General features: G+C 37.1%; 2 protein-coding genes and 1 pseudogene across 5 annotated transcripts; all 3 read right to left on the minus strand.

Moving 5' to 3' along the window:
* Positions 1 to 246: 246 nt before the first annotated feature.
* LOC110312180 (vomeronasal type-1 receptor 2-like) lies at positions 247 to 7806 on the minus strand. 3 transcript variants are annotated; one of them, XM_085832993.1, is made up of 2 exons: positions 7734 to 7806; positions 247 to 3325 (listed from the first exon to the last, which is right to left on the minus strand). In XM_085832993.1, the coding sequence occupies exon 2, from the start codon at positions 3011 to 3013 to the stop codon at positions 2117 to 2119; it is 897 nt and encodes a 298-aa protein (XP_085689119.1). In that variant the 5' UTR covers positions 3014 to 3325; positions 7734 to 7806; the 3' UTR covers positions 247 to 2116. The 3 variants fall into 3 exon arrangements, with proteins under 3 accessions (XP_085689119.1, XP_085689120.1, XP_085689121.1); XM_085832994.1 differs by lacking the exon at positions 7734 to 7806 and adding an exon at positions 7529 to 7726; XM_085832995.1 differs by lacking the exon at positions 7734 to 7806 and adding an exon at positions 5108 to 5240.
* A 34032-nt stretch (positions 7807 to 41838) lies between these two features.
* Positions 41839 to 44432, minus strand: LOC110283938 (ubiquitin-associated domain-containing protein 1 pseudogene; annotated as a pseudogene).
* A 2137-nt stretch (positions 44433 to 46569) lies between these two features.
* On the minus strand, positions 46570 to 84333 carry LOC110283711 (vomeronasal type-2 receptor 116-like). Of its 2 annotated transcripts, none has more exons than XM_085832793.1 (6): positions 83985 to 84333; positions 67917 to 68211; positions 66792 to 67583; positions 65901 to 66116; positions 63437 to 63560; positions 46570 to 49425 (listed from the first exon to the last, which is right to left on the minus strand). In XM_085832793.1, the coding sequence occupies exons 1-6, from the start codon at positions 84203 to 84205 to the stop codon at positions 48497 to 48499; spliced, it is 2577 nt and encodes an 858-aa protein (XP_085688919.1). In that variant the 5' UTR covers positions 84206 to 84333; the 3' UTR covers positions 46570 to 48496. The 2 variants fall into 2 exon arrangements, with proteins under 2 accessions (XP_085688919.1, XP_085688920.1); XM_085832794.1 differs by lacking the exon at positions 83985 to 84333 and adding an exon at positions 80883 to 81012.
* Positions 84334 to 138866: the final 54533 nt, after the last annotated feature.

A 138866-nucleotide genomic window follows, 5' to 3' on the forward strand; every position in this document is an offset into this window, starting at 1 on the left:
TTCCTGCCTCTGCCTCCCAAGTGCTGGCACTAAAAGCCTGACTTGACCATTCTTAACTAATGGTCTGACCTTGTATACCATCTGTATTGTCCTCTTCCTTTATTCTCTGAGACCATATGACCTCTAACAGCTTCCCGTACTACTCTAAACCTCTAACCACAGGACACTGATCAGTGTTGAGCTTTATAGATCTTTTAAATAAAAATATTTACACAGAACAAGTTCTAACAAAAACAAAGAATATGAGATTTGTTGTTTTCACTGCTTACATTACTCATACAAGAAAATTATGAGAATATGGATTTGGAGTGATATAGATTATTGATAGTATTTTGTGCTAGCTACAGCACTGATTTTCAGCAGATTGCAAATGGTTGCCTTTCATTACTTCTCAGGGCAGAAAAGTTAGCTTGTGATGAAAAGAAGGTAAAAATGTAGCATCTCTGGTGGATCAGCAACAGGATATCATTGTTCTTTAGACAGATCTTAATTCTAGGTCTAATGTAAGTCAGAATACAGTGTGGAGATGATATCATATCATAAGAAATGTTGCCTGAGATCTGATGCCAGTGTCTATCTCCTGAAGAATGACAAAATCTGGACATAAGTTACAGTTACATAACTTCTAATTTTTGAGTAATTATGTTTCTATAGTATCAGCAGATCTTCATCGTAATTTACTACCTGCATAACTTACAAATTGTCTCATAGTTATTTATGACTGCATGGCCATAAACATAGCATATTCAGTATTTTCTGTATACCCACAGAATCACTCATTCACTATATTCATAGTTGAAATGGATGGGAATGGTGTATTGAATTCCTCTTCACTGTCAAATGTGAAAAAAAATTATTTTGCTTTGTTACCACCTTGATTTCTCTTTCTGTATCTAATTTGTCATTACATCAATATTATTATTTATATAAAATATTTTCTATATATAAAACGCATAGCTCTGAAAATTTTTAACACATGAATATTTTTCTTTTGAAATACAAACTGTACATTTATCCTAGGCTTTGTATAATGTTATGCCAATAACCAAGTCATTTAACTTGTCAGTATCCCAATTCTCTGTTGATTTAACCATTGCATTGTGATATACATTAACTATATCTCTGTCAGGAAGACAACCTATCCTAAAGACATCTATGGAGTGAGCCATAAAAAGTATTAAATTCTGCCTGATAGTTAGCTAGAGAGTCACTTACTGGTATTTTTTTTTCAAATAACAGGTGTAATAATTATCAATGCCAATAAATTTTGAGATACTTCTATAAATCATCAACATATCATACATTGACTATAAGCCTAAAATATACAAGAGAAATATTGGAAAATACAATGCAGTAAAATTCCAGCAAAGCAGACACTCTGATTATGATTATTTAATTAGGAACTACTAGCAATCATGGTAGTTGGTACATACAAATGAGATTATCATTTACTTGAGTCTTAAAAATTAATAAATAAAAGAAGCAAACATGAACATATTACCAACATTAATATTACCACAGACTTAGATAAAAATATTAGCATTAGTTTTGAACTGCATAATTTTTTTCCACTTTAAGAAATTAACATTGATCTAGTCATAACATAGTTGGTTTGTACATAGCATAAGACAACAGTAAGTAAAATTGTGTAATCATCATAAACATATATAACATATTGATTTTAAAAAGTTATATCATAACAACATGATATTTTTTTCACAATTGTGCTTCCTTATGGAAAGGTTCTCCAGTGATGATATAATTTGTTCACTCAGTCTCTAGAAACTGAGAGTAAATATTGCAGCCCAACATATTTGATCTTCCTCAAACAGTATTACTTAGGATTGCTAAAATAGAGTACTATTTTCACAATGGAATAATAGCACAATAGAATAAGCTGTTTGATTCTAACCTGCTATACTACTACATGTATTAGTTTTAACAGATTAAAATCCAAACACTGAGTACAGTTTTCCTTAGAAAGACAAGTGGCTAGGCATTAGTTTTATGTTGATATTTTGTATGAGAAGATGAACTAAAAGTTTACATGGTGTGGGAAAGAAATTATACACTCAATATGCATGAGATAACATTATGGGATTTGTTGATTTCTAACTCAGAGAAAGTTTAATCTTGGCCTAGTCGAGTTATGATTCATCATAAAAGGTCCCAGTGTAGGAAAACACATTGAAATGATTGCCGTGATATTCACCAGCCACCAACCAGGATTATATACAAGAGCAATGCAACCTTGTAAGATGGAAGAGAGGGCATAAAATCCTATAAAGGTGAACACCAGGGCCAGTATCCTGTGGATAGCTCTGGACTCAGGAGATGTTCTGGAGCTAATGTTGATGCTGTGGATATGTTGAACGCTTTGCCTGTGCATATAGAGAATAACAACCATGGAGCTGCTGGACCAGATGATAAGGAAAGAAAACAAAATTTCAGGAAGAACAATAAATGCAGTATATAATGAGCTTATAAAATCATCATGAACTACAATGGAGCAGTATTTCAAATGATTTTTATGTGTAAAGTTCACTCTGTTCTCTTTGTTATACATATAAACAGGAAAAATCAGATTTAATGCCATGTAGAGAATCCAGCAAAGAGAAGTGAAGAGACCAATATGATTTGGGGATTTGAGTTTAAGACTCATCGAAAAAGAGGTCCTAGGACTGATGGTGATGGCCTGGAAGACACTCAAAAAGCAGGTGGTACTAATGGACATGTTTCTGCCCAGTCTTTGAATATACAAAAGGAATTTGCAGCCAAAGTCATTGATAAATTCTTTTAGCCCAAAATTTTCCATTGTATGGAGCAGTCCTTTAGAAAGAAGGATCAAAAAGTTGGCTGTGAATAGGTGTGTAAGAATCAAATTTGTGGTCTTTATTTTATGTTTACTATAGTAATTGAATAGGTAGCTGGTAAGAAGAGAGAAATTTCCCAGAATTCCAACTGTACTCTGAAATAAGAACACTGTGCCTATTATCAAATCCTTGAGGTCCATTCTGTCATTTAGCAATTTGTCCTTAAACTGTTGCAAAATAACTTCCTTGGGTTATTGACTTGAACTCTTGGAGACCTGGTTGTTGATGTGAAAAAAATTGCCTGGGCTCTAGATTGCAATGTTCTAGTAGTTAACCTAAACGAGAGTTCTGACTCAGAAAATCATTTTGTCAGAAATATTTGACAAAAATATTTTGTCAGTAACATTGCTGAAATCTTCCAATCTATATATTTATGAAATGTACTTCCAGACCTTTGCATAGAAATATCAATACTAAGAGTAAGTCTAAGTACATGTTAGAGAATCAATGACCTGTGAATAAAAACATAAAGGATACTCATTGCTAAATTCACAAATGAACTTCCAGTTACAACTTATATTGAAAATAAAGTGATGTTAATTACCCTCTTATGGAAAAAAGAAAAAAAAGAAAAAAGAAAAAAGAGAAATCTACACATTTCTCATCTGAAATTTAAACAAAATAAAAAAAAAAACTTTTCTCCAAAATAATGCATGTATTTCTTTGTTCTCACCGAATGCACCATCTATTATATAGTAAAAGCAACTAACCACAATGGTTGAGTGACACAATAGAAAACATTTAAAGATCTAAGTCTCATAATAATTTATATAATACACATAGATATGGGCACTCTTGCTTTTTCACACAGATACAGAACTCATAAGCAGAGAGCTCTTACTAAATAACAAAATTAAAAAATATGAATAATTTCCACCACAGTCAGGAAGAAAGTGAGAATATTAAGTAAAAAATAAACTGAATGTGCAATATTCTTATGAGATCCAATGTCTGATGTTGTTGAGCAGTAAAGGATACCTAATGATAAATCCATAATAAACAACACATATTTATGTGACTGGGAATACCTTTAACCCCAAATATAGGCAGAGAAGACAACTAACACTAGTCAACCTGACCAAAGCAAGTAATTAGGTAAAAGAATCTTTTTAAATTCATGAACATGGGTTACATCCACCTAAAATGGATTCAAGAATTCCACCTTAGACATGAAAAGGACATGGTTATCATTTTGTGTAACAGACTTTACAGGACCATTTGTAGTTGAAATTATAGGTTGGGTGTAGCTCACTTCTTAACAAATAGTGATTTAATCATACACAGAAATGGCATTATTTTTTCTTAACTAATTAATATGACATTTTAGACAAAGATAAAGACAGGCTGGTTTATCATTCTATCTACTTATGCTTATGTTCTATGATACCTTGCCCTATTTCTGTTATGTTTGTTTCTATGGGATCCTGATTTGGGGACATGGTTGTTTGGACCTTACAAGATTTACACTCCCCATACAGGGCAACAATTGGAAATGGAACAGCATGTCTGATTATTTATCATCCCTTACGACTTCTTTCAGAGTTCTTTATTCTAACCTGCGTTGGTACTCAGGGAACTCCTTGGTGAAACTGGGGTTGAAAAAATCTAAGCATCACTTGTCAGGCTTTCAATACCTAGTGTTGGGATACCCTGCTATAATATTAAGGTCAATGTCTGCCATGGCAAAATTAGTTCCATGAGTTTGGTACAGAGTAGAAGACTCACTTTCTATCAGGATTTCCTACACTCTACCTTACCTGAGAATCCACAACTACATCATTCTACCTAACAAATGCCAAATAATCCTTGGCAAAATTCCAGGACCAACTTATTTGTGAGACTGTCCTGGCTAATGAGGTATCACAGAACTTCAAACTTTAGCCAATGAAAATTCAACCTAAGAGGAACCTCTTTTCAGTTTCTTAGGTTTATTATAGTTCATTTCAGTCCTAATAAAATCTGTGTGCAAGCTGTTTTGTTGAATGCTGTATGAAATAGCTGCTTTACTGTCATCTAAAATAACTGTAACAAGAAGGAATAAAGAGGGGCTGAGGGTGGGGAGAAAGGAGATGAGGAAGCTCATCTAGGTTATACATTACTGGGTTAAGGGTCTTCTTATCATGACATGATAAAATTTTCCTCTAGTAAACCAAGCCTAAACCACCACAAAGACCCCTCAGTGCAAAACTGCTGCAGAAGCAAAATCTTTACTCATTAGCAAAATTTAGACTTACAATTTCCCAAGTCAGTAGGTCTGTTGATGAGAGCAAGAGCAGAAGAAGTGTTGATGTTGGGCAGTTATGAGATGCCCACAACAGCTCTGAAGCTTGGTCTACCCCAGACCAGTTTACACCTCCTGCTAATTCCCCTGTTGCTGCCCCAACCCCAGATCATGCCATCCAAACAAGATTTTTTTTGTCAGTGCCCACCAGGCTTACTTAGGTTTTGTCTGTAATCTGTGACACTGTCAGCCAGTTGCTTTCTGAAATGCCACCCTGTTTTTGAAAAACAAAACAAAACAGAAACAGAAACAAAATAAACAAAAAAACCTAATAAAATAGCTGTAACAATAAAGAGCTTTAGAACTGAGATACAACTGAGTCTTACAACCCCCCACATTTTCTGTCTTTGTCTTTTTCTCTGGGTCTCTGTCTTTGTCTGTCTCTGTCTGTCTGTCTGTCTCTCTCTCTTTCTCTCTCTTTCTGCATTAATTGCCTGATCCTACCTTTTGTGCTTCAGATTCTTGACACACCAAAGGATGAAATGGACAAAACAACTAGGTTCTGTTCCATTCTTCCCTGTTTGGTACGCAACAGAACCTAGACACAAGGGGAAAAGCAAAGAAATATATGGAATCACACAAACAATCCAAGAAACACTCAGGACCTCAGGACCTTGAGTAATACTTTGGTCGAAGTCATTGGATAGGCCCACGCAATGCTCAAAGCCCATAAAGCAAATCAGAGAGGGCTGACCTAGTTAGTTGTTGTCGTCTTCCCTAAAATTTATTCAAGCTAACAGAAACTGACTTAAGTCAGTCATAAAATGAAGTGTTATGTTCTACAATGGTTCAGTATGGAAAGACTGGAAAAATAAGTTCCCTGTTTTTATGAAATCTGTAACTTAAAAAAAATACTAAAAGAGATTCAACTGATTAAAAAAATACTAAACGAGATTCAACTGAAGAATTATAATTTTAAAGGCTATACATTACAGGAATAAAACTTTAAAATCCCAATATTCTAAAAGTTACTAAATTATTGGAAACAATTAAAAATAATTAAGACATCAGATTAACAGTTACCATATAAATGATCCATTTTTTAAATATACTTCATTACAAGTACAATCTTTATTTACTCTCCTGTGTGTGTTTTCAAGGTTACAACTAATACAAGTAACTAAAATCAAATAAATTATACTTTAAATCATATATACTTAACAAATGGCCATCCAATACTATCTGATAACTGCTGAATATGACATGTAATATGTTTAATTGAAAATGCTTCCTGTGACCCACTGTTCATTTGAATTTCCTTACTATCATTTATAATTCTCAAATCTTTGATGGTATCAATATCTAAATGTAGCTTTATTAGCTGATCAGTGCAGGTTATATATAAAAACAAAGCTTTACATTTCTAGACCTATTGGGTCACATGATAAAAAAAGATAAACTCACAGATAGGTTTGATTTAATAGTTGTTTGCTGCATATCAAAGGATACATAGACTTCAGATGTAAATGTCACTGTTTAAAGAACTTGATTTACAAAGACTGATCTCAATAAACAATAACTCATATATGTGTAATGTAAAACATAAGTGCAATGCTATTTAAGAGGAGAGAGCCCCAGCTGATTCCTATATTATAGTGTATTCTGAAGCATTGTATATGAAATACAAAGAAATGTATAACAAACAAATACAAAAGAAATATGGGTTTATGCTTTATGATTTTACTCAGGAGCAGTATATCATGGATCATCAGTGATTACATATTTTATGGAGTAATGTAGAAATTAATGCATGTCCCAATAATACAACATGCAGTAATAACACAGCCATATTGTACAATTATGAAAAAGCTATTAAGGAAATTTTATATTTTTATTTTTTGTAGAACTTGATAAAGGCTCGTATTATATAATATGATTTGGACTGTAACTTTCTGTAATCCTGTTGTCTCATATTCTCAATACCTGGGATGGATTTTGGATATTACATGAAAACCTAATATTTTATGGAAAATATAGTTTGGAAATTAATATAGCTATAGGTTATGAAAATAGTTAATTTAGTGAACTTCAAATTAACACATATTTTTCACCCAAGAACTAAAGTGAATAGTATAGAAGAACCACAGGTCTCCCTGACAGGTCAGATTAGAACATTCAGAAAGTTCCAGAGAGTGAAGAACTTTGTTTAAAATATATCATAATAATATTATTGAAATAAAAAATCTGTCAGAAGAAAAAGGGCAGTTGTCCTCTGATCTCTCTCTCTCTCTCTCTCTCTCTCTCTCTCTCTCTCTCTCACACACACACACACACACACACACACACTATGTTCATGATCACTTTTGTATCTTACCATACAGAGAAACACAGACATACACAAATACATTAGGAAAAGTTGAACTATTATGCTTACATTTACTAAATTCCTTGATGAAATCAAATATATAATATCTCAGGATTTTGAAGAAGCAATAATGTGCAAGATATTCATAGAATCTGAAGTCAAAATTTGCACTGTATGAGTTTCCAAATTCTTAATCAATTTTCCTTATAAAATTTTTACTCCAGACTTCCTTCCTTTGATATGTTGCTTCCCACACCAAGTACAAACAGCTCACCTGCTCAAACTTCAGCTCAGTGTGCACTTCCTGATATGCTGAAATTTCTGAAATCCAGCATTAGCAAAAGCAAGGCATCTCAACTGTGAGATAAAGGTCAACATCTGTGACCTCATCTCCCTTATGAACTGCAGTTTTCACTACATCTACTGTGACAATGACACCACTTGCTTTGGGAGCCAATAACTCTTCTAGTACTTTTTTAATTATTAAATTTATGTGAGTGTCTTCAAAGAGACATTCCAAAGTGCTTGAAGAACTAAAAACAATTATATTCTCATGACACCTGAGGATAACTATTTCAGAAAATACTGAGCATATTAAAGTCTGGTGTGTGAGAACTTTGCAAAGAGGTTTCTGTGACTTATTCTACTCAATCCTTCTCTTAACTCTTCTATAGAAAGTTTAGTCTATTATTAATTATCAGATTCCAGCACTGCCCACTGTTATCACATTGGGTCAAATACAATTAGTCAAAAATTCAGAAATAACAGCTGAAGTGTTTGTGGTAATGATTTGCGCACACACACACACACACACACACACACACACACAAATCATTGTTATCTTCCTTTTAAAACTGCTTACAAATTACATTGAATAATGATAAGGAAATATGCTCACAAAAGTTACGAAAATCACCATGGCATGGACAAAAATCTTTGAACATGGCCCTATTCATCATAGAATTTACATACAAATATCTATCCTTCATAAAATTAATCACCTGTCTATTTTAAACAGTAGATATGCCCTGGCTGCAATTTTAAGATAAATTTCTTTAGTGGTCCTAGAGTATTCACAACTAATCATGATGAAAAATATATTTAACGTTAATCTTTTACCATTAGTAAGAAAAAGAAAATGTAGCAAATTAATATTTGAATTCTGGCCAAGAAGAATATTTCTTTGAGTATTTAAAGATATCAAAGCTACTGAAACATTTTAGTTCACATCAGAATCTAGCTTTTTGATTCAACTGTAAGATCAGTTCCCTAAAACTCCCTAAATTTCAAGAATTCAATTCAATAATTACAAACATGGAAAATTGTTCTGACCTAGACAATGTTTCTTGGATGAATAATGTGTTGGTTAAATGAGAAATACCACCATTGACAAAAATCAAAAGACTACCACCTATTTCATGAGGTGCAAACTTATGGGTTCTTTGAAAAGTTGGCTGTGTTGGATGAAGTAACATTTGGTTGATGCAAACACAAGTGAAGGGCTAAGGCAGATTTGTGAAGAAATGTTTGCCTGAAGCAGACACAGCTGAAGGGATGTTCTGTTAAAACAAACATGTAAAACAACATGTGATGAAAAATTTTTCATGAATAACACAGATGTATTGGTCTGTCTTAGACTGTGTTGTTGAGCTCCACTTTTCAGGACTCTATAGGGAGAGAACACCAAATATCTTTTGGTAGGGTGCTTTGGTTTTTGTTTCTTTTATGGACTCAGGCTGATTGGCAGAGTGTTGTCAGTTGAGATAGACCTACTTGTTGAGACATGACATGAGGTGAGACAAGACCCATGAAGGACATCTGATGTTTGGAGGGAGTATAAGAAGGACTTGATGGACAGTGACAGGGACTGAGCTTGGTTTGATTTTCTGTTAATATTTCTTGGTCATGTGTCTTTGTTGATATTTGTTTCACTGAGAGAGGCACAACCAAGAACTTTTCTGGGTGTTCATGTTGGTCCTTGTCCCTACTGTTGACTTGTGTCAAGGATGCGTTCTGGCTGTCTCTGTTAGGTAGTGTCACTGCACTTGACTTGTGCTTTTTGACTCAACTCTACTAAACTGTTGGAATTTATCTGAAGTATTTGTGATTGGATCAAACTGTCTTTGTTGAGGTGTGAACTGAGAACTGGCAATTTCTTAACAACACAGATGATAGTTGTTCTAAAGAACCATTTTTAAACACATCTCTCATTTTTCACTACTTCTGGTGGTTGGTGGGATAAAAGGGAGGCTAATGTCTAATGTGTTTAAGAACCATCATTAAAAGCAGACTTAAAAAAATTAAGTTAGAGTTGCCCAATTTTTCATCCTCTTCAGAAAGGATTGAATGGGCATCCTTGATGAAGAAAGGTTTGCATTGAGGAGGGTATTGATATTAACAACTTTGTATGTGAAGCCATGAATACTCAGCTTACTTTTATTTCTGTTCTGCTTTCCACCAATGATGAGCAGTCTATAAGGGTATAAATGTCCAAATGATCTCTCCCTTCTTAAAGCTGTTTGCAGTAATGCTGTCTTAATATAACAGCAGAAAAAATATTGAATGTATAAATTGGTACTAGAGTGAGGGATGAATGTGACTGACCATATTTGTTTTTGAAGGACAATAGGAGAGCTAGAAATTTTCTATTAGAAAAGCAGGTGAGTGCTGTAAGCAGATGTTAATGAGCTAATGTGCATGTAATCTGGCAAACTCTTATGGTGAAAGCAAAGTGAACTTTAAAGATTGGCTCTAGAATTTCAAAATTGCTCAGGGACTATAGCAGCAATTGTGATGAAAGTCATTTTTGTCATGCTGAGTGAGACAGGGGCCTAGCAGGACTCTTCTCTGACAGGCTCTCACCAGCAGCTAGCAGAAATAGATGCAGATAATGAGAACCAAATATTAGTTTTAAAAAAAGAAAACCAAAACAAAACTCTGGGGTCTTATGTAATAGTTGGTGGAATGATTGAAGGCCCTGAAGAAGATAGGAAGTTCACAGGAGGAACAATAAAGTCAAATAACCTGGACAACTGGGAGCTCTCAGAAACTGAGACACAAGTCAAAGATCATGCACCTGCTTCATAAAGGACCCTTGCACACATGTACTAAACAAACAGCTTAGTTTTAATGTGGATCCCTCAACCACTTGAGATTGGGATATCTCTAAAGCTGTAGTCTAACTGTGGAATCAGTGTTCCAACAGGACTGCCTTGTATGGATTCAGTGGAAGAGTATTAACATAATCCTACAGAGAACTAACATGACATGGCAGAAGAAGCCTAGGGGGGGTCCCCACTCCCAGAAGAGAGCAGAAGTGAATATGAATAGAGGGAATCTATGAGAAGGCATCTGGAGGAGCATCATTTGGGATGTAAACAAAGAAAAATTAATGAAAGATAGAGAGAAGAAGAGAGAGAGTACAGAAGGCAGAAAAAGAAAGAAATAGAAAAAGAAAGACAGAAGGGAAGGAAGGAGGTAGGGAGGAAGGAAAGAGAGAGAGAGAGAAAGAGGGAAGGAAAGAGAGGGACAAAGAAAGGGAAAGAGGAAATATCAGGAGCCATAGTATGCTTAAGCATAGGACATATATCTCAATAAAGGAATTAAGATTAAAAACATCAGCCCAACCAGAGACCTGTGCTCCTTCCAGTTTGCAACTTTTCATGGAACAGAGACTGTGCTCTGCATCCCCACCTACTCAGACAAAAACCCAGTTGCAGCTCAAATTCCAGGCATTTTGACAAATCGAGAATCACAGGTGAGATCCCAAACACTACCCTAATTCCTGTCATAACCGAGACCCCTGGGAATGAGGGACACTGGCAACCTGTCCAGTCACAGACTCATGCTCCTTTTGGTTTGCACCAGTGCCAAGAGCAGAGCCTCTGTTCTAGATACCCACCCACTTATCTCACACCAAGATGCAGCATGACACCCAGTAGTTCTGACATATCAATAATCACAGGATCAGAGGATCACAGAACCACAGGCTCACAGGCTCACAGGAGGGACAAGCTCTAGTCAGAGAGAGCTAGTCCAGTTAACACCAGAGATAGCCAGATGGTGAGAGGCATGCACAAGAACATAAGCATCAGAAACCAATACTACTTGGCAACATCAGAACTCACTTCTCCCACCACAAAAAGCCCTGGATACTCAAACAAACTTGAAAAGCAAGATTCAGATCTAAATTCCCATCTCATAAAGATGATATAGGACTTTAAGATGTACATAAATAACTTCCTAAAAGAAATACAGGAGAACACAGATAAATGAGAAGCTCTTCAAGAGGGAACACATAAATTCCTTAAAGAAAAACAGGAAAGTAACTCAAAAAGGTGAATGAATTGAACAAAACTGTCCAGGATCTAAAAATGTAAATAGGAACATTAAAGAAAATAAAATGGAGACAGCCCTGGAGATGGGAATCCTATGAAAAAGTACAGGAGTCACAGATGCAAGCATCACCAACAGAATGCAAGAGAAAGAAGAGAGAATCTCCTGTGTAGAAAACATCATAGAATACACTGACACAATGGTCAGGAAAATATGAAAATCAAAAAACTCCTAACTCAAAACATTCAAGAAATCCAGGACACAATGAAAATACCAAACCTGATATAGCTGTCTCTCGTGAGGCTATGACAGTGCCTGGCAAACACAGAAGGAGATGCTCACAGTCAGCTATTGGATGGAACACAGGGTCCCCAGTGGAGGAGCTAGAGAAAGTACTCAAGGAGCTGAAGGGGTCTGCAACCCTATAGGTGGAACAACAATATGAACTAACCAGTAACCCCAGAGCTTGTGTCTCTAGCTGCATATGTAGCAGAAGATGGCCTTGCTGGTCATCATTGGGAAGAGAGGCCTCTTGGTCTTGCAAACTTTATATGCCCCAGTACAGGGGAACACCAGGGCCTGGAAGTGGGAGTGGGTGGGTAGGGGAGCAGGGTGGGGGGTGGGTATAGGGAACTTTTGGGACAGCATTTGAAATGTAAATGAAGAAAATACATAATAAAATTGGAAAAAGTTAAAACAAAACAAATCCTGGTCATCATTATTTAAAAGAAGAAGAAGAAGAAGAAGAAGAAGAAGAAGAAGAAGAAGAAGAAGAAGAAGAAGAAGAAGAAGAAGAAGAAGAAGAAGAAGAAGAAGAAGAAGAAGAAGAAGAAGGAGAGGAGAGGAGAAGAAGAAAAATACGTATAACAAGGAGTAAAGATTCTCAACTCAAAGGGCCAGGAAAGAGTTTAACAAAATTATTGAAGAAAACTTCCCTAACGTAAAAAAAAAAAAAAAAAAAAAAGAGTTGCCCAAAAACATATAAGAAGCATAGAGAACACCAAACCAATGGGACCAATAAAGAAATTCTCTCTGTTATGTAATAATTCAAACACCAAATTCACAGAACAAAGAAAGAATACTAAAATCTATATGAAGAAAAGGTTAACTAACATATTAAGACAGACCTATCAGAATTACACCAGAATTTTCATTAAAGACTCTAAAAACCAGATGTTCTTGGGCAGATATCATACAAACACCAAGAGAACAAAAATGCCAGTGCAGGCTACTATACCAAGCAGAACTCACAATTATCATGAATGGAGAACCCAAAGTATTCCAAGACAAAACCAAATTTAAACAATATCTTTCCACTAATCCAGTGCTACAGAAGATACCGGAAGGAAAATTACAATACAAGTATGGAAATTACACCCAACACACAGCAAGAAATGATTCTTTTCATAACAAACCCCAAAGAAGAGAGCAACACAAACATAATTCCAACTCTAACAACGAAAGTAACAGGAAGCACTGGTGAGATGGCTCAGTGGGTAAGAGCACTGACTGGACTTCTGAAGATCCTGAGTTCAAATCTCAGCAACCACATGGTGGTTCACAACCACCTGTAATGAGATCTGATGCCTTCTTCTGGTGTGTCTGAAGTCAGTTACAGTCTACCTATATATAATAAATAAATCTAAAAAACAAAACAAAACAGGAAGCAACAATCATTGGTCCCTAATATCTCTCAACATCAGTGGACCCAATTCCCCAATGAAAAGACAAAGGTGAACAGAGTGGATACGTAATCAGGAGCCAGCTTTTAGCTGCCTACAGTAAAGACACACCTCAGTGACCATGACAGACACTACCTCAACGTAAAAGCCTGACAACAGTTTTCCAAGCTAATGGTCCAAGAAACAAGCTGGAGTAGCCATTCCAATACCAATAAAATCAACTTTTGATGAAAAGTTATCAAAAATATTGGGAAGGTCACTACATACTCATGAAAGGAAAAAAATCAACCAAGATGAACTCTTAATTTGGAATGCCTATACCACAAATGCAAGGGCACCTACATTTGTAAAAGTAGCATTACTGAAGTTCAGAACAAAAAATGGATGTCCCCCAATCATAGTGGAAGATTTCAACAACCCATTCTCACCAATGGCTAGATCATGGAAACAGATTTGAAACAGAGACACAGCGAAAGAAATAGAAGTTATAAACTGAAAGGATTTAACAGATTTAACAGAACATTCACCCTAAAATAAAAGAATATACCTTCTTCTCAGCACATCATGACACCTTCTTCAATATCAACCATATAATCAGACACAAAACAAACATCAACAGAAACAAGAATTTTGAATTAATCCCATGTATTCTTTCGGACTAACACAGACTAAGGTTGGTCTTCAATACAAGTCAATAGAAACCCCACATACATGTGAAAGCTGAGCAACACTCTACTTGATGATAACTTGGTCAGGGAAATAAAATAGAAATTAAAGACTTTTTAGAATTTAATGAAAATGAAGTTACAGCATATCCAAACATATGGAACACAATGAAAGCAATGCTAAACAGAAAATTCATAGCCCTGAATGCTTCCATAAAGAAATTGGACAGACTGTACACTAGCAGCTTATCAGCACATCTTTAAAGCTCTAGAGCAAGAAGAAGCAAAACACCCAAAAGGAATAGACAGCAGGAAATAATCTAACTCAGAGCTATAATCAACCAAGTAGAAATAAAGAGAACTATACAATGAATCAAGAAAACTAGGAGCTGTTTCTTTGAGAAAATCAACAAGATACATAAACTCTTAGCAAACTAACAAGAAGGCACAGAAGCAGTATCCAAACTAACAAAATCAGGAATGAACCTGGAGATATAACATTACAACTGAGGAAATTAAAAAAAAAAATCAAATCCTACTACTACAGTTTTGTTTCTATTCAATAAAACTGTTAAATCTAGATGAAATGAATGATTTTCTTAGAACGATGCTAGGTAGCAAAATTAAATCAGGGTCAGATAAAACAACTAAATAGTCTCATATTCCCTAAGGAAGTAGAAGCAGTCATTAGAAGTCTCCCAACCAAAAACTCCCAGGGTCAGATGGATTTATTGCAGAATTTTATCAGACCTTTAAAGAAGATTTAATACCAATACTTCTCAAACTTTTCCACAAAGTATAAACAGAAGAAACACTACCCAATTCTATGAAGTCACAGTTACACTGATACCTAAACCACAAAAAACAGACCTAATAAAGAAGCAGAACTTCAGACCAATTTTCCCTGTGAATACCAATGCAAAATACTTAAAAAAAAATCTCATAATCTGGCCGGAGCAGGTGAAGAGAGTCATCTTGTATCCCAGGTCCCTCAGAGATCAGTCTACACAGAGAACACATTGCAGAAGTAACATAAATTCTAGGACAGACCCATTTTCGGGCCTTCATCTTCAGCCAGGAAGTAGATATGAGCTCAAGACATCTGGGCACCTTCCCTGCCAGAGGAGAGATGGCCTACAGAGAGTACTCTGACCACTGAGGCTCAGGAGAGAGTTGGACTCCCAGGAGTACTGACAGAGGCAAACAGAATCACAGGAGGAACAAGCTCCAGCCAGAGACAGCTATAAAAACTAACACCAGAGATTACAAGATGGCAAAAGGCAAATGTAAGAATCTTACTAACAAAAACCACCACTCACCATCATCAAAACACAGCACTCTCACCTCATTGAGTCATGGATACCCCAACACACCCGAAAAGCAAGACTCCAATTTAAAATCGTATCTCATGATGCTGGTAGAGGATTTTAAGAAGGATAATAATAACTCACTTAAAGAAATACAGGAGAACATGGCTAAACAGGTAGAAGGCCTTAAAGAGGAAGCACAAAAATTCCTTAAAGAATTACAAGAAAAAACTGCTAAACAAGTAGAAGCCCTTAAAGAAGAAACACAAAAATCTATTAAAGAATTGCAGGAAAACACAACCAAACAGGTGATGGAATTGACTAAAACCATCCAAGATCTAAAAAAGGAATTAGAAACAATAAAGAAATCCCAAAGGGAGACAACTCTGGAGATAGAAACCCTAGGAAAGAAATCAGGAACCATAGGTGTGAGCATCAGCAACAGAATACAAGAGATGGAAGAGAGAATCTCTGATGCAGAAGATTCCATAGAGAACATGGAGACAACAATCAAAGAAAATGCAAAATGCAAAACGATCCTAATTCAAAACATCCAGGAAATCAACGACACAATGAGAAGACCAAACCTACAGATAATAGGAGGAGATTACAATGAAGATTTTCAAATTAAAGGGGCAGCAAATATCTTCTGCAAAATTATAGAAAAAAACTTCCCTAACTTAAAGAAAGAGATGCTCATGAACATACAAGAAGCCTACAGAACTCAAAATAGACTGGACCAGAAAAGAAATTCCTCCCAAAACATAGTAATCAGAATAACAAATGCACTAAATAAAGATAGAATATTAAAAGCAGTAAGGGAAAAGGGACAAGTAATATAAAGGCAGACCTATCAGAATTACACTAGACTTCTCACCAGAGACTATGAAAGCCAGAAAAGCCTGGACAGAGGATATACAGACCCTAAGAGAACACAAATGCCAGCCCAGGCTACTATGCTCAGCAAAACTCTCAATTTCCATAGATGGGAAACCAAAGTATTCCATGACAAAACCAAATTCACAATTCAAAGAATCAACCAACAAGGAGTTGGTTCTTTGAGAAAAATCAACAAGATAGATAAATCCTTAGCCAGATTAACCAGAGGGCACAGGGACAGTATCCTAATTAACAAAATCAGAAATGAAAAAGAGGAAATAACAACAGCACACAAGGAAATCCAAAATATCATCAGGTCCTACTACAAAAGGCTATACTCAACAAAACTGGAAAACCTGGATGAAGTGGACAATTTTCTAAACAGATACCAGGTACCAAAATTAAATCAGGATCAGATTAAAGATCTAAACAATCTCATTTCCCCTAAAGAAATAGAAGCAGTCATTAATAGTCTCCCAAACAAACAAACAAACAAACCAACAAAAAACAGAACCAGATGGGTTTAGTGCAGAGTTCTATTAGCCCTTCAAAGAATACCTAATTCAAGTTCTACACAAAATATTCCACAAAATAGAAACAGAACATACTCTACCCATTCATACTATGAAGCCACAATTACTTCAATACCAAAACCACACAAAGATCCAACAAAGAAAGAGAATTTCAGACCAATTTCCCTTATAAATAGTGATGCAAAAATACTCAATAAAATCCTCGCAAACCAAGTCCAAGGACACATCAAAATAATGATCTATTATGACCAAGTAGGCTTCATCCCAGGGATGCAGTGATGGTTTAATATATGGAAATCCATCAACATAATCCATTATATAATATAAACAAACTCAAAGATAAAAGACACATGATCATTTCATTGGAAGCTGAGAAAGCATTTGAAGAAATACAACACCCGTTCATGATAAAACTCTTGGAAAGATCAGGAATTCAAGAACCATACATATATATAATAAAAGCAATCTATATCAAACCAGCAGCCATCATCAAACTAAGTGGAGAGAAACTGAAAGCAATCCCACTAAAATCAGGGACTAGAAAATGCTGACCACTTTCAATCTACCTATTCAATATAGTACTAGAAATCCTAGCCAGAGAAATTTGACAACAAAAGGAGACCTAGAAGATACAAATTGGAAAGGAAGAAGTTAAAATATCACTATTTGCAGTTGATATGATATTATATATAAGGGACCCTAAAAATTCTACTCTGGTAGAACTCTTAAACCTGATAAACAGCTTTAGCACTGTAGCTGGATATAATAGTAACTCAAACAAACCAATGACCTTTCTCTACACAAAGGATAAACAGGATGAGAAAGAAATTATGGAAACAACACCCTTCAAAGTAGTCACAAATAATATAATATACTTTAGTGTGACTCTAACTAAGGAAGTGAATAATCTGTATGAAAAGAACTTCAAGTCTCTGAAGAAAGAAATTATAGAAGATCTCAGAAGATGGAAAGATCTCCCATGCTCATGGATTGGCAGGATCAACATTGTAAAAATGGCTATCTTGCCAAAAGCAATCTACAGATTCAATGCAATCCCCATCAAAATGCCAACTCCATTCTTCAACGAATTAGAAAGGGCAATTTGCAAATTTATCTGGAATAACAAAAAACCTAGGATAGCAAAAACTATTCTCAATGATAAATGAACCTCCTGTGGAATCACCATGCCTGACCTCAAGCTGAACTACAGAAAAAATGTGATAAAAACTGCACAGTATTGGTACAGCAACAGACAGGTAGATCAATGGAATAGAATTGAAGACCCAGAAATGAACCCTCTCACCTTTGGTCACTTGATCTTTGACAAGGGAGCTAAAACCATCCAATGGAAAAAAGATAATATTTTCAACAATGTTGCTGGCAAAACTGGCAGTTTTCATGTAGAAGAATGAGAATTGATCTATTCTTATCTCCTTGTACAAAGCTCAAGTCTAAGTGGATCAAAGAACACCACAAAAAAACAGAGACACTGAAATTTATAGAGGAGAAAGTGGGGAAAAGCCTTGAATATCTGAGAACAGGGGGGAAATTCCTGAACAGAACAGCAATGGCTTGTGCTGTAAGATCAAGAATCAACAAATGGGACCTTATAAATTTGCAAAGCTTCTGTAAGGCAAAAGATAATGTCAATAAGACAAAAAGGACACCAACAGATTGGGAACAGGTTTTTAGCAATCCTAAATCCGATAGCTCAAGAAGCTGGACTCCAGAAATTTCAATAAACCCATTAAAAATGGGGTCCAGAGTTAAACAATGAATTCTCAACTGAGGAATACTGAATGGCTGAGAGCACCTGAGCAAATGTTCAACATCCTTAATCATCAGGAAAATGCAAATCAAAACAACCCTGAGATTCCACTTCACATGAGTCAAATTGACTAAGATAAAAAATTCAGGTGACAGCAGAGGCTGGTGAGGATATGAAGAAACAAGAACACTCCTCCATTACTGATAGGATTGCAAGCTTGTACAACCACTCTGGAAATCAGTCTGGCAGTTCTTCAGAAAATTGGACATGTTACTACTGGAGGATCCAGCAATACCTCTCATGAGCATATACCCAGAAGATGTTCCAACTGGTAATAAGGATACATGCTCCACTATGTTCATCACAGCCTTTTTTTTTTTTTTATAATAACCCGAATCTGGAAAGAATCCAGATGTCCCTCAATAGAGGAATGGATACAGAAAATGTGGTACTTTTACACAGTGGAGAACTACTCAGCAATTAAAAACAATAAATTTATGAAATTTTGGGGCAAATGGATGGATCTGGAGGATATCATCCTGAGTGAGGTAACCCAATCCCAAAAGAACACATATGGTATGCACTCACCGATAAGTGTATATTAGCAAAGAATCTTAGAATACCCAAGATACAATTTGCAAAGCACATGAAACTCAAGAAGAAGGAAAATCAAAGTGTGAATATTTCATCTCTCCTTAGAATGGGGAACAAGTTACCCACTGAAGGAGTTACAGAGAAAAAGTTTGGATCTGAGAGGAAAGGATGGACCATCCAGTGACTGCCCCACCCAGAGATCCATCCCATAATCTGCCACCAAACAGAAACACTATTGCATATGCCAGCAAGAGTTTGCTGAAAGAATCCTGATATAGCTGTCTCATGTGAGGCTATGCCAGTGCTTGGCAAACACAGAAGGAGATGCTCATAGTCATCTATTGGATGGAACACAGGGCCCCCAATAGAGGAGGTAGAGAAAGTACCCTAGGATCTGAAGGTGTCTGCAACCCTATAGGCAGAACAACAATATGAACTAACCAGTTCCCCCAGAGCTAGTGTTTGTAGCTGCATATGCAGCAGATGATGGCCTGTTTGGCCACTATTGGGAAGACCGGCCCTTTGGTCTTTCAAACTTTATATGCCCCAGTACAAGGCAATGCCAGAGCCAAGTAAGGTGAGTGGGTGTGTAGGGGAACAGGGTGGGGGGAGTATATAGGGGACTTTCAGGATAGCATTTGAAATGTAAATAAAAATAAAGAAAATATCTAATAAAAGTATTTTTAAAATTTGTGTAAACTCAAAATGATCCTTCATGATGATCAAGCAGGCTTCATCCCAGGAATGCAGAAAGGGTTCAATATAAGGAAATCCAACAACATGGTACACCATATAAATGGTTGAAATAAATCTCCATCCCAAATGGACCTGTGCAAAGAAAGCACAACTCAATTTATATGATTACAAGCTCTGTGCCTACATTGGGCAGATATATCACTATACTAATCTATGTCCCAGCTATGGCATCCCTTATAACTTGTGGTTTCTCCAGGCCAAGTGCTTCTGCTGCATTTTTCTCTTCCTCCTTCTCCATAGTCCTCCCTCTCCTCTCCCCCTTCTTCCCTAAACTTTTCAGCTCCACCTTCCCTTCCACTGCTCAATCACCAGCTCTAGCCTTTATTTTACAAGTTATGGTGGGGAGAAGGTTCACAAGAAGTCACTTCCTCATTAGCTGACCCTTCTAGGAAAGCAAAATTAGCATTATATTGCAGACAGCACCAGGTTAGTCCACAACAATAAAGAAAAAAAAAAAAACAATTCAAACTCAAAGGAAAAATAAAACAAAACAAACAAACAACAAAAATAAAAACAAACCAACCCATAACAAAACATGACCATCTCATTAGGTGCCCAAAGAGTCTTTGAACAAATTCAACATCCCTTCAGGTTAAAATTATTGGAGAGATCAGGAATTCAAAGTCCATACCTAAATATAATAAAAGCAATATACAGTAAACCAATAGCCAACATCAAACTAAATGAAGAGAAACTCAAAGCAATACCATTAAAATTAGGGACAATACAATGCTGCCCACTCTTTCTCCACTTATTCTATATAGTATTGATAATTCTAGCCAGAGCAACTGCACAACAAAAGGAGATCAAGTGATACATATTGGTAAGACTAAAGTCAAGGTATAACGCATTGCAGGTGATACGATAGCATACATAAGCTCAGCAAAGTGACTAGATATAACATTTATTCTAACAAATAAGTACCCTTCTTTTACTCAGAGGATAAATGTGCTGAGAAAAAATTAGGAAAGCAACACCCTACACAATAGTCACAAATTATATAAAATATCTTAGAGTGACTCTAACAAAGCAAGTGAAATATCACCAAGCAAGTGAACTATAGGTATGTCAAGAACTTCAAATCTCAGGAGAAAGAAATCAAAGTAGACCTCAGAAGATGGAAAGATCTTGCAGGTAGCAGATGATGGCCTTTTCTGACATCAGTGGTATTAGAGGCCTTTGGTCCTGTGGAGGTTTGACACCCCAGTGTAGGGGGATGCTGGAATGGTGAGGAAAGAGAGGATGGATGGTTGGGGCAAAGAGGAGTGAAGAGAGTGAATATGGGATGCTGGATTTAGGAAGGGGTAACCAGGAAGGGGGGATTATTTGAGATGCAAATGAATGGAATGATAAATAATAAAAAAGGATAAAAACATAGTTTTTGTGATAGCTTATGAAAGTTTGTGGCTATTTTCTGGACATCCTGAAATTACATGAAATAGAATTTAGGAGTGTTGGGTTAAAATATTTGGCCTAGGAAACTTAAAGTTGGAATAAAGTCGACTCCAGCAAACTTTAACTATTGCTAGGGTGAAAAAAATGACAGGAAGAACCCCAAAATGTATTGTTTTGATAAAAAAGATTGCATGCTTATCATTAAAATCAAGGCATAGAACGAAAAAAGATGGTATATTTACTAAGATTAGTGACCTTGAAAGGGAATATCCTAATCCTTAGTTGAACTTGGAGTAATGTTCTCAGGGCAAGACCATATCAATTTAAGATTATAATATGTAAAAAAGAAATTTTTAGATGTTGCTTGCTTATGAAATTTAATTTCCTTTTTTTTTTTTCAAGACAGGGTTTGTCTGTGTATCCCTGGCTGTCCTGGAACTCACTCTGTAGTCCAGGCTGGTCTCAAACTCAGAAATCTGCCTGCCTCTGCCTCCCAAGTGCTGGGATTAGAGGCGTGTACCACCATGCCCGGCAAAATTTAATTTCTTATACTTCCCAACACGGTTGATGTTTGTAAGGGTGAATATTACGATCTATGTCTTATTTTGTCTTACATTATAAATAATATTACATTTGAAAGATTGACAAATGGAGAGAAAGTGAATCACTGAATCTTCCCATAGTTTATAGAGCCACTGGGGGTATCACAGCATCCATGGAAGGCCATAAGTCATCTTTATACAGCAACAGAAATGGAAGCTAAATTGCAGTGTAGAAATGGGAAATTTGAAATGTCAGATTGTTAAGATACTAAGAAATATGGATCACAATCAAGGAGTAGGCCTATTGTTAGAAAAAAATGAGTGTTATGTTTTATAATAGGACTTGTTTAATTATCTAAGCCCTTGAACTGAAAGTCCTAGAGAATAAATATGGAGAGAAAGTTTTGGTGATATTCCCACTTAGTTTCTGTATTACTTTGATCCAGTATTTCCGTACCAGTTTCCAATTTTATAGTGGGAATAGAAATTAATAGTCTTTACTATACTGTATTGGAAGCATTAAATGAATTTGGATATTAAATCAAATCGCAGATAAGAAATTACCTTGTGTCTCAGAAGAAATTTTAGATGTTGGACTTTTGAAGTATATTAAGATTCTAATCTTGTAATAGCTCTGTTCTGCAAGGATACTGTAATATTTCAGTACACAAGCTTCTATCTAGTAAATATGAGATAAATAAACTTCAGTTGATTCATTCTGCACCTATTTTGTGTAGGCATAATATCCTTTTGACCATGTTCACTGTATTTACTACCTTTTACAGAGTGTAGTACTTTCATACTCATCTTCTTAGTTTTTTCGCATTGCATTTACCTCTGATGTGTTCTTTGGCAGCAGATGGAAATTCAAATACCTATTAAAATTTACCTTTAAGAAGTCAAGTGACTTCTATAAGAATTTTTTTATTTTATCAATATATTGATATTTTCACATACTATATCTTGATCATAGTCAGCCTTATTTCCAAATTTCTTCAGATCTGCCCTATCCTTTAAGTTACTACATTTTAAAATTCATCAAGTTTTCTTTGTGTTGCCTAAGTACATAGTTGCAATGTGAATTACTGAATGTGTTCATCCTCATTTGATACTCACACAGTTACAGCAAAGTTAATCACTCTTTTTCTAGCTGCTATCAGATACTAGTAGAATTTTGGGTAGGGTTTAGAATTCATGACTATCAGCTCCCTCCTACCACAGTGCTGGAATATTATCTGACTTGAACTTGCATAGGTCTTGAGTATGCTGACACACAATAACTTCATTTACCTGAAAAAGTATATAAGTGATAAAATATGACGCAATCAAAAAGGTACTGACTTGCAAGGCTCATATGTAGATTTTTTTTTGTTCAATTCTCTGGACAGTCCTATGCTATTAGAGAAAAAAAATAACCCACTCATGAATACTGGTTATAACAAAAGAGACTGATATAACAAATAGTCTGACATATGAAACAGTTGTACAAGTGGTGGCACACACCTTTAATCCCAGCACTCTTGAGGCAGAGGCAGGCTGATTTCTGAGTTTGAGGCCAGCCTGGTCTACAGAGTGAGTTCCAGGACAGCCAGGGCTACACAGAAAAACCCTGTCTCAAAAAACAAACAAACAAACAAACAAACAAACAAACAAACCAACAACCATTCACAATATCCTAGAATCAAATGATGTTGGTACAGAGACAGAGAAATAGATCAGTGGATTATAACTGAAGACCCAGAAATGAGCCCAAACACCCATGGTCACTTGATCATTGACAAAGAAGTAAAAATGGTCCAGTTGGAAAAAGACAGCCTTTTCAACAAAAGGTACTAGTTAAACTGGCTTTCAGCATGTAGAAGAATGCAAATGGATGCATTCTTATTTCTTTGTATATAGCTCAAGTCCAAGTGGATCAAGGACCTCCACATAAAACCAGATACTCTGAGTAGAAGAGAAAGTGGAGAAGAGCATGGAAAACATGGGCAGAGTGGAAAATTTCCTGGACAGAACACCAATGGTTCATGCTAGAAGATTAATAATAGACAAATAGGATCTCATGAAACTGAAAATATTCTGTAAGGCAAAGGACACTGTCAATAGGATAAAACCAACAGATTGGGAAAAGATCTTTACCAATCCTACATCTGATAGAGGGCTAATATCCAATATATACATATACGTATACATATATATATACACACACACTTACACACACACATATATACATATATATATATCAAGAAATTATATTCCAGAAAGCCAAATAACCCTATTATAAATGGGGTACAGAGCTAAAAATAAAGAATTCTTAACTGAGGAATACCTAATGGCTGAGAAGCACCTAAAGAACTGTTCAACATCCTAAGTCAAGAGGGAAATGCAAATCAAAACAACCCTGAGATTCTACCTTACACAAATCAGAATCACTAAGGTCAAAAACTCAGGTGACAGCAGATGCTGGCGAGGATGTAAAGAAAGAGGAACACTCCTCCATTGCTGGTGGCACTGTAAGCTGGTATAACCACTCTGGAAATCTGTTTGGTGGTTCCTCAGAAAATTGGACAGAATACTACCTGAGGACCCACTAAAACCACTCCTGGGCATATACCCAAAAGATGCTCCAACATATAATAGGACAAATGCTCCACTATGTTCACAGCAGTCTTATAATAGCCAGAAGCTGGAATGAACCCAGATGTCTTTCAACAGAAGAATGGATAAAGAAAATGTAGTATGTTTACACAATGGAGTAATACTCAGCTATTGAAAACAATGAATTCATAAAATTCACAGGGAAATGGATGGAACTAGAAAATATCATCCTTTTGTGAGTTAACCAGTTATAACAAGCACACATGGCATGTACTCACTGATAAGTGAATATTATTAGCCCAAAAGCTTAGAATGCCCAAGACATTACTCAAAAACCACATTAAGCTCATGTAAAGGAAGACCAAAGTGTGGATGCTTCAGTCCTACTTAGAAGGGGAAATAAAATAATCATGGAAGGTAAAGTGTCAGTGCGACATGGGAGGAATAGAGAAGGGGAAAGGGAAAAGGTGGGCAGAGTATGGGAGGAGACAGCGATGATATTTAGAGGGTCAGGAAATTAAAGAGAGGTGTGTAGCAATGGGGAATGGGGATCTAAAGGCAGCCACAAGAACGTTCCAGAATCCAGGAAAACAAGAGGTTCCGAGGACACAAAGGGGGTGACATTAGCTGAAATAATCCAAAAAGTGGAGGGAGAAGCTGTGGTGACCGTATCCAGAAGTTAGGCATGGAGGCATGGTTCATGCTTGAAGAATGGAGCCACCCACTCATCTCCCAAATGTTAACCCAGAATTGCTCCTGTCTAAAGGAAATACAGAGACAAAGAGTGGAGCAGAGACTGAAGGATAGGCCATCCCCAGACACTATTGCTAATGCCAAGAAGTGCTTGCTGACAGGAGCCTGGTATAGCTATCTCCTGAGAGGCTCTGCCAGAGCAGGATCAATATAGATGTGGATGCTCAGATGCTCACAGCCAACCCTCAGACTGAGCATGTGGACCCCAAGGAGAAGTTAGGAGTTACTCAAAGAGCTTCAGTGGTTTGCAACCCCATCGAAAGAACAATATAAACAATCCAGACGCCACAGAGCTCCCGGGGACTAAACCAGCAACCAAAGAGTATCCATGGTTCCAGCTGCATATGTAGCAGAGGATGTTCTTATCAGGCATCAGTGTGAGGGGGTGTCCTGGTCCTATGAAGGCTGGATGCCCAGTGTAGAGGAATGTGAGGGAGGTGAGGTGGTAGTGGATGGGTGGCTGGTGGAGCACCCTCATAGAAGCCGAGGGAGGGGTGATTTTATAGGGTGTTTGAGGAGGGGAAAGTTGGAATGGAAATAACATTTGAAATGTAAATAAATAAATTGTCTTTCCAGCCTAATTTTTGTTAGTATAATGGATGTCTACTGATTTTGTTTATTTTTTCCAGCCAATTTATTGAAGGTGCTTATCAAATGTAGGATATCTCTGATAGAATTTTTGACTCCATTATGTATACCAACATATAATCCTTGGATAGTTCTACTTTGATTTTTATTCCAGTTTGTATCCCTTTGAATTCCCTTTGTTGTCTTATTGCTCTAGCTAGAATTTAAAGTACTGTGATGAATAAATAGTGTGTAACCTTCTCTCATCCCTGATTTTAATGGGATGGCATTACTTATATTTAATTTGAAATTGGGTACTGGCTTTTAATATATTGCTTTTATTATGTTTAGGTATGTGCCTAAACATATCATGTGCCATGATCTCTCCAAACTTTCAATATAAAGGGGTGTTGGATTTTTTTTCAAAAGCTTTTTCAGCATCTAATGAGATTATTATTTCACTTTGTTTATATGGTGGGTTACATTGGAAGATTTTTATATATCAATCCATTCCTATATCCCTTGTGTGAAATATACTTGATTACAGAGAATAATATTTTTGATCTGTTCTTGAGTTTGGTCTGTGGGTATTTTATTCATTATTTTTCCACTGACATTTATAATAGAAAAATTTCTGAAATTCTCTTTACTCATTGAGTCTTTGTTTGGTTTAGTTTCAGGAAGACTATGGCATCATGAATGTGTGTGGAAATAATCTTTCTCATTTTATTTTTGTAGTAGTTTAAGAAATATTGGTATAGGGATTTATTTTAAATTCTGGTAGAATTCTGTCCCAAATACTTCTGTCCTTAGTCTTTTTGAGGTTGTTGTTACTTGAGATACTTTTAATGATTCCTTCAATTATAGGACTGTTTGTTTATTTGACTTTAATTTAACTTTGGTAAGTGGTATCTTATTAGTAAATTATTCACTTCATTCAGATTTACCAATTTGTGGAGTATCTACTTTTGAAATAATGATTTTTCTTTAATTTCCTTTGTTTCTGGTGTTATGTCTTTGTTTTCATTTCTGATAATATTAACTTGGATGTTGCTTCTCTGCCTTTTAGTTAGTTTGGCTAAGGGTTTGTCTAACTTGTTGAATTTCTCAAAGAACCAGCTCTTGGTTTTGTTGAAAAATTGCATTGTTCTTTTTGTTTCTAATTGATTGATTTCAGCCCAGAACTTAACTATTTCCTTCCATGTTCTACTCTTGGGTGTGTTTGTTTCTTTCTATTCTAGAGCTTTCAGGTGTGCTTTTACTTTGCTAGTATGATATTGCATCAATTTATTTATGAAGGCAGTTATTGCTATAAATTTTCTTCTTAGCACTACTTTTATTGTGACCCATAGGTTTGGGTATACTGTGCTTTTATTTTCATTGAATTCTTAAGAAATCTTTTTTAAAAATATTTATTTATTTATTTATTTATTTATTTACACTCTCGATTTTATTCCCCTACTGGTCAAAACACAGACTGTTCCACATCCCATACCTCCCCCCCCCCCATATCACTGCTTCCAGGAGTATATCCCCACCCCTCACCTCCGACCCTACCAGACATCTAAACTCCCTGGAGCCTCCAGTATCTTCAGGCTTAGGTGCATCTTCACTGACTGAACCACCCAGAAGTCCTCTGCTGAATATGTGTTGGGGGCCCCTTATCTACTAATGTATGCTGCTTGCTTGGTGGTCCAGAGAGATATCTGTGTTCCAGGTTAATTGAGACTGCTGATCCTCCTATAGGCTTGCCCTACTCCTCAACTTCTTCCAACTTTTCCCAAAACCACAGGGGTCAGCAGCTTCTGTCCACTTGTTGCATGCTAGTATCTGCATCTGACTATTTCAGCTGCTTGTTGGATCTTTTGGGGGGCAGTCATGATAGGTCCAATTTTTGTGAGCACTCCATAGCCTCAGTAATAGTGTCTGGCCTTGGAAAATCTCCTTGAGCTGAACCGCACCTTGGGCCTGTTGCTGGACCTTCTTTTCCTAAGGCTGCTCTCCATTTCTGTCCCTGCAGTTCTTTCAGACAGGAACAATTATGGGTGAGAGTTTTGACTGTGGGACTACCTCCCTTACTTGATGCCCTATCTTTCTGCTCGGTTCTATAAGTTTCCTCTCCATACTGTCTGGCATTTCATCTAAGGTACCTAAGATTGAGTCCTGAAAGTCTCTTACAACCTCCTACCTCTCAAGGTTGAATATTTCCATTCTTTCTGCTGGCCCTCGGGCTTCAGTCCTTTTCCCTCCACCCCTCCCCCCAGTCACTCTGGTAAGATTAGGTTCCCCTCTCCCTCCCATTCACTTTCCCTCCCAGACCTCACCATCCCTCCCCACTTGTGACTGCTTTCTTTTTCCTCCCAAGTGGGACTGAGACATCCTCACTTCTGCCCTTCAGCTAGTTAACAGTTGTAAGTTCTACGGACTGTTTCTTGGACATTCTGTAATTTTTTGTGGCTAATATCCACTTATTAGTGAGTACATACTCTGCACGTCATTTTGAGTCTGAGTTACCTCACTCAGGATGATATTTTCTAGTTCCATCTATTTGCCAGCAAAACCTAGTATGTCCTTGTTCTTAATAGCTGCATAGTATTCCATTGTGTAAATGAACATTTTCTGTATCCATTCTTCTGTATTGGGATATCTGGGACGTTTTCACTGTTGGCTTTCACAAAGAAGGCTACTGTGAAATTAGTGGCATGGTGAGACATCTTTTGGGTACATACCCAAGTGTGGATTTCCAGAGAGATTTTACCAGTTTCCAGTCCCAACAGGAGTGGAGGATTGCTCCTCTTTCCCCACATCCTCACCAACATGTGTTGTCACCTGAGGTTTTTATCTTAGCCATTCTGACTGGTGTAAGTTGGAATCTCAGGGTCGTTTTGATTTGCAATTCTCTATTCACTAAGGACTTTGAACATTTCTGTAAGTGCTTCTCAGCCATTCGATACAATATTCCTGTGTTATGGATTCTGATATTAGTTCCATATCCTTTTATTTTTATTTTTATTATTTTTGTCCTTAGCTTCTTGAGTTCTTTATATATTTTATATATTAGCCCTCTATTGGTTGTCAGGCTAGCGAAGAATTTTTTTCACAATCTGTAGTTTGCTGATTTGTCTCATTGACTTCTAAACAAACCCATTATCCTAGTCTGACATCCTCAATAACAAAGCATCTCACAACAACAAGCTAAAAGGATAGAACCAAAAGCACATATTGTAAGACCCCCAAAGCTGGGTCTCTGCTGAAGTCCCGGGATGAGCTGGCCAACAGCCCAATGACTCAAGAGAAAACCACACCTGATGCAAACTGCAAAAGTTTTTATTATCAGCTAGCTGAGGATGAACTCCTTCCGGGAGTTTGACCCTGAGCAGTAACAGTAGGGGGCTGCAGCCTCCTCTCCAGCGTCTATCTCCATGTGCTTGTAGGTCTTCCTACAATTATTGCATCTCTGGCTGTAAGGCACAGAAACAAAAAGGCTTTTTGCTGGCTATAGAGAACAAAGAGCTTCCTTCTGGCTGCATTTTTAGAGATGAGGGAAAACAAGCTTGGGGAACGTCCAGGGGCTTTACCTTCCAGGGAGAAACGCTCTGTCGGGTTCTCACATTCCCCCCTCCTTCTAGTACATAGTTCTAATCTTAGAACTAGGAAAATTAAACCTCTGGTCCATCTGTCAAACAAAGCCAACATGAGGTCACAGCTTTAGGATGTATAACATTGAGAGCCTCGGAAGCCCCTTGAATGAGACTAAAGAGTCTCTTGTCAGTGGTAGGGAGGGAGGGAGGGAGGAGGTTCCTGGTTCGTACTTTTTTTTTTTTTCAATTTTCAGGCATCTTTTTGACCAGTTCTAGGGCCTTCAAGTGAGCTAGCAGTATTGGGAAAAAGGAACATCAGGGTCAAACATTCCCCCTGCTTCTGTTAAGGGGGGCGGTCTCTCATGGAGGAGTTTAAAGGGTTTAAGTTTAAATTTCCCTGAGGTGTTCCATACTCAGAATAAGGTGAAGGGAAGGAGAGCTGTCCAATCTTTTCCTCTGGTCTCTAAAGCCAATTTAGTCTAAATTTCTTTTAATGTTCTATTCATCTGCTCTACCTGCCCTGAACTCTGGGGTCTATAAGCACAATGTAACTTCCAATTGATCCCCAATTGTCTGGTTAACCCTTGCCTTACCTGGGCAACGAAGGAGGGGCCATTGTCTGACGAAAGTACCTTAGGGATGCCAAATCTTGGGAAAATTTCTTCTAATATTTTCTTTGCCACGACATTGGTGGTCTTCTTCTTAGTGGGGAAGGCTTTGACCCACCCTGAAAAAGTGTCTATAAAAACTAATAGATATTTATTACTGTACTTGGCTGGTTTAACTTCATTAAAATATACTTCTCAGTATGCCCCTGGCTGGTCACCTCTTAGCCGCCTTCCGGGGGCATTCCTGTGGTGCCCAGCATTGCTGAGGGCACAGGCTTGGCACTTATTAACAATCTCCTGGGCAACACTGGATAGTTTTATAACATAGTAGTTTGAGTTCTTAACAATTTCTTTGAGCTTCTTAGTTTCCAAGTGCGTGAGCTGGTGTAGATTGGCTACATATTGTTGCCCTTCTTTGGTGGGCAGGACCTAGGGACCATCTTGGGTCTTAGTCACTCCCTAGAGAGTATACCCACATATCTCAGGTATTTTGCCTGTTAGTTCCTGATCTTCTGGAGTGTAGTCAAAGCCTGCATCTTTGAGTTCATAATGGTCTTTAAGTTCTTTATTTTTCTCTCTAGCTATGAGGATCATAGCTCCTTGGGCCGCCTGTTTGGCAGCCAGGTCAGCCATATGATTTCCTTTCGCTATGGCATCAAGGCCCTTCTGGTGACTCGGGCAATGTATGATGGCCAGGTTTTTTTTTTTTTGTTTGTTTGTTTTGTTTTGTTTGGGCAAGTGTATGGCTTCTAATAGGCTCAAGATTTCTTCTTTATTTTTAACGTCTTTTCCAGCAGATGTGAGTAGCCCCTTTTGTCTATAGATTCCCCCCATGTACGTGAATGGTGGTGAAAGCATACCTGCTGTCTGTGTAGATATTGATGTTCTTCCCTTCTGTCAGCCACAAGGCTTGGGTAAGTACGATTAGCTCTGTTCTCTGGGCTGTCGTCCCTTCAGGCAAGCTGCTGGCCCAGATAGTTTGTTTTCCGTTGACCACTGCTGTCCCCACTTTTCAATTACCTTCAACCAAAAAGCTTCTATCATCCGTGTACCAGTTGGGGCAGCCTGGCCATGGCTGGTCAGTGAGGTCTTTCTTAGTTCCGGTTTCTTCTGCCAGGATGTCCATACACTGGTGCACTGGTAGGGAGTTGTAGGCTTCCAGCAGCAAGTGGCAGGATTCAGGATAGCAGGGGGTACAAACTGCACTATCTCAGTCAGTAAGAGGCTCTGATAATGGGTCATGCGAACATTAGTCATCTAGCGATCAGGCAGTTTTCTAACTATGCTTTCTAATGCATGGGGGGCTACTACTATAGTTCATTGACCTAGAGTCAGTTTGTCAGCATCTTTGAGAAGTAGTGTCACAGCAGTGATAGTTTTTAAAGCAAGATGGCCATCCACTGGCCACAGGGTCTAATTTTTTTTTGACAAGTAGGCCACAGGTCGTTTTTATGGCCCCAGAGCTTGGGTCAGGACCCCTCTCACTATTCTTGCTCTTTCGCGTACATAGGGAGTGAAAGGCTTGGTCAGGTCTGGCAGGGATAGGGCTGGTGCACTAAGCAAGGCTTTTTAAATCTCTTTAAAGGCCTCCTGGTGTATAGGTGTCTCAGTCTCTTTAGTAAGGGGGTAGAGTAGGGCTGCCAGGGTGGCAAAGCCTGGCATTTGAACTGGTAGCAACAGAGTATTCCAGGAAGACTGACAAGGGACCAAAACACCTAGTTCTAAGAGCCTTTGAATGTGAGGTCTGATGCCCTCTCGGGCCTCTTTGCTCATGGGGTATTGTTGTACCCCGATAGGAGTCACACCAGTTTTCAGCATCACAATGATGGGGGCACCTTCTTTGCCTCTCTCATACCCTAGTCTCTGCTCAGGCTTGAGGATATCTCTTTAACCAGGTCCCTTCTAGTATTTTTCTTGATGGGGCTTGAGGCTCATGTTTTCTATATTCTTCTTTTAATTTTAAAGCTAAAATTATAGAGATAGGGGCTTGCCAAGAGATTGAAGTTCCTTCTGAAAAGAAGCTTATTTGGGCTTTTAATTTTGATAGTAACAATGGGGTGGGGCATTCCTTATCAGTGGTCCAAGAATATGGTTTCTGGCCAATAGCCCCAATTACTAATGGTTTTCTTGTTCCTCAATTTCCCCAGTGGCTCTTTCAGGACTGAAAACTCTGCTCCAGTATGAACAAGGAAATCCGTGGGGGTGCTCTCCATAGTTAGGGTTAACCTATGCTCAGAGAGGGGGTCTGAGCCCCATCTCCCCTAGTCATCATCTTCTAGGGTAAGGACCTTGGGTGGTCTGGTATCTGTCCCTTTCTTGGGGCAGTCTCTTGCCCAGTGTCCCTTTTGTTTGCAGTATACACATTGGTCCTTATCTAGAGGTGGTTGTGAAGGTCCTCTGGAGTTCTGAGGTCTTCTCAGCCCTGTGTTGCCCAGGTACCCTGTCTGTCTACTCCTTCTACCTTTTCTATAAACTTCCTTATCACCTGCAAATGTAGCCAAAATCCTAGTTAAATTTCTTTATTGCCTTCTATCTCGTCTATTTTCTCTTGCCTCAGCCTCTCTCTTTTTTCTTTCTCTTTTTTCTTTTTTAGTACACTCTTATGGTACACTTTCTCTGCCTCCTTAACCAAATTTGCAAAGATAATGTTTGCAGACCATCTAGACGCTGTAACCTTCTCCTAATGTCAGAAGCAGACTGCCCAATGAAAGCCATGGCCACCGATGCCTGCTGGCCCTCTGATGTAGGGTCAAAGGGAGTGTAATGCTTGTATGCTTTTAAGAGGTGCTCTAAAAACACTGCTGGGGGTTCCTTTTCCTTTTGTAGGATCTCTCTTACCTTGGCCAAATTGGTGGGTGCCTGCCAGCTCCTCTCATTCCTGCTACCAGAGCCTGGTGGAAAATTGTCAACCATTCCCTACCTTCAGGCCTGTTAGGGTCCCAGTCAGGACGTGTCAGAGGGAAGCCTGCATCTACTTCATTCGGAAGTTTTGTCAGTAGTCCATTGGCCCCCAGTATGTTCTTTCTTGCCTCTAGCAGAAACCTCTCCTTTTCCTCTGTGGTGTAAAGAACCTGTAAAAGCTGCTGACAATCATCTCAAGTGGACTGATGAGAGAACATGAGAGATACCATTAGATTAGTAAGGCTAGAGGGGATTTCAGAGAAGTGGGTGTGCTTTGCCTTCTAATTATAGAGATCAGAGGAGGAAAAAGGCCAGTACTGAAGGGGGGCCATAAGTATGTAAAGGCAATGTGGTGGTTGAGTCTGGTCCCTCGAGTTCTAGCAGCTGGTCCCCCTGCTGCGTCTCTAGTGGCACCCTGTTGAGAGATCTGGGAGGGGCCCGGTTGGGGATATGGGGGTGGGATGTTACGCCATTCTGGAGGTTCTTCTATCTCTGGATAGGTCTTGGGAGGAGCTGAGGGTTCAGCCCCCACCATTTTTACCTTTTTTTTTTTTTTCTCTGAGTCACAGAGAGCTAGGACTTGGGAGCCTGGCTTGTTCTTCTGAACCCAAGGCTTCAACCAGGATGGGGATATCATGTGCTAAATTTTCCCAGATGAGAATGTAAGGTCCTTGATCTGGTTAAGACCCTGGTCCCCTCTACAAACCATATCTTTTACAGCAGAAATCGCAATCAAATCAAGAGTGCCCTCTGGTGCCCAACCAACATCAAAACCTGGCCATTCCATAGAGCAGAAAGCTCTCCAAAATCTCTTTCTGACATCTACAGACAGATTGTGAGTCCTAGTCTTAACTTCAGTCCAATGCTCGAGAGTCAGTCCAAGTGCTACTAGTCTGTCCCTGTCCCGAGCTATCATTCTAGCTGGCAAGAACACACTCAGACAACCAGATTCTTCTGCAGCAAGTTTTATTGCTTCTTCAGGAGGGGATACCCAAAACCCGGAAAATGGTGCTGCTTATATAGCCCTCAGCATGGCGTGTCAGCACCTGATTTGTTGCTTGCTCATCACCTCATTACTATGCCCCGAGATGGGCAGTGACTGGGCATGAATTCACTCTCGCACTTGCGCACAAGGCTTGTTTACTAGTTAGGCATAGCGGAAGCCAGCACCATCTTATAATGGCGATTGCTCATGGCATGGCTCTCCACATGTCCCTTTGTCAGAGTCACATACAGGGAAACAAACAAGATATACACACAAAACAATTATAACCGAGACCAGGACCCAAACAGACAGCCGAGTGAGCACACTCTCACTTGGTACCCAGTAACAGAAACAAATGGCCAAGTGAGCACACTCTCACTTGGCATCCTGATGGGAGATCTCCAGGCATCCCTGGAGTTCCCTCAGACCTCAGCCTGACCCATATGTCAGTAACCCTCCCGTCCATCCCAGACAGGGAGTTCCTTGCTCTCACAAGCACAGACGACTGCAAATTGAGAATACTGAATTCAAACACAGCCAGCAGACAAAGATGTAGACAAAGATAGGATCTTACCTCCAGGCAGGGTCTCTGAGAATTAGGGTAGGCCACAAATCCCGGCAGACGAGCCTCCACATGTAAGACCCCCGAAGCTGGGCCTCTGCTCAAGTCCCAGGATGAGCTGGCCAGCACCCCCAATGACTCAAGAGAAAACCACACCTGATGCAAACTGCAAGAGGTTTTATTATCAGCTAGCTGAGGATGAATTCCTGCTGTGCAGGGCAGGGGAGTTCAACCCTGAGTGGTAACAGTAGGGGGCTTTTAACAGCTAGCTGAGGAATTGGGAGGAGATTGGAGGAGAGTTGGGAGGAGTTGGGAGAAGAGTTGGCTACAGCTCCTTTCTGGCGAGGGGGGGGGGGGGAGTGAGCTGCAGCCTCCACTCCAGCGTCTACCTCCATGTGCTTGTAGGTCTTCCTACAATTATTGCATCTCTGGCTGTAAGGCACAGAAACAAAATGGCTTTTTGCCGGCTATAGAGAACAAAGAGCTTCTTTCTGGCTGCATTTTTAGAGATCAGGGAAAACAAGCTTGGGGAACGTCCAGGGGCTTTACCTTCCAGGGAGAAACTCTCTAAGTCAGGGTCTCACAATATAGCCACCTATAAAAACTAACATATCAGGAACCAACAGGCATCTGTCTTTAATATATTTGTAAATTAATGGACTCAACTCACCTATAAAAAGACAGAAGCTAACAGACAGCATACTCAAACAGGATCCAGTATTTTGCTGCATACAAGAAACAAACCTCAGTAACAACGTTAGGCATGATCTCAGAATAAGGGGGTAGAAAAAGGTATTCTAAGCAAATGGTACCAAAAAACAATATGGAGTTGCCATCTTAATATCCAATAAAATTGACTTTCAACCAAAAGTTATCAAGCATGATGATGAAGGATACTTCATATTTATCAAAGGCAAAATTCACCAAGAGAAAGTCTCAATTCTGAATATCTTTGCCCCAAATGCAAAAGCACCCACATTCATAAAAGAAAGTTTACTAAAGCTCAAAACACACATTGATACCCATACAATAATAGTGGGATACTTCAATACCCCATTATCATCAATGGGCAGGTCATGTAAACAGAAACTAAACAGAGGTACAGTGGAACCTAATAGAGGTTATGAACCAAAGCGATTTAACAGATATCTATAGAACATTTCACCCTTTAAAAAAAAAAAGAATGCAAGTCCTTCTCAGAAACTCATGCTACCTTCTCCAAAATCAACTATATAATTGGTCACAAAACAATCGTCCACTGATACAAGAAGATTGAAATAATCCCATGCATCCTATCAGATCACCATGGCTTAAAACTTTAATAACAGCAAGAACAACAGAAACCCCTCATACATTTGGAAACTGAACAACTGACAACTTGGGCAGGGAAGAATAAAGAAAGCAATTAAAGACTTCCTGAAATTTAATGAAAATATTGACACATCATACCCAGACTTATGGGACACAATGAAAGCCATGCTAAGAGGAAAATTCATAGCACTAAGTGCTCTGGTAAAGAAACTGGAGAGATCTTACACTAGCAACTTAACAGCAAACATAAGAGGTCTAGAGCAAAAGGAACCAAACACACCAAAGAGGAGTAGATGGCAGGAAATAGAGTCAGGTCAGAAGTTAACCAAATAGAAACAAAGAGAACAAAAGGAAGAATCAACAAAATCAAAAGCTGGTTATTTTATGGAATCAACAGGATAGATAAACCCCTAGCCATACTAACTAAAGAGCCAAGAGGCAGTATCCAATTTAACAAAAGTATAAATGAAGTGAAACAAAATCACAGAAATGGAGGAAATTGAAAACATCACCAAATCCTACTACAAAACTCTATGTTCAACAAAACTGTAAAATATAGATGAAATGGATGGTTTTCAAGACAGATACTAAGTGCCAAGTCAAATCAAGAGTAGATCAACTATCTAAACAGGCCAATATCACATCAGGAAATAGAAGAATTCAATAAAAACCTCCCAACAAAAAAAAAAAGGGCTAAATGGATTTAGAGTAGAATTCTACCAGACGTTTCAAAGAAGACCTGATACAAATATTCATCAAACTATTTCATAAGATAGAAACAGAAGGAACACTACCTAATTCATTCTATGAAGCCACAATTACTATGACACCTAAACAACACAAAGACCCAAACAAAAAGGAGAACATCAGACCAATATCACTTTTGAATATCGATACAAAAATACTCAATAAAATTTGTAATGGATAAACTAATTTTATGTATTCTCATTTGTTGGTGTTTTGGAGATCATTCATTATTTTCTAAATTCTTTTTCAGAGAGTTTGTACCTGAAACTTCAGGTACATGCTTTCTGTTTTCTTATAGAAATTTCAGTGTTTTAAACATGGAGTGAGTAGTTCTACTCTGCCTTGAATTTATCTATACACTGGGTGAAAGATACACAAGTAATATCATTTTGCAGGTAGATGAATAGTTTTTTCAGTGATTCTTGAGCAGAGCATTGTCACCAAGGTATGTGGTTTTTTTCTTCAAAAAATGTGGAAATTATAGCTCTTTATGTGAATTTTGAGACATGGTCTCTCACTGAAACTTGCTAATTATAAATTCCCTGGTGTCCATAATGTACAACATTAAGAAGTTTGAAATTGTACTTTGGATTGTAGGAACAGATTCCCAGAAGTACAGAAATTTGTATATCATGAGAATAAATCAGAGTAGGCTTAGAGCAGGAGGAAATTTTTGAATTAAGATATTAATTTTGGGGGAATTCCTGAGTGGAAGATGTCCTTCCAGGAGGAGATATAATTCTCTATTTGGGATTCAGAGCCACATAGACCCTTTAGAAAATGTAATTCAGGAAACAGATATAGTATTGAAGAAGTATTTTGGAGAAGAGAAACTATGTTACACAGAGGAAGGGGGAGGATTTTCAGAATCCATAGTATTCTTAACATAACCAAAGTTATAGAACTACAGGACTACAGAGAAAGCAAACTAGCTATCATATATTTTATAAAAACAGAAAAAATCAATGAGAAAAAGGGCTGGGGAATTTGAGAGCTACAAACAATGTATCTGCCAAATCATTTGTAAGTGTGACAGAAATTAACATATTTTTAAAAATTAATGTACATCCTCTTCATTTGGATAGGTGACCCCTAAATGAGTAGCTGTTTCTATTCTTAATAAAGTAAGATGTGGTTAATCATATTGCAACTTGGTATGTCAAGGCTCGTTGATATGCCTGGAAAGCCTCTCCATTTCTGAGGACAAGGAGAGGTGTGGTTAATGGAGGAAAGGAGGTAAGTGGGAGGGACTGAGAATAGAGGAGGGTGTGCAAGCTGTAATAAGAATATAAAGGTTTTATAGTTAAACCAATAAAATATAATATCAAGAAAGAAAGAGTATACCCTATATAACTGTATCATGGCTTCAAGTATATTTTTCCAAATCAATGTTTTAATAAGTTATATGAAAAGGCATTTGTTACAAAACAAAGAAAAGGTAAAAAAAGAAAAGAAAATTTATACACTACTTTCAGTAAGCTGGAGAGCTATCCCTATGCTCATAAGAACAGCAGACTGTAGCACTCTGGAAAGAAGAACCTGTAACTCACATGATCAGCATGTTAAGAATAATGCCATTGGAGTGGAGAAAGTTGAGAAGCCTGTGATGGTGTGGTTGTATAAAATCTGCTCCTGCAATTTGTTTATTATGCACTGGTGTGGGTCATAGAGAGCAGCCAATAAGCTCTTTCTTTCCCACCTTCTTAGGCAGGCAAGTGGGCTGGCCTGAGGTAAAGAGAGCAAGAAGGCTATCCTGTCCCTATCTATCCCTGGTTACAACACTTGGAAAAACATGGCCAGCATCTCTTTTTACAAGTACAATAGATTTGGTCATAGCTCTGCATATTGTGGCTAAGATAGCCCTTAGAAACACATAGATGACTCAAGAAAGTAAAATCTTAATTATTACTGGAGAGATAGAGAGCAAGCATTGATCAAGGGTTCATGGTATGGAAAAATTTAGAAAAATATTTTTATGGGTTATCATACAGTAGAAACTGCAAATACTATGAAACTAGAAAATCATTTGAGTAGCGAGCAAATTGTGGCAGAATCATCCACAAGGTGAGCAGTCAAAATGTATAAATGAAATCTTGTTGAGGGATATATAGAAGCGTATACTGAGACTTGAGTTAACCACACTACCAAGAAGTATATAGCAAACTCAAATTTACTGTAGTAAAGTCTGGATATGTTGTAGAGAAAAGTAATCTGAAGAAAGTTGTACTTAAGAATGGATCTTGCCGGGTGTGGTGGCGCATGCCTTTAATCTCAGCACTTGGGAGGCAGAGGCAGGCAAATTTCTGAGTTGAGGCCAGCCTGGCCTACAGATTGAGTTCCAGGACAACCAGGGCGGCAGAGGAACCCTGTCTCAACAAACTAACAAGCAAATAAACAAACAAACAGAAAAAGAATGGACCTTGAGCAAGATAAATAAAACAATTATTATAGTACTGAGAAGTGTGGGACTAACTGGAACAAATATAGCATGTATGATAGTTGAATATTTGCCTTGATATATGCAATATATTTTGCACTTCAGTCTTTTTGTCCTACATGTTGCTGTTTTTAATATTGTAGAAAATTTGAGATCTTGCAATATTGAGAGGACAGCAGCTATTAGTCACAAAGCTTTGACAGTTATTTTAATATTTTGCTTATTGCCAAGTTATCTGTTCCCTCACTTTCTATGATGTGACAAGTTGACAACACTCTTTAGCCCAATCCTTCCTTTGCTCTTGCTCTGCCTTGACAGACTGAAATCTATCTAAAACAGTTAAACAAAATAATACTGTCCCGTTAAGTGCTTCATATCATTCCATTTCTCACGGCCAAGAGAGACATAAGTAACACAAGTATAGAATATTTATATTTAGTTCCTGGACAATCATATAACTGTGAGCCAGGGTACACATGGAGGGACCCATGGCTCCAGCTATTTTTATAGCACAGGATGGCCTTGTCAGACATCAATGGGAGGAGAGACTTCTAGTCCTGGGAAGGCTCCATGGCCCAGTGTAAGGGAATGCCAGGATGGGAAGGAGGGAGAGGGTGGGCGTGTTGGTGAGCACACTCATAGAAGCAGGGAGAGGTAGGAGTGGATAGGCTGTTTTTAGAGAATAAACCAGAAAATGGGACAATATTTGAAAGGTAAATAAAATATCCAATAAAAAAAGAAAAGATAGGAATATCTTTTTTTATATTTAAATATTCTGTTTTGATCATGTCAAAATACAAATGTATGTGTTCTATCATAAACTATTATAAGCTTTAAAAAATTAAATATTGGCCATAGTACAAGTATTAATTTTTATCATTTCCTACTAAGATTGAGCCTTAAGTTCAAACAATATTTTGGTGGAAAGCTTAGTTTATGTGACCCCAGGATCTGTCATATATACATAAATATTTGCTTAGGAGAAAAGACATAGGAGGAGGTAGATGATAGTTGGATGACAGACAAAAAGACAGAGACAGATGAGAGATAGTGAGAGACAGATAAGTAGAGAGAGACAGAGAGATGACAGAAGATCTATTAGATACTTAGATAGAAAGAGTAGATACTGAGAGAGAGAGAGGAGAGAGAGATACACAGATCAATAAGCAATATGTAGGGAGCTAATAAATTACATATATGTACATATATAAATACATACATAAAAATGAATATATATATATGTACATATATATATAGTTACATACACATAAGCATACTTATATACAGAGAAAGAGAAAAAGAAGAGAGATAGACATATAGAGTAAGAGAAAAAGAGATGATATTGAAAAGAAGATCATTTTAAAATTCATTATTGTTATTATTTCCCCCTCAATAATCCTTCCCCCTATACTCCCTACCATTAGCTTCTAAATGGGTAGGGACCCTCTTAGGTAGTCAACAAACCAGGCATATAAAGTCTTGGTGAATCTAGCTGAATCCTTTCCCACTGAGACTACAATAGGCATTCTAGCTTATAAAACATATTCCACCAACAGGCAATACCTTTTGGGATAGCTCCCACTTCACATGTTCAGAACAAAAATAGAGACCAAGATGTACATCTTTAATTGGTTCTTCAGTCTCTAAGATCCCCAAGGATGTAGGTTAGTTGACCCTGTTTGTCTTCCTTTTGATTTCCTTTCCCATTAGATGCTGTAATCCTTCTTCCTGTTCTTCTGTAACTCCATCTATGGTTTGGCTGTGGATGTCTACATCTGTCTGAGTTAGCTGATGTTTTGAGCCTTACAGACTCCTGTCTGTAATAATAATAGAATCTAATTGTGTGAGGGAGTGGTATGTGCCCATAGGGTGGGTCTCAAGTAGGGTTTGCTATTGTTTGACCATTCCCCTAGGATATGTTCCATTAACAGTCACCTCATTTCTTGTAGACATGAGAAATTTGGGGTTAAAATTAAGGTGAATTTGTTGTTGTCCCTAACACACTACTGTGTTTACTGTCTGGATACAGGAAGTAGAACCTTTAGGGTCCATAGCCCCAATGCTGCAAATCACATTTAAGGATACCCCCATAGATACTTGGGTGCCTCCTATGTCCCAGTACTCTGTCTCTTCCTGGAGAGGCCCTCTACCTCCTCATCCCCATCATTTGTAGATTCCCATTCATTTTGTCAACTGCTTTTGGAAACAACAGCAACAACAACAAATAGCCAAAACGATCTTGAAAACTAAAACAACTTTGTGAACATCCTTGATGTCAAGCAGCACTACAGAGTAAAAGTGATAAAATGTAAATGATACTAGTACAGAAAGACACATTGATCAATGAATTTGTATCAGTGGCCCAGAAATAAATCCATTCAACTGCGAATACTTGATTTTCATAAAGAACCAAAAACCATAAACAAAAAAGAGAGAGTATCCTCAACAAATGGTACTCTTTGAACTGTAAGTCTACATGTAGAAGAACGAAAATTGATCCATGTTTATAACTCTCCGCAAGGCTCAAGTTCAAGTAGATCAATGACGTTAACAAAATACAGATACAATAAATCTCATTGAGGAGAAAGGAGAAAAAAGTGTGGAATGCATTAGTACAGGAGACAGTTTCCTAAAGAGAACACCAATGGCTCAGACTCTAAGACAACAAGTGATAAGTGGGATATCATGTAATTGCAAAGCTTCTGTAAGGTAAAGGAAAATGTTAATAGGACAATACATAAGACTACAGATTGTGAAGTGAACTTCACCAAACCTACATATGACTAATATCCAAAAATTTTTGGCTAATATCCAAAAATTATAAAGAACTTAAAAAATTAAACACCGACAATATAAATAACCCAAATTAAAAATGCTCACACACAGAGATCAACAGAATTCTCCATGGCCTGAGGCACTGACATGTGGTTCAGCAGAAGGGTCTTTGAGGCTCTGCTCTCAGGAAAGCCCATCTCTGTGAGCTGCCACAAGGCAGTGTCATCCAATCGCTCATGCTCATCTTCATCCAGCATAGCATTTGCCTTCTTAAACAATTAAAATGCATCAGGATTCAGGGCTAACAGCTTCTGTGCCATCTCAGTGAGAAACACGAGGATCTTCTGGAGTTCTGTCTGGAAGTTTCTCATGGTGGTCTGGACAGCAGGCAGGCAGGTTGGCCGTTGCTCGAAGAATAGCATCTTCGTCTGGATCCTTTTGCTCTTGTTTCTTCTGCTGAGACTTCAGCTATCTTAGGGAGTGGAGAAGAAGAGCATCTTTTTATCAATAACAAGACATCCTAGTCCTGGATGTTTTCTTCCAAGATTGTTTTGCTGTCACTCAGCACCCTCTCCGAAGCAGCATGTACTAGCTTATGGTGGGTCACATTCTTGGGGTCTTCTAAGCTCCCATGAGCACCATGTTTGAGGCAACTCTCCTTGAGCTTCTCCACCGATATGCCCTCGGTCGCCTCCTCCAGCCACTCAGCCGGTGCCATAGGCTGCGCAGATGTGCAGCGGAAGCACCTTGCTTCACCTCTTCCTGCAGGAACATCGCGCCTCTGTGATGAAGGTCACTGAGGCTGGTGGGAGGACCAGGGGCGGGGCCGGGCTGCTGCACTCTAGTTCATTGGCCACTGCCGCCCTGCCCCGGCTCCTGTCAGCTCAGCCACCCCGCCCCTTATTGCCACTGCCCCTAAAAAATTTCTTAAGTGCTCAATTTCTCAACAGTGCTCCATGAGTACCCAAGTCAAAATGAGAGTACATATACTATTCTAAACATGCACAAAAGAAAGTAAGTAACATAGACTCAAATGACAGGCCCATATGTGGCTTAATGAACAATCTTTACCACTGCTTATTTTCATTCACTTTTTTTTTTTTTTAGCAGAATGTGCTTTCTTCAAGGTAGATTAAATATCCTAACATGACTCTTTATTGCTTTCTGAGCAATATTTAGTTGTCTGTAGTTCTAAAAGCATTGTCTCTTGAGCAGTCTACATTGACAGCAGCATGTATGTATTGGTACTCTTATTCAGGTCAAATGTAGACAGTCATATTGATGACATTTTATATGATTTTACAGATAATTGTTTCCTCTGGAGAGGAATGGTCTGGTTCCCTGGCTATTAAATCTTCCTACCAACTCTTTACCAATTAATCCTGAGCCTTTGTTTGTTAGTGTGTTACAAATATAGCAGTTTTGATTGAATTTTGCAATTCTACATTTTGATGGTTGTTGTTTTCTTTCTTTTTTTAAAGTGATTTCCTATTCAACAACTTTATTAATATTTACAATGTTAGCAATAGATTATTTTTTATAGGTCTCCTCAGAGCACATTTTTATTTAACAATTTTTTTTTGGAACAGAGATTAACAGTAGCTATGTTATTTGAGTAAAGTTAATAAAAAATGGCATGCTTGTTTTCTCTCTTCAAAGCAAATTAGCTATTCCACTTTTACTTCTTGTGTGTGTGTGTGTGTGTGTGTGTGTGTGTGTGTGTGTGTGTGTGTCAATGACTTTACTACACTATGGAAAATTTCACCCTATTTACTTGATTATTTTACTCTTCTTTTTTTTTTCAATGTTTTTTATTAGATATTTTCTTCATTTACAATTCAAATGCTATCCGAAAAGTCCATTATATCCTTTCCCAACCCTGCTCTCCAACCCACCCACTGCTGCTTCCTGGCCCTGGTATTTCCCTGTATTGGGGCATATAATCTTTGCAAGACTAAGGGCCTTTCCTCTCAATGATGGCCGATTAGGCCATCTTCTGCTACATATGCAGCTAGAGACAGGAGCTCAGAGGTTCAGGTGGTTTTCTTTAAAGATCTAGATCTGTTGCAAAGAGACATTGCTTTAGTGAGTACAGGAAACAAGATTCATGTGTGAATATAAACTTCACTATTTAGAATGTTTAGGGACTGTGTTGTGTTTGTGGCAAGCCCCAGTAGCTGACAGTAGTTAGTAGGGAAAAAATAGTAAGAACTAATGAAAGAAGAGAGTTAGACATCTTATTCAGGAGAATCTTGCAACCTTTACTACCTAGCAATCAGGGTTCCTTTTAAATTTAATTATATAAAACTCTGTAGGTAGAGATCGATTCCTATTTTTTTTTATCATTCTGTTTTATTCATCTTGTTTTAATTTTTAATTATCCATTTTAAATACTGCTCACTGACCCCATCCCCTTCCACAATCTCTCTCACACATAAACTCCCTTCCCCTCTGCCCAGGTATGGACACCCTGGTTATCTTCACACCCGAGTATTTCAAGTCTCTGTAAGACAGGACAAGGCAGCCTACCTAGAAGAAAATATCCCACATATAGACAACAGCTTTTGTTCCAGTTTTTGTGGACACGCATAAACACTAAGCTTCACATCTGCTACACATATGAGGGGAGGCCTATGTCAAACCTGTGTATGTTCTCTGCTTGTTGGTAAATTCTCTGAGAGCCTGATGGGTCCATGTTAGTTAACTCCATTGATCTTCTTGTGGAGTTCCTATTCCCTTGGGACCTGCAATCCTTCCATAAGAGTATCCCTTCTCCGTTCCTATTTGGTTGTAGGTTACTGTATCTATGTGAGTCATCTGCTGGGGGGGGGTAAACATTCAGAGTACAACACATGTGGAAAAGGATGGGGTGTTGGAAAGGACAGGTGAGATGGCTAGATGATCATGAAAATGAATGGATACATGGAACTTACATGGTTGAAGAGGTGTGTGTGGGGCATCTCCAGGAAGCAACAGAGATAAGGGAAGCCCCCAAGAATCAATTGGGTTACCCTTATGTGTGACTCACTCTATTGGGAATATGGAAACTGAAGAGGCCACCTCTTGTTCCCAGACAGGAACCTAAGTACTTTCAAACCACACTATATCCTTTCTACAAGAAATGCAGGCATGGGGGGTGAGGCAGAGATTATTTGAATGACCAATCAATAACAGGCCCAAATTGAGACTCATCACATTGGTAAGCACTAAGATCTGACACTACTAATGATACGCTGTTATACCTGCATACAGGAGCATGTTGTGCTCTGAAAGGATCCACCCAGCAGCTGACTCATTTTTTTTCCAAAACATAAGTTCTATCACTAACACATGTGTTCTGGATTTGTCTTGGTCGTAAGTACAGAAGTGTAGCCAACATTTATAATCTGTGACTAAACAGAGTTATCATTTACAATCATGTCTGGAGACATAAGTTTAGTTATCATTTAGAAGCCATGATAGAACAGAATTATCTTTTACAACTGTTTCCCCTCAACAAACACATACCTCAACATTTAATAATATGGAGGCATATTTTGCAAAGGAAGATAGTACATTCCTGAGCAGGGACAAAATATGTGTATAGAATGAAGAAAGGTTGAACAGTGATGGGCACACTTGGAATCTATTCCACGGGCAGGCACCAAACCCTGAGACTATTACTGATACAACTTTGTGCTTAAAGATGGGAGCCTACACTGCTTGGTCTGAAGCCCCAGACACGTATGTAGCAGAGGACTGCCTGGACTGGCCTCAGAAAGAGAGGAGGAACCTAACATTGTAAAGATATTATGCAACCAGGAAAGGGGATCCCTGGGCCTGGAAGAGAACTATCTCAGAAGTAGAGAGGGAATGGGTTGAAGAACACTGGGAAGGAAAAGCAACAGGGAGGCATCTTTGGAGATGTAAATTAATATAACATTTATAAAAGTAATCTAGAGGCATGTTTTCACAAGGCATGGTAGCCCATTCTTAGGCTGGCAGCTTTTGAGATTTCAAGAGGAGTATACATACTTAAAATCTCCAAGCTACAATGGGAAGCTGGTGTATTATCAACTTTTAATGGCCAAATTATCAATTGTCATTTGGACCCAAGAAAAACCTTGAGGCAACTGCTGCTGTCATATTTTTCAATTTCTGGAATGAGACAATATATTTTTTATATCTTGGTCAAATTTTGTTATTTGTCTAATTTTGTTCTTATTTTTTTTCCTTAGCCATCAGATAACACAGTGGCCCCATGCAAGCTAACTTCTCCAGGAAAGAGAGGTTCTGATATTTTGGTGGTTTTGTTTCTTTGTTAATAATTCCTCCAGGCTATTATTTCTCCCATCAGCATAAGAGCTGTGTAAGGGAGAATTAATGCCAGCAATTTTAACCTTGTTGGTGTATTTTTGCTGGAGAGGCATACCATAGGTGACACCCACTCCCAATCTCATATGCCATGTAATTGCCTGGATTGTAAGAAGAACCTTTTAATTTGATCTTGGTCCCCCTTCTCTAGTCCTCTCAGTCTTGTTGACTGTTTCAAAGTTTACTTTGTTATGATTATGTTGTTCCTTTGTAAGTCTAAAAGCAGATCTCCAAAATGTATTTTGAAACCAATTTCATCCTAGTGAGATCTATGACATATTTATGTATGCCATAACATCCACAATGCAAGGAAATCTTCAATTAGGCCCAGATAAGGATATCTTCCTAAAAGCAGGATAAGTAGTGTACTCTGGAAATTGCTGGGGAAGCTTAGGACAGTGCATGAGGAAGGTGGCATAGATGATTCTTAAGAAATTTCCCATTGTCTTAGTCAGGGTTTTTATTCCTGCACAAACATCATGACCAAGAAGCAGTTTGGGGAGGAAAGGATTTATTCAGCTTACACTTCCATACTGCTGTTCATCACCAAAGGAAGTCAGGACTGGAACTCAAGCAGGGCAAGGAGCAGAAGCTGATGCAGAGGCCATGGAGGGATGTTCTTTACTGGCTTGCCTCTCCTGGCTTGCTCAGCCTGCTCTCTTATAGAACCCAAGACTACCAGCCCAGAGATGGTCCCACCCACAAGGAACCTTTTCCCCTTGATCACTAATTGACGAAATGCCTTACAGTTGGATCTCATGGAGGAATTTCCTCAACTGAAGCTCCTTTCTCTGTGATAACTCCAGCTGTGTCAAGTTGACACAGAACTAGTCAGCACACCCATCAATCTAATATATGCAAGTTTTACAACAATAAAGGTCTCCCTCCAGCCTGCAACATGTGGAGATCTAGAACAAAATTGAAAAATAATTGATTATGATCCTAAAATGAAGGTCTGCTTTATTGGATCTTTGTCAAACAGTTGTACTAGCTTTTTAACTTTCCCTCATCCCATTATATATGGGTGGGCCAATGTTATTTTAGTAATATACAAGGTCTATGTTTCCCTCAAAGTTTCATAGTATTTCTGCCATTGGGTAGATTTAAATAGATTTCCAGTGAAGACATTGTTTCCATCTAGTTGAGCTGATCATCAGCCAAATAGTAGAGTTACCTAGAAAAATCTTGAAAGCATATAGCCAAGGATAGTAATAACAGGAATAATAGATGATAACTAAGAGAAAAGTCATATGCTATTGTTCTAACAATTTTAAATTTGTTTTCTTTCATATAACGATGGGGATAGAAAGAATATTATTTCAAGTATAATGTCAACTATTTTTACAAAATAAATGAATCATCAGGGATTGGGTAGTAAAATAGAAGGCTATAACTGATTGTTGTTATTAATTGTGGATTGTATAGTAATTTATAGAAAATTAGGTGAAAGCACATTAAATGAATAAAAATCAGATGAACATTTTTTATTAAAAACAATATAAAAATTCAACGTAAACAGGTTGTGACACCAGCAATTCTCAAAAGACTTAATGCACCATAAAGGTATGTATATACTACATAAAATATGTGTGAATGTCTAAATGTAAATGCATGCAAGGGTAGTCAACTAACTTTAAAACAGCTGTATATATCACAAATTTTGTCAAACTATGAATATGGGCTCTAAGTGGGTTGAACTGGTTGACTCATTTCTCATTTTGGGTAATAAAATATATTTCTAAATGGCTCTTCAAACTAAGTTAGTATACAAAATGGTAAGCCATGAACTAGATGCTATTAAAATATAAAATATTACATTTAAATTATGACAGGTGGTAGTTTTAAATATAAACACATAAATACAAACATAAAATTATGAATTAACTGAATGCCTTGAGAGATTTACATATTTCATGCTGTTCATTTTTAAACAGGGTTTATTGAAAATTAAATATATTATAAACTTGCACACTATTTATATGAAAATTACGTTTCAATAAAATTAATTGATATACATTAAGAAAATATGTTCCAATGGACTTTGCAAACTAAGTGTTTTAGAATTTCAGGCAAAAGGAAGAATATTCAAGAAATTCTAAAAATTAAAACAATAAATGAAAAGGAAGAGTTTATATCAAGAAATGATACAAACACTTGCAATGATAAAGGAATGGAGCCATCATTGCTTAGACACAGAGAAGTTGAATCATCAGAGCAAATGTGGTTTTCAAACAAGGAAAACAAATGGCTATCAAACTATACACTGTAATACAATTGGGTAAAGAAATAAAACCTGATATAATGGCATTCATAATATAATTGCATAGCATATTTTAGCATAATAGATAAATGATCCCTTTTATGAAGTCCTTAACATAAAAGTTAAATTTATTTTTCAATTATATTTTAGGAAAATATCTTCCTTCTAGAATGTGTTGTTCTTTTTTCCCTGATGTGATTAAATGAATTCTTCTCTGGTCTCAACAAGATAATATAACACTTGGGACCAAATATGAAGGCAAGGAGTGCTGTGCTGGAAGCCAAGATAGAGAATACTTCCATAGCTACCATGACCTTCCCTTTAGTGCTGTGGTAGACAGGAAGAAAGGTGATCCAGACACAGAAGAATACCAGCATACTTAGTGAGAGAAATTTGGATTCGTTGAATGTATCAGGCAAATTTCTTGACAAGAAGGCCATGGTATAACTCCCAAGGGCCAAGAAACAGAGGTATCCCAGGACAGAGTGGAAGGCAACAGCTGAGCCCTTGTTGCACACAATGATGATGTGACCATGTTCAATATGAGCATCTTGGTCAATGTATGGTGGAGATATTGCCATCCATATTCCACAAAGAAGAAGTTGGATCAGGGTGCAGATGGGAATGATGTAGTTTGGACCCCTTGATATCATTAGCCACCTTACCATTCTCCCTGGAAAACTGACCTTAAAGGCAAGAACCACAGTGATAGCTTTGGCCAACACAGTGGCAAGAGCTACTGTGAAAGCAACTGCAAAGGTGGTTTGCTGAAGGATGCAGGCAACTATGTTGGGCTGACCAATGAAGTTCAAAGAACATAGGAAACAGAATTTGAGTGTGATGAGCAAAGTGTAACTCAGAGCTTGATTATTGGCCTTAACAATAGGAGTGTCTTTGTGTTTCACAAAGATGCCTATAACAAAGGCAGTTAGTGCAGATAAGCACAAAGCTATGCTGGCTAGAGCCATCCCCAAGGGGTCTTCATAGGCCAGAAAACTCACAGACTTTTGATAGCAGTTGCTCTTCTCTGTATTTGCATAATGACTCTCTGGACACTTCACACACTGGTCTACATCTGGTCAGAAATACAGGTTATTATTGTCACAGAATTCACCATACTATGTTTTTGTACACTTGCATGAATGACTTCATATTTATTGCCTGGACTTTGTTCCTTACATACTTCTTCTTCTCTCTCTTTTTTTTTCTTGCTCTGTGGTTCTTTCTTTTTTTAAAAAAAAATTATTAGGTATTTTCCTCATTTACATTTCCAATGCTATCCCAAAAGTTCCCCATACCCTCCCCCCCACTCCCCTACCCACCCTTTCCCACTTCTTGTCCCTGGTGTTCCCCTGTACTGAGGCATAAAAAGTTTGCACGACCAATGGACCCCTCTTTCCATTGATGGCCGTCTATGCCATCTTCTGATACATATGCAGCTAGAGACACGAGCTCCAGAAGGTACTGGTTAGTTCATATTGTTGTTCCACCTATAGGGTTACAGATTCCTTTAGCTCCTTGGGTGCTTTCTCTAGCTCCTCCAATGGGGGCCCTGTGATCCATCCAATAGCTGACTGTGAGCATCCACTTCTGTGTTTGCTAGGCCCTGGCAAAGTCTCACAAGAGACAGCTATATCAGGGTCCTTTCAGCAAAATCTCGCTAGTGTATGCAATGGTGTCAGCATTTGGAGGCTGATTATTAGAATTGGGAACAAAACACCCATGGAAGGAGTTACAGAGACAAAGTTTGGAGCTGAGACAAAAGGATGGACCATCTAGAGACTGCCTTGCATACTTCTTTATGTATTTTTTAACATATAATAGCACTTGATTCAATGCTTTTTAAAGTACTAGCATCACACTCCTTCCCTTCCCTCAGTTTTTACTTACAGCTCAATGTGCACACTACCTCTACCTTTACATTTTAATAGCCACTCAGTCCATTCAGTAGAGCCAGTGCATGTACAACTAGGAAATTATGTGGACTTTCAAGATCTACCTTTGTTAAGAAAAGTATTAGATCTTTACAAGTACACATCAACTTCCAGTAAATTCATTAACAATTTTCTCAGTTGTGATTTTAAATGTACAAGAGAAATCCCTCTGTTCTCTATTCATACAATATTTCACTGCCTTTCATGACAATGGTGTAGCATTTTGAAAGTAACGAGAATATTAAACTATATTGCAAACTCTAATGTGATCCTGATAGTATTCATAATTCATATATCCTTTGTAGCATAAACATGGGAAATCTAGGTAAGAGGACATATTTATTTCAAAACCTTTAAGATAATTGTTTCTTATATGTGAATTCTAAATTTACTTTTATTCTTAAAATTCCTTGTGTTTTGAAATTCTATTCATTCTTCGCTGGAGTTTATTAAACAGACCCTATTACATAGTATAGAATAGATAGTGCTCAAAAATCACCAAATAATATGATTCCATAAAATTTGAAGCAAGCATATATTTTCACATCGATAGAATTTTCTTATAAGATATGAGAGATTTAAAAAAAAAATAACATTCTGCTCTGGAACTTTTTTTTATATTTTTGTAAATCTTATGATTAAAATAAAATAGATGCTCTAAGATGTATGTATAAATTACATTACCTAGGCATGGTAGTTTGAATATGCTTGGACTAGCAAATGGCACTATGTGAAGTGTAGCCTTGTTGAAGGAAATATGTCATAGTGGGAGTGGGCTTCAAGATCCTCATCCTAGATTCCTGGAAGTGACCCTTTTCCTGGAAGGTTTCACCAGAAAATGTGGAACTCTCCACTCCTCATGTGCCATGCCTGCCTGGATGCTGAAATGATCTCGACTTGAGGATAGTTTACTGCACCTCGAAACCTTTAAGCCATTTCCAATTAAATGTTTTTCTTATAAAAGTTGACTTTGTCAAAGTGTTTGATGACAGCAGTAGAACCTTAAGACATAAGTTAATATCAGGGATGAGGGATTTCTCTGATAGGCTTGACTGTGATTTTGGTTGGAAGAAGGTGGATTTTGAGATTTTGGATTGGGGAAGTGGTAGAATGTTTTAAGTGTGGCTTAATGGGTCATCCTTGAAGGAATATGGAGGCATTTGTTACTGAGGGTGATTTGAGCTATAGAATCCTGGTTCTAGAGGTTTCAGAGAAAAATAATTTTTATATGGTACTGCTCTTCTGATATGTTGGTGAAGTATAGGAGTGCTTTTTGGCCTTATCTAAAGAGTCTAATTGAGGCTAAGATAAAGAGATTTATACTAACTGAGTTGACAAAGGAAGTCCCAAAATCCTGAACAGAGATTTTGATCTCTGATTAAGCCTCATGAAGAACATATTCATAGAATCCTAGCAAGCCTAGAAAAGAAAATTATAAAACACAAGGATAAAGTAAATATAAAGGGGAACTGGGAAATGAAATGGAGCTGAATCCTATGTTCAAGGAGAGAAAGAACTAAGAGAGTGTTGATCTCTGTGGAAGATCCCATCTAACCAAAATTATTGTTTGTGGTTGCAGTTGAAAAAGGAATGCTTTAGAATTTTAATGTGGAATGAACTATAATGCAGAAATAGAGAGCAAACCTGTGATCCAGAATGTGAGGCTGGAAGACACAGGCTATTGACCCAGATCATGGGGAGCAAGGGCCATGAAAAGTTTAGGCCAAGGTACAGTGGTATACTCTTTAATCCCAGGAGACAAAGACAAGCATACCTCTGAGTTTAAGACCAGCCTGTGACTGAGAAAGTTCCAAGCAGAGAAAAGCTTAAAATAAGGTGTGATTTTAGCATTCAGGAGACAGAGAAGTGCAGATTTTTGTGTTCAAGGTCAATCTACAGAGCATGTCCTAGGACGAGTTGTAAAGCAAAAGCTAATAGTAGAATAACAGGAGCTACATTCCACCCCCAGTAACCAGCTGAACTCAGAGCACTGTGGTTCTGGCTTATCAGTAAATAAAAGAAGGAGACTTCTGGAACAATAGATGTTGGTTTATCTGGAACTAAGAAATTACCAATAATTAAGATTAGACTACCATCATTGAGGTGAAATCATCTGGGAAGTGGTTTTTGAGAGTACAAAGAAGCTGTCTGTAAGAGATAGCCAAAGTAGTACCTAGTTTTGTAGCTGGACTAACTGTTAGAGTCACCCAGGTGGTGCTGATTTTGAAAATATGAACGGATCATGGAGAAAAGCTAAGGCTCGGCACTATGAGGGCCAGAGGACTCCATGGGTGAAGATAAAATTTCAGTTGCAGTTGATAACCCAAAACTGGAGAGGTTATGCCAAGAAGCTGAGGCTTAGCACCATGAAGAGAGCCTATAAGAGGCTATTGGTGAAGCCTAGTTACAGTGCAAAACCCCTGTGTTATGGAGATGACAATAACATGGGATAATCACCAAGAATACCAACAACAGTAGAGTGGAGTGAACCAGAGCCTAGAGTGCTATAGAGGGCAGAGTTGGAGAAGTAATGCAAGCCATTGAAGGATCCTAAATGGTCATGTGTGGATTCAAGACATTGGAACAAGAAGTTATAATGCTGAAGTTGTCTTGGAAACTCAAAAATTTTCAAAATTCCAGAACCATTCAATATTCGCTGAGGAAAGCTGCTGACCTGGATTGGAGCCAGCCCAGGAAAAAGAAGTTGGTTATAGACAACAAAGATGAAAAAGGAGTGGAGATGAAGACCTTCTTGACATGAGACAAGGAGATTGAGAGTTTGGATTTTGCCAAGTTGGTTTGTGTCTTGCTTTAGGGATTACACTGAAGAATTTCAATGAACCTGAGAAGAGACTTTGGACTTGTATTATTAACATTGTTGTAACTGTTAAAAAATATTTGGATGTTGTAAGTTGGACAAAATGTACTTTTTCATAGTGCTATGCCTAGGGATTGCCTCCATAGACTCAAGTGTTTAAACAAGCCTATGGGACCCAGGGAGTGGAAAGCATTAGTTTGAATATGCTTAACCCAGGGATTGGCACTATTTGTTGGTGTGGTCTTTTTGAAAGATTAGTGTTATTGTGGTTATGAACTTTAACACCCTTTTCCTAACTGCCTAGAAGCAAGTCTTTTCCTAGCAGTCCTCAGATGAAGATGTAGAATTCTCAGTTCCTGCTTCATAATGCCTGACTGAATGATGCTTTGTTCCCACTTTGATGATAATAGACTGGACTTCTGAACTGGTAAGCCAGCCCTAATTAAATTTTGTTCTTATAGGAATTGCTTTTGTCATGGTGTTTGTTCACAGTAGTGAAACCCTAAGACAGTGGGTTATACAACATTTCTACATTTCTTAAACTATAATTGATAACCACAGTGTCAATTTTATTTCATTTATAATATTGAATTGATATTTTAATATATAAAAGATAGTATAACCTTACTGTTCAACTTTCTAAAAGCAGTATTTTCAAGTTTAGTGTTTAGCATTTCTTTGAGCTGCATGCTGTTATACAATATTATTAATTAACAGACACTGGCCAGATTGTTCTTAGTGTGTGAATGACTGTTATTATGCATACACAGGATACATTCAAAACTTTACCTTATATATTCTTGTGTGTGTGTAAGGATTTTTTTAGAGTAAATTTTAGTATTATATAAAGTTGATTTTAAATGAAGATAGTATGGACACTTCATAAAAATCCGAAGCATCCATATGAAGTTGAGAATTGTTTCAAAAATTCTGAAGAATTGTGTTGGAATTTTAATGGTGAGGGCATTGAATCAGGACAATGCTTTTGACTAGAAGGCCATTTCTAATATGTTAGTTCTACTGATCCATAAGCAAAAGAGTTCTTTCCACATTCTTATATCTTCCTCAATTTCTCTCATCAGGGACTGGAAGTTTGTGTCATATAAATATTTCACTAACTTGGTTAGAGATACATGTTATTCTCTAATAAGGTTATGTTATTCGAGTTTGTCGTGAATGCTATTGTTTCCCTAACTTCCTTCTCAGACATTTTATTGCTTATGTATGAAGTTTACTGATTTCTTTTAGTTAATGTTGTATCCAGGCACATTCTTGAATGGTTATATCAGCTGTAAGAGTTCTATTTTAGAATTTTGAGGACATGGATATGATTCAATATACAAAAGTCCATTAATGTAATCCACTTTTTAAACAAACTCAATGAAAAATAATCACAGGATCAGCTCATTAGAAGCTTCAAAGGAATTTGACAAAATACAACAGCTCTTTGTGTTAAAAGTACTGACAAGATCAGGATTTCAAGGCCCTTACCTAAACATAGTTAAAGCAATATAGAGCAAACTATTACCCACATCAAATGAAATGAACACAGACTTGAAACAATCCCACTAAATTAAGAATACAACAAGGATGACCACTCTCTCCATATCTACTAAATATAGTACTCAAAGTTCTAGATATAACAATAAGAGAACAATAGAACAAAAAGTAGACAAATATTTTAAAAGAAATAGTCAAGGCATCACTATTTATTATTGTGTTAATAATAAAATGAACTCGAACAAATTAGTAGCCTTCCTCCACTTAAAAGATAAACAGGATGAGAAAAAAATTAGAGAAACAATACACTTCACAAATGGCAACAATATTATAAAAATATCTTGGTGTAACTCTTACCAAGCAAATGAAATATGTATATGACAAGAATATCAAGTCTTTAATGAAAGAAATTTAAGAAGCCCTTAGAAAATGGTGAGATCTCACATCCTCATGAATTGGTAGGATTAACATAGTAAATATTGCCATCGTACCAAAAGCAATCAACAGATTCACTGCAGTCCCCACAGTTTCCAACACAGTTTTTCACACATATTGAAAGAGCAATTCTCAGTTTCATATGAAAAACAAAAATCCCAGGATTGCAAAAACAATTCTTTATATGAAAAGAACTTCTGGAGGAAGTATTGTCCCTGACCACAAATTGTACTACAGAGCAATGGTGATAAAACAACACACACACACACACACACACACACACACACACACACACACACACACACACATTGTATTGGTACATATATAGATAGGTAAATCAAGACAATAGGATTGAAGAACAAGAAATAAGTCCACATATATTTGGTCCCTTTATCTTTAACAAAGAAGCCAATAACATTTAAAAAAGAGAGATAGATAAAGCAGATTTAATAAATGGTGCTGCTCCAATTAGTAGTTTGTATTTAGAAAAATGAAAATAGATCCATATTTATCACCTTGCAGAAATCTCAAGTCCAAGTAGATAGTAGATCAAGGAACTTAGTATAAACCAGAGAATCCACAACAGAGGAACCTCTAATGGCTAAAAAAACACTTAAGAACTAAAGTCCTTATTTATCAGTGAAATATAAACCAAAAAGACCATGAGAATCCACCTTACACCATTTAGAATGGCTGACATCAAAAGCTCAGGTGAGAGCACAAACTGGCAAAGATGTGGAAAGGAGGAAGATGCCTCTATTGCTTTGGGGATTAAAAACTGGTACAAATAAGGATGTTATGAACATAGTGGAGCATGTGTCCTCATTACAAGATGGAACACCTTCTGGGTATATGCCCAGGAGAGTTATTGCTGGATCTTCCTGTAGTACTATGTCCAATTTTCTGAGGAACCACCAGACTGATTCCAGAGTGGTTGTACCAGCTTGCACATGCTCCACAATGTTCATAGCAGCCTTATTTATAATAGCAAGAAGCTGGAAAGAGCCCAGATATCCCTCTACAGAGGAATGGATTCAGAAAATGTGGTATATTTACACAATGGGGTACTACCCAGCAATTAAAAACAATAAATTTATAAAATTCTTAGGCAAATGGATGGATCTGGAGGATATCATCCTGAGTGAGGTAATCCACTGACAAGTGGACATTAGCCCAGAAACTTAGAATACGCAAGATACAACTTGCAAAAAAACTGATACTCGAGAATAAGGAAGACCAAAGTGTGGAAACTTTGTTCTTTCTTAGAAAGGGGAACAAAATAACCATGGATGAAGATACAGAGACAAGGTTCCAAGCTGGTACAGAAGGAAGGACCATCCAAAAACTACCCCACAGGAGGATCCATCCCCTATACAATCACCAAACCCAGACACTATTGCATATGCCAGAAAGATTTTGCTAGGAACCTGATATAGCTATCTCTTGTGAGGCTATGCCAGTGCCTGGCAAACATAGAAGTGGGTGCACACAGTCATCTATTGGGTGGAACACAGGGCCCCTAATGAAGGAGCTAGAGAAAGTACCCAAGAGGCTAAAGGGATCTGCAGTCCTATAGGAAGAACAACAATATGAACTAACCAGGATCCCTACCCCCCACCCCCAGAACTATGTCTCTAGTTGCATATGTAGCAGAGGATTGCCTAGTCAGCCATCAATGGGGGGAGAGGCCCTTGGTCTTGCAAAGATCATATGCCCCAGTACAGGGGAATGCCAGGGCCAGGAAGCAGGAGTGGGTGGGTTGGGGAGCAAGGCAGGGAGAGGGTATAGGTGACTTTCAGAATAGCATTTGAAATATAAATGAAGAAAATATCTAATTAAAAAAAAAAACTAGTATGGGCCAGCCCTGCCATCTTTGCTTGAACCCAGTGGAGCCTGCCAAGAACCCCAGAAAACTCTCCACACTTCAGGACCTCCAGATCACCTCGGGATCACGAGTGAGTGGAATGCAACATCAGTTCCAAAGAATCATGGAGGGTCTTGTGCCAGCAGGAACATGGACAAAGAAAACCATGCCCAACCAGAGGCTGCAATCCTTTCAGGTCCAGGCCAGCCTGGCCATCTTCCTCGTGAACCTGGCAGAGGGCATCTAGGGCCTCAGAGGATTCTCCACTCAGCAGAACCCCTAGAACACCCAGGACCTCAGGATCACTGGAGAGCATGTGGGCGACAGAAGCAAAAGAGCTTCTTGGACAGGGTCCCTTCAGGCCTTCCTCCTCAGCCAGGAGGTGGAGCTAAAACCCAGACCCCTGGGAACCTTCCTTGACAGAGGAGAGTTGGCCTACATATAGGGCTCTAACCCCAGGCCTGAGGAGGTGGATCAGAGCTCCAGATTTCTGGCTTCATGCCTTTCAAGAGGAGAGGTTGCCTGCAGAGAGTGCTATGACCACTGGGACTCAGGTGAGAGTTGGACTACAAGGAGTGCTGAAAGAGACTAACAGAATCACAGGAGAATCAAGCTCCAGCCAGAGACAGCTAGAACATTAACACCAGAGATTACCAGATGGCAAAAGGCAAACTTAAGAAACTTACTAACAGAAACCAAGAACACTGAGCATCATCAGAACCCAGTACACCCACCACAGCGAGTCCTGGATACCCCAAAACACCCAACAAGCAAGATGCAGATTTAAAATAATATCTCGAGATGGTGGTAGACGATTTTTAAAAAGGCATTAATAACTCACTTAAATACAGGAGAATGCTGCTAAACAGGTAGGAGCCCTTAAAGAATTACAGTGAAACACTGCTAAGGATGTAGAAGTCCTTAACGAGGAAACAAAAAAAAAAATTCCTTAAAGAATACCAGGAAAACACTGCTAAGCAGGAAGAAGATCTTAAAGAGGAAACACAAAAATCCCTTAAAGAACTACAGGAAAACACAACCAAACAGGTGATAGAACTGAAGAAAACCATCCAAGATCTAAAAATGGAAGTAGAAACAATGAAGAAAACACAAAGGGAGAAAACTCTGGAGATAGAAAACCTAGGAGAGAAATCAGGAACCATAGATCAGCAACAGAATACAAGAGATGGAAGAGAGAATATCAGGTGAAGAAGATTCCATAGGGAACATGGACACAACAATCAAAGAAAATGCAAAATGAAAAAAAGATCATAACTCAAAACATCCAGGAAATTCAGGACACAATGAGAAGACCAAACCTACGGATAATAGGAGTAGATGAGAACGAGGATTTTCAACTTAAAGGGCCAGCAAATATCTTCAACAAAATTATAGAAGAAAACTTCCCAAACCTAAAGAGGTGCCCATGAACATACAAGAGGCATACAGAACTCCAAATAGACTGGACCAGAAAAGAAATTCCTCCTGACACATAATAATCAAAACAACAAGTACACTAAATAAAGATAGAATATGAAAAGCAGTAAGGGAAAAAGGTCAAGTAAAATATAAAGGCAGGCCTATTACAATTACTCCAGACTAATCACCAAAGACTATGAAAGCCAGAAGATCTTGTACAGATATACAGATACGAAGAGAACACAAATGGAGCCAAGGCAAAACTCTCAATTACCATAGATGGAGAAACCAAAGTATTCCATGACAAAACAAAATTCACACAATATCTTTCCAGGAATCCAGTCCTGCAAAGTATAATAAAGGGCAAACACCAACACAAAGATGGAAACTACACTCTAGAAAAAGCAAGAAAGTAATCCTTCAACAAACCTAAAAGATGGCAGCCACAAGAACAGAATCCCAACTTTAACAACAAAATTAACAGGAAGCAACAATTACTTTTCTTTAATTTCTCTTAGTATCAATGGACTCACTTCCTGAATAAAAAGACAGACTAATAGACTGGCTACACAAACAGGACCCAACATTTTGCTGCTTGCAGGAAACCCAGTTCAGGGACAAAGGCAGATACTACCTCAGAGTAAAAGGCTGGAAAACACTTTTCCAAGAAAATGGTCCAAAGAAACAAGCTGGAGTAGCCATTCTAATATTGAATAAAATTGACTTCCAACCCAAAGTTATTCAAAATATCAAGGAGGTATTCCATGAAAAAAAAAAAAAAAGAAAAAAAGAAAAACCTCACACAATATCTTTCCACGAATCAGGTCTCAAATGTCACAAAACAGGCCTGCAGGCCTGAACAGATACAAAAATATTGAAATTATCTCATCCATCCTATCAGAATACTATGGACTAAGACTGATCTTCAATAACAGCATAAATAATAGAAAGCAAACATTCATGTGGATACTGAACAACACTCTACTCAATGTTACCTTGGCCAAGGAAGAAAGAAATAAAAAAAAAATTAAAGACATTTTAGAGTTTAATGGAAATGAAGTCACAACATCCCCAAACTTATGGGACTCAATGAAAGCAGTCCTAAGAGGAAAACTCATAGCTCTGAGTGCCTCCAAAAAAAGAGAAACTAGAGAGAGCATACACTAGCAGCCTGACAGCATACCTAGAAGCTTTAGAACAAAAGGAAGCAAATTCACTCAAGAGGAGCAGACAGCAGGAAATAATCAAGCTTATGGCTGAAATCAACCAAGTTGAAAGAAAAGAACTATGCAAAGAATCAACTAAAAGAGGAGCTGGTTCTTTGAGAAAATCAACAAGATAGATAAAGCCTTAGCCTGACTACCTAGAGGGCACAGGGACAGTATCCTAATTAACAAAATCAGAAATGAAAAAGGAGACATAACAACAGAACCTGAGGAAATCCCAAACATCATCAGTTTCTACTACAAAAGGCTATACTCAACAAAATTAGAAAACCTGGATGAAATGAACAACTTCCTAGTCAGATATCAGGTACCAAAGTTTAATCAGGATCAGATTAACTATCTTAATAGCCCCATTTCCCTGAAAGAAATAGAAGCAGTCATTAATAGTATCCCAACTAAAAAAAAGCCCAGGACCAGATGGGTTTAATGCAGAGTTCTATCAAACCTTCAAAAAAGACCTAATTGCAACTCTCCTCACACTATTCCACAAAATAGAAACAGAACGTACTCTACTCAATTCATTCTATGAAGCCACAACTACTCTGATACCTAAACCACAGAAAGATCCAACAAAGTAACAGAACTTCAGACCAATTTCCCTTATGAATATCAATGCAAAAATACTCAATAAAATCCTTGCAAAACGAATCCAATAACACATCAAAATGATCATCCACCATGACCAAGTAGATTTCATCCTAGGGATGCAGGGATGGTTTAATATACGGAAATCAATCAATGTAATCCACTATATAAACAAACTCAAAGACAAAAATTATATGATTATCTCGTTAGATGCTGAGAAAGCATTTGACAAAATCCAACACGGCTTCATGATAAAAGTCATGGAAAGATCAGGAATTCAAGATGCGTACCTGAACATAATAAAAGCAATATGCAGCTAACCAGTAGCCAATAACAAACTAAATGGAATGAAACTCCCACAAAGGAAAGCAATCCCAGGGACTAGACAAAGATGCCCACTTTCTCCCTACCTACTCAATATAGTACTTGAGGTTTTAGCAAAGCAATTCAACAACAAAAGCAGATCAAGGGGATATAAACTGGAAAGGAAGAAGTCAAAATTTCACTATTTGCTGATGATATGATAGTATATATATATAAGTGACCCTAAAAATTCCACGAGAGAACTCCAAAACCTGATAAACAGCTTGAGTGAAGTAGCTGGATAAAAAATTAACTCAAACAAATCAGTGGCCTTTCTCTACACAAAGAATAAACAGGATGAGAAAGAAATTAAAACAATACCCTTCACAATAGTCACAAAAAATATAAAATACCTTATTGTAACTCTAACTAATAAAGTGAGAGATCTATATGACAAGAACTTCAAGTCTCTGAAGAAATAAATTGAAGAAGATCTCAGAAGATGGTAAGATCTCCCATGCTCATGGATTGGCAGGATTAATATAGTAAAAATGGATATACTGCTGAAAGCAATGCACAGATGCAATGTACAGATTCAATGTAATCCCCATCAAAATTCCAACTCAATTCTTCACTGAGTTAGAAAGGACAATTTGCAAATTCATCTAGAATAACCAAAAACCTAGGATAGCAAAAACTATTCTCAAGGATAAAAGAACCTCTGGTGGAATCACCATGCCTGACCTCAAGCTGTTGTACAGAGCAATTGTGGTAAAAACTACATGGTCCTGGTACACAGAGAGACAGGAAAATCAATGGAATAGAATTGAAGACCCAGAAATGAACCAACATACCTATGGTCACTTGATTCTTGACGAGGGAGCTAAAACCATCCAGTGGAAAAAAGACTGCATTTTCAACAAATGGTGCTGGCTTAACTGGTGGTTATCATGTAGAAGAATGTCAATTGATCCATTCTTATCTCCTTGTACAAACTCATGTCTAAGTGTATCAAAGACCTTCACATAAAACCAGAGACACTGAAACTTATAGAGGAGAAAGTCGGGGAAAGCCTAGAAGACATGGGCACAGGTGGAAAATTCCTGAACAGAACAGCAATGGCTTGTGCTGTAAGGTCAAGAATCTACAAATGGTACCTCATAAAATTTCAAAGCTTCTATAAGGCAAAAAGATACTGTCAATAAGACAAAAAGGCCACCAACAGATTGGGAAAGTTTTTTTTTTTTTTTTTTTTTTTTTTACCAATCTTAAATCTGATAGGAGACTAATATCCAATATATACAAAGAGCTCAAGAAGCTGGTCTTCAGATATTCAAATAACCCCATTAAAAATGGCTTACAGAGCTAAACAAATAATTCTCAACTGAGGAATACTGAAGGGCTCAGAAGCACTTGAAAAAATATGCAACATCCTTAATCATCAGAGAAATACAAATCAAAAAAAAAAAATACAGGGATTTCACCTCACATCAGTCAGAATGGCTAAGATAAAAAATTCAGGTGACAGCAGATGCTCCCAAGGATGTGGAGAAAGAGGGATATTTCTCCATTGTTGGTGGGATTGCAAGCTTGTAGAACAACTCTGGAAATCAGTCTGGCGGTTCCTCAGAAAATTGGACACAGCACTACCAGAAGATCCAGCAATACAGCTCCTGCGCATATACCCAGAAGATGTTGCAACTTGTAATAAGGACACATGCTCCACTATGTTCATAGCAGCCTTATTTATAATAGCCAGAAGCTGAAAAGAACCTAGATGTCCCTCAACAGAGGAATGGATACAGAAAATGTGGTATATTTACACAATGGAGTACTACTCAGCTATTAAAAACATGAATATATTAAATTTGTAGGCAAATGGATGGATCTGGAGGATATCATCCTGAGTGAGGTAACCCAATCACAAAAGAAGTCACTTGATATGCACTCACTAATAAGTGGATATTAGCCCAGAAACTTAGAATACCCAAGATACAATTTGCAAAACATAAGAAAATCAAGAAGTAAGACCAACATGTGGATACTTCATGCTTCCTTAGAATAGGGAGCAAAATATCCATGGAAGGAGTTACAGAGACAAAGTTTGGAGCTAAGATGAAAGGATGGACCATCCAGAGACTACCCCACCCAGGGATCCATCCCATAATCAGCCATCAAATGCAGACACTATTGCATATACCAGTAAGATTTTGCTGAAAGGACTCTGATATTGCTGTCTTGTGTGAGGCTAGGCCAGTGCCTGGCAAATAGAGAAGTGGATGCTCATAGTCATCTATTGGATGGAACAAATGGCCCCCAATGGAGGACCTCCTACCCAAGGAGCTGAAGGGGTCTGCAACCTTATAGGTGGAACAACAATGTGAACTAACCAGTACCCCCACAACTCATGTCTCTAGCTGCATATGTAGCAGAAGATGGCCTAATTGGCCATCTTTGGAAGAGAGGCCCCTGGTCTTGCCAACTTTATATGCACCAGTACAGGGGAACACTAGGGCCAAGAAGTGGGATTCGATGGGTAGTGAAGCAGGGTGGAGAGAATGTATAGGAAACTTTTGGGATAGCATTTTAAATTTAAATGAAGAAAAACATTTAAATGAAGAAAAATTTATATGTAATAAAAAAAATTGAAAAAAAAAACGGTACAAGCAATCTTGAAATCACTCTGGCAATTTCTCGGAAAATTGGAAGTAGACTTACCTGAAGACCCTATTGTACCACTCTTGGGTATATACACAAAAAATGACCACCATATCATAGGGATACCAATATTAGCACTGGGTTAAAGATATAAATCAAGTATCATTTGTGATAGTTGTGGTGAGCTATTTCAAGGGGATTGTGATGATGAATGACATTTAAATTTCCTTTACTAAAAGTTATAAAAGCATTTATATCTGACTTCTATTCAGATCTTTTTTATTTGCTAGCATATTGTGAATTCCAGTAGAGAAATAGAAAGTTATCCATAAAATTGCATTTACCTGTCTCATTAGAAATCTCATTGTCTGCACAGGGAGTACAATTGTAGCAGCAGATAGCCTTATGTTCCAGGGTTACTTTCCTGAATCCAGGCCCACAACTCTCACTACACACAGACTGAGGGATCTGAGAAGAATGGAAGTGATGTTATCTAATGCTTTAGTTTTAGGCCATCCTAGTCTACAAAGTTAGTTCCAGTACAACCAGGGCTATACAGAGAAACCCTGTCTCGGAAAACAAAAGCAAATAAACAAACAAAAAAGCAAAATCATAAAAACTGAGTTTTAAATGCTATTCAGTATTGTTATCTAGAGTTATTTAAAAGATTATGTATAGTAATAGAGGATGGGTAACTGGGGATAGCCACCAGAAAGTCCCAGATGCCAGGAAATCAAGATACTATAAGGACTCACCAGGGATGACATTAACTGAAATACCCAAAAGAGGGGAGAGAACCTGCAGAGACCATATCCAGAATTTAGGCATGGGCCTGTTTGAGGAATGGGACCACCCATCCATCCCAAATATATTAACTCAGAATTGCTCCTTTCTAAATGAAATACAGGGAAAACTAGTAGAGCAGAGACTGAAGGAAAGGTCATCTAGAAACTGCCCCACCTAGGAATCCATACCATATGGAGCTACCAATCCCAGACACTATTACTGATGCCAAGAAGTGCTTACTGACAGGAGCCTGATAGAGCTGTCCCGTGAAATGCTCTGACAGAACCATACCAATGTACATGCAGATGCTTGCAGTCAACCCTCTGACTGAGCACGGGGACCCCAATGGAGGAGTTTGGAAGCCTGAAGGAGTTGAAGGATTTGCATCCCCATAGGAAGAACAACAATATCAACCAAGTAAAGCCCCCAGAGCTTCCTTGGACTAAACCAACAACCAAAGAATACACTTGGAGGGATCCATAGCTCCAGTGGTATTTGTAACCGAGCATGACCTTATCTGGCATCAATGGAAAGGGAGGGTCCTGTGAAGGCTTGATGCCACTAGGGTAATGTTAGGGCTATGAGGATTGAGTGGGGTTTTGGGAAACACACTCATAGAAGCAGTGAGAAGGGGGCTGGGATAGGGTGTTTGTGGCCCAGAAACCAGGAAGAGGGATAACATTTGACATGTAAATAAATAACCATTAAACCTTTTTTTTAATATTAAAAAATAAAGAAATAAAAAATTATGCCCTTGAGAAGGAAAATGTGCTTGAATTTTTATCTGAGAATTATCATAGTGTTAAACAAAATCTTAATGATTTAAGAACAAGTTTATAAAGCATTGGTGATAAGGAATATGAGTTAGAAGGCCATGGGGTTCATCTAGTCTAACATTATCTTCATACTTTCTGATACCTGTGTAGAGCATCTTAACTTCCACCACTATTGTGAGTCTTGATTGTCAATTTGAGAGGATTTATTATTATCATGGAAACAAATAAATATATATTTGTAGGAAGAAATATATAGGTAAATATAGCTAAGTTGAAAAGAGTCAGATAAATTTTAAATAACATTATTCACTGTAAAATGTCACAGTTGTAGAGGAGATAGAAGAGAACTTCAGTATTCATTGCTTCCTGCATCCAAAGGATCTTACATCATCAGCACCCTCTTACATTTCAAAATCATGCATCTTGAAATATAATGCCCTGCACTTTCAAACTTTCTGTAACTTTTTCAAGTTACTATTAAGAACTGAATGAGATAGGGCATACTGAGGATGAAAGGACAGTTAAAGGATGCTAATGGAATTATTGCAGTTATTATGAAAGAAAAATATTCCATGTAAGCTAAAGCATTAGAGTGCTTATTTCCTTTTTAGTGGCATCATATGGGAAGTTATTGAAGCTTTTGAGGATTTAGATTTGTTGATGATGGCACAGTGTTTGGGAATTAAAATGTCATAATGTTTCCTCAATTCTAGGTTTCTAATTTTACTTACTGATAATATGTATGGAGAGAAACATTTTCTTTTTGTTTCCAATGCCTGTCTCCAGTATGACCACTTGTTTTTATGCTTCTATCCTTGATAGACTGATATTTGTGGAAACATAAAGCAAAATATAATCTTTCTTCTAAAAGTCATTTTGGTCATGGTTTTTGACCATACAACAAAAAATAAATTTTGATATTGTTTCATGATATTAATACCAAATGAGAAATTTTTCTCCAACACATGAGTCATTTGGAAAGGAAAATTTCTTCTTACCATATGTCCCATCCCTACTTTGTGACAAATGGAGGAAAACAAATCTTCATATGAGTTAACAATAGGGGACTTATTGAACACTATTGACATGAATCAAGGAAAATGAAAAGCCAGCATTCTAGTCTTACTTAATGGTATTTCATAATGATACTGGAAGTGCAATGAAATTTGAGTCAAGCATCATTATACAAGAAAATGTAATTGTTTTGTTAAATAAACACAAAGCACTTAGATAATATATAACCCACCTCTGAAAATATTTCTGGCCATTGAATCATCTGTTCAGATAAAGACAATTGTTGACCCTGGGGAGCATTTGCATAAAAGTTTCCTATTTTCACTTTTAGTCCAAGACCCTTTGGTAAATTCCAGAGGTTAAGAATGTCATATTCAGCATCTGTTGTCTGTCTCCAGTCTAAACTCCTGTTGTCTCTCACCTCAATGTCCTTCAGGAAAGTGTTAAGCTGAAAAGGAGACATAATTTTATATTACATTGTGACAAAGGGGCAGAACAGAACGTGGGTTTTGAAATGTTTCTGCTATGAACAACAAAATCAATGAAGATTCTAGTAATGATAAGAAAGTAAAAACCTGACTGTTCAGTATAGCATTCTGCTTCTGAGTTATTGATCTTTAAGTGAAAACTATGAACCAAGCTCAGGGAATCAGTCAATGACAACTGGCCTATGAAAAGATCAACTTTTTTGAAACCTAGCCTGACTCATTTGCCTTTAGAATATCTTCATAGGTCCATTGTCTTAAATGAGGGTGGTGATATCTAGAAATTAATTAAAAGTCTTTGTGTATATATAAGCCAACTGATATTGTTTCAATTTAATGTCCCTGTTTTAATTTCTCTTTTAACAAATAAATAAAGCATTGATTTTATTACACTCAGAAGATTATATAGTTAAATGACATGAACTTGATTGTGACTAAGCATATTCACTCCTGGTATGTTGAATGCCATTTTACAACATCATACACTTGAAATTACCTTGACTTCTAGGTAAATTTAGAAACAAAAATTTCTGTGACTGTGGACAAGAAAAAATGAATATTACAATACCGAAGTTAGTGTTGGTGCAATTCTCATATGTCAGAGTGCTGTTAATAAAATAGAATAGGAAGGTATTTACCTGCCATGGAAAGAACTCCATCCCTTCTTCATTTTCATATGGTTGTGTTTGAAGTTGCTGAAGTCTCATCTCATGGAGGCTATGAGCCACAGCGTACACACCATTGTAAATACTTGTGCTCTCTTCGCTCATGACCACATCAAATATCTGACTAGGTAACATATCCAAAGAAGCATTTGTTTGACAGCTGTCCAAAACTTGACAATTAATATCAGAAAATGAGCACATGAAGAACAAATACCACATCTTAGGGAGATAAATGTCTTCTGGGTATTTTTTAGGATTAACTGTTCGAATAAATTTGGTAAACTCAAAATTCTCTCTATAATTGTGCTTAAAAATTAAACTTCCATGGAATGAGTCTAACATGAAATGGTTATCATATTCAATAATATGGGGTTCAATGTTCATGACCCAGACATGCCATGTCAGTAACCTTTGCCCAATATTTCGCATTAGACCTTCTAGAGAATCAATGTCACCATAAATAATTATTATGTTAGTGTCATCCATATTTTCCCAGAATTTGACAAAAGATGAAGTCCATGTGGCAGGGATCATTTTTACAAAAGCCGTACAGATCCTTTTTCTCTCCATCTCCTGTCTAAAATCTGATAGAATTTTATTTCCTTTGTGGTCATCTGGGAGAATTAGACCAATCCAAGACCACCTAAAATGAACCATCAAAGAAACAATGGCAAGTGAAAGAGACGTGTCCTTGGGAGCCATCTGGTAGAGAGAAGGATACTGACCACGGTCACTCAAGAAGGGATCATAAGGTCCAAAGGTAATCTGAAACAAATTGAAAAGAATAGGAAGAACATTAACATCAAATCAAATTTCTTTCCTGAAGAAATAGATAACAGGAGATAAATTTAAAGGGACATTCCATTTACTACATTTTATAGAAAAAAAATTTAAGCCTGTAAGTTTCAAGGACTTACTTCGTTACATTTAATACACCATCCTTTTTAATTATAAGCAGGAGAAATCTGGATTGGACTCCATGTGTCTGCTTGTTGCTTTGATATTTGGATAACTGATCAATCACTACTTCAGTTTAAAGACACCTATAATATGAAAAGGAGAACTGACTTTAAATACCCACGATCCAAATTTTCTTACCTGTGGAAATCTAAAGAGTTGAAGCAATGTCCCAATTTGGGCAGATGTTATCCATGATGTTCCTGTGAGTGCAGCAGTAAAATTTCTCTTTTTACAATTGTAATTAGGTAAAACCTTTCTCTGCACATGAGCTGTGAGCCAAATAATAGCATTCATAAGTGTTTCCTTCTCAGTGAATCTGACATTGTAGAAATCAAATCCAAGAGATATGTTGGGTAAAAGATTTGGATTCCCATTGATCTCCTCAATGGCAAATAGCAGAGCCAGAATATATTGGTAGTTCTTAAAATTATACCTGTGTAAGTGGCATAAAAACACACAAGAGGACGATCATATATACCACACACATCCACATATTTAGTACAGTAAATTTTATACTTCCTCTTTTATTCAATAAAACATGTATTTTAATTTCTTCACCATCAACAGTGAAATAGATTATGTAAGTGTGTTAGTATTAGGCAAGATTTTTTACCATTAGTACTCATTAATTATAGATCCTCAAGGCATATATTACTTATATTTTATAGGTTGATTCTTTACACATTCTGTTTACAAATCAGGAATAATTTCCCCCAAATAGCAGATCTGTTGGAATCTACATCTTTGGCCTTCTGGAGTCTTCAATTATGAAAAGCCACTATTTTATTTTCACTCTAATCTCTTTTTATAAATAATATCTTATTTAAATAACATTCCAAAGTTAATTTCATTGCATATGTGCTCATGGTAGCTATTTTTGACATTATTTTTTGAGTGTGGCAGCATAAAATAGTGCAAAATGCATTTAGTCCAATTTAATACTCTAAAACAGCCTCAAGATTTTTGATGTCTGAAGCTCAAACTCTTTTCTGCAATATCTGCAAACATGTAATGTAATCTCCTGAAAAATAAAAATAAAAAAATAGATCACATACTTCCAACATATAATGGTACAGATTTTCAATACCATTTCAAAAGAAAAAGAATATAGTCAGAAAATACAGGACCAAAGCTAGATCAAAAGCAAGCTGAGCAAACTCCAAATTCTGCATCTACATGTCTCATTTCAAAATGGTCTTTACATCTCTGATTTTTTTTTTTTTAATCTCTGTTGACTTTAAAACAATTCTTTCTCTTGGGCTTTTTTCATTCCCTGTTAGGAGTGCTTCTGGGCAGTTATACCACAGGACTGGCAACTTCAACATCATGAGGCAATCAAGACTTCTCATATGGAGTTTGACATAATGGCTCCTCAATGTCTCCTTGTACAGACATCCTTTGTTTTAATTTTTAATATTTTTTATTACATATTTTCCTCAATTACATTTCCAATACTATCCCAAAAGTCCCCCATACCCCCACACACACCTCACTACACACCCATTCATATTGATTTGGCCCTGGCATTCCCCTATATTGGGGAATATAAAGTTTGCAAGTCCAATGGGCCTCTTTCCGGTGATGGCCGACTAGGTCATCTTTCGATTCATATGCAGCTAGAGACAAGAGCTCCAGGGTACTGGATAGTTCATCATGTTGTTCCAACTATAGGGCTGCAGATCCCTTTAGCTCCTTGGGTACTTTCTCTAGCTTCTCCATTGGGAGCTCTGTGATACATCCAATAGCTGACTGTGAGCATCCACTTCTGTGTTTGCTAGGACCCGGCATAGTCTCACAAGAGACAGCTATATTTGGGTCCTTTCAGCAAAATCTTGCTAGTGTAGGCAATGGTGTCAGCGTTTGGAAGCTGATTATGGGATGGATACCTGGATATGGCAGTCTTTAGATGGTCCATCCTTTCATCACAGCTCGAAACTTTGTCTCTGTAACTCCTTCCATGGGTGTTTTGTTCCCAATTCTAAGAAGGGGCATATTGTCCACACTTCAGTCTTCATTCTTCTTGAGTTTCATGCGTTTAGCAAATTGTATCTTATATCTTGGGTATCCTAAGTTTTGGGCTAATATCCACTTATCAGTGAATACATATTGTGTGAGTTCCTTTGTGATTGTGTTACCTCACTCAAGATGATGCCCTCCAGGTCCATCCATTTGGCTAGGAATTTCATAAATTCATTCATTTTAATAGCTGAGTAGTATTCCATTATGTAAATGTACCATAATTTCTGTATCCATTCCTCTGTTGAGGGGCATCTGGGTTCTTTCCAGCTTCTGGCTATTATAAATAAGGCTGCTATGAACATAGTGGAGCATGTGTCCTTCTTACCGGTTGGGACATCTTCTGGATATATGCCCAGGAGAGGTATTGGTGGATCCTCCGGTAGTACTATGTCCAATTTTCTGAGGAACCGCCAGACTGATTTCCAGAGTGGTTGTACAAGCTTGCAATCCCACCAAAAATGGAGGAGTGTTCCTCTTTCTCCACATCCTCGCCACCATCTGCTGTCACCTGAATTTTTGATCTTAGCCATTCTGACTGGTGTGAGGTGGAATCTCAGGGTTGTTTTGATTTGCATTTCCCTGATGATTAAGGATGTTGAACATTTTTTCAGGTGCTTCTCTGCCATTCGGTATTCCTCAGGTGACAATTCTTTGTTCAGTTCTGAGCCCCATTTTTTTCATGGGGTTATTTGATTTTCTGGAGTCCACCTTCTTGAGTTCTTTATATATATTGTATATTAGTCAGTTATCTGATTTAGGATAGGTAAAGATCCTTTCCCAATCTGTTGGTTTTTTTTTTTTTTTTTTTTTTTTTTTTTTTTTTTTTTTTTTTATTGATGGTGTCTTTTGCCTTGCAGAAGCTTTGCAGTTTCATGAGGTCCCACTTGTCAATTCTCGATCTTACAGCACAAGCCATTGCTGTTCTATTCAAGAATTTTTCCCCTGTGCCCATATCTTCTAGGCTTTTCCCCACTTTCTCCTCTATAAGTTTCAGTGTCTCTGGTTTTATGTGAAGTTCCTTGATCCACTTAGACTTGACCTTAGTACAAAGAGATAGGAATGGATCGATTCGCATTCTTCTACATGTTAACAACCAGTTGTGCCAGCACCATTTGTTGAAAATGCTGTCTTTCTTCCACTGGAAGTTTTTAGCTCCCTTGTCGAAGATCAGGTGACCGTAGATGTGTGGGTTCATTTCTGGGTCTTCAATTCTATTCCATTGGTCTACTTGCCTGTCACTATACCAGTACCACGCAGTTTTTATCACAATTGCTCTGTAGTAAAGCTTTAGGTCCGGCATGGTGATTCCACCAGAGGTTCTTTTATCCTTGAGAAGAGTTTTTGCTATCCTAGGTTTTTTGTTATTCCAGATGAATTTGCAGATTGCACTTTCTAATTCGTTGAAGAATTGAGTTGGAATTTTGATGGGGATTGCATTGAAACTGTAGATTGCTTTTGGCAAGATAGCCATTTTTACAATGTTGATCCTGCCAATCCATGAGCATGGGAGATCTTTCCATCTTCTGAGATCTTCTATAATTTCTTTCTCCAGAGACTTGAAGTTTTTATTATACAGATCTTTCACTTCCTTAGTTAGAGTCACGCCAAGATATTTTATATTATTTGTGACTATTGAGAAGGGTGTTCTTTCCCTCATTTCTTTCTCAGCCTGTTTATTCTTTATGTAGAGAAAGGCCAATATCCCTTATGAATATTGATGCAAAAATCCTCAATAAAGTTCTTGCTAACCTAATCCAAGAACACATCAAAACAATCATCCATCCTGACCAAGTAGGTTTCATCCCAGGGATGCAGGGATGGTTCAATATACGGAAATCCATCAATGTAATCCAGTATATAAACAAACTCAAAGACAAAAACCACATGATCATCTCGTTAGATGCAGAAAAAGCATTTGACAAGATCCAACAGCCATTCATGATAAAAGTCTTGGAAAGATCAGGAATTCAAGGCCCATACCTAAACATGATAAAAGCAATCTACAGCAAACCAGTAGCCAACATCAAAGTAAATGGTGAGAAGCTTGAAACAATCCCTCTAAAATCAGGGACTAGAGAAGGCTGTCCACTTTCTCCATACCTATTCAACATTGTACTTGAAGTCCTAGCCAGAGCAATTCGACAACAAAAGGAGATCAAGGGGATACAAATTGGAAAAGATGAAGTCAAAATATCACTTTTTGCCGATGATATGATAGTATATATAAGTGACCCTAAAAATTCCACCAGAGAACTCCTAAACCTGATAAACAGCTTCGGTGAAGTAGCTGGATATAAAATTAACTCAAACAAATCAATGGCCTTTCTCTACACAAAGAATAAATAGACATCCTTAATATAATCTTGATCTTAGCAGATGTCCTTAGTAACAGTGAAAGAGTCCATGACCCCTTTATTTAATCCTTGACTATTAATTCTAGAACCATATGGCTGAATCTGCCAAGTTAGGTTGCATGCTTGGGCTGGAACATGCCTCTCTCATAAAATTAAATCTTCACAAGTTTTCTGTGCTTGTTGCATTCATCTACCTTCTAAATTTGGATATCCTGTAACTCAATCTGTAGACAAGACTGGCAGTCATATACTCCTTTTCACCAATTGGAAGCATGGCTGTGTGGAATTTTGCCCTGAGATTTTCACTCCCTTTATTCCATTTAGCATCAGGCTTTCCCTTAATCTTTGTATGTGTTTAAACACAGAAATTAGCTGAATGCCAGATTTTAGTTCTATTTTTCACCTTACTCTGTATGTTGTGTATTGTTTTTTTCTGAGCTTTGTATTTTCTTTATATGTCTTCATATTCTTAAACTCTAATGACCACTTGCTATTGTCAATAAGAGGCTGTGCTGAGATTTCCTTTGCCAATGTAATAAATCTATAACAACACGTTAGCTTCAGGCAAACTTTTTGAATTAGGTCAAAATGCAGCATCATTTTTTTCTAAGATATCTCAAAAGCAATCTCTAGGAAACATACTGACATTCATCTCCTGTGTGTCGGCTTGAGCCAGAAATAGAGAGGTCAAATTATAATCAGTAATACTTTTTTCCACATTCTTTCTTGGTTGGCTCATACAGTATTTCACTGCTTTCCAAAAAAAAAAGTCCCAAAGTCCATTTTCTCCAAACACTTAAATCAACTTCTGTCTTCCTTCCATTTGTTGGACATACAGTGGCCATAACAATTATTATGAAGGAAAACATTTAACTGCACCTGACTTACAAATTCAGAGATCTTGTCCATTACATCCTGGTGGGAAGCATTTCAGTGTTCAAGCAGAAATGGTGTTGGACAAGGAGCTCAGAATTCTACGTTTTTAACCACTGACAGCAGAAGTGAAGAACTTGGGCAAAATTGAGATTCTTCTTCTTCTTCTTTTTTTTTTTTAAATATTTTTTATTATGTATTTTCCTCAATTACATTTCCAATGCTATCCCAAAAGTCCCCCATACCCTCCCCCCCACTCCCTTACCCACCCATTCCCACTTTTTGGCCCTGGTGTTCCCCTGTACTGGGGCATATAAAGTTTGCAAGTCCAATGGGCCTCTCTTTCCAGTGATGGAAGAGTTCTAATCAACCCCTGCCTAGGGAAAAACTAACTCTAGCAAAGCCACTACTACTCTAACACAGCACTCAGTATGGAAAAGGCATTCAAACACATGAGATGCAGGTTTCAATTTCACTAAAGGTACACAAATATTGCTATTTTATAACTTCTGAAAGAAAAGTCAGGTTTCTTCAATAATGTGATTTCTTTTGTGTGTTTTTGTGTTTGTTTGTTTTTTCTGTTGATAACTTTAATGTCAAAGCTGGAATAATTTTATAACATTCTGTTTCGTAGATGTGAGTCACTCTTGCAATCTTGAGAGTTGGCAGCTCAGCAGTTAAGAGTACTCATTGCACATAGTGAGGTTAGTTACCATCACCCACAACGGGTGGCTCACAACCACCTTACTCTAGATCTAGGGTATTAAACCCTCTTCTGGCTTCTGCTGATATTATACACACACACACACACACACACACAAACACACACACACACACACACACACACACACACACTCACTCACACACACACAGTTACTCCAATATCCAGCCAATATGCCAGGTGGGAATACCAGGACATGGTAACAAGAGAGAGCTTTGAGGAGCTAACCTACCACACTCACTAAATTGTTCTCTCTGTCACTGTAGAGTTATGTTTTCTAGAGTTTTATTTAAGTGCAGTCATTCAGCATGTACTCTTTTTGATCTGCCTTCATTCACTTAGCTATTTATTCTGTTGCATTTATTAATTATTCATTTTCATTTTTTTGTGCTTCATAGCTATTTTACATTTTAAATTAATTTATTTTTTGCACTCCATATTTTATTTTCTGGCCCCACCCCCACCCTCAGACTGCTTCAAATCCCACACCTTCTCCCCACTACTAGTCTCGTGTGGATACCCCCAACTCTCATCCCACCCGACCTATAAACTCCCTGGGGCCTCCAGTCTCTTGAGGATTAGGTGCATCATCTCTGAATGAACACAGACCCAGAAGTTCTCTAATGTATGTGTGTTGGGAGCCACATCTCAGATGGTATATGCTGTCCGTATGGTGGTCCAGTGTTTGAGAGATATCAGGAGTCCAGATTAATTGAGACTGCTGGTTCACCTACAGGATTGCCCTTCTCCTCAGCTTTTTTCAGCCTTCCCTAATTCAACAGCAGGGGTCAGCTGCTTCTGTCCACTGGTTGGGTGCAAGTATCTACATCTGACCCTTTCAGCTGCTTGTTGGGTCATTGGAGGTCAGTCATGATAGGTCCCTTTTTGTGAGCACTCCATAGCCTCAGAAATTATATCATTAAGCCTTTCAGACATGGAGGATACCTGGTTGGATTTCTGCTTAGTAGGACCAGGAGGATTAAAATTTATGGCACCCCCTGCCTTACTGAAACATTGTTTGCTGATGTGTCAAGGCTTATTACTTGAATAATTTTGTGAGCCATGCTGATTTACTAAGTTATTTTATTCTGTCCTTGACTAGTATGATTTTGGATAGTGTTCAGGCCTTGTGCAGTTGTTGTGTAATGGGTACAACTTAAAAATATGAAGTAACGACCTCAGCAATGCTTTAAATTAATTTCCACATTTTTAAATTGTCTTTAGAGGATACTGACAAGCACTGTAGCATTCTCAAATGTCAGATGATTTAAAACAAAATCTTTGGCTTCAGAGCCTCTATCACCTGAGCAAAAGAGTCCACAAAATATTTTTTAGTTTCTGTAAGATATTTAAAAGCCTTTTGGTATGTGTATCTCTATTGGACAAGTATCTCTATACTTCTAGAGCTGCAGCTTCTATTTTTACTAGAACTTCCTTTGCCATTTTTTGGTGAGTTTTTTCTTCAAACCATTCCCCCAAACCCATAAACATTTCATATATTAATTCTTTCATTCTCATCTTTTCTTTTAGACATCTTACATAACTCTTTTTGAGCCAAATTATTATATGTATATATTCATTCACAGTGAAAATTCATCTTCAGTTATGCAGGCTCTGGCTATTTTAAGTTAATCATGAGGTGTAATAAGCAATTTAAATCAAAAGGGTTCCCATAAGGAATCCTTATCGTATTTGTTATTCTTCATACTCACTGGGAAACAGCCTAACAGTTACCCTGATGCTGAGTCTGTAGTATACCAACAGCGAATCCAATATACCTCTTTGATTTCTTGTTATGTTTTCCAGGGAGTATTATGAAATGACTTATATATAAATGCTGTAGAGTAGGCCACTTATGTTTATATTTTGTTAATTTCCTTTATGAGTCAGTTTTCTCCTTTGAAGTTCATTTTTCATTTTTTGATTTATCATTACCTTCTTTTGAGCTACTTTTCTCAGACTTTTCTGTCAAGGAATAAACATTTCTTGTTCTTAGATGCTGAGCGAGACAGTAGTAGTAGAGTTCCCTCCCAAGGAGGTGACTAATATCTCCTGAGCACATATGGCTTTTTTGTCATCTGTCAATGCCTTCCTGAGCACATTTCAAATAGCAAATGCTATAAGGGGCATGACAAAATGTCCATTCTCTGTAAAGAAATTTTTAATATTTAACCCTGTCTTATCCCATGTATCCATATCTAACATTCTCCTTCCATGAAATCAAGGACTGACCATGTGTACAAAATGAAGAAAGTCATTCAGCTGGCTAGTGCTAATCTGTGGTCTCCCCTTCCCCAGCATGGAACCTGCTTGCTCAAGGGTGGAGCTTCCTGCTCATTCGTCCTGCCACGCCTACTGCTGGACCCTGTTGCTTTGCTGCTTGGAGGCACACACATGTTCGTCCTGCTACTGGACCCCGAGTTACTTGGCGGGAAATCAGGTTCCCTCCCCCTTCCTTTATAACTGAGTGTCTGAAAAAAGTAAAATTGAGCTTTGATCAGAATGCTGTCTTAGCTACATTTCTTTCTCTTGCCGCCTAGCCCCTCTTCTCTTCCAGGTTTCCAAAATACCTTTCCAGGCTAGAACCCAGGCTGTGATCTGCTGGCCGGACACAACATTTGGCGAACCAATGCGGGACTGAGAAACGGCAAAGGATTTTTGGAAGAGACACTGCTGGTTTGGAGCTCCATGGAATAATTAAAGGATAAAGGAAATTCATACCGGAGAAGGGATGGGCTAAGCTGAGACAGCGTTAAACCCGAGCGCTGGTTCACTTAGGTTCAGCAGTGAAGCTTAAGAGGAGCTGGGCTAAGGCGGTAGGCTGTGGCTCGCAAAAGCTACATTGTTAGGCGTGAGAAAGGAAAGGGTTTATTAAAAGGAAATTAATAATCAGGCGGATTGCCGCAGTTATAAAAACTGCATCATGAGGGAGGAAATTGTCCCAAAAAGCAGAGAGAAATTTCAGGAGTGCCATACTTCGTTCTCTCTGGGCCTTATAGCAGGAGTACTCTGTCCCCTTTTTGTGTCTTGTTTAATGTCTGGTACACCAATCTGTTCTCGTGTTCAATTCATGTATGTTCGTGTCCAGTCTGTATGAATGAATGTTCTATGTTTTATGTTGGATAATAAAGATGGTATAAAAAACTTTATCTGCAAAGCCAAGAGCTGCCACGTGTTTCAGCCAGAAACCAGACATGTGGAAGGACGGCCCCTGCTGGAAAAATGTTCGTTTAAAAAAAAAAAAAAAAAAACAGCAAGTGCATAGCCTCTTAGTTTTGGAGTAAAAAATCTGATAAATGGTTCATGATTAATGTGTTCGACAATGGTAAAGTGCTTTTTTATTCTATGATTGTAGCTACAAAAATTAATATTCTCTGATTGGTCTAAAATTAACTGCTTCATTTGGTTCTTTTTTATTAAAAATGTGCTCTACATGTTTTCACATTCAGCTCATAAGTTGTTGGTTAAGATTAATAATTGTTACATTGCTACAGATGGTTAATGTTAAATTTGATAACTCAAGTTTAGAGTCCTTCCGACACATGGCCTAAGGCAGCCCTAAAGGCTGGGTCTCTAAAGATATTTCTAGTTTAAATAATGATTAATGTGGTTCCTATCCTAAATAGTAAAATTTAAGATAAGATTTAAAGCAATGCCTCTTTATTAAAGCATTAAAGCATGCTTTAATAGGTATTCATAGGTATTAATTGACATCTAAACTTCATAATATGATAATAATGCTTCTAATATTGATTTTAAAGATGATAAATTGTTTTAAACTTAAGTTTTGCTTTCCCAAAGTTGTAGGTATTATCCTAACCTTGCAAAAAAACTTAAAATTTATGGTTAAAACTGCCATTGTTCCATTGACTGCAGCTTGCAGTTTGATTTCAAATTTAAGATTGATGCTCAGATTAAAAAGTATTTTATGTTTGAGTCAATACAGGGCTCTGGGCAGCCCCAGAGCGGCTTGTGGCCTTTCTTTTGTTTTGCAAACAATGCCTGAAAAAGTTTTTCCCTGTGTTCAAAAAAATTTCTTTTTTACAGTGTTACAGATCTATTCAGATGTTTAAAATAATGCTTAAATTCAAAGATTTTTGCTTCTAGTAAACTGGTAATCACTAGAAAATTTTGCCTCTAGGTATGGCTAATATAGCTTTACATTATGTAAGAAAAAATTTTATTGTTTCTGCTTCTATACAAGAAACCAAAAGTTTTAATCTTTCAGTATATATTGTTTCCTAAGTGGAAAGTATTTTATCAACTAATGCTTCTCAAGGGAAGTTTACCTTAAATCCTTGCTCTCACCCAAAAGATTCAGAGACAGTATCCTTTTATTATTTAGGGTTTTAGTTTACTACAAAAGGTTTTATAAAAAATAAAGAAAGCTTTTATAATTGTTGTTAATTGGTAATTAAAAATTAGTTGTGCCCAAGACAATTCTTTGGCCAGAAAAAACATTATTGTAAAGTCATTTTTTCTCATCCTCCCAGCCAATCGTTGGCCCACGTGGGCCCAACTAGCTGCTGTGGGGCAGAGTCTTAAGACACACAGTTGCCCCTGTTCCCAGCACAAATAATCTAGTTGTGTGCTGTAGATGGTGTTTTAAAATGCTAAACATTCAAACCTTAATTTGTATATTAATAGTCAATGCCGTATCTCTGAGCTCTCAATTGCTTAAAAATTGTTCGTCTCTCAGATACTCTTAATTCTCAAATTTACAATTGCTTATACATATTTCTAGGTAATAAATAAATAAATTATACACGTGTGACTCTTAATAACTTTTCAAGCTTTCTAGTTACAACCGCTCCTTAAGAAACATGATTGAAAGTGCAGTTAGTCACTGCCCCTTTACAGCCAAGTATTTAAAATGTTTTGTCCAACAAGTTATTAATTCAAAAGGTTAGATATTGTAAAATTTTAAACTTTAACCTCTTAAAAGACAAAAGAGAGAAATTGTATCCCCATATATACTATTTAGTGCATTTCCATGCACACTATTTAAATCATACCTTTATTTTCAAATTTTGAGATTAAAATGTCAAATTTAATAAATGCTTTTTAGTATCTTAAAAGGGTCTACTTATTGGCTTATAGATTGATCCTAAAACAGCTACCTTATTAGAAAAGGGAAAAACAGGTTCTCTCCACAGAACGCTACAGAAACATATTAGTAATTCGTGTGCTGAGCTGACAGGTAAGTTAACTCAGTGTCCTGATTAAAAGGACTAAAAGATTAAATTCATGTTTTAGATCCATCCTTGCTTGTCATTTTTCCAGTATAGACTAGCTTCTAGCCTTTTAACTTTATGGCAATAGTTCATCAAAGACTGTATATTCAGACTTAGTAAAATTAGTCATTTAATAGAGTCATAATGATTTTTCACTTTTCTTCAGTGTGACCAGCCATTCTAACTCAATCTTAGACTGGTCTAATATTCAGTCCAATTATTAGAGATTCCTATATTCTAAATTACCTAGCAAAGTTAATTCAGAACATATCCCCCAAGGTCACCAAAGGCTCATCTTGCCTTCACCTTATTTGTCCTAAACTTGTTGCGAACTGACATTAAAGGTCATTCTGCAGCAGATCGCCATTGGCATCCAGTTACTTCTAATTCTTATCCATTGGTAAAATAAAAGGATCCCCTGACTAACGAATGGAAGGGTCCAGATCCGGTTCTAATCTGGGGAAGGGGCTCGGTTTGTGTTTTTTCACGAGATGAAGATGGAGCAAGGTGGCTGCCAGAGAGCTTAATTCGTCAGATAAACACAGATCCTTTCTCTTCTCATAAGAATCATTCTAAAGACTAAAATTCCTCTTTTGCTTAGAATTCAGCTGGAAATGGAAGCTCCCAGAAATGCTGTTTTCCTCTGAGCCAAATCCCCCACAGGAGGTCGGAGACTAGCTTTAGCTATACAATTTGCAACTGAATAAAGTACCTGAACTTCCCCCAAAAGAAAATTTACATTACTAATTCCTCATTGTCTAGATCTCTTTCTTTTTTCAAGCAGGTCAATCTACATTCTCCCGCAGGACCTGCAGGTGTACCTTCCCCTCCCCCAAGAGCACACAGGTGGCTATTACTATCTTCCTTTCAAAGACATTCCAGCACGTGGCTTTCAGTCTCAGATAGAATTTAGATTTACCAAGAGAGCTAGGGAAGTAAAAATTTCTAATATTTACAGAGATTAGTTCTTATTTTGATAGAGATGGACTTAGTCCCATAGCTGGCCTCTGGCTTTTCACCCTTGCTGTTATTGCAAGGTGTCCTTAGTTCCTCAGGCTATGGGAATAACAGGGATGAGGAGGAAAGACTTCCAGCTTCTATTTTAGCCACAATTCGTGGTGTTACTAATGACATAATTCTTGTCTAGGCATTGCTAAATCTGAGGTTGACAAGTCTCCTTTAGAGACTGCACAGGACTCAGAACTGCGCATATTGATTCATGATCATATGAATACAGTATGTCTACTGCTTGGCGCAGGAGATTACTGCAGGGGAAGGTCCAGCTTGACCGTTTCTGAGTTCCCTGTGCAACACACCTGGTTTGAAGGAGGTTGGTATCTGATTCCAGCTAAAAAACAAAAATACCTAAGGCACTGCCTCCCCTCCCCAAAAGATACCAAAAGCCACAGATGTGGGTTGTGATAACACCCACGGGAGGAATCGGGTCAATGTCCACCCAAGCCAAGGTTAAAGGCCCACTCATCTACGGATGAGAAAATCATTTGATCACCTCAGTTAAGCGTTGCCTTATTAAACTTAATTAATAGGGGGGAGAGAGGTTGGAGACCTTACTGTCGAAAGGGCAAGCCCTTCACTGCCTCCCACCCAAATAAAAAAGCCAATTGGCCTTGTACTAAGGAGCCAGTCTTACCCCTTCTCCCTGTTTCCCCGCCTGTCATCCAAAATTGCGGAGGAATATCAACTCAGTGTTATTCTTAATAAAGCATATTTCAAATTTGTTCAGTCAAACTTAGCTAGGGTTCCAACGCCCTACTTAAAATGCAACCAGGAAGTTACCTATTCAGCACTAATTAGCATTATAAAGTCAGAGCCTACAGCTCAGCACTATTCTGTTAGTGGTTCACTAGGATTATAAGGACAGTCTTAGCCAGATACAGCTTACCATTAGAAAAGATAGGGAATCCCACGGAAACAGGTTTTTTCTTTATCCCTAAGAACTCAGGCAGAACTATTGAGCATAGATAATTTTTCTGCCTCAGGCCAGCCCTTTCTTTTTTTCCTTTTTTTGTTAACAAATGGGAGGAGATGTGGTCTCCCTTTCCCCAGCATGGAATCTGCTTGCTCAAGGGTGGAGCTTCCTGCTCATTCGTCCTGCCACGCCTACTGCTGGACCCTGTTGCTTTGCTGCTTGGAGGCACACACATGTTCGTCCTGCTACTGGACCCCGAGTTACTTGGTGGAAAATCAGGTTCCCTCCCCCTTCCTTTATAACTGAGTGTCTGAAAAAAGTAAAATTGAGCTTTGATCAGAATGCTGTCTTAGCTACATTTCTTTCTCTCACCGCCTAGCCCCTCTTCTCTTCCAGGTTTCCAAAATGCCTTTCCAGGCTAGAACCCAGGCTGTGATCTGCTGGCCGGACATAACACTAATCTTATATTTTTTAAAGAGTATGCTTAATAACCTTTTTAAGGAACTTTCTGTCAAGTGTCCCTTCTTGAGAGATACACAAAAAATGTGCCCAATCCAGAGCTAAGAGGCTCCTGACCTAAGATTGATGCTGATACCTCCCAACAATCTGCATTGCTGAAATTCAAAGAGAGAGTGAGATCAAATATAAAGCCAATTAAGAATCACAATATAGTTAGGAGTGGAGCCATACTCATTGCTAATATACATGAGGGAAAACATGGTAAAAAGTGGAGGGGGAGGGGAAAGGAGGTTTTTCAGAAGGGAAGCAAGGAAAAGGAATAATATTTGAAATGTAATAAAAGAAAACATCTAGTAAAAGAAGAAAAATAATCTAGAATGGCATTATCTAAATGAGAAATGTTCTAGAAAATTGGCTTTTATTTTAATATGTAAAATTGCTCACAATGGTGCATAGCTCCAGTAAAATAATAAAGTCTACTAAAAACAAAATTGCCTAGAATTGAATTCTTGTGACACATCAATTTTATCAAGATATAAACAGGAAAAATTGAATATATTTGATGAAATTAATTTTGACATATATATTCAAATCCATATTTTACTTGATGTGAAGGAAAATATTTCACTCTCATAAACCCCTAGAGAATATTCGTTTGACTTTGAAATATTCAAGATAAGTCAACAAAAGGATTGAATATTTTGGCCAATAATATGGCTTATACATTTCAGGAACTTAGTGCTGGTCCTGGGGACCTGATCTTGATTTTAGCACAAACATTACAGGTTGAGAACATTTGTTTGAACAGTTTTACCTTCACCTGCAAATGTGGGCTATATCAAAAATATGAACATACATGCAAATAATGGATGTCACTACATGTTTGAAAAGACTGTACCATAAATGTGACCTTAAAACAAGCCACTTTTCTGTTAAAATTATTCCATACTCATAAGGAACACACTATATAACAAATGTGACTAATACATTATAAAAAAAGCTACTGAATTTAGTCATTAATTTAGCTTATGTTTTTCTGAGTTTATGCAAGTTCAATGTTTTTCACAGGAATCAATCTTCTTATTATAATGACTAATAATAAAAAAACATCTTCTTATTATAATGACTAATAATCTTCTTATTATAATGATTTCATACATATCAGGAAGTACAGTCTTTTCAGTGAAGGGCTTGCTGCTACACAAAATAAAGAGAAACACATACCTATACACACTGGCATATGAATTGCTGAGAGGAAAAGGCACCAGAAAAGTGGACTTAAAAGGAACATTAATTTGAATGAAATAGAAGAGTCCTCACTCAATAACCAAATTTGTCCTATCTACTATGCAGATGAGAGAATATTATGATTTCTTAGAAATATCATGAAATATTTTATCCAAAGAACCAATTTTATATAGCCAGCCATGTTTGATATGTTTAAAAATTCACAATAAATCTGATAAAGAAATAAACCATTAAGTTTTAATTTATGTATAAACAGTTTTATCCTCCATTTTCTTTGATTTAATGCCTTAATACCTCAAAATATTTTACCAAGTACAGAGTATTGTCTCATAGAGGATAATTCACTGTCACACCTACTTGGTTTTTTTTTTTTTTTTTTTGACTATTATTTTGACAAATTCACTTTTAGAGATTCTAAAATTTTTTCATCTATATCTTTTGGTCATTTTCCACTTGTTGATTTCTAACACATTTCTTCATGAATTCACAGGCATTTCCAAGTGATATTGTTTATTTCCATGCCTTACTGCCTATACCCTCATAGATATAAGAAGTTATTCTTGGGAAATGAAGGTCTGTTTGGGGTAAAAACATCTTATTTACTTTATTTAGAAACATACATAAATATTTCTGTCCAACTCAACATCTCCTGCCTGACACTATTCATTAACCTGAAAGCTAAGAAACAGCACCAAGATGAAGCTCTCATAGTCACTATGTCTTGGTAGACACATATAAACAAACATGAATAGATATTGTAAACCAGGGTAGTAAACATGTAACCACTTGAAAGCTTTCTGAGAAACAAAATGAAATTATTAAAAAAACACTTATTAAAAAAAACATGTTTTATAGTAAAACATGAGATAGATGAAATATTCAAGGAGAACAAAAGTATTCACAATGTCTAATTGTGACATTCTTAGCTCTGGAATCAGCTGCATGTAACACACATGGCCTCTTCACTCAAGCTTCACAACAAACACTCAGAAATTATTGCACTCAGTAACATCGTCTAATATTGCAGGTACATTCAGGACTTTCAAAATGCTATGGAAAAGTTCAGGCTTAGACTAAATCTTCCTCCTTTGAAATCATAACACTGAAAACTGTCTAGACATTGTGGCATAACAAAAATGGCAAATAAGAGTTTATAGTTATCAATCATTTTAGTGAATACTAAAATGAATACAGTCAAAGTTACCATTTCATTTCCTCCTGAGTGTGGAATTTAATCCAAAAGGAAAATAAATTAATGAAAACATTTTAGAAACTCTAAGAGTGAATTTGTCAAAAAATATAAGTAAATCTTAATGCCTATAGCCATTAAGTCATAAGAATTCCGAACTCGAAAAAAAATGTACTCACTGTATGTAACCGTCCAAATATTGGTATGGTATAGTTGAATGAGGCATTTTCTTTTCAGTGTAGAATGTATGAACAGGGAAAAAGGCACCAATCATAACATCTCCTTCATGGTGAAACTCTTCAGTGATTGCAAAATAACATCTATTGATATTAAACTTTAAAACAGAAGAGACAAATTTGGGAATTTGCAAGAGCAAGAAGATAAAAATACAGGAGAACATCCTATTAGTATATTGGTCTCTTCAATGCAGAATATACAGCATCCAGTAAAAATATGCTTGGTTCATGTTTTTGTGACTATGTGTGTTTTGCATTTGTTGATCACTCAGTTTGACACAAATATTCCAACGGTTCAGGAATGCCATTGGGAGTTTTTAAACTATCCTTTCCCTTGAACTCTGCTGCTGAGGCCCTTAATGAAGTGAAAAACAATTTCTGAAATATGTTTGCTCATATTCTTCTCTATCCTAAGGCACTATGACTTCAGCAAAGACTACAAATAACACTAGCGCAGGGTTTATCTTCTCTTGGGATGAATTGGCTAATCATATGAATCAAGAAACTTTTAATAGGAAAAACAATTTCGGCTAATCCCCACAGTTTGCATAAGATTAGGCCAACTAAGTGAAAAAGGGAAAGGCTAAAAAGAAAGTGTAGCAAGTATAACCACCCCAAATTAATGTATTACAGAGATTTAGGTGGCAACTAACGTGTAAATTATGGAAAAAACTTCCAATCAGTTTACACAATATGCATGGGTGTAGCTTATCCCAACATTTCCTTCTTTAGTCCAAGAAAGGGGCTTTATCTGTAATATCTGTAAACTATATAAAATAAGAAATCTTATTAGAACTGTGAGAATAACAATTACTGTTAAAATTTCCACTTCATTTGTATTTAACCACTTTTGACAAAGTATTTCTACACTCTATCCTACTTTGTTGCATCCAGCATTCTCTAGAGGGATTTTGCTTAAGAGAACAACAAAAAGTGCATTTAAAGTTTTTCACTAGAAGGAAAGCAAATGAAAGTTTAGATTTGGGACTTGTGACTATTATTATATTATCTGAACTTTGCTGATTAATATTTAGATTTAGACTTATGAAGTCTATCATTAATCTAGGTTTCAAACCCATCAAAGATCTGAGAGGGATACATCTTACCTGCAAGCAAACTGTGCAGACCAAGGAGCTTATGTGTTAAAAAGAATGACAGAGATGTACTGGCTACTTGGACAGTCAAACAACGTTTTTCTATAGCAGTGGGCACATCCATCTTTGGCAGCCAGGTCCAGAAGTTCTGAGTAACCTTACATTGAAGAAGAAAGTTTGGAGGAATGTTCTACCTTGCCTAGGAGACTTCGGGTTATCCAGTATTTTGCCTGTCAACATTTTGGACTTTGTACTGTCATCAGTCAAGGTAAAGGGTACTTTACATCCTAGTAGTCAGTTTTGACACTTTTGTAGCAAACTCAAAGTGAAGACGAATATTTGCCCACCGTCTTCTTTTGAGGAGATACATATTGCTGCCTTACCTTGATGGATCTTTGTATCACAAAAAGTTTTTTTTTTTAAATAAAATATCTTAAATGTCCCATCTGAAGAACTCTGAAGTGTGTATCTATTTAAAGTCTATCTAAATGGAAAAAAATGTGCTTGTTTCTTATTAATTGTCCAAAGTTTATGCTGGAAAACCCATACAGCAGACAATGTTAGGCTTATTCATGTAAGTAAGTGCATATATTATGTGCATAACTACAATAGTAGTTCTGAGTGGACTAAAGGATTGATCATTTATAAAGTTACTGATTTTCAACTTGATTTCTTAGTTATTACTAACAGTTTATAAGAGTAGCTTTTATAAATGTAGAAATTTAAAATAAGGGTTTTTAATTAAAACTCTCTTATCATGAAAACAAACATTTAATCAGAACCAGTCCATGATGATACAGGCTACTTAATTGACCATGAGAATAAGCACAATGAAGAAACATAATCACTTTGTGGGTTAAAGGGAAAGCAGTAATTCTAATTTGACTAAACTGTCTTCCAGGAAATCATGGATAAGTCCTAGTAGCCAGCACTAACCTTCACAAGGCAATAGGTACTACGCCTATCTTAAAGGAAGGGACAGGACTTCCTCTTCATAGAGATAAGGATTACTCATTTTAGCCTTTGTTTTATCTCAGACAATGTCCCAATCCCCAGGAGAAGTATAGATACTTTTGAGGTGGCCATGTTGAATTCCAAAAGTCTGTTCAAATTATCATTATAACTGCCCTGATATTTACTAAGTCCTCAATCTCAAGTCCATATAATTGTAATTTTAACATTGGTCCCAGATCCTGTGTAGCATTTATAGTTTGTCAAAATCTCTTATTCTACTCATTAGAGTTGCTATGCCACAGTCAAATGGTTCACATGTAGTTAAGTTTAGAGCACATCAGTCTCTCATGTCAGGCATTTTTTTTTTTTTTTTTTTTTACAAGTTGCTGTCTAGAATAGTCTCTCCATGATGTCGGGCTGGATTTATGGAAAGATATTGTGTAAATTTGTTTTTGTCATGTAATATCTTGGTGTCTCCATCTATGGTAATTGAGACTTTTTCTGGATAGAGTAGCATGGGCTGTCATTTGTGTACTCGTAGGGTCTGCATGAAATCTGCCCAGAATCTTCTAGATTTCATAATCTCTGGTGAGAAGTCTGGTGTAATTATGATAGGTCTGCCTTTATATGCTACTTGACATTTTCCCCTTACAGCTTTTAATATCCTTTCTTTGTTTTGTGCCTTTGGTGTTTTGGTTATTATATGATGGGAGGAATTTCTTTTTTGGTCTAGTCTATTTGGAGTTCTGTAGGCTTGTTGTATGTTCCTGGGCACCATTTCCTTTAGGTTAGGAAAGTTTCCTTCTATGATTTTGTTGAAGATATTTACTGGCCCTTTAAGTTGGGGATCTTCACTCTCTTTTATACTTATTATCTTTAGGTTTGATCTTCTTATTGTGTCCTGGATTTCCTGGATGTTATGGATTAGGAGCCTTTTTGTATTTTGCATTTTCTTTGGCTGATGTGTCAATGTTTTCTATGGAATCTTCTGCAACAGATGTTCTCTCTTCTATCTATTGTTTTCTGTTGGGGATGCTTGTGTATATGACTCCTGATCTCTTTCCTAGGTTTTCTACCTCCAGGGTTGTCTCCCTTTGTGTTTTCTTTATTGTTTCCATTTCCATTTTTAGATGCTGTTTGGTTTTGTTCAATTCCTTCACCTTTTTGGTTGTGCTTTCTTCAGGAATTTTGTGTTTTCTGTTTAAGGATTTCTACCTGTTTACCTGTGTTATCCTGTATTTCTTTAAGGGAGTCATTTATGTCCTACTTAAAGTCCTCTATCATCAACATGAGAAGCGATTTTAAATCAGAATCTTGTTTTTTCTGGTATGATAGGATATCCAGATCTTGCTATGGTGGGAAAACCGAGTTGTGATGATGCCAACGAACTTTGATTTCTGTTGCTTATGTTCATGCACTTGTTTCTTGCTACCTTTTTATCTTTAATGATAACCTGCCCTTGCTCTCTCAGCCTGTCCCTCCTTTGATCCTTGGTTATGGGGGAATTCCTCAGATTCCAGGTGTCTCTGTGTTCCTATCATTCTGGAATCTTGGGATCCTGCTATCCTGTGTGTGTGTCAGAGCTCCAGGGAGTCAAGCTTCCTTATGGATCCTGAAGTCCTGTTATCTTGGCATGTTAGAGCACATGGAAGTTGAGATTCTTCTGGGTGTTGTGGGACTCATTATTGAACCAATGCCCAAGATCTGTCCAGGGAACCTGCTCAGTCTCGAAGTCAAATGTTTGTTATATTTAAAATCCCATTTAAAGGAGATACTAAATCCATATATTGTTAATATCTTTTTTAACAATATTTTCTCATTCAGGCCTTAGTTAGTTCTATTTTTCTTTTTTTTTAAGAAATTTTATTTAATTACATTTCAAATGTTATTCCCTTTCCTGGTTTCCCCCCGAAACCCCCCTCTACCTCACCTTCTCTCCCTGCTCACCAACCCATCCAAACCTGCTTCCTGGCCCTGGCATTACCCTACACTAGGGCATAGAACCTTCACGGGACCAAGGACCACTCCTCCCATTGATGACCAACTAGGCCATACTCTGCTATATATTCAGCTAGAGTCATGAGTCCCACCATGTGTATTTTTTTTGGGGGGGGGGGCTGGGGGATTGGTGGTTTAGTCCCAGGGAGCTACGGGGATACTGGTTATATCATATTGTGGTTCCTCTTATGGGGCTGTAAAGCCCTTCAACTCCTTTGGTACTTTCTCTAGCTCTTTCATTGGTGACCCTGTGCTCTGTCAAATGGACGGCTTTGCCCAATTCTCTATTTGTCAAACACTGGCAGAGCCTCTCAGGAAAAGCTATATCAGCCTCTTGTCAGCAAACACTTGTTGGCATCCACAATAATGTCTGGGTTTGGTGATTGTATATGGGATGGCTCTTAAGTTGGGGCAGTCTCTGTATGGTCATTCCTTCAGTCTCTGCTCTGAACTTTGTCTCTATAACTTCTTCCATGAGAATTTTGTTCCCCCTTCTAAGAAGGATTGAAGTATCAACACTTTGGTCTTCCTTCTTCTTGAGTTTCATGTGTTTTGCAAATTGTATCTTGGATATTCCAAGCTGCTGGGCTATTATCCACTTATCAGTGAGTGCATATAATGTGTGTTCTTTTATGACTGCATTACCTCACTCAGGATGATATCCTCCAGATCCATCCATTTGTCTAAGAATTTCATAAATTCATTGTTTTTAATTGCTGTGTAGTACCATTGTGTTAACGTACCATATTTTCTGTATCCATTCCTCTGGTGATGAACATTTGGGTTCTTTCCAGTTTCTGGTTATTTTAAATAAGGCTGATATGAATATAGTGGAGTATTTGTCTTTATCACATGTTGGAGCATCTTATGGGTATATGCCCAGGAGTGGTATTGCTGGATCTGGCATTATTTCTATGCCCAGGTATTTAAGGAAACACCAAACTGATTTCCACAGTGGTTGTATAAGCTTGCAATCACACCAGCAATGGAGAAGTGATACTCTTACTCCACATCCACACCAGCATCTGCTATCAACTTAGTTTTTGATCTTAGCCATTTTGACTGGTATGAGATAGATTCTTAGGGTTGTTTTGATTTGTATTTCCTGATGACTAAGATTGTTGAACATTTTTTACTTACTTATCAGCCATTTGGTATTCCTCAGTTAAGAATTCTTTGTTTAGCTCTGTATCCCATTTTTAAATAGTGTTATTTGGTTCTCTGGAGTGTAACTTCAGGATTTCTTTGTATATATTGGATATTAGCCCTCTGTCAGATTTAGGATTGGTAAAGATATTTTCGCAATCTGTTGGTTGCCGTTTTATTCTATAGACAGTATCCTTTGACTTACAGAAGTTTTCCAATTTTATGAGGTCCCATTTTTCAGTTCTTGATCTTACAACAAGCCATTGGTGTTCTGTTCAGGACTTTTCCCCCTCTGCTCAGATGTTCAAGGCTCTTCCCCACTTTCTCCTCTATAAGCTTCAGTGTCTCTGGTTTTATGTGGAGGTCCTTAATCCACTTAGACTTGAGCATTTTACAAGGAGATAAGAATGGATGAATTTGCATTATTTTACATACTAACCACCATTTGAGCCAGCACTATTTGTTAAAAATGCTGTCTTTTTTCTACTGGATAGTTTTAGCTCCTTTGTCAAATATCAAGTGACCATAGTTGTGTGGGTTTACTTCTGGCTCTTCAATTCTAATTCATTGATTGAAGTGTCTGTAACTGTACCAGTACCATGCAGTTTTTATTCACAATTGCTCTGAGGTATACAGCTTCATGTCAGGGATGGTTATTCTACCTGAGGTTCTTTTATTGTTGAAAATAGTTTTTGCTATCCCAGGTTTTTTTGTTATTCCAGATTAATTTGCAAATGGCCTTTTCTAACTCTGTGAAGAATTAAGTTGGAATTTTCATGGTGATTGCTTTGAATATGTACATTGCTTTAAGAAAGATGGCCATTTTTCCTATATTAGTCCTTCAAGTCCATGAACATGGGAGATCTTTCCATCTTCTGATATCTTCTTTGATTTCCTTCTTCAGAGACTTGAAGTTCATATCATATAGATATTTCACTTGCTTAGTTAGAGTCACACCAACGAATTGTATATTATTTGTGACTGTTTTGAAGGATGCTGTTTCCCTTTTTTTCCAGCCTTTTTATCATTTGTTTAGAGAAAGGCCACTGACTTGTTTGAGTTAAATTTAAAACCAACTCCTTCTCTGAAGTTGTTTACCCAGTTTAGGAGTTCTCTGGTGGAATTTATCTATACTATTGTATCATCTGCAAATAGTGATATTTTGACTTCTCCCTTTCTAATTTGTATCCCTTTGATCTCCTTTTGTTGTCTAATTGCTCTGGCTAGGACTTAAAATACTGTATTGAATAGGTAAGGTGAGAGTGGACAGGCTTGTCTACTCCCTGATTTTAGTGGGATTGCTTCAAGTTTCTCCCCATTAAGTTTGATGTTGGCTACTAGTTTGCTGTATATTGATTTTATTATTTTTAGGTATAGGCCTTGAATACTGATCTTTCCAAGACTTTTATCATGAACGGTTGCTCAATTTTGTCAAATGCTTTCTCAGCATTTAATGAGATGATCATCTGTTTTTTTCTTTGAGTTTGTGTATATATGGCATTACATTGATGGATTGTTGTATGTTGAAGCATCCTTGCATCCCTGGGATGAAGCCTACTTGATCATGATGGATGATTGTTTTGATGTGTTCTTGGATTTGGTTTGCAAGAATTTAATTATTTTTCCATCAATATTCATAAGGGAAATTGGTTTGAAGTTTTCTTTCTTTGTTGGTCATTGTGTAGTTTAGGTATCAGAGTAATTGTGGCCGAATAGAACGATTTAGGTAGAGTACCTTCTTTTTATATTTTGTGGAATAGTTTGAGTAGTATTTGTATAACGTCTTCTTGAATGTCTGATAGTACTCTTCATTAAACCCATCTGCTCTTGAGCTTTTTTTGGGGTTGGAAGACTATTAGTGACTGCTTCTATTTCTTTAGGGGATATGGGACTGTTTTGATCCTTAATCTGATCCTGAATTAACTTTGGTATCTGGTATCTTTCTAGTAAATTGTGCATTTCATCCAGGTTTTCCAATTTTGTTGAATATAGGCTTTTGTAATGTGATATGATGACTTTTTGGATTTTTGTGGTTCCTGTTGTTATGTCTCCTTTTTATTTTTGATTTTTTCAATTAGGATCCTGTCCCTGTGCCCTCTAGTTAGTAATAAAAAAAGAAGAACCCTTCTATCTATTTTGTTGATTTTCTCAAGGAACCAGATCCTTGTTTTTGTTTCCACTTGGTTGATTTCAGCTCTGAGTTTGATTATTTCCTACAGTCAACTCCTCTTAGGTGAATTTGCTTCTTTTGGTTCTAGAGATTTCAGGTGTGCTGTAAAGCTGCTAGTATATGCTCTCTCCCCTTACTTTTTGGAAGCATTCACAGCTATGAGTTTTCTTCTTAGGACTGATTCATTGTGTCCCATAAGTTTTGGTGTGTTGTGGCATCATTTCCATTAAATGTATAAAGTCTCTATTTCTTTCTTTGTTACTGTAATATCTTAAACTTCTCTTTGATCACTATATTTTTATGATATCTAATTACTTTCAAAATATTTTATCATACCATTTTCTGTTATCCTTTTGAAAGGTATCCAAGGCTGGTAGATTTTATCTGTCTCCATGCAATGGAGGAATTTTTATTTATTCAATATTTTTGTTTATTTTATAGCCTGAAATTCACTATATTGTGTGCTTTCATATTTACTGATCAAATATTGCATTATAGGTTAAATTTTCAGATCATGTGAAGAAATTTTGGAGAGAATGTAAGTACAAGCTCTTTCTCTTTTTGCTTGCATTTGTAAGAACTCAAAACTGATATATGTGAGGGCCATTTGAATCCCATGTGAAGTGAATTGAAGGAGCTAATGTGCCTCCTTTTGAAATTATTGTACATGTATTGAATTTCCTAGTGAACTCCAAGCTGTAGCTATTTGACAAGACAGAACATGTTTTAAATTTAAATATTAATATAGTTAATGAAGGAAAAAAAAGATTCACAATCAAAGTGGAATTTAAGCTACTCAACCAAGTAGTCAGTAAATACATAGATAGCATCAGCCTTAAAAGACCACATGCCTTTCTATATCAGGATCCCTGTAACCTACCTTTCTCAAAAATGTCCCTGACTCATTAATATTTCAGTTTCTCCAACACTGCTAAAATCTTCTGTCAAGTCGTTAAAGTTGTTTGCATATGAAGGGCATAATAATACCAACAATTTTCTCTATTTTCAAGAATACTTGAAAATTGGTTGTATTTGATAGCATTTTTTTTTTTTAAATTGTACATAGAGCCCTCAGTCTGTTTGCAGTGAGAGTTAAGAGTCTAGATTCAGGAAATTCACCTTAGAGTGTAAGTCAGTCTACTGCTACAATTGCACACCTTGTACATATAATGAGATTTCCAATGAGACAGGTAAATGCAGAAACTTCCTCGTTTCTCCACAGGATTCAACAATACCCTGGGAAATATAACTGGTGTGAATAGAAGTAAGAGATAAATGATTTCTTTACTCTGTTTTAGATCTTAAAAGTCACAATTTATTATCATTTTCTTGAAATAGCTCACCATAACCATTACATATTATATTTGATTTAAATATTTCATGCACTGTCAATGTTGATAGTGGCAGAAAAATATTTTCTCCTGGATTTAATAGTAATTTATTTCTGTGTGCCTTGTAGCAAAAATGAATAAAGTATTTAATATTTATGTACTTCACAGTGTAATTCTATCACTTCTAAGGCACATGCAAGGGTCAGATCTGTTTTACCTTCATTTTGACTATTCAGAGCTCATTTTTGTTGTTGTTGTTTTGGTTTTTTTTGTTTGTTTGTTTTGTTCTGTTTTTGTTTTTTTCAAGACAGGGTTTCTCTGTATAGCCCTGGCCTGGCCTGGAACTCACTCTGTAAACCAGGTTGGCCACGACCTTAGAAATCTGCATGCCTCTGCCTCCCAAGTGCTGGGATTAAAGGCATGCACCACCACTGCCCGGCTCAGAGCTCATGTTAAAAGACACAGGTAAGGAGGTGTTTCAAAAATGTGCTTTTCTTTGTGTTTCTTTAGAACCCTAAAATATGGTAAATACACAAAGAAAATAAAAAAGTATATTTTGATGAAAATTAAAGAGTTTTTTCTCATTTGTATTATTTTTTTTAATTTCACAATGTATTTTGATGATATCCACACCTACCAATCCTTATATATCCATTCATCTATTTTATAAAAACTCACATTTAGATATGTATAATTTACATAACTAATAGTGTCTGTGATGCTCATCAACTCTTGGGAATTCTGTTAAAATAAAACTGACTCCCCTCCCAATAGCTATCAAATCCAATTAGTTCTCTTTCTGGGGCTGTGTCTTCATGGCAACCAATACTTTTGATGCTAGAATTTTGTCTGGTTTAAATCTGAACACATCTACTGCATTATCTTAAATGCTATAAATTTGTAAATACAACTGCACAATGTGTCCAGAAAAGAGCGTTTTCTTGTACCTGAATATTTCAGGTCTTTTTTTTTTTTCCCCTCTAGTCTCTCTTAGATAGGAATTTTACAGAAGTTTTATATTGTTAATTGACTTTTTAGAAAATATTATGAGGTGTGTCACTACAGGCAAACTTTGAGGTTTTAAATCCAAACTACATCTGGTCTTTTTCTTTGCTTCTGCTTCCTGCCTTCAAATTAGGATGTAAGTCTCTCTCTCTCTCTCTCTCTCTCTCTCTCTCTCTCTCTCTCTCTCTCTCTCTCTCTCTCTCCCTCTCCCTCTCTCTCTCTCTCTCTCTCTCTCTCTCTGTGTGTGTGTGTGTGTGTGTGTGTAGAGAGAGAAAGATAAAGAGAGACTAATTTATGTGATTAGCATAAAATAAGTAAATAAATATTATATCAAATCCAGTTTAGTACTTTCCTGGCTGCTTCTGTTCTTCTTGCTATTATGGAAATTGACTAACCCACTGAAATGATAAGTGAACCCTCCAATAAAACACTTTCTTAGTAGGTATGCTTCATTAACTCTGTTCACAACAATATAACAATAACTAAGACAGTATAATAATAAAGGTCTTTAAATGAAAATTTTACTTATAAAATATCTGGCTAAATCTAATAAAAATGGGATTGGTAGTTATTATCATTGGTACTGAAATTATCATTATTTTTAATGACTTAGATGCCTTTTCATATTCCTCTACATGAACACTATGGATTTGATATTAGGGAAAATATCATTTGTCTTATAATTCTCTATGTCAGAATAAGAATTGTTCAAGCATCTGAAGACTGAGTATTTGTTCTGTTTCTGAACACATTAAATGTGTATGACAGAAACACAGTAGTAGGGAAAGTGTATTGTAGTTAATGAATCACTTCCAATTATGAAAATTCATGTAGAGTCTGCTATCATGAGTCCATGGTCTATTACTAATCTCAGTGTTCAATACTGTGGATTTTAGAAATGACTATATCTCACATGAATTAGTTATAGATGTGAAGAGCATGTACATACACATATTATACACAGATATGAGAGAAAATAATGTTACAGGAACTTCATATTAAAAATTTACAGGAGAATTTCTACTACTCTTTACTTTAAATGAGGTTAGCTCTATTGGCATGGAATCATGAAAATCAGCATGAATTTCATAATCTTACACTATGATTACATAATAAAATAAATAAAGGAGAAATATATTTTTAATTGTAAGATAAATTTTATTTAATGAGAATTAATAAAGGTTTACTATTAATTTCAATGTGGTAAAAAGTAATATATCATGGTAATGCACAGAGGTCTGAGTTTATAAACTGCAGAAAATTGTTTGGATGATTACAGTAATAAATTTCAGCCATATTCTCTTCTAATCCTCCTTGGCAAAACTTTCTCATATCACCTTATCTTGATGCAACTATTTAATATTTAGTCCCATAAAAACCACGAATGAATCTTATTTTTGAAAGATTCACTGTCACCTTTCTTAGTGCTATGATTGTTGCTGAATTATTTTATTTTTATTAAATGAAAGTTTAAATTTAATGTTGACTAAATAATAGGTGGGAATTATTAGTGGTGATTTCAGGCAAGTAATTGTAAACGTGTGATGTATATTCACATTTTTCTTTCTCACTCATTTTGGAATTTGTGAAATTTAGAACTCTTTTAATGGCAATACTGACATACAGAATGCTGGAATTAGGAACTCAGAGTACACAAATATTGTCATATACAAGACAGTGCCTAGGGACAATCTTATGTCTATGAAAACATTAGAAAGATAATGAACAGTTTGCTTCTTAATTTAAAATAGACTATGAAACATTTATAATGATACAGCCTTCTGTATATCATAAACTCATAGAATATATTTTACATATATAAAATTCTTTGGAGCTGCAAGGGACCACTTTGTTATTTGCTGCTTTAAAGAAGATTGTTCTTATACTGTAGTAGTGCTGACATTCATTTTTCTTTTGCATGGACATTTACACATATTTTGAGATAAAAAAGGACCTGTATTTATAATAACCGAGGGGAAGTGTATGCTGTTCCATAGTCCCCTTCAAAGTGATATCTTCTGTCTTCCATATCACCAAGACTTCCTACTGAGATTCAATTTAAAAATTTTCCATGCTTCTTAATATTACTTGGCTGATAACCAAGCCTTTACCCACCATAAATATTAGGAAAAGTTAAGAGTCAAACAATACCTAAAGCACTATGAGAGATAAACAATACACATGTATGTATTGAATCTCTACATCATTCCTCTATTTTGTTTTGCTTATACCACTAACATTATTTTGCTAAAATGCAAATATTTCACCTAACATGCCTGAATTTGGATATACTGTATTTGAACCAAAAGTAATTCTACCCTATCATTCTAGGTTATGAATCAATTTAGATAAAATTACTAAAAATCACACATTTGTAGTTTACTGATATCAAATTGTATCTCAGTTTTATACTGGATAGAAGATTGAATCATTTTTAGTTCATATACATACATTCACATATAAATATTTACATACACCCATAATTATATATGTGCACATATATTATCTACTATAATTAAGAAGTTATATTTCCTGAATGTGTAAGATTATTTATATATTTTCCATCTCCATGTAAGAGAAATAATACTTGCAACTATAACATCAATAAAGTATTTCAACTCAGTCAAGATATATTGAGTTCTAAAAGCTTAAATAGAACATAGAAGAATAGTTAAAGGACATAATCATGCCATCTTCCACAAAAGAAAAAAAGAATTAACATTCAATTATTCTGTACATGGTTAAGTTTAATCTAGAGTGGTATTAATTCTGCAAATTTTAAAATAGAATTTATGTGATGATAATTAATAAAATCCAATTATAAACAGGTTGTGAGCATTCTGTCACAGTATGTATGTATGTGTATGTATATATTCATGCCTATTTGTTGCAAAATGGGTTTGGCCGTGTATCCAATGATATGTAATAAAGGTCATTCATTCACTCACCAAGAAAAAAATACATGTATATTTCTATTTAATAAAAATATTTTAATATTATGCTGTTCAAAGAATTGCTAACCACTTCAGATTTGTTGTTCATTGAAAGTTGAAAATTAAGCTAGTATTACCTTTAAATTAGAGAGATGCTTATTCAATATTATTAATGAAATAAAATTCAAAGTGTGGTGATGATTAAAGTTTTTAAGAAATATATGGGGGCTGGAGAGATGGCTCAGCAGTTAAGAGCATTGACTATTCTTGCAAATGTCCTGAGTTCAATTCTCAGCTACCACATTTTGGCTCACACCACCTGTAATGGGATCTGATGCCCTCCTTCTGGTGTGTCTAAAGACAGCTACAATATACTCATATATAAATAAAATAAATAAATCTTTAAAAAAATAAATTTTGGGTATGCTGTTAATGTAGCAATAAATGAACATACAAACATTTTATATTAATCATAACATTTACAAAATTCTAATAGAGCATAAAAAGCTTTCATCTAAAATTTTTTTATTCTCCACTAATTCTCTATCTGAAATAGATGATTGCCACAAAATGTTATGCATAGATTTCCCTGGGAGCATTTTGAGTATTTAATAATTTAATAGGATTCATTAAATAGACTCCAGCAAGGGATTAAAATAATTTGAAAATAAAAGGAATTATGAGGAGATAAGTAAATTTAAGAATCATATATAAAAGCAGCATTACCTGAAAACTATCGAAAATAAAAATATTCTTCTTTCTATATAGGTTTTAGAGGTCAAATTCACAATTTATAAAGGTATTTTCTAAGGTGATATAAGGGCCCAGGTAGATTTATGCAATGTATCTTAGTATTCTACTTACATTCAAGAAACAAACACTAATTTCCTAAAAAGTAGCAAAAATTTATAAGTAAAGAGAATAAAGGCAAAAGGGTATTTCAATTAAAACAGTATAAAGAACAGTTGTAGAGAAAAACTACTGGCAGTCCTCTGCTATCTATAGAGAAACAACATTTTTAATTATACTGGTAGCAGCAAATAAACTCAGTGGTAGTAAAGTATAAAAAGGAGAGATAGTGAGTGCATTACATTTGTAGTGAAAACTGATAAATAGGAAGGACTATGGTAGAAGAAACATAGAGACTGGATAAAAACCTTTTATATACCAGCACAAAATACTAAAACAAATATATAGGAAGCAAATGATCAGTAAAATATGGAGTTATTCTCAAGAGTTGGCATAATACTTTGTCCCTGAGCAAACAATGCTTTGTGACTTCTGTGATTGTCCCCAGTAAGCATGTAGTTGATAATATCTCAGTAAGTATTCATGATTACCTTCATTTCTGACCAGATGAAAGTCATTATGTGAAGTGTCCTGAAAGCCATTATGCAAATACAGAGAAGAACCACTGCCTCCAGAAAGCTTAAAGCTTTCTGGCCTATGACAACCGCTTGAGAATGGCCCTCACCAGCATAGCTGTTATTCTCTAAACTCACAGCCATTGTTATTGGCATCTTTGTAAAACACAGACACACGCCCATGGTCAAGGCCAATTATTGAGATCCCAGTGTCACTTTGCTCATCACACTCTCCTTCTGTTTCCTCTGATCTTTGACATGCATTCTGCAGTAAACATTTGGAGTTGTATTCACTATGGCTCTTGCCACAGTGTTGGCTAAAGCTATTATGGTGGTTATTGCTTTCAAGGCCACTTTTCCAAGGAGAATGGTGAGTTGGCTAATAATATCAAGGGCCCCAAACAACATCATCCCTATTAGCACCGTGATTCAACTTGTTCTTCATGGAACATGGATGGTAATATCTCCTCCATTTGTTGACCAAGATGATCATACTAAACATGAGCAAATCATCATTTTTTGCAACAAGGGCTCAAATGTTGCTTTCCACTATGTTGTGGAATACCTCTGCTTCTTGGCACTTGGGAGTTATGCCATGGTCTTCTTCTCAAGGAATCTGCCTGATATATTTAATGAATGTATCAAATTTCTGTCATTCACCATGCTGGTGTTCTTCTGTATATAGATCACCTTCCTCCCTGTCTTCTACAGTACTAAGGGGAAAATCATGTTGGTTGTGGAAGTCTTCTCTATTTTGGCTTCCAGTGCAGCCCTCCTTGGCTTCATATTTGTCCCTAAGTGTTACATTATCTTGTTGAGACCAGACAAAAACTCCTTTCATTACATTAGGAACAAAACACATATTAAAAGAAATAAATTTCACAAACAATTGTTCAAAAAACAAACTTTGCATTTATAGTAACAACTTAATACATGTTTTGAATTCATGACCTAAATCATCCTAAACATGCATGACAGATTTATCATGTCAGATAGATTTCATCAGAATTCATGTTGCATCCTTTTTTGATGTAAAGAGTTTATTTTCATGTTACTGGTTTAATTTGCTTATTAGCTTGACAAATGTTCTTTCCTCTTCCTGAATTAGAAACATATTTTATTACTTCAAAAGTGCATCCTAATATAGTTTCTTGATGTCTTTTAATAAAATTAATTAAAAATTTGATTTATAAGCACATTGCAATGTTATTATATATTCAATTATAAGTATACCAATTTTTAAATGAATAACATGGTATTTTTGAACCTTTTAAGACATTTAATGAAGTTATCATACTTCATGTTTATGGTTTTGTAAAGGAAAATACCAGAAAAGTTATTGAAAATTAACTTAGTATGTATTACTTTATAATGTTTTGCATGATAACTTAGGATGTAGAATTATTTTGAACTGGATTTTAGTACTCAAAAACAAATGTCATTCAACTCAAACAATCATTTTACAGTTAAATATACAGCACCTATTCATGATGTGACAAAATATATCTCATGTCTTCCTGTTTGAAGCCTAGTTGACTCCACATACTTTTGTTCTTTCTACCTACATCATTCATTTACTCATTTCAAATTCAACACTTTTCCAAAATTTGATATACATTCCTCAATTAAAATCACTAATTGGTAACAACATTGAATTTTATTACTACCCATTTACCATGTCATCATTATTTTGCAGAAAGATGTACAGTGTACTACACTATCACTCTTTACCTTCTTATTATATCACAGGGTGTAGGTTTTCAAAAGTGGTATTGGTTACTCTACAGCTGGGTGTATAATCAGACTAATAAGATGGAAATCATGTCTCAATTGAAAATCCATCCATGATGTCCAAGAGCAATAGAAACAGTGGATCCTGGAGGAAATTATAGAGCCTATATTTTACTAAAATATCATAGTCCCTAAACATTATAAATAAATGTGCTTATTCTCACATACAATTCATCTTCCCTCCACACATGAAGGAACATTTTCTTTATTTAATTTTTGCAAAAGACATGTGTTTAAGAAAGTCATAACAATGCAGAATTTTGAAGCTTAGTCTAAACTCACAGAACTATAACACAGACCCACACATATGGGTTAAATTTCATTGATGATGAGAACATTGATGATGAGAACATGAGTACATTCTAAAACTCAGAGAATCAGAAAATTCCTGGATATTTGCATCTCTCAAACATAAGATATTTAAAGTGTTATCAATATGACTAGGTAAAAATGACCTGAACAAAGAACTAAAGATAACTATGAAATGCTGAGAAAGCTGTAAATAGTGATCTCCAGGAAATAGCACATTAATTGGTTATCCAATCCAAACTGTTCAGTCCTAAATACAGATACAAAGGTGAAATTATGAAGACAGAGATGATATATATATTACTTTCACCTTCACACACACACACACACACACACACACATATATATATATATATATATATATATATATATCACATTTATACTATATTTGTGTGTGTTATTATACATGAGAAATTCATATAGATTTATATATAACAATTATTAATGAAAAACATCTTTGAACTTGAAAGAGAACTATAATGGTTATATAACATTTGAAAAGAGAAAAGAAAAGAAATGAAGTAAATGTACTATAATTTCATTAATCAATTCTATATTGATTGAAATGTCAAGTTGCTCTATTTGCTCTACATTTTTAATGTTTGTATCTAGCTGTGGTAAATAATTTTACATATTTTTATATATTTTCCTGAATGTTGCCTCAATAATTTATTTTAAAATTGAATATTTATTTTTACATAAAAACCAAGGGGAAAATTGATTTCAAAATGTATTACAAAGAATGCATGGAGATATATCATTTAATTCTTCATTTATATAATAGTAAAAAGCAAGACTAAAATGGATTGCAGTATATATATGTGAATATTCCAGATCATATTCTACTCATTTCATGTAGATTTTCACATGAGTATTTGTAAGGAAATTATTTGAGTACAGAGAAAACAGGAGTTAAACAAATTTGTTTCAAAAAAGAAAGAACTAGTAATGAACAAAAATATCGTTGTCAAATTCCTGATTTAGAGAGGGACATTAGTAATATCTATTACATTTTCTGAGGCTCCAGTGACAATCTAAAGCTAATAATCACTAAAAGTTACTCTAGAGAACCAAGAAGTTTGCTGAAATCTTAATGAATATATATTCAGGTAATTTACATTAGTGTAGACAGTCAGCTTACACACGAACATTTTATCCTAAAACAAAAGGATATACCTCCTTTTCAGAACTCCATGGTACCTTCTCCAAAATTAACCATATAATCAGTCACAAAACAGGTCTCAACAGATACAAAAATATTGAAATAATCCCATTCATCCTATCACATCACCATGAACTAAGGCTGATCTTCAATAACAGCATAAATGATAGAAATCCCACATACACGTGGAAGCTGAACAACACTCTACTAAATGATAACTTAGTGAAGAAAAAAATGAAGAAAAAAAAGACTTTATGGAGGTTAAAGAAAATTAAGCCACACATACCCAAACTTATGGGACACAATGAAAGCAGTCCTCAGAGGAAAACTCTGAGTGCCTCTAAGAAAAAAAAAAAAAAAAAAAAAAAAAAAAAAACTGGAGAAAACATATACTAGCAGCTTGACAGCATACCTAAAAGCTATAGTACAAGAGGGAATAAATTCACCCAAGAGGTGTAGATGGAAGGAAGTAATCAAACTCAAGGCCAAAATCAACAAGTGGAAACATAAAGAACTATACAAGGATTCTGGTGGCACATGGCTTTAATCCCAGCACTTGGGAGGCAGAGGCAGGCAGATTTCTGAGTTCAAGGCCAGCCTGGTCTACAAAGTAAGTTCCAGGACAGCCAGAGCTATATAGAGAAAGCCTGTCTATAAAATCCAAAAAATAAATAAATAAATTAATTAATTAATTAACTCAAACAAATCATTGGCCTTTCTCAACACAAAGGATAGACAGGCTAAGAAAACAAGGGAAACAACATCCTACACAATAGTCACAAATAATATAAAATATGTTAGTGTGACTCTAACTAAGCAAGTGAAAGTTCTGTATGATAAGAATTTCAAGTCTCTGAAGAAAGAAATCTAAAATGATCTCAGAAGGTGGAAATTTCTCCGATGCTCATGAACTGGCAGGATTAATATAGGAAAAAAATGGCCATTTTCCCAAAAGCAATGTACATATTCAAAGCAATCTCTATGAAAATTCTAACTCAATTGTTCACAGACTTAGAAAGGGCAATTTGCAAATTCATCTGGAATAACAAAAATACCTGGGATAGCAAAAACTATTGTCAACAATAAAAGAACCTCTGGTGGAATCACCATCCCTGACCTTAAGCTGTACACAGAGCAATTGTGAAAAAAACAAAAACTAACAAAAACAAACAAACAAACAAACAAAACTGCATTGTACTGGTACAGTGAAAGACAGGTAGATCAATGGAATAGAATTGAAGATCCAGAATTGAACCCACACACCTATGGTCACTTGATCTTTGACAAAGGCACTAAAACCATCTAGTGAAAAAAAGGCAGAATTTTCACCAAATGGTGCTGGCTGAAATGAAGGTTAGCATGTAAATGAATGAAAGTGGATCCATTCTTATCTCTTGTACAAAGCTCATGTTTAAGTGGATTAAAGAACTCCACATAAAACCAGAGACACTGAAACTTATAGAGGAGAAAGTGGGGAAGAGCCTGGAACATATGGACACATGGAAAATTTTCCTGAACAGAACACCAATGGCTTGTGCTGTAAGATCAAGAATTAATGAATGGGACCTCATAAAATTGGAAAGCTTCTATAAGGCAAAGGACCCAGTCAATAAGACAAAAAGGCATCCAACCGATTGGGAAATATCTTTACCAATTCTAAATATGTTAGGGGACTAATATTCAATATACACAAAGAGCTCAAGAAGCTGGTCTTCAGAAATTCAAATAACCCCATTAAAAATGGGGTACAGAGCTAAACAAAGAATTCTCAACTGAGGAATACCAAAGGGCTGAGAAGCACAAAAAAAAAAAAAAAAAAAAAAAAAAAAAAAAAAAGTTCAACATCCTTAATCACAAGGGAAATGCAAATCAAAACAACCCTGAGATTCCACCTCACACCAGTCAGAATGGCTAAGATCAAAATCTCAGGTGACAGCAGATGTTGGAGAGGATGTGGAGAAAGAGGAACACTCCTCCATTGATGGTGGGATTGCAAGTTGGTACAACCACGCTGGAAATCAGTCTGGCGGTTCCTCAGAAAATTGGACATAGTGCTACTGGAAGATCCAGCAATACCTCTCTTGGGCATATACCCAGAAAATGTTCCAACTGGTAATAACGACACATGCTTCACTATTTTCATATGTGCATGTTTCTATTTTGTGGAATATTTTAGGAGTATTGGAATTAGGTCTTATTTGAAGGTCTGATATAACTCCGAAATTAACATATCTGGTCCTGGGATTTTTTTTTGGTTGGGAGACTATTAAAGGCAGCTTCTATTTCTTTTGAGGATATGAATAGTCCTTTGATCATTAATCTGATCCTGATTTAACTTTGGTACCTGGTATCTGTCGAGAAAATTGTCCATTTCATCCAGATTTCCCAGTTTTGTTTTAGACAGCATTTTATAGTAAGGTCTGATGATTTCTTGGATTGCCTCAGATTTTGTTGTTATGTCTCCCTTTTTATTTCTAATTTTGTTAATTTGGATACTGTAGCAGTTCTCTCTAGTTTGTATTGCTAAGGGTTTATCTACTTTGTTGATTTTCTCAAAGAACCAAATCCTGGTTTGGTTGATTCTTTTTATAGTTCTTTTTGTTTCCACTTGTTGATTTCAGCCCTGAGTTTGATTATTTTATGCCATCTACACCTCTTAGGTGAATTTGCTTCCTTTTGTTCTATAGCTTTTATATGTGTTGTCAAGCTGCTAGTGTATGCTTTTTCCAATTTCTTTTTGGAGGCAGTAATAGCTATGAGATTTCCTTTTAGGACTGCTTTCATTGTTTGCCATAAGTTTTTGTATGTCATGGATTCATTTTCATTACCCTCTAAAAAGTCAATAATTTCTTTCTTTAATTGCTCCTTGATCAAGTTATCATTGAGTAGAGTGTTATTCATCTTCCACATGTATGTGGGCTTTCTATTATTGAAGTTGTTATTAAAGATCTGCCTTCGTCCGTGGTGATCTGATAAAATACATGTGATAATTTCAATAGTTTTGTATCTGTTAAGGCCTGTCTTCTGACCCATTATATGGTAAATTTTGGAGAAGGTACCATGAGGTGCTGAGAAGAAGGTGTATCCTTTTGTTTTAGGATAAAATGTTCTATAGATATTGGTTAAATCTATTTGTTTTATAACTTTTGTTAATTTCAATATGTCTCTGTTTAGTTTCTGTTTCCAGGATCTGTCCATTACTGAGAGTGAGGTGTTGAAGTTTCCCATTATTAGTGTGTGTTGTGCAATGTGTGCTTTGAGCTTTACTAAAGTTTCTTTAATTATGTGGCTGCCCTTGTATTTGGAGCATAGATATTTAGAATTGAGAGTTCATCTTGGTAGATTTTACCTTTGATGAGTATGAAGTGCCCCTCCTTGTCTATTTTTATAACTTTGGTTCGAAGTCAATTTTACCCGATATTAGAATTGCTACTCCAGTTTGTTTCTTCGGACCTTATGCTTGAAAAATTGTTTTCAAGCATTTTACTCTGAGGTAGTGTCTGTCTTTGTCCCTGAGGTGTATTTCCTGTATGCAGCAAAATGTTGGATCCTTTTTATGTAGCCAATCTGTTAGTGTATGTCTTTTTATTGGGCAATTGAGTCCATTGATATTAAGAGATACTAAAAAAAAGTAATTGTTGCTTCCTGTTATTTTTGTTGCTGGAATTGGGATTCTGTTCATTTTCCTATCTTCTTTTAGGTTTGTTGAAAGATTGCTTTCTTGTATTTTCTATGGTTTAGTTGTTTCCCTACTTGTGTTGGAATTTTCCCTTTAATATCCTTTGAAGGGCTGAATTTATGGAAAGATATTGTGCAAATTTTGTTTTGTCATGGAATACTTTGGTTTCTCTGTCTGTGGAAATTGAGAGTTTTGCTGGGTATACCTTCTGGGCTGGCATTTCTGCTCCCTTAGGTCTGTATGGCATCTGTCCAGGATCTATTGGCTTTCATAGTCTCTGGTGAGAAGTCTGGTATAATTCTAATAGGTCTGCCTTTATATGTTACTTGACCTTTTTCCCTTATTGCTTTTTATATTCTTTCTTTGTTAAGTGCTTTTGGTGTTTTGATTATTATGTGCTGGGAGGAATTTCTCTTCTAGTCCAGTCTATTTGAAGTTCTGTAGGCTTCTTGTATGTTCATGGGCATCTCTTTCTTTAGGTTAGGGAAATTTTCTTCTATAATTCTGTTGAAGATAAAGATATTTAATGGCCCTTTAAGTTGAAAATCTTCATTCTCATCTATGCCTATTATCCTTAGGCTTGGACTTTTCATTGTGTCCTTGTTTTGAGTGAGGATCTTTTTGCATTTTGCAATTTGCATTTTCTTTGATTGTTGTGTCAATGTTTTCTAAGGAATCTTTAGTACCTGAGATTCTCTCTTCCATCTCTTGTATTCTGTTGGTGATGCTTGCGTCTATGACTCCTGATTTCTTTCCTAGAATTTCTCTCTTCAGAGTTGTCTCCCTTTGTGATTTCTTTATTGTTTCTACCTCTATTTTCAGAACCTGGATGATTTTATTCAATTCCTTCACCCATTTCATTGTGTTTTCCTGGAATTCTTTAAGGGATTTTTGTGTTTCTTCTTTAAGGGCTTCTACCTGTTTAGCTGTGTTCTCCTGTATTTCTTTACAGGAGTTTTTAATGTCCTTAAAATCCTCTACCAGCATCATGAGAATTATTTTAAATATGACTCTAACTTTTCTAGTGTGTTGTGGTATTGAGGACTTGCTGTGGTCAGAGTACTGGGTTCTGATGATGCCAAGTATTCTTGGTTTCTGTTGTTAAGATTCTTGTGTTTGCCTTTTGCCATCTGATAATCTCTGGTGTTAGATGTTCTTGCTATCTCTAGCTGGAGCTTTTTCCTCCTGTGAGTCTGTGAGCCTGCGTCAGCCAACCTGGGAGACCAGATCTCTCCAGTGCACAGAGGGACACGGAACAGTCCTACCTCCTGGCTGTGTATGTAGGCACATAGGAACCTGTCCCAGCTGCTCTGCTGCTTCTGCTGACAATGTGCTCCTTAGTAGACCTGCCTTAGAGAGTCACCAGAGAGAAAATGTTGGTCTCACCTAAGTGCCAAGATCTGACACTTCCTGGAGGCAAGCTCTCCTCTGGCAGGGTGCACTGAGGCCTGAGGATCAGCTCAGCCTCCTGGGTGCAGATATAGGTCCATAGAACCCTGTCCCAGCTGTTCTGCTGCTTTTGTGGCCTGTGTGCTCCTGAGTAGACCAGCCTTAGAGATTCACTGGAGAGAAAATGATGACCTCACCAGATTCCCAGGGTCAGACACTTCCTGGAGGCAAGATCCCCTTAGGCTGGGAAGGCACACAGAGGGCTGGATGTTAGCCTCACCTCCTGTGTGCAGATGCAGGCCCATAGGACCCTGTACCAAAAGCTCTGCTATCTCTGAGGCACATGCTCTCCCAAGTGGACCTGCCCCAAAGAGTCACCTGAGAGAAAAAAATCAAGAGAAACTGTTGATTCCACATTTTATTACTGAAGGGACTCTGTCTTTTAATTGATGGAACACTTCAGTCTCGTAGCTTAGTGTATTCGAGATTGTGAATTATGATTGTCAACTTGATTGGATTAAAATGCTCAAGGTATAAATGAAAATATATTTTGTGTGTGTGTGTGTGTGTGTGTGTGTGTGTGTGTGTGTGTGTGTGTGTGTGTTTATGTGTGTAAATGCTTTCAGGCCCTTCAAGATGGCCCAATAGAAAAGGTACTTGTTGTCAAACTTGAAGTCCAGAGTGTAAACATCAGAATCAATGTAGTAGAAGGAGAGAGCAAACTTCACACATACTCTGTCTAAATAAGTAAGTAAGTAAGTAAGTAAATTAGTAAGTAAGTTAGTAACTAAGTAAGTAAATAAATAAATAAATAAACAAATAAATAAATTTTTTAAAATAAAATTAAAAAAAAAAAAAGGTCATTCAGATGCTGCTCCACTTGGGGATCCATCCCATATACAGACACCAAACCCAGACACTATTGCAGATACCAAGAAGTGCTTACTGACAGGAGCCTGTTATAGCAATCTTCTGAGTGACTCCGCTAGAGTCTATCAAATACAGAGGCAGATGCTCACAGCCAACCATTGGCCTGAGCATGGGGTCCTCAATAGAGGAGTTAGATAAAGGACTTGAAGAGCTGAAAGGGTTTGCTACCCCATAGGAAGAACAACAATATCAACCAACCAGACCCCCCTGAATTCCCAGGGACTAACCCACCAACCAAAGAGTACACATGGAGGGACTCATGTCTTCAGCCCTATATGTAGTAGAGGATGCCTTATCTGGCATCAATAGAAGGAGAAGTCCTTGGTCCTGTGAAGGCTAAATTCTCTAGTTTAGAAATGCTATGGTGGTGAGGTGACGGTGGGTAGGTGGGAAGGGGAGCATCCTCATAGAAGCAGGATAGGTGGGAGAGGGAGTTCTGGATGGGAAACCAGGAAAGGGGCTAGTTTAAAATGTAAATACATGAAATATCCAATTAAATATAATTTTTTTAAAAAGAAAGACAAGAGCATTAAAAGGTAAAGCTTATTCTCTTATATTTCTAACACGAAGAAGATTAAGTATATTCTATTGAAGATCCATTAGGCAATTTTAAATATCTATGACAAATTTTACACTAATCATAGGTTGCTTCAGAATGAAGTGTGAATATTTGGCCTTGAACTTGTGATCCTCCTGCCTCTGCCTCCTTCAACAAATCCTACTGGCATGCACCACCACAATTGGCTGTAAAGTACACCCACATATGCCCACTTAGGACTATTAACAATCTCAAATTTTAAGGTTTTTTTCTTCATTTTTTAATGTAAATGAGTCCTGTAGCTGTCTTCAGACACACTAGAAGATGACATCTGATCCCATTACAGATGGTTGTGAGCCAAGATGTGGTTGCTGGGAATTGCAGCTGACCTCTGTTGTTGAATTAGGGAAGGCTGAAAGAAGCTGAGAAGAGAGATCCACTAGGAGGACCAGCAGTCTTAATTAATCTGGACTCTCCAAGATCTTTCAAACACTAGGCCACCAAACAGAGAACATACACCAGCTGATATGAGCCCCCCAACACAAATACAGTAGAGAACTTCCACGTCTATGTTTATTCAAAGATGATGCACCTAGAGGGTTGCAGATCTCTATAGCTCCTTGGATACTTTCTCTAGCTCCTCCATTGGGGGCCCTGTGATCCATCCAATAGCTGACTGTGAGCATCCACTTCTGTGTTTGCTAGGCCCCGGCCTAGTCTCACAAGAGACAGCTATATGTATATATGTATACTAGCTGCATATGTATCAAAAGATGGCCTAGTAGGCCATCACTGGAAAGAGAGGCCCATTGGACACGCAAACTTTATATGCCCCAGTACAGGGGAACGCCAGGGCCAAAAAGTGGGAATGGGTGGGTAGGGAATTGGGGGGGAGGGTATGGGGGGCTTGTGGGATAGCATTGGAAATGTAATTGAGGAAAATACGTAATAAAAAAATTCAAAAAAAATCAACAAGAAAAAATAAATAAATAAATAAATAAATAAATAAATAAGTGTCCTATCTTTTTGAATTCTTTCATCAAAATGTATGATCTGTTATTTTCCAGAAATAATTGTAATTTCTTTCTATGAAATAAATATTCTTTCTAAAATAGCAAAAAAAAAAAAAACAAACAAACAAACAAACCAAACCAAACCAAACCAAACCAAACCAAAACAAAACAAAACAAAAAAAACAAAAACAAAAACAAAGATGATACACCTAAGCCTCAAGAGACTGGATGCCTCTGGGATTTTAGAGGTCAGCTGAGGTTGAGGATGGGGGCATCCCCGTGGAGACAGGGAATTGTAGCCTCCCCCAGCCTGGACCTTGACACCACTGAGGTGGGGCCACCTGCAGTGCAGCTTTCTGACTTGGCTGGCTTCTTTTGAAGTGTCAACTGCCCTGAGATTCTGCTACCTGCTGAGAGGCTGAACCTGTCTTCCTGGGACATTCCTGAAAAAGCAACAGCCTGGTGACCAAGTGCTAATGGCATGGCAGCATGGAGACAAGGCACCAAGGATGGACTGGTGGATGGGATGGGCCTTTCCCCTTATAAGCAGTCTTTTAGTAAACTTGCAGGCCTTGATCAGAGAAAAATTGTCTTGGCTTCATTATTCCTTTCTCGCAGTCTAGTCTCTTTCAGCCATCTAGTCTCTTTCAGCCCCAGCCTGCCTTCCAGAAATACCCTGTTCATGTAGGCCACGGGCCGCCTTACTACAACCGGGTGTGGTCAAGAGGAGGTGTGGGATGTGGAGCAGTTGGAGGGTGGGAGGGGAGGGGCGGGTAATGGAATATGGAGTGTAAAAAATTAATTACAAATAAAATTAAATTTTAAAAAGCTATTTTATAACTCTGGAACTGGCACATGTAGAAGTAAGTCTAAAAATTATTTAGTCTAGGCCTCTTGTAAAGATGAGGAAATTGTGTGCAATGATGTTCAATAGCATCTTAATAGTCATGACAGGCACCCATATCCACATTCTATCTTAGATGTATATTCACTAATTTATTTTCTTTCACTTTTAGTTTTAATTAACCAATTAAATAATTCTATCCCAAATGTTGGTTCCTACTGGTTCCCTCTTACATGGTTTCTCCTCTCAGCCTCTCTCCCCTTCACCTCTGTGAGTTGCAGTACCTTCCTTGTATCTCCCTACACTGATGTATCAATTTCACTGCAGGATTCAGAGCAGCCTCTCTCACTGAGTCTCGAGGTGGCAAACTTCTGCTACAGATTTGACAAAAGTCTCAGAACAGCCCACATATTCTCTTTGGATGGTGGTTCAATTTCTGGGTGCTCCCAGGAGCCTAAGATAATTTACACTGTTGATCTTCCTGTAGGGTTGTCATGTCCTTGAGCATATTCAATTCTTCCCCTAACTCTTTCAAATGGGTCAATAAACATTGTTCAAAGTTTGTCTGTGGGTATCTGCATCAGTCTCAATCCACTGCTGGGTAGAGCCTCTCAGTGGGCTGCTATTCCAGTCTCTTGTCTGAAAGCACAGCACAGCGTCATTAATAGTGTGAGGGATTCATGTTTGCTAGTGGGATAGGTCTCAAAATGGGCTGGTCATTGGTCAAACATTCCTTCAATCTTTGTCCCTGCATTTTTTTTTTAGATGGGATCAAATTTGGGTAAATTGTTTTGTAGGTGAATCGGTGTCCCCATACTTCTACTGGGGGTTCTGACTGGCGAGTGGAGGAGGCCTCAGGTTTCAACTTGTGGGCATTTCACTAATGTTACCCGCTTTGACTTCTTGGAGCATCCCTCATCACCCCAGGCTGCTGCATATTTCCATTTATTCTCTTGGCCCTCTGGGGGCTATTACTTGTCTCTCCAAATTCCTGATCCTGATCTCCTATTCTTCAAAGTCTCCCCTCGCCCACCAAGGCCCATGCATCCCAGTGCCACCCATGAAAAGTTTGTCTCCGCCTTGTTTAACTTCTTTGGACCCTTGGGTTGTATCACAGGTATTATGAACTCTTTAGCTAAATTCACTTATCAGTGAGTATATCCCATGTATGTGCTTTTTAGAATATTACTACACTCAGGATATTTTCTCATTCCTTCAATTTGCCTGCAAACATAATGATGTCCTCAATTTTAATAGCAGAATAGTATTCCATAGTGTAAATGTACCACATATTCTTTATCTATTCTACAGTAAAAGGATATTTAGATAGCTTCCAGTTTCTGCCTATTGTGAATAAAACTGCTTTGAAAATAGTACAACACATGTCCTTGGGGTATGATGAAGCCTCTTTGGGATATATGCCCAGGAGTGGTATAGTTGGGTCTTCAGAAAGAATTAATTGCAATTTTTTGGAAAATACCATACTGATTTCCAGAGTGGCTTTAAAATTTTTCCATTCTGTGAACAATTGAACAGTGTTCCCCTTTCACCACATCCTTCCCACTATGTGTTTTCATTTGAGTTTTTGATCTTAGGCATTCTAATTGGTTTAACGTGGAATCTCAGTGTGATTTTGATTTGCATTTCCTTGATGACTCAGAAAGTTGAACTTTTCTTTAAGTGCTTCTTTGCCATTGTAAATTGCTTTGTTGAAAATTCTGTTTAGTGCTGTATCCCATTCTTTTATTGCAATATTTGATATTTTTTGTAGTCTAACTTCCTGAGTCCTTTATATATTTTGGATATTAGTCCTTTGTCACATGAAGGGTTAGTGAAGATATTTTCTCAATTTATAAGCTGCTGGTTTGTCCTATTTCATGTCCTTTGCTTCAGTTTCATGAGATCCCAGTTATTAATTTCTGACCTTAGTGAACAAGGCATTGGTTTTCTGTTCAGGAATTTTTCTCCTGTGCCAATGTGTTCAAGGCTGTTTGCTTGATCTGCTTTTTCCTGATGCACTAGGAATCTGAACATTTCCTTAGGTGCTTCTCAGCTATTTGAGGTTCCTTGTTAGAACTCTCAGTTTAATTCTGTACGCCATTTTTCATTGGATTGTCTGTATTACTGCTTTCTAATTTCTTGAGTTCTTTGTAAATTTTGGATAGTACCTCTCTGAAAGATGTAGGGCTATTGAAGACCCTTTCCCAATCTGTAGGCTGCTGATTTGTCCGATTGAAAGGATCTTTGCCTTCCAAAAAATTTGAAGTTGCATTTGATCCCATTTCTTTCTTTATTTTTTATTTATTATTTTCTTTATATACATTTCAAATGGTATCCCTAATGTCCCCCATATCCTCCCCCCACACTCCCCTACCCACCCACTCCTACTTTTTAGCCCTGGTGTTCCCCTGTACTGGGGCATATAGAGTTTGCAAGACCAAGGGGCCTCTCTTACCAATGATGGCCAACTAGGCCATCTTCTGCTGAAAGAGGAAAATTACTGAACACCTGAACTTTTCCTGAACTCTCCATGAACTCTTCAGCTCAGAGTTCTCTTACCCCTCCCATCCAGAGACTGTTCCCGGAGCACTCCTGAACTTTTTACCCCAAGGTACCCCCTCCCAATTGGAAACAGCTCCAGGAACATTTTTTAGATAAGGGGTCTCCTGGAACAAACCTAGTCCAACCCCTCCTAACTGAAGACTGTTCCAAGAACATTTTTGAGATAGGGGCCTCCTGGTACTACCCCAGAATGTTCCAATAGATTGAGTACATTGCCAAAATATAGGACACGACCCCTTGGTTATGTAAAGCCCCTTGGCAGAACACCTTAGTGACGCAAATTTGTACTTTCACTGCCCTGCTCCCCCCTTACCCTTCTCCTATAAAAGCCTGTGAAAATTTGGGCTAGGGGCCGAATCTCCTCTGCACCTTGCTGGCTGCATGAGTTTCGACCCCAGATATCTGGTATATGTGCTTTTTATGTGTTTTCTTGTCATTGCTGTATTAAATCTTACTCTCTATACATCTTAAGTTCGGTCTCAGTGTCTTCTTGGGTGCGCGGCTGTCCCGAGGCTTGAGTAAGTGCCTCCCTTTGGGAGTTTTGGAGTCTTTCACTGCTACACATGCAGCTAGAGACACAGCACTGGGGGTACTGATTAGTTCATATTGTTGTTCCACCTATAGGGTTGCAGACCCCTTTAGCTCCTTAGGTACTTTCTCTAGCTCCCTAATTTCTTTCTTACCCTGTTTATTCTTTGTGTAGAGAAAGTCCACTGATTTGTTTGAGTTATTTTTCTATCCAACTACTGCACTGAAGATGTTTATTGGGTTTAGGAGTTCTCTGGTAGAAATTTTAGGGTCACTTATATATACTATCATATCATCTGCAAATAGTGATATTTTGACTTCTTCCTTTCCAATTTGTATCCCCTTGATCTCCTTCTGTTTTCTAATTGCTCTAGCTAGAACTTCAAGTACCACATTGAATAGATAGGGAGAAAGTGGGCACCCTTCTCTAGTCCCTGATTTTAGTGGGATTGCTTCAGTTTTCTCTCCATTTATTTTGATGTTGGCTACTTGTTTGCTATATGTTGTTTTATTATGTTTAAGTATGGGCCTGGAATTCCTGATCTTTCCATGACTTTTATCATGAATGGGTGTTGGATTTTGTCAAATGCTTTCTCATCATCTAATGAGATGATCATGTCATTTTTGTCTTTGATTTTGTTTATATAGTAGATTACATTGATGGATTTCCATATATTAAACCATCCCTGCATCTCTGGAATGAAGCCTACTTGGTCATGATGGATGATCATTTAAATCTGTTCTTGGATGTGGTTTGTATTTTTTTACATTGATATTCATAAGGGAAATTGGTCTGAAGTTCTCTTTCTTTGTTGGATCTTTGTGTGCTTTAGGTATCACAGTAATTGTGGCTTCATAGAATGAATTGGGTAGAGAACCTTTTGTTTCTATTTTGTGTAATAGTTTGAGGTGAGTTGGAAATAGGTATTCTTTGAAAACCTGATAGAACTCTGCACTAAATCCATCTGGTTCTGGCCTTTTATTGGTTGGGAGACTATTAAAGACTGCTTCTATTTCCTTCAGGAAATGGGACTGTTAAGATCTTTAACCTGATCCTGATTTAACTTTAGTATCTGGTATCTGTCTAAGAAGTTGTCCATTTCATACAGGTTTTACAGTTTTGTTGAGTATAGCCTTTTGTAGTAGGGTCTGATGATGTTTTGGATTTCCTCAGGATCTAATGTTATGGCTCCCTTTTCATTTCTGATTTTCTTAATTAGGATACTGTCCCTGTGCCCTCTAGTTAGTCTGGCTAAGGGTTTATCTGTCTTGTTAATTTTCTCAAAGAACCAGCTCCTGGTTTGGTTGATTCTTTTAATAGTTCTTTTTGTTTCTACTGGGTTGATTTCAGCCCTAAGTTTGATTATTTCCTGCCATCTGCTCCTCTTGGGTGAATTTGTTTCCTTTCGTTCTAGAGCTTCTAGGTGTGCTGTCAGACTGCTAGTTTATACTCTCTCCGGTTTCTTTTTGGAGGCACACAGGGCTATGAGATTTCCTCTTAGGACTGCCTTCATTGTGTCCCATAAGTTTGGGTATGTTGTAGCTTCATTTTCATTAAACTCTAAAAAGTCTTTAATTTATTTCTTTATTTCTTCCTTGATCAAGGTATCATGGAGTAGAGAGTTTTTTAGTTTGCACGTGAATGTTCACTTTCTATTATTTATGCTGTTATTGAAGATCAGCCTTAGACTCTGGTGATCTGATAGGATGAATGGGATAATTTCAATATATTTGTATCTGTTAAGGTCTGTTTTGTGACTTATTATAAGGTCAGTTTTGGAGGAGGAACCATAAGATGCTGAGAAGAATGTATATCCTTTTGTTTTAGAATAAAATATTCTGAAGATATCTGTTAAATCCATTTGTTTCATAACTTCTCTTAGTTTCTATGTGTCTCTGTTTAATTTCTCTTTCCAGGATCTGTCCATTGGTGAGAGTGGGGTATGGAAGTCTCCCACTATAATTGTGTGAGGTACAATGTGTGCTTTGAGCTTTACTCAAGTTTCTTTAATGAACGTGGCTGCTCTTGCATTTGGAGCATAGATATTTAGAATTGAGAGTTCATCTTGATAGATTTTGACTTTTATGAGTACAAAGTGCCCCTGCTTGTCTTTTTTGATAACTTTGGGTTGGAAGTCAATTATATTCGATATTAGAATGACTACTCCAGCTTGTTTCTTCAGACCATTGTCTGAAGACAATTGTTTTCCAGCCTTTTACTCTCAGGTAATGTCTGTCTTTGTTCCTGAGGTGGGATTCCTGTAAGCAGCAACATATTGGGTCCTGTTTGTGTAGCCAGTCTGTTAGTCTATGTCTTTTTATTGGGGAATTGAGTCCACTGATGTTAAGAGAAATCAAAGAAAAGTGATTGTTGCTTCCTGTTATTTTTGTTGTTGAAGTTGGTATTCTGTTCTTGTGGCTTTCTTCTTTTAGGTTTGTTAAAGTATTACTTTCTTGCTTTTTCTAGGGTGTAGTTTGCATCTTTGTGTTGGTGTTTTCCCTTTATTATCCTTTGAAGGGCTGGATTGATGGAAAGACATTGTGTGAATTTTGTTTTGTAATGGAATACTTCGTTTTCTCGATCTATGGTAATTGAGAGTTTTACTGGGTATAGTAGCCTTGGCTGTTATTTGTGTTCTCTTAGTGTCTGTATAACATCTGTCCAGGATCTTCTGGCTTTCATAGTCTCTGGTGAGAAGTCTGAAGTAATTCTAATAGGCCTGCCTTTATATGTTACTTGACCTTTTTCCCTCACATCTTTTAATATTCTCTCTTTATTTAGTGCATTTGTTGTTCTGATTATTATGTGTCGGGAGGTATTTCTTTTCTGGTCCAGTCTCTTTGGAATTCTGTAGGGTTCTTGTACATTCATGGGCCTCTCTTTCTTTTTGGGAAGTTTTCTTCTATAATTTTGTTGAAGATATTTACTGGCCCTTTCATTTAAAAATCCTTCTTAACATCTTCTACCACCACCATGAGGTATGATTTTAAATTCATTGCTTTTCGGGTCTGTTGAGTGTACTGGATATGGACTGGTTGTGGTGTGCATACTGGGTTCTGATGATGCCCAGTGTTCTTGGTTTCTATTAGTAAGATTCTTATGTTTGCCTTTTGTCATCTGGAAGTCTCTGGTGTTAATGTTCAAGCTATCTCTGGCTGTAGCTTGATTCTCCTATGATTCTGTTAACCTCTGTCAGCACTCCTGGGAGTCCAACTCTCAACATAGTTCCAGTGGTCAGAGCACTCTCTGCAGGCAAGCTCTCCTCTTGCACAGCAGGTGTCCAGTAGTCTGGAGCTCTGATCCACCTTCTGAGTCCTGGGGTCAGAGCCCTATCTGTATGTCAACTCTCCTCTGGCAAGGAAGGTGTCCAGGGCTCTGGGTCTCAGCTCTGCCTCCTATGTGCTTTCAGGTGATCAGGAGGTCATGGGTGTGTTAGGGGTCCTGTGGTGTGGAGAGTCCTCTAGTGCCCTAGATGCTCTTGGTCATGTTCACGCAGAAGATGGTGGGGCTGGCCCTGACCTGAAGGGATCCAAGCCTCTGGTTGGGAGAGGTTCCTTTGTCCCTGTTCCTGCTGGCACAAGACCCTCCATGATTCTTTGGAGCTGATGTTGCATTCTACTCACCCATGATCCTGAGGTGATTCTGATATCCTGCGGTGTGGAGCATTCTAGAGCCCTTAGTGGCCTCTGCTTGGCTAAGAAGGATAATGGAGGGGGTGGCCCCGGCTGGAATGGATACCCAAGATGACTATTTTCAAGATGTAAATCCTACCATACCATTTGCAAGGGAGTTCTGTCCATCTTCTGAGGTCTTCTTCAATTTCTTGCTTCAGGGAATTACATTTCTTCACATATAGATATTGCACTTGCTTGGTAAGAATTACCCCAAGATAATTCATGTTTTTTTTTTTTTTTTGTATATAATGGCTTTGAAATGGCTGTTCTTTCCCTAATTTATTTTTTGTTCCATTTAGAGCTATAGGGATAGCTACTCATTTCTTTGAACTTTTTTTTTTAAATTCTCTTTCCTAAAGCTATTTATCAGCTGCACTAATTCTCTGCTAGAATTTTTGGGTCGCCCATCTATACTATCATATAATCCTTAAATGGTGATATTTTGACTTATTTCTTTCCAATTTTTATCCCTTTGGTCTCTTTTAGTTGTCTTATTGCTCTGAGTATAACTTCAAGTCTTATACTGAATAGATAGGGAGAAAGAAAGTGAGCAGCTTTGGCATTTCCTTGACTTTAGTGGAAATGCTTTAATTTTCCTCCATTCAGTTTGATATTGGTTATTGATTTTCTGTACATTGAATTGATTATTTTTTAGTGTGTTCAATGTATGACTGATTTCTCTAGTATCTTCAAAATGAAGCCATGTTGGATTTGTCAAAGGATTTTCCAGCATATGAGATAAAATCATGTGATTTTTTTTTTTAGATTCTTTATATGATGGATTATATTGATGGATTTTCATATATTGAACCGTCTCTGCATCCCTGGAATGATACCTACTTGATGTCCATGGATGACTTCCCTGAAATGGTCCTGGATTTGGTTTGCAATTATATATTTAGTATTTTTTTTTGCATCAGAATTCATAAGAAAATTGGTCAGAAGTTCTCCTTTTTTGTTGAATCTCTGTGTGTTTTAGATACCAGGGTGACTAAGACTTCATAGAATGAATTTGACAGTATTCCTTCTGACTTTATTTTGTGGAGTAGTTTGAGTAGTATAGGTCTTAGCTATCCTTTGAGTGTCTGATAAATTTCTCCATTAAAACCATCTCACCTATATCATTTTTATTTGTTTGTTTGTCTGTTTTTGGAAGAATTTAATGACTACTTCTCTTTTGTTATGGATAAAGGGGATATTTCAATAGTTTACCTGATCTTGACTTGACTTTGGTAAGTTGTATCTGTCTATATTTTCCAATTTTGTTAAACATGGGCTCTTCATGTAAAACCTATTTCTTTGAATTTCCTCAGTTTTTATTTCTCCCTTTTCATTACTGATTTTTTTTTTGTTCTTTTTGTTTTTGTTTTTGGATACTGTCTTTATTTCTCTTGGTTAGTTTGGCTAAGGATTTTTTTTTCTATCTTGTTGATTGTTATCACAAAACCAGATTTGGTTTGGTTAAATCTTTGTATTATTTTCTTTGTTTCTAAATCTATGGATTTCAGACCTGATTTTGATTATTTTCTGCCTTCTATCTCTCTTTGGTGTATTTCCTTCATTTATTTTTTTTCTACAGCCTTCTGGTGGATCTTTAAGGTGCTCTTTTCCTGATTTCTTTTCTGTTCCATTTATCATTTCTATAAGGAGGGCTACTTTCTTTTTTAAATTTAAATTGCTGTTATGAGAAATCTCTAATTTCTTTATAGAGGCACTTACTGATGTAAATTTTCCTCTTAGACCTGCCTTATTTTATGCCATGAATTCTGGTATGTTATGTCTTAATTTTCTTTCTATGTTCTGTAGATTTTGTGTTTTGATTTATGTTGTACTGGAAATATTTTCTTCTCTGATCCAGTCTAGCTGTTATTCTGTATGGTTCTTTTATATCTACAGTCATCTCTTCTTTAGGTTGGGGAAATTATCTTCTATAATTTTGTTGATAATATTTTATGGGACTTGGAGCTGGAACTCTCACCTGCTTCTATTCCTTTTATCCTTAGGTTAGGACTTTTGCTGGTATCCCAGATGTCCTGGATATTTGGGGGGGGGAGGCAGGAACTTTTTAGCTTTAATATTTTCTTTGATTGATTTATCAATTTATTCTATTGTATCTTCTATACCTGAGGTTATCTCTTCCATACCCAGTATTCTGTTGATGCTTGCATCTGTTGTTCCTGTTTCTTCTGTAGCTTTTCTCTCACCAGTATTTCCTTAGTTTGTGTTTTCTTAATTCTCTTTTTACTTTCAGTTATTGCACACACACAGATCTACTTACTTATTTCACCTCTTTAACTGTATCTTCCTGTATGTCTTTAAGGTGTTTTGTTTTGTTTTGTTTTTTTCCATTTCCTCTGTAAAAACAACTATTATCTTTTTTTATGTTTGTTTGTTTGTTTTGAGACAGGGTTTCTCTGTGTAACCCTGGCTGTTCTAAACCTCACTTTGTAGATCAGGCTGGCCTCAATCTCAAAAATCCGCCTGCCTCTGCCTCCCTAGTGCTGGGATTAAAGGTGTGCGCTACCGAGCCCGGCTCACTATTATCTTTATAAGATTGGATTAAAGGCCATTTTCTTGTGTTTTAGTTGGGTTAGGTTAGTGGGGTAAATTTGTACTAGAGATTTACCTTCCTGGATGATTTTGGTCCCAGGGCATTCTGGTAGTAGATATTTGTAGGAGGTGTACCTCAATGTTTGGTGTGGCAAACCTCTGATGTATATTCTTGGGCTTTATGGTTCTGGGCCTGCAGGTCTGATGAATTTCACTGGATAGTTTGTATGAAAATGGAGTCTCCCTGGACTAGCAGGCTACTCAGGGCATCTTGGGTTGGCCCAGAGAACTCAAACAGCAGGGAAGTTGGGTGTGGACAGGGAAGCTAACTTTTATGGTTCAGGTACCTCAGGTCTGATAGAGTTGGGAAGAGAGGTTGCAGGAGAATGTAGGTCACCCTAGTAGAGTAGGTTGTCCAGGGCATCTTAGTTTGGCCCAGAGGGCTCAGAGAGCAGAGAAGATAGGTGAGGGAAGTTAAGCTTAACTGTATGGTGTAGGAGTCTGATGAAGGTTGAGGCAAGATAGCAGGGCAGTAGAGGCCCCTTCTAGGACTCTAGGCTTCTCTAGGATTGGCTTAGCTTAGAGGTCCCAGGAAGCAGGGGGAAGGGAAAGCTTACTTGTGTGGTTATGAAAGGGCAACATAAACTCCATTTGTCTCCATTTAAGGACCCCATTTGTCTCCATTTAAGGACCAGGCTTAATTTCCTAAAAAGGAAATAAAATACCAGCTTATAGGGATAGACCGTATGTCCCAGAAACTAAGACCTATGATAGCAGCTCTAGGAAAGGATCATAAAATCCAGAACAAGGTCATAAAACCCACATCCAAAGAATAGCATGGGGATATATCTTATTACAGAATGGGTCACGTGTACTGGGCATTCCTATTTCATGATATGGCTAAATATTCATGACACATGAAAGCAGGCCACTGATCACCTATGACCCCATAGCACATACTAATAATATTTTAGGGTGTTTAATCCTGCTAAAGAGTTCCCTCTGTTACTCATAAGAAAGTCTTTGCCTGGGGTCACCATTTTTGAGAAAGATTAAGCCCCACATGCTAGTTGTTCGTGTAGAATAAATACTCTTTGTTCTTGCATACAATCTGAGTCTGGTTTCTTCCTTCAGCAATTTTCTTACCCTTACTGTTCAGGATTCTGATGGAGGTGTTTGGAGAATGAAGGTCTTTCTTTGATAGCAGGCTGATCATGGCTTCTTCTTCTTCTTCTTCTTCTTCTTCTTCTTCTTCTTCTTCTTCTTCTTCTTCTTCTTCTTCTTCTTCTTCCTTTTCTACTTCTTATTTTTTTTGCAGTCCAGACACTATCCTTCTGCTGGTCCACCTCCTCACTGATCCACTTCTATATACATCCTGTCTCCTCAATGAAGATATACCCATACCCGATTCCAACCACAGCAAACCTTCCAACTCCCTGGGATCTCCAGTCTTTTGAGGATTAGGAACATCTTTTCTGGATGAGGCCAGACCTGGAGTCTTCAAATGTATATGTGATGGGGGGGCTCATATCTGCTGGTCTATGCTGTCTGGTTGGTGACTCAGTGTCTTATTGATCTCGATGGTACAGGTTAGTTGAGACTGCTGGTCTTCTTAAAGGGTTACTGCCTCCTCAGCTTCTTCCACCATTTCCTTAATTCAGCCATAGGGGTGAGCAGCTTCTGTCCATTGGTTGGGTATAAAAATCTACATCTCACTCTTTAAGCTGCTTATTGAGTCTTTCAGAGGATAGTCATGGTAGGCCTCATTTTTTATGCGCACACCATAACATCAGTAATAGTGTCAGGCTTTGGGGCCTTATGGTAGCTTCTTAAGTAATATTTTATAAGCTATGGTTCATGGTGTCTGGTCATAGCAAGAGCACAATAAGATATGATAGTAAAACAACCCCTTAAATGTTTTTGAAATTTTACTTAGGAAATATCTGGATGATCCTAATCAAGAGACAATTGATAATTATTACTATTCTCACTGATGTTGTCATTATTATTAGTTAGATGTATATTTTCTATTTTCTATTGTTGAGTATGGATACTACAGTTTTGATTTTTAAATAAAATAGATTCCTTTTTATTTTTCAGTTTTAAATGTTCAAGTAAACACTGTGCTAGCATTTGGAGAGTGAGCTTTTGTTCTCCTAAAGAATACAGAAAATGAGAAAACAAAGTGTATGAGATCAGCAAAATTGTGAAGGACTTCTCCACTGACTCTTGTGATTAATAACCCATGTTCAATACTACTGCAGAAATTCATGAGGATTTTGCTATCATGGGCCAACACTCTGATATTAGACCATCTTTTTCATATTGTTCCCTTTAAGAATAAATGTCTAGCACATGAATTAAAGTTATAGATGTTAAGCATATGTGCATACATGTTACTATATACATATATATATATATGTGTGTGTGTATTAATATTCACATCTGCACATGTATGCATATATGTATAGATATAGAGAGACACAGAAAGTGACATTAAAAAAGACAGGAGCAATATTTTGTAATGCTCAAATAAAGTTAATTAAATGAGAGTTAATAAAGTTTTACTGACTGAATCAATGTGATAAAGAGTAATATATCATGGTAATACACAGAATCTAAACTAATGAAGTGTACAACATGATTGACATGATTAGGTAACAATGTCAAGCATCCTGAAGGTGCTGTTTGGCACAGTTGTAATCTTTGAACAATCTGAGCTGATTCTTCACTGCCCTTGATGGATAAACACTGCATAACTTTAGCTATACTTATGTTTCTTACTGTTTAAAGCTGTGATAAAAAACAAAAACAAAAACAAAAACAAAACACTAGTGAAAACAGGATTGAAATTAATAAAAGTTCCCTGGGGCGGGGGAACATAATTCAGAAAATTTAGTTTTTCCTAAGAAGCTATTATTTAAATTATTATTTAAATAAACCTTCAAATCATGAATGAGCATTCTTAGTAAGCTTGAGAAAGATTTGAGAAGAGTTGTTAAAGAAAAAAACATAGGTAAATTTTAGAAGCTGACAAGCTGTCATTGAATTGCTAGGTTTTTAAATGTTCAAGTTCAGAAACAAGGAAGTTTCATATACAGAAGGAGATTTTGAATATACAAGTTTATGACAAGACTTGGTACCTTGCTCAAGGCAAAAGTCAGTAGTTTTTCGAACCCTGAAGTTCTTTTCTTCTTTATAGAGTTGTAACAATGATAGGAATTGTATTGAAACAAGGGTTCAAGAGAGAGACCCAAAGGAAGGCATCCTGGGTCAAAGACCTGCCTGCCTTCCTAAACAGACCTGTCAGACGAGAACTTTACTGATAGACCATCCCTGCTTACGCAAAGGACCTGAACAATGTTTTAAAAATCAAAGGAAAAGGACAGTGGTCTTATGCCAAATATAAAAGAAATTGAGGAAGAAAAAAAACAAAGGATTTCATTAGGGTTAAAAGTTGAACTTCTATAGAAAGTCAAGTGTGGTAATAATAGGTAATAGGAAATAATTTTTGATTTATTAATCTTATGCCAAATTGAAAGAAAATCAAATTAAAATTGAGAAATTCTGTCTAGCATTTCCAGTAACTGCAATGCTTTATGACACCAATCTTAAGGAAGAAGATTCTGAGTTTAAAGAAAATTGATTTTATCATACTGTTAATTTTTAGTTCTTACAAAATCGTTGTTTGCTTGCCTTTTTCCTCTTTTAATATTCTTATATAATCAAGGAATAGTTTAGAAGAAAACTGTTCCTCTGAAGATCCCGAAGTCTGAAGGTCTCCTACAAAATCAGCTGCATGCAGGGCACAGTTTTGAAAAGCTGTGTACTCAATGCATAAAATATCTGAGGAAATGATTACGTGTATATGCTTGAGAGAGACAAATTTGTCAGAATAGGAAAAGCCATACTGAGATGTTCTTCCTCTCTGTCCCATCTCTCATGAAGTGAATGACATTCCATGTCTGATCCTTCCTTCCCTTCACTTCTCTGGCATCCACCCTTCTCCAGACCCTGCCCCCAGTTGAGGTTGGTCACCAGCAATTAGAATGGCAATGCTAGCTATAATCTCCTCTAATCCTACTTCATAAAAGTTTCTCATTTAACACTTCTAGTACTTTAATAGCTCTTGATTTGACTAAATAAAATTTGGTCCCTTCAAGGAGATCCTTCTTCCTTTTGAAAGATTCATTCTCATCTTCCTTATTGTTATGTCCCTGGGTTACTGCAGGTCTCCTGGAAGGCCTGTGTTCTTGGTTATAGCAGTCTTCTGTAAGGGCTTCATACTATGGGGTATTCAGAGGGTCAGATAAGCTGCTGGTTGCCCTGCATGCAGCTGATTTTGTGGGAGACCTTCAGACTTCCAGATCTTCAGAGGAGCAGTCAAGCTATTGCCCTGGGTGTAGCTGCTCTCCTTAGATGCCTTAATACTGTGGGTTCTATTTCCATTCTTGCAGCAGAAATCCTAAGAGACCTTCAGATGGTTGGGTCAGTTGCCCTTCATGCAGTAAGAATCCTAGGAGTTCTTCAGACTATTGTGTTTTCAGAAGAGTAGACAAGCTGGTAATCTTCCCCAATCAGCAGAAGGCACAGGGCAGAAGGGGGCTGGAGAATGGGAGAGTGTTGATAGATCCTCTGGGAGCCACACAGTTTCCAGCTGCTGCAGTTGTTTGGGTGGGCTCCTTAAATATTCTATACTTCATTCTTTTGGAATAAAAAGGAATCCATAATAACAATGATAATAATAATAATAGAATATTTATAACATAAAAACAAACAAATCAGAATCATACAAAACAAATGAATAGGAAAAAGGAGTTTAAAAAAGATACACATATAGATGTTGATATGTTACACAGAAGCCAATAAAAACAAAATTGGAACACTTAATATATAAGCAAAAGATCTGTAAGATTAAAAATAATGTCAAATCAAAACATTGGGTGGAAGAAAAACCCTACAATATTACTATTGAGTTTGGGTCTTTTTTTATCTTATAAAGGTAGGTATTTAATTTGGGGATTCGTGAAGCTTATGTTTCTAGAGAGTTAGAATTCATGACCTTCATAATGGAGAACATGGCAGCATATAACAAGGCACGGTTATGAAGTACTAGCTGGAGTTTACATGTTGAGAAAAGAATATAATGATGTAGGAAGAAGCAAAGTAAAAGCTAAATGGACTTAAAATGACACCCTGTGACAACCCTCCCTTGCAAAAGCCACACTTCCCTAATCCTTTCAAAATAGGTCAAAAATTGGGGACTAACTCTTCACACAGATTGGTTTGAGGAGGGTGGTATTCACTCATTCTCTCTCTCTCTTTCTCTCTCTTGAATATTTTCTTCACTTAAATTTTAAATGTGGTTATTTGAATTTCTGGTGTCCAGCTTCTTATGCTCTTTGTATAAAATGAATATTAGTCCCCTATCAGATTTAGGACTGCAAAAATCCTTTCCCAATTTGTTGGTGGCCTTTTTGTTTTATTGACAGTATCTTTTGCCTTACAGAAGCTTTGCAATTTTATGGGGTCCCATTTGTTGATTCTTGATCTTAGAACACACGCCATTGCTGTTCTGTTCAGGAATTTTTTCCCCTGTGCCGATATCTTTGAGAATTGCATTGAATCTGTAGATTGCTTTTGGCAGGATAGCAATTTTTACTATATTAATCTTGCTAATCCATGGGCATGGGAGAGCTTTCTGTCTTCTGAGATCTTCAATTTCTTTCTTCAGAGACTTGAACTTCTTGTCATACAGATCTTTCACTTCCTTAGTTAGAGTCACACCAAGGTATTTTATATTATTTGTGACTATTGTGAAAGGTATTGTTTCCTTAATTTCTTTCTTACCCTGTTTATTCTTTGTGTAGAAAAAGGCCAATTATTTGTATGAGTTAATTTTATATCCAGGTACTGCACTGAAGCTATTTATCAGGCTTAGGAGTTCTCTGGTGGCATTTTTAGGGTCACTTATGTATAAGAGAACTTCAGACCAGTTTCCCTTATGAATATCGATGCAAAAATACTCAACGAAATACTAGCAAACAGAATCCAAGAACACATCATCCATCATGATCAAGTAGGCTTCATCCCAGAGATGCAGGGATGGCTTAATATACAGAAATCCATCAACGTAATCCACTATATAAACAAACTCAAAGACTAAAACCACATGATCATCTCATTAGATGCTGAGAAAGCATGTGATAAAATCCAAAACCCATTTGTTTCTTGGAAATATCAGGAATTCAAGGCCCATACTTAAACAAAATAAAAGCAATATAAAGTAAACCGGTAGCTAACATCAATCTTAATGGACAGAAAATTGAAGCAATCCCACTAATATCAGGAACTACACATGGCTTTCCACTTTACCCCCCACACACAAACAAAGTAAATCATTGCAAACATAAAAGTAAAAAGAATTAATAATCATTGGATATTACTATATCTTAACATTAATTGGCTCAATTTCCCAAATGAAAAGACACAGCTTAGCAGAATGGATAGAAAAACAGTATCCATCATTGTGCTATAAAAAAGAAACACTCCTCACCATTAAAAATAGACATTAATTGTGGGTAAATTGCACAATAACTTTACCAGAAAATGGATCCACAAAACAAGTTTGTGTAGTTTTTTAAATATCTAAGAAAATAGACATTCAACCAAAGTTAATCAAAAGAGATGAGAAGAACGTAGCATGTTTTTCAAATGGAAAATCCACTAATATGACTTCTCAATTCTAAATATCTATGCATCGAATACAAGGGAAACCACAACCAAAAAAAAAAAATGCCACTAAACATCAAATAACACATCAAACCTATCACATTGACAACACATTTTAACATAAAGATATTAGTGAGATCTTCTACTAGCAACAAAATATCACACCAGAAAGTGCTAGCACAAAGGAGGCAATTAAAACTAAGAGGAATAGGGGCAAAATCAGGGCTGAAATACATAAAATGGACACACAAAAAGAATACAAGGAATCAGTGAAATAAAACCTTCACTAAATTAAGTAAAAGTATCAAAATTAACAAAATTGGAAATGAAACTCATGATATAACAAGAGATAACAGGAAAACCCAGAGCCATTATGTATTACATAAAAATCCTGTATTCCACAAAGTTTAAGAATCTCAAAAATATGGACAATTATCTTGATATATAACACTGATCAAATTTAAATATTAGAACAAAAACAATCTAAAAGGACAGATATGCCCTAGAAAATACAGTTGTTAAAAGTCTCATAACATGAAATGTCCTAGAACATATGATTTTAGTCAGAATACAACCAGTCTTTGAAAAAAGACCTAATAAAATTATTCTGTGCCCTCTAGTACTACTCAGCTATTAAAAAGAATGAATTTATGAAATTCCTAGCCAAATGGATGGACCTGGAGGGCATCATCTTGAGTGAGGTAACACAATCACAAAGGAACTCACACAGTATGTATTCACTGATAAGTGGATATTAGCCCAAAACTTAGGATACCCAAGATATAAGATACAATTTGCTAAACGCATGAAACTCAAGAAGAATGAAGACCAAAGTGTGGACACTGTGCCCCTTCTTAGAATTGGGAACAAAACACCCATGGAAGGAGTTACAGAGGCAAAGTTTGGAGCTGTGACGAAAGAATGGACCATCTAGAGTCTGCCATATACAGGGATCCATCCCATAATCAGCTTCCAAACGCTGACACCATTGCATACACTAGCAAGATTTTGCTGAAAGGACCCAGATACAGCTCTCTCTTGTGAAACTATGCCGGGGTCAAACAAACACAGAAGTGGATGCTCACAGTCAGCTATTGGATAGATCACAGGGCTCCCAATGGAGAAGCTAGAGAAAGTACCCAAGGAGCTAAAGGGATCTGCAACCCTATAGTTGGAACAACATGATGAACTTAACCAGAACCCCGGAGCTCTTGTCTCTAGCTGCATATGTATCGAAAGATGGCCTAGTCGGCCATCACTGGAAAGAGAGGCCCATTGGACTTGCAAACTTTATATGCCCCAATACAGGGGAATGCCAGGGCCAAAAGAATGGGAATGGGTGGGTAGGGAAGGAGGGGGGGTATGGGGGACTTTTGGAATAGCATTGGAAATGTAATTGAGGAAAATACGTAATAAAAAAATTATTCTGTAAAATTAAAAAAAAAGGATCATTGCCAAATTCTTTATGTGTGTTCACAGTTAACTTAATACCTAATCCAAACAAAGGCTCGAGAAAAAAGAGAATATCAGACCAATTTACCTCATGAATATTGTTGCAAAACTACTAAAAAAATACTGAAAAACAGAACTCAGATCATATCAACTAGATCCTCCACTGTGATGAAGTATGTTTCTCATACCAGAGATGCAGGGATGATTTAAAATCCAAATCACATGTTAGCAGTTTTGGAGACATCAGGAATACAAGACAGATACCTAAGCATAGTTAAGGAAATACACAAGGCAGTAGTCAACATCAAATTAAATGGAAATGAAACTTAATGTGAATCCATCAAAATTAGATTGAAGATAAGGCTTTTACTTCTATATCTATTCAATACAGTATTTGCAGATATAGCAAGAACAGTAAGACAAGAGGAATATAAATTGGAAATAAAGGAAGTCACACTATGGAAAATTACAGATCATGCAAAAGTATACATAAGCAAACCCAAAAATTATACCAGGGTTTCCTAAATCTGATAAATTCCTTCAGTAAAATGAATGGATATAAACATTTCAAAATATGAGTAGTCCTCCAATATGCAAAGAATAAGTGGGCTGAGAAAAAATATGAATAAACTATATCCTACACAATAGCCACAATAATACTAAGTATCTTGGGGTAAGTTTAAATAAGCAAGTGAAAGATATGTATGACAAGAAGAAGACTTTGTAGAAAGAAATTGAAGATATCAGAAGATAAAAATATCTCTCACGCTCATGGATAAGTAGATTAATATAACAAAATAACCTTTATTCCAGAAACAATATTTAAGTTCAACACAATTCCATCAAAATTCCAACATAATTATTTACATACATTAGAAGAACAATACTCAACTTCATTTATAAAAAGAAAAGGAAACCCAGGATATCTAAAACAATTCTGTACAAATAAAAAATGTCTCTGATTTAAGCGATAGTTTTTAAAACTTTGTTCACTGAAACAGTCATATTGACAAGTTGAATCAAATAGAAGCTCTCAAAGTAAACTCACATATCTATAACTACTTGATTTTTAACAAAACAAAAACATTCAATCAGGGGGAAAAAAAAAACAAAACAAACACCTCATCAGTGAATGGAGCTCAGCAAACTGGATGTCTGCTTCTAGATGAATGACAATTGATTCATATCTATCACCCTGTATAAAACTCAAGATCAAGTGCATCAAAGTCCTCAACATCAAACAGGTACCTCAAAGATAATAGAAGAGATAGTAGGAGTTAGCTGTAAATGCATTAGTACTGAAGACAACTTCCCCTGCACAAAAGTAAGTGCTCATGAAGAGTGAATAACATTTAAAAAATAGGACCTTGTGAAACCGAAAAGTTGCTATAATGCACAGGACACAATCCAAAGGATAAATTACAGCCAATGGCATGTAAAATGTTTTCACCACCTCCACATCTGACAGACAGTTTATATTCAAAGTATATAAAGAACTAAAAAAAAGTAGACATCAACAGATCAAATAAATAGGTCAAAACACTGTACTTTAGAAAACACTGCTAAAGTATATCAGCCTATATATTGTAAGATTGTGTTAACCTCAGGATGTATATCAAGAAATGCACTTGGGAAACCATGAGTTATGAATTTCTTCAAAGGTTTTGATGATTAGATTGGAACAATGGAGGCATATTGAAAATCTTGACTCCTGCAATAGAAAGTACAAAGGAAGAAATCCAAAAGACCATCAATAAGGTGACATGAACACTCTTCCCCTTACATAGGAACAGCTAAAGTGACTGAAAAAGAGGTTATTTTTCATTAGACTGAAAAACCATATAATTCTGAATGGTAGTTATGGCAGTAACAAGGCTCAAAACATTAATTTCTAACACATGCATCTATCAGTGAGGTAAGTTGAGGAGGCACACATGTATCGACAGTAGCTAATTAATCTTTTTAGCTACATGGTACATTTGACTTATTGTTGCAATGTCATCCTTTCATATGGCATGGCTGGGGATACATAACCCACAATTACAGTTTGGTTATGCAGTCCAAAATTATTTATAGGGACTGATAGGCGCATTTTCCCTACTTTGGCATAGAGCAGAGAATCAACCTTAGCTGATTTTTTCACACTGCATATTTCATACCTGTGTTAATATAAAAAATATTTCTACCATGTTACTTTTAAAAGGTTGTTGGTTCTCAGAGCAGTGACAAAGACACCAGTGAAGTTAAATTGACCTTGACAAGATAGTAAGACTAACATATGTTCCAGAATCCTGCCAGGCAGAGGTTTCTCCACAACATCTGCATTCAGTACAGCTTCAAATCGGCAACCCCATATAGTCCAGCCTCACAAGCTGCCTAAGCTAGACCTGTACTTTCCTAGCCACAGATAGTTCCACAGAGTCTGTACAGTGAATCAAACATCCAACACTCACAGGATATGGCTAGAATCTCAGTTTCCTTGGGATCTCCAAGCATGTCATTGCACTCAAGAAAACGGGAAGTCATTAAAGAAAACAAAGTCCTTATTCCTGTGAGAGATAGGGTGGGAGGTTGCTGTTAGTTGTTGATCATTTAGGGAAGGTGGTTGGATTTTGTTGATGGCCATGGCTTGGTAGGAGAGAAAAAATAGATTCTGGGTTCTCTCTCCCTCTCCCTCTCCCTCTCCCTCTCCCTCTCCCTCTCCCTCTCCCTCTCCCTCTCCCTCTCCCTCTCCCTCTCCCTCTCCCTCTCCCTCTCCCTCTCCCTCTCCCTCTCCCTCTCCCTCTCCCTCTCCCTCTCCCTCTCCCTCTCCCTCTCCCTCTCCCTCTCCCTCTCCCTCTCCCTCTCCCTCTCCCTCTCCCTCTCCCTCTCCCTCTCCCTCTCCCTCTCCCTCTCCCTCTCCCTCTCCCTCTCCCTCTCCCTCTCCCTCTCCCTCTCCCTCTCCCTCTCCCTCTCCCTCTCCCTCTCCCTCTCTTTCTTTCTTCTTTCTTCTTTCTGTTCACTGATTTCTAATGTGATGTGGTGAAACCAAGAGGAAATGTGAAAGGAAATATAAGGGTGGAAAATTTTATCTCTCTTTAAATTAAGAAAGCCATAAGTCTCAAATACCTTAGCTTGGTAAGGATTTTTGTAAGATAACAGAAAATTTAAAATTATGATGATCTATTCAGATAAAAAAATAATTTAAGAAGTATGTCTAACTATTTAATTGCTAATTGTTCAACACCTAGCTGCTAAATAATCTAGATGAGTAACAGCTTTTGTTTGCTGGTCACACATGGAAATGATTTTTCCAGAGTCACACATTTAAACAAAAGCCCCGTTCCCTCAGGAGTTTTAAGAAGGTTTCTGCTTCCAAAAATGGGAGTAATTCTCCTTATCTCTGCAAAGAGGAACTTCTGACTCTCCATTGGCATATGACTGGTACCTAATAACTTGTCCATGTCAATAAAGGTCACCAGGAATTACTCTTGCTTTACTGGTAAACATCCTTGGGAGTTTAGAATATACTTATGCAATTTTCACCAATTGAATTGGCTCTTTTGGTTTCTTTACTGTGCCTACTTTCAGTGTAGGTAAATTGTCAGTTACTATATGGTTTGGGTCTATTATAAAAATTCCAATTCAATAGTGACAGAGGATCAATTTAATCCTTGATTTCAAAGAGTAAACATAAATTTGTCAAACACTTCAGAGATCTTTAGAATGTGGCATTAATGATATTTCAAAAAAAAAGTAGAATTTTTGTGATAAAGAGATATGTATCCCACCAACAATGGAGAGGTGTTCCTTCCTCCATTGTTCTTGGGAGTGCAAGCTGGAACAACCACTCTGGAAATCAGTTTGGTGATTCCTCAGAAAATTGAACATAGTATTACCTGAAGTCCCTACTATACCACTCCTGGGAATATACCCAGAATATGCTCCAACATGCAATAAGGAAACATGTTTCACTATGTTCATAGCAGCATTATGTATAAGAGTCAAAAGCTAGAAAGAACCTAGATGTTCCTTAATAGAGGTATGGCTTCAGAATTTGTGGTTCTTTTACACAATTAATTACTACTCAGCTATTAAAAACAATGAGTTCATGAAATTCTTAGGTAAATTATTGGATCTAGAAAATATCACCCTGAGTAAGATATCCCAATCACAAGAAGACACACAGGCTATGCACTTACTGATAAGTGGATATTAGCCCAAAAGCTCAGAATACCCAAGATACAGTAAACAGGCACCATGAAACTTAAGAAAGAAGAATACAGTGTGAAATCTTCACTCCATCTTCGAAGGGGAAACAAAATACCCATGGGAGGAGATAAAGAGACAAAATGTGGAGCAGAGACTGAAGTAAAGGCCTTCTAGAGACTGCCTCACCTGGGGATCCATCCCATATACTGTTACCAAACCAAGACACTACTGTGGATGCCAAGAAGTGCTTGCTGACAGGATCCTGATATAGCTGTTTCCTGAGAGGCTCTGCCAGTACCTGAAAAACAGAGGTGGATGTTCTCTGCCAACCATTGGACTGTGTATAGTGTCCCCAATGGAGGAGCTAGAGAAAGGACTGAAGGAGCTAAAGGGGTTGCAGCCTCATAGGAGGAATAACAATAGGAACTAACCAGTACCCCTAGAGCTCCCAGGGACTAAACCACCAAGCAAAGAATACACATGGAGGGACCCATAGCTCCAGCTCCATATGTAGCGGAGTATGGCCTTGTTGGACATCAAGGAGAGGAGAAGCCCTTGATCCTATGAAGACTGGATGCCACAGTGTAGGAGAATGCCAGGATAGGGAAGCAGGAGTGGATGCATTGGTGAGCTGGAGGAGGGGATGGGATGGGGGGTTTTGGAGAGGAAACCAGGAAAGGGGATAACATTTGAAATGTAAATAAAATATCTAACAAAAATAAATGAATAAATAAATAAATAAAAAGTAAATTTTAAAAAGAGAGATATGTATCAGCTCACATCACACTCATAAACTCCAATGAATATTAAGGAACTAAACAAACTTCACATTGAGCTTGTGCCAGATGGGGTAAAAATAACCACTGTGGTCTAAACTGCCCTTTGTCTAAAATGTTTACAACACACAGTTCAAACTGCTGACAAAGACACAAATGAGTTAATTGTGCCACTTTGCCTAGAAGAGATAGGACAGTCTCCAAACTTTCCTATTTCACAGTAAAATCCCTCAGATCTTCTGGGCCTGGCTGCCAAAGATAGATGTCTGACCCTCCCCTCTGACATAGAGAAACTTTGCATTACTGATTGGGTAGTCAATAAGTATCTACCATTTTTCTTATATTCATAAACTGCTAGTTTTGCACCTGTTGTTAACACATGTGAAATTTACCTTCCTTAGATCTCTGATGGGTTTTAAAATTAGGTAAGTGAACGTCTTCAAAAGTTCAGAGATTTAACATTAATCAATGAAATTTTGATATTATTACTATAACCTCAAGTTCAAAAAATATAAATTTCCTTTGGTAGTCTTCAAAGTAAAAGCCTAATATGTATTTCCCATTGTGCTTAATTAACACAAACCATCTACAGAATTATTTTTTTATTTTTTTATTTTATTTTATTTTTGGCTTTTCAAGACAGGGTTTCTCTGTATAGTCCTGGCTGTCCTGGAACTCACTCTGTAGACCAGGCTGGCCTCGAACTCAGAAATCTGCCTGCCTCTGCCTCCTGAGTGCTGGGATTAAAGGCGTGTGTCATCAGGCCTGGCTCAAATTTTTTGTTTGTTCTTTTTATTAGATATTTTCTTTATTTACATATAAAATGCTATACTGAAAGTTCCCTATACCCTCCCCTGCTCTGCTCCCCTACCTACCCACTCACACTTCTTGGACCTGGCATTCCCCTGTATGGGGCATATAAAGTTTGCAAGACCATGGGGCCTCTCTTCCCAATGATGGCCGACTAGGCCATCTTCTTCTACACATGCAGCTAGAGACACGAGCTCTGGGGGTATTGGTTAGTTCATATTGTTGTTCCACCTATAGGGTTGCAGACACCTTCTGCTCCTTGGATACTTTCTCTAGCTCCTCCACTGCGGGCCCTGTCTTCCATCCAATAGATGACTGTGATCATCCACTTTTGTATTTGACTCACAACAGACAGCTATATCAGGTTCCTCTCATCAAAATCTTGCTGGCATATGCAATAGTGTACAGAACATTTTTTTGATTAATCATTTTATTCATTTATGTTTCTAATGGTTTTCCCCTTCCTGGTTGCCCCTCCACAAAAGACCTGCCCATCCCATCTCCTCTCTGCCCTGTGCCTTTCCTCTATAATGATGCTCCTCCACCCATTCACCCATTCTTATCTAATACCTCTAGCAACCACTTATGCTGGGGAATCAAGCCTCCTTTTCCTCCTATTGATTTCAGAAAAGGCCATCCTCTGCTACATATATATCTAGAGTCCAGGCTCCCTCCAAGTATACTCTTTGGTTGGTGGTTTAGTCTTTTGGAACACTGAGTGGTCCAGTTAGTTTGTATTCTTCTTATGGGGCTGTAATTCACTTAAGCTCTTTCAGTCCTTCCACTAGCCCATTCACTGGGGACCCTGGGCTCAGTCCAATTGTTGGCTGTGAATATCTGCATTTGTATTTTTCAGGTGCTGTTAGAACCTCTCAGAGGACAGCCATAACAGTCTCCTGTTAACAATCCACTAGAAATTCCCAGACATGAACATTTCTTGATTAAAATTTTTGAAATGTTTGTAGCACCATTCCTCTGTAGAGGTAGTCTTTATAGGTTATATCTCCTCTTTGTTGGGTATTTGTCTAAAGTAATCACAATTGGCTCCTGGGAGCCTCTTGCTTCCCTCAACTCTAAGACTTTCTAGTGGCAATCCCCAGTTCCTTATCCCATACTGATACATGTTTATATTCAAGTTCCTGACCTTCTGTATGTCTCACTTGTCCCTTCAAATACCTGATCCTTCCAACTTTGTCCCTTCCTCTCCAATCTCCCTCCTGAGTCCTTTTCTCCCTCCACCTCCTGTGATTATTTTGTTTACCCATCTATGTAGATTTGAAGCACCTACACTTTGGTCTTCCTTCTTCTTAAGCAGCATATGTTTTGCGGGTTATATCATGAGTATGCTGAACATTTTGCTAAAATCCACTTATCCGTGAGTATATACCATGTGTGTGTTATTTTGTTTGGGTTACCTCAATCAGGATGATATTCTGCATTTCCATTCTTTTGCCTGTGAATTTCATGAAGTCATTGTTTTTAAAAGCTGAATAGTACACAAATTGTATGAAAGGACCAAAATTTCTGTATCCATTTTTCGGTTGAGGGACATATGGGTCTTTTCCTGCTTCCAGCTGTTATCCATAATGCCACTATAAACACAGTGAAGCATGTGTTCTTGTTACATGCTGGAGCTTATTTTGGGTATATTTTCTGTAGTGGTATGGATGGGTCTTTAGGTAGAACTATTTCCAACAATATAAGGAACCACCACATTGACTTTCAAAGTGGTTTGACCCGCTTGCAGACCTACCCTCAGTGGAGGAGTGTTTCTTTTTCTCCATATCCTCCCCAGCATCTGCTGTCACCTGCATTTTTTTTAAAATCCTATCCATTCTGATTGGTGTAAGGTGAAATTTCAAGGACGTTTTGATTTGCATTTTCCTGATGACTAAGTATGCTGAAAATCTCATTTTAAGTATTTCTTAGTCATTTGAGATTCCTCAACTGAGAATTCTCTGTTTAGATCTGTACCCAGTTTTTTTAATAGGGTTATTTGTTTCTCTAGAGTCTAACTTCTTGAGTTCCCAGAATACTTTGGATATTAACCCTCTATGCGAAGTAGAAATGAAAAATATCTTTTCCTAATATGTGGTTTGTTGTTTTGTCCTATTGACAGTTTCCTTAACTTTATAGAATCTTTCAATTTTTTGAGGTTCCATTTGCCAATTTTGATCTTAGAGCATGAGCTATTTGTATTCTGTTCAGAATATTTTCCCCTATGCTGATGTGTTCGAACATCTTTCTCTTCCATTAGATTCAACATATATTTTTTTTGTTTTTTTTTTTTGTTTTTATTGGATATTTTAAGTATTTCCTTTACAAATGTTATCCCCCTTTTCCATATCTGGTTTTATATGGAGGACCTTGATGACTTGTGCTTTGAACAGGAGATAAGAAAGAAACAATTTGAATGTTTCTACATGAAAACCACCACTTGAACCAGAACCATTTGTTGAAAATTCTGTCTTTTTTTCCATTGGATGGTTTTGGCTTTTTTGTCAAATAACAAGTAAAAATAGGTGTGTGGTTTCATTTCTGGGTCTTCAAATCTTTTCCACTGATCTTCCTAATATGTGTCCTAATAATGGAAATAAAGTATGTTTTTCCCAATAAGACAATCCTATCCCTAGAATGCCTTCTTATATCTGTACTGATCCAGGAGATATGGGCCTAATGTAGAGTAATAACATTTTTAAATCCTTGTGAAAATGTGAGAACTATGTTGGGAGTCTCCAAGTGCAAAATGTACAAAACAAACAGCCAAACAAAAAATAAAATAAAAAATAAAACCCATAGGATTGAATGAGAATTATGTTCAGTGTGACAATGCTATTTGTTTGCTGAAAATTTATCGAGGTATCAAGTCTTTAAATCAAAGACAGTGGAGGAGAAAAAGTTATAAATTTAAAAATAAATTGAATATATTGTTACTTTGATAGAATTGTTTTGAAAACATTAATAGCACATATGGCTATTAAAATTATGATATTTGTATAAAATATTTTATGGTGCCAGGTGGTGGTGGCACATGCCTTTAATACCAGTATTTAGGAGGCATGGGGAGGCAAATTTCTGAGTACGAGGCCAGCCTGGTCTACAAAGTGAGTCGCAGGACAGCCAGGTCTACACAGAGAAACCCAGTCTTGTAAAAAACAAAACAAAACAAAACAACAAAACAAAACAAAATATGATAAATTTGTTATTTTAGGCAAACACATTTTTCTCAAATAAAACCAATCTTTCCAGTCAGCATCTTCTACCAGGACAGATCATAGGCTTGCCTGCTCCTCTGAAGACTCCATAGTCTGAAGGCCTTGCAGGAAGTCCACTGCATGCAGGGCAACTGATAAGGGAACCACACAAACTGCAAAGACAACAGGAATCTGATGAACCCTGGGGTCTCTGAATCCATCACCCGCAAGCACTCACCTCCAAACTCCACTTCCCTTCTGGCCAGAGCTTTCTGGCAGGGCAGATCACCACTTCAGTACAAGCCAATGAGAGGTAATTGCTGTTGAACCCTGAATCACTCCCAAAACTGTATATAAATCCTATCCAGGCAATTAAAGGTGTGTGAGAACTACTCAGTCTTTTGTTCCAAGAGCTGTAAGTATTGGGAAGAAACCTGTTCTCTCCAAAGTGCTGCTTAATGTTCTGCTGTACTCTTCACTGGATAGTCGGCTTCTCATTGGCCCAGCCTGACCCAACTCCGTGTAGAGCGGCTCAGAGACACATAGTGATCTGGAAGGCATGAGAGACTTCGCACCTCCCTGCCTGCACTTGCTTCCCTTTGCTTGAACCCTTGCACCAGGCTGGGCCAGATATCTCTGTAGAAAACCTCTGGTACTCAGGCCCACACCAAAAAAAAAAAAAAAAAAAAAAAAAAAAAAGGGAGGGGAGGGGGAAGAGGGGTTTATATAATTTCACCAATTTTTAGGGAGGTACTCAGGGCTATGAGTTTTCCTCTTAGCATTGCTTTCATTTGTTTCCAAATCAAACTAAAGATTTAGTATAGTTTTTTTATGAGGGTGAATTATTTTTCTTCAAATCTGTAGTTGTAAGCTGCCCGCGGCCTACATGTACTGGGTACTCCTGAAAGGCAGGTTGGGGCTGAAAGAGACTAGATGGGGAGAGAAATAAAGACACCAAGACAAAAGGACATGGTTCAAGGCACCTTAAAGTTTAGAGTCTAAGCTTGTATAGGGGGTAGGCCCATCCCCCTGCCAGTCCATCCAGGCGCCTGAATCCATCCCGAAGACTCCTTGCAACATGGATTGTCTCAAAAATGTCTCAGCAGGCAGCAGGATCCTGCCTACACTATGGCAGTTGACAGGACAAAAAAAGCAGGCCAAGTCAGAAAGCTACACCACAAGTGGCCCCACCTCAGTGGTGACAAGGTCTGCACAAGCCCGCCTCAGGCTGGGGGAGGCTACAATTCCTCCCTAAGTATATAATAAAAATAGTGGACCGAGACATAAAATTTATTTATACTCCATAGTCCTGTCTGGGAGTTACGGTGGCTGGTGGCCACACCTGGCTTGGGAAATCTCAGAATTTCCCAAACTATTCTTATCCGTCAAGGAGTATATATGCAGCTTGTTTGTGTTTATTTTATCCAAACATGGCTCTGTGATGTATTATTAACAAACCATGGCCTCTTGGCATATACCTCTGTCTTAGATTGATATAGTCAGAAATCTGGTTTCCTGTCATTGGCTGACCGGCCCTCATAGCACATCTTATTCCCAAATCAGACCAAAGCTACAATATGTACATAAAATGCTTCTTCATATTGGTGAATTTCTGCTGCCTGCACTTGCTGGATGCGAGGCTAAATGCTTGCTGAAATCAGGCTGTAAGGAGAGAATGACCTGCTTGAAAAACAAAGTTGAGACAGTTGAAAAACAACAGGATAAAAGCTTCTTTGGAGATGTACAGGTACTTTATTCAGTTGCAAATTAGCAAAGATCAAGCTCAGACTCTGACCTCCCAGGGTGGGGGAGCTGGCTTTTAGAATTAACAGAAAGACTGTAAATTCTCTGGAAGTGGAGGCTGTACTCCAAATTAACTCTTCCATCGAGGTTAGAATCATATTTAATAGAAGATTCAGGATCTCTGTCCACTAGACGAACCAATCTTTCAGGCAGCCATCGCGCTCTGTCTTCTTTTTGAGGAAAAACACAGACCGAACCTCTTCCCCAGATTAAAACGGGGTCTGGACCATTCCACACATTAGTTAACAGTCCGCCATTTAACCATGGCATAAGAACTGGAAGTAACTGGATGGCAGTGGCGATCAGCTGCAGACTGACCTTTAACATCAGTTTGCAAAAAATTTAAAATGAACAAGACAAAAGCAAGATGTGCTTTTGGTGACCTTTGGGGGGGGTATAACTGCCCCTGTTTTGTTTTTAAAAGCCATTTGTTCAGAGTGTGATGAGCAAGTTCAACAATTCCTTGTCCCATGGGGTTATAAGGAATTCAAGTTTTATGTTTGATACCAAATTCCTTACAAAATGAAGTACAATTGTTGCCACTATAGGATGGCCCATTTTCTGTCTTAATGAGTTTAGGTATAATACTGTTTAAGCATTAAAGGCTTGTAAACAATGATCAATTACACTTCTAGAGGCCTCTCCCTATGTAGAGAAGCAAAAAGAAATCCTGAGTGTCAACACAAACATGTATATATTTTAACTTTCCAAATTCCACATAATGAGTTACATCCATTTGCCAAATATGATTAGGCATAAGACCTCATGGATTAACTCCTAAATGTGGCACTGGAGATAATGTAATACATTCCTCAGTGTATAACATGTAAGACAGAAATTCACCATGGTTAGGAATGATAAATAATCAGAGTACAGTATTTATGTTTGTGACATTGCTATGA

This window comes from Mus caroli, unplaced genomic scaffold, assembly GCF_978045245.1.
Source record: "Mus caroli unplaced genomic scaffold, Mus_caroli_1 scaffold_18, whole genome shotgun sequence".
Classification (NCBI taxonomy): Eukaryota; Metazoa; Chordata; class Mammalia; order Rodentia; family Muridae; genus Mus; species Mus caroli.

What these genes read in the sequence shown, in the direction of transcription:
- LOC110312180 (XM_085832993.1), bottom strand. Translation starts at nt 3,013, where the DNA reads ATGGACCTCAAGGATTTGATAATAGGCACAGTGTTCTTATTTCAGAGT.
- LOC110283711 (XM_085832793.1), bottom strand. Translation starts at nt 84,205, where the DNA reads ATGTTCTCCTGTATTTTTATCTTCTTGCTCTTGCAAATTCCCAAATTT. An exon ending in TATTTGGACGGTTACATACA is followed by an intron (nt 68,212 to 83,984) that starts GTGAGTACATTT and finishes CCACTTACACAG; the next exon opens with GTATAATTTTAAGAACTACC. An exon ending in GGCCAGAAATATTTTCAGAG is followed by an intron (nt 63,561 to 65,900) that starts GTGGGTTATATA and finishes CATTCTTCTCAG; the next exon opens with ATCCCTCAGTCTGTGTGTAG.